We start from the raw sequence: 113,921 nt of genomic DNA, 5'->3' as shown, positions 1-113,921 counted from the left end.
ACCCTACTCAATGATATTAAATACCATGATAGCTTGTTCTCTGACATGAGTGACTGTACTCAGTGGAGCAGTTCTATTAAATGTTGCATCTAAGGCCACAAATGTACCTTAGCAGGGTAGAGCTACAGGCTGATTTTCTCAGCACCACAGAGGACCAAAGTTTCAGTGTACAAAGAACAGACATGCACATACCCCTTTGTTCTTTCTGCAGTGCAGACTGTGCTTTGGTGCCGGGATCCCCACCAACAGCCTGCGTGCCCAGTCATTCCAGTTAGACTCAGGAACTGACGCCACCACCTCAGGACTGTGGAATCTGTGCCCCAACTTCATTGTGTTTTGGAAGCATTATGAGGTTCTTTGTTTGGGTTTTAGTAGCTGTGTTACTTTCAATCGATGTCTTAGTGTTAAAAAGGAAGTTCAGAGTGCTTTCAGTGGGCTGAGTTTTTCTTGTCTTTGGATGAAAATTCAGAGGGTAGAAAGTCACAATTTTTCTGCTCCCTCTTGGCTTTTCAGAAGTCCTACTCTGTATCGCCTTAAGGTCCCCAAACAGCATCATCTCAGTCATTAACATAGTAAGTCAAAGTTCCAGGTATGATTTGAGGCTTCTTCCCTCAGTCAGTTCTGGCCTGCTGCCAGTGGGAAGCTGGCTTGGGCTGGAGTATCAGGGAGAAGACCAAAAAGGATTAGGCATGTTCTTCCCCAAATGCCATTGCTCTGTGGCTGGAGGCTACATCCTGTGTAATTGTGGCAGGTTCTTACAGACATTCCGTGGGTCCCCTCAGTAATCAGGGTTCCTTACGCAAGATGAATATGTAGGCTTCACCTTTAGGAATTTAGTGACACTTGAAGTCATTGTGTTATAGTCTATTTGCATACACCAAGGCCCCATGCTCATGTCTTGTATTAGATGCGTGCCAGTGTATTTTCTTGCAATCACCATTGTCTTCCTCCAACTTCTACTGTAACCTGCCTCATCTATGTACCCTCAGAACTTCTCAGAGATGAGCTGAAGACAAGTCCTCGGTGGTCTACAAAGTACACACACGGCTGAAAAGGAGTGGAAATGGTGCACTGATGCAGTCAGTTCCGGGAAAAAATTGGCAAGAGCTCATAAAGCTGGAAAATTTCCCAGAAAGCCCATTTCTGGGATCTGCTTGATGAAGCTTTTGTGCATATTGTCCATGAAGGAGCATTAAAGTAGACATAACTGAAGCCCTTCTTGAGAGAGTAGGTAAATCATGGGTCTTACAATAAGTGGTGACAATAACTAGAGATTTCACCCGAACTATGGTTTTAAGAGATGAGAAAGGTTCTGAATCATAGGTTTGGGATGGTCTGATCCTACTTAAATTATATGTCTGAATGTGCAGCAGGAAAGAGTGCTTATGGATTTGCATGTAAAGACAAGCACAGAAATGGCGTGGAGAGGGAAAGGGTGGAAACAGAGGGCGAGTATACAAGGGGTTTTTTCATTTTTAGCATTCTCCATTGTATCTCAATAAAGCTGAAGGGGGAAGGAAGGAGACTCAAAATAAGTGTAATAAAATGCCAAGCCAGTAGTGGGTCCACAGCTATTTGTATTGCTCTGTTTGAAACATTATCAACATTTTACTTTGCAAAGTATAGAAGGTGGGAATGGTAGCTCAAACCTCAACTCCTGCCAGCACCCAGAGGCGAAGACAGGAAGGCTGCTGAGAGTTCCAGGGCAGCCTGGGCTTCAGAGTGAGACCCTTCTTTGAAAAAAATTTTAAAAAAGAAATCAGGGGCCAGGGATGTAGTTCACTTGGTAGAATGCTTACATAGCATTCAGGAATTCCTGGGTCAAATCCCCAGCCCTTTAGGTCCAGGCGGGTGATGTGACACATGCCTGTAATCCCAGCATTTAAGGGGTGGACACAGGAGATCAGAAGTTCTAGATCATCCGAAGGTCAGTATGAAATACGAGAGCTTGACACATTAAAATAATTATTAAATCAAAAGGCAGCAGAAGAGAGCCAGAAACTGGAGGTTGCCTGTGGCTCCAGACTGACGCCTGTCAACACCACTAGGTGAAGGCATCTAGCCAGACCAGTCGGGTCCCAGAGCCCGAAAGGGAAGCAAGGGCCATGATGACATGTCCGTCCTTTCATTGACAGCGCACAGCTGGATAAGCCCCTGGACTGGAGAAACCTTACGGGAAGAACCAACCACAGCGGTCTCCATACCCGTCCGGCACAAGCTCACAGCTCCCATGCCCACCGGCTAACGCCGGAACCGCGGAAGCACATCACGCAATGGGGCTGAGCTCGGCCCGTGGGGTGTCCACATCCTGCGCACGCGTGAGGGCCCTGCCAGCCGCCCCGCCCCTTCCGGAGGCTCGCCTCACGCATGCGCCCTGCGGCGCGCGCTTTGTTGCGAGAACGAAGGGGCGAGGTCTTACGGAGCCGGCCGGCTGAGGCGCGGCGGGCGGGGCGGAGGATGGAGGTGACTGCGTTCGCGGCGACGGTTGGGGCTGCGCGCGAGGCGGCGGCCGAGTAGGCGGTGGGGCGTCGGGCATGGCGGGGCGGCCCCTCGGCGCTCCCTAGGCGCCGGAGCCATGGGCGCTCTGAGCAGCCGGGTGCTGCGGCCCGCGGGGCGGACAGAGCAGCCCGAACCCACGCCAGGTGCTGGGGTACCGGCCCGCAGGTCGGACGCGGGTGAGGATGCGGCCCACGGCTTCTGTTACTGTCCGGGCGGCCGCAAGCGCAAGCGCAGCAGCGGCGCGTTCTGCTACTGCCACCCGGACTCCGAGACGGACGAGGACGAGGACGAGGGTGACGAGCAACAGCGCCTGCTGAACACGCCGCGCAGGTACCGAGCGCCCCGCACCTGTGGGGCCTGACACCAGTGCCCTTGACGGGAGAGTGCGGGGCGGCCTCGCGGGGAGGGTCGGTGTGTGGGAGCTGAGCGCGTGCGGGCCGGATCTGGGGTCCGTGCGGGAGCTGGGCGTCCGCAGACAGACCTGGATGGGTCCGTGCGGGAGCTGGGCGTTTGCAGACAGACCTGGATGGGTCCGTGCGGGAGCTGGCGCGTGCAGGGCGGACCCGGGATCAGTGCGGGTCCCATTAAAACAGAAGCTTTCAGAGTGTTGTGAAAGGACCAGCCAGAGCTTCCGCGGCCCTTCTGTAATAGGCCTTTGCTTTCCGAGTGGGAAGCCACAGGAAAACATGCTGTGCTTCACTAGCCTTAAATCAGTAAAGAGAGGAACACAGTGCCTGAGATGAACAGCTCCCTGTGTTGTCACTGAGATGGACCAGTGATGAAGATTGGCAGTTATGCGCATTCCCCTTAATTAAGAACAGTCTGCTTGTTGAGGTGGGCTGTGATCTGCGTAGGTTGCTTAAGATTTCTGAGGAAAGAGTTGAAAACAAAAAAAACCATTGCCTGTGAAGAAGATGCGGTGTATATCAGAATGTATTTTCATGTAAGGAATCTGCTTGCGCTCTCGCTCTCTCTCTCTCTCTCTCTCTCTCTCAGTTCATTGTTAGAATCACACAGATGTAATTTTTCAATGAACATTTGAAAAGCGATTTGCTCAATGTTTTGCTACACGGGCATTGCATTTTTGTTGACATAAAAAGTATAACTACTAGAGATGGAACTCGGTGGTAGCGCTAACATGTAAATGTCAAAGCTGGATTAATATACCCTTTCATCAGGGTTTTATGTCTAAATGTATTCACAAGATGGACATCCTAATGTGCTCCAATTCTGAATGCCTATCTGCATTCTACACTTAATATACTCATTTTTTTCATATGTAAAATGGAAATATTACTGCCACCTCTTAAAAGAGTTCCACAGATTTTGCTCAGCAAGGTAGCACAAGCCTGTAACGTCTAAACTCTGCTGGCTGAAACAGTAGGATCTTAAGTTGGAGGTCAGCCTTTTTGGCCACATAGTGAGTTCAAGGCCATCCTGGGCTGTACATAGAGACCCTGGAGAGAGAAAGAGGAAGGAGGGACCAAGGAGTGTTGTGAGAGTATCACAACCTGAGAATGACCACAAGTACAATACCTGACTTTTTTTAAACATTTATTTTTACTTATGTGTGTGTCTACTTGTGGGTCTACCAGTATGTCTACTTGTGTGTATTTCTGCAGAGTCCAGAAGAGGGTGTTGGATCCCATGGAGCTGGAGTTACAGGGGTGTTGTGAGATCCCCTCATTATGGGTGTTGGGAATTATACTTGGGTCCTTTGTATGTGCTTGTCACCCCTGAGACACCTCTCTAGCCCCACAGTGTCTGTCCTTTGTGCGCTCAGTATTAGAACTCTCTGGTGAACTGGCCCTGATGTCATAAGATGTGCATCTTTATTTAGTTTTGGTGACTTAGCTACTCCCACTTTCTTTTGATAATTGTTTGATGTACCTTTTCAATCCTTTCCATATCCCACATCCCATCAACCAGCCCTCAGACTTCTCCCATAACCCAGGGCCTTATCCATTCTAGGTAAGTATTCTACTACCAAGCTATATTCCCAGCACCATCTTTTCACTTTTGACATATGCACACATGCACAGATGTGATTGCATGTAGAGGCCAGAGGTCAACACTGAATCTTTCAGTATTGCTCTCCACCTTACCTTTGTAAAACAGTCTTGTTTGTTTGTTTGTTTGTTTGTTTTTTCTAAACTGGAGGGTCACTGATTGGCTAATCTAGCCAGTCAGCAAAGTCCAAGAATCTGCCTGTTTCCATCCCTCCACCTGTTCCATTAGGATTACAGATGCTGGCAACCCACCTGGCTTTTTGTGGATTTTTTTGTTTTTGTTTTTGTTTGTTTTGTTGTTGTTGTTGTTGCATTCAGCTTGGGGCTTTCTACTTGAAAAGCATTTATTGATTGATTAATCTGCCTGGCCCTTGTTTATATCTTTATATTTAAGGTAGGTATATGTACAGCAGATAGTTAAGTCTTCTTGTTGTTGTTGGTGGTGGTGGTTTTTAATCCAATAAGACAGTCTTTGTCGTTTGATGAGTATGTAGACCATGTATATCTAATGTAATTGTTGAAATATATGACAGGGTCCATTTTAAAAAAGGAAACAATCTAAGCAAGGAAACTTTACCATACATTGTATTAACAAAGAACAGGAAAATAACTATTAAGGACAAAATATAAGGAGAAGAGACCTTTTATTATTTTTTTATTAAAGTGCTGTAATAGTAGTCACATTGGTACATGCCTGTAATCCCAGCAGACAGGAGACACCGTACAGGTTCAAGGGCAGCCTAGGTTATTTTGTAAGACACTGTTTCAAAAAAGAAAGAAAAGAAATGCATGTCAGAATTTAGTGTGTGTGTATAATGGGAGATGCTGACTGCATAGCTGGAGGCACAAGATGCTTGCATCTATAATTCTGTGTGGTGGTACTACTGATTACCTTGTCAGGTTGTCCGTTGTGCTTTCCCACCTCAACAAACCTGCTTCTGGAAAGCTTCAGCTTCTAGGGTCCTTAGGCTTGGCAACAGGTATCTTTACCCACCGACCCTTTAATGATACTGGTTCATTGTCTTATGTCCTAAGCATGGATGAAGAGTTTAGGCCTGGCTTAATTCTGTTTTCTTTATAGGTGACCATATTTTTTTCTCCTCTGAACTTTTGAAAGGTTTGTGTGTGCATGTGCGTGTGCGTGTGTGTGTGTGTGTGTGTGTGTGTGTGTTTTAATTATGAGTCTTTGATATCTTGGTAACTGGTGAATCCTGACAATCCGGAGACTTGTTTTTAAATGGCTCTTTCTCGTTATGCAGAATCCTTTGCTACTGTACCCTGTTATCAATCTATAACCATAGTCATTTGAGAATTCCAAGCATTGCTTATGTATTTTTAAAATTCCTGTTTCCCTGTGTTATAAGTTTCCCCTGGGACTCTTGCACTCTCTTTTCCTTAACTTTTATGTTTAGTGGTATTTCAGTTAGTTTCAGCTGTCAAATTGACAGCCCAGTGATGTAAGGAAGTCTGATCAGATTGGCCAAAAGCATGTGAGATGTTTTCATAATTGATAATTGATACTGAAAGGCTATTCTTAGTTGTCAACTCAACTACATCTGGAATTCACTAAAACTCAAGGACCTGAGCAAACCTGGGAGGGAGTTTTTCTTAAGTCATTTGAAGTGGGAAGACCCACTTTTAATGTGGATCTTTTGAGATAAAGATACATTATTAATCCAGTTCTTTTGAGATAGAAAGATCCATCTTTGATCTGGGCCACACCTTCTGGGCAGCCTCATGGCCTGAACAGCTACTGTGTTCTTGGACCTTTTGTTGGTAGACATCCATTCTTAGTAGCTGGACCATAGCCTGCAAACTGTTCTAGTAAATCTCCTTTCTATATGCACAAACATATTTTTGTTGTGTTTTTACTGGTTTTATGTGTATGGGTGCTGTGTATGTGCCATATACATGCAGTAGTACCTGCGGAGGCCAGAAGAGGTCGGCAGATACCCTGGAACTGGTGTTCTAGACTGTTATTTACACACATCCCAGTGCTGGGCCATCGTTCTCTGAAGAGAATCCAGTGCTCTTAACTACCGCGCCATCTGTCCAGGCCCAGAGATTTAAAAAGTTTAAACTAGTAAAAAAGCTATCAGAAGTCATCAGAAGTTTTAAGCTATGCTGGCTTGGGTGGGCGAGTTGCTCAGCAGTTAAGAGCACTTGCTTCACTATCGTGAGGATTGGAATTCAGATTTGAACCCAGCACCCATGTGACAAACCAGGTGCTGGGCATGCATGAAACTACAAGGGGAAAGGCAGGGAGGGAGGGTCTGGAGGGTCTTGGGGTCTTTCTGGTCTCCAGCTTCTCAGAAGACATGAGCTCCAGGTTCAGGGAAAGAACTTGCCTTAACGGAGCAGGTGGAGTCAGGCAGTGGTGGTGCACACCTTCAGCCCCAGCACTTGGGAGGCAGAGGCAGGTGGGTTTCCAAGTACAGGGCCAACTTGGTCTACAGAGGGAGTTCCAGGACTGCACAGAGAAACCTCTCTCAAACAAATAAACAAAAAAGTGGAGAGTGATTCTTGTGTGTTCTTCATGCACAGCTTTGCATCTACACGTGTACATACGTGTGTACAGATTCACAGACACAGAAGTAAATAATCTTTTCAAATTACGGGTTTTTGTTGTTGTTTTTAGGTAGTGTTTCAGGTAGTCTAAGCTGGCCCTGAACTCCTTGATCTCCTGATTGTCTTCCTCCCCAGTGCTGGGAGTGCAAACTTGCTCCATTATACCTGGTTTCTGCAGTAGTGAGGAATGAACCCCCTGTGCGTGTTAGGCAGGCACTCTACCAGCTGAGCCGTGTCCTCAACCTTGTAGTTGCCAAGCTTTAAAAAATCGGTTCTTCTACTAAAATAAGTCTTCTGTAGAAGTGTAAATATTTGCAGATATATAGGCGGTGCTCTGGTGAGTTACAGGGTGTCCGTATTTCATGGCTCTGCCCTTACCTGCGTCCCCTAACATGCTTATCTTTTGAGCATAGTTTTGAAAAGCTTTGATCTAGGTTGCAAACCATTTGTCTAATGGGGAAAACCAGTGAGTTTAAAATTAGTTTTGATTAGTTTGGTAAAAATAAGCTTAAATGTAAATTTATTTTCTTTCTCTCTCTCTCTTTCTCTCTCTCTCTCTCTCTCTGTGTGTGTCTGTGTCTGTGTCTGTGTCTGTATTGCTGAGAATTGAACCAGGGCCTTATACATTCAAGGCAAGCACTCTGCCAATTGGATTATAGTTGAGTAACAGTTTGCTACAGCAATATTGAATCTTCCCTAGCACTGGTTTCTAAACAAGGAAGTAAGCAAAGTGTGATTGCCGACCTGTCTTTGTTTATTGAACAAATAACTTAAATTGGTTTAGAACCAACAATTTGTAAAGGGTAGATATAGATGTCTCCCTCCTTGGCCTCATCTGTCTGCTGTTAGTAAGAGTACCTGGTATAACCCCTGTTGACATGCCTCTTCAACATCCCCTCATTTACACAGTGGGGAAGTTGGATCTCACAGAAACCAAACAACATCAGACTGAGTGGCATATGAAAAATCAATGAAATGCATGTTTCAGTGTGCTGGCGTTGGACAGGGCCTGGTGGTACTAGTGCTCCACTAGTGAGCCATTCGCTGATGTAACTTTGTGTTTTTTCTCAACAGGAAAAAGTTAAAGAGCACATCTAAATACATCTATCAAACGTTGTTTTTGAATGGTGAAAATAGTGACATTAAGATCTGTGCTCTAGGTGAAGAGTGGAGCTTACACAAAATCTATTTATGTCAAGTGAGTATTTCCCTGATGCTTTAGGCACTCAGGTAGCCGCTTGAAGAAGCCTGGGCTGTGTGGAGTGTGTTCTGCTGCTTGTTTGGATTTCACAGTGAGCTTCCCTAGATAAGTATGCTGGAAGGAAAGATGGTGGGCAAGGGAAAGTTGGCTTCAGCCTTCAAGACAGATTTTGAGATTCTTGGCCACACTTCCCACTATTGCCTCTTTGTTGTCAAGAAGCTTGTTTTAGTGCCTTTTGCTGAAAAATGGAAGAGTTGGGGTGAACTGTAACGTTCAGGTTAAGATTATTTAATTTCTTTTATAACGATTTAAATACATTTCTCTAAAGTGTTGCTTTATAGAAAGTGAAGGTTAAGTTCAGGCTTATTCCCTTTCCTAGAAAATCCAGTGGAGTTAAAAAGACGACTCCCACAAGTAGGTAGATGTCGTCTAGCCAATGTGCCCATCTGACTTTTGTGCCAAGTTTTTGTCACCATCTTAACTCTTCAAAATGACTCAGAATTTTCAAAATAGAATACAGGTGGCTCTAAGAGCTCAGACAGTTTTTCCTTTACATTTATTATTACTACTTACTATGTGTGTGTCTATACATGCTTGCCACAGTAGCTGTATTGTCATAAGAAAACTTGTGGGAGTTGATTCCCTTCTTCCACCTAAGAGTCTGGGAATCAAACTTACCCTCAGAGGCGTTTTTGAGAATTTTTCAGAAAAAAATGTTTGGAAAATATTTTTTCCTTCCATGTTTAATTAAAATTTTTTGCTTAATTTTATTTCTGATATTTAAATTTTATGTATTTATATGTGGGTCTGTGTGTGAGTTTGTGCAACTGAGCACAGTGCCTGTGGAGTCCAGAATTGGGTGTCAGATCTCCTGTGGCTAGAGTTTCAGGCAGTTGTGTGTTGCCTAATGTGAGTGCAGGGAACCGAACTCCAGTCCTCAAAAAGGGCAACAGGTTCTCTTAACTGAGGAGCCATCTTTCTATTTCCTCCTCCCACGTTTTAATTAAAATTCTTTAAAATTTATTTTTGAGCAAATTTACTTTGATTTGAAGAATATAGTCCAAAAATGTTTAAGAAAGAGATCCCTTAAAAAAAAAATCCTAAAGGATATAATCCAGGGTATATATTAGAATACCACTCTTAACTGGACCAGTCTTTTGAATCCCTAAAAGAAATAGCAACCTCTTACTGACTTGAAGATGAGGTGCCCTCTGTGAAGTCAGATTGATTAGCATTTAACTCTCAGATCTGTGCCAACAAACGTCTGTGTCCTTGTTATGGGCCGTCATGGACAGCTGGCCCTGCGCATCTGCAGTTCCACAACCTCAGCTGTTACAAATATATGTGAAAAAGATGTTTTCACGTGTACTAGACATGTAGAGCTTTTGTCACCCCCTAAAACCCAGTGTGATTCTCTGATAACATTTGCATTGTATTAGGTAATAAAAGTGACCTCCAGGGCCTTAGAGTGTGAGAGCCTGTACACAAGTCAGACCTGAGGTATCTGAGCACCTGATTCAGTGTTGACTGTGTCCTGGAGTCCCAGGTGCAAACTGACAAGCATAAGTTCTGGGGAACGTTACATTTTCTTCTATTTTAATTATTTATATGTTTTGATGTGGAATGCAGTTTTTAATTAGTTGATACTTGATCCATTCTAAAGTACTGTAGTGCTAATTATGAGGAACGGATCTAGCAGGTAACGATAGACTTCACTCATGCAGACTTCAGGATTCATTGTGGTTATATAAAAATAAATCTGGTCTCGATTTCTTTGGGGTGCATCCTTTTAGGTCCAATCCGGGAGTTCTCTAGATCCTTAATTGCTGCTGAGGCCACAGGAAGAAGCAGTCTGAAGAGGACTTGTTTCCTCGACTCTTCTGAATACAGAATCACACATCCACTGTGTGTGCTGTCAGGCTTGGGAGAAATGCTGCCATATGTACTCCCAAGGGCTGCTGGGACTGGTGAAAGGCTGCCCAGGTTCCATAGCGATGTGGTGTCAGATTCTGACAGTGTAAGAATCTGGTTTAGTTTTGTGACAGTATCAAATGAACACATAGTTCAGTCTATTTCATGATGAAATAGAACATTTTAATTTCCTTTCTCCTGTTGATGTTCTGATGTTCTTTTTCTCTTGAAAATGATATGTTAGATTAATTTTGATTAGGTTAGTTGCTTGGAGATAGAAATGGGAAAAATATTTGGAAGACAAAGTACTGGCTAATCATTGACCTTTTTTTCTAGTCTGGCTACTTTTCTAGTATGTTCAGTGGTTCTTGGAAAGAATCCAGCATGAATATTATTGAACTGGAGATTCCTGACCAGAACATTGATATAGAAGGTACGACCTCCATAATTATTACTGTATAGAAGTCATAAAAGTATAACCTTACTGGTTTTTGATGAAAAATAAATATTCAAGCCTTACAGGCTAGGGAGAAGAGTTGTGTAATATACTGGAAGGTGAAGATTTCTTATTAATTCACTCCATAGCTCATCTCTTTTGTCCTTCCTGTCTTTGTTTAGTCTTAGGAGTTCAATCAATCTCCTCATGTGTCTCTGTGAATATGTCAGCCTGGGACATGAAGGATGGGGGATAGAAAGTATGACTACTCTTTTTAAAGCATGTAGTGAGGGCTGGGATATGGTTAAGTGTTAAGAGTACTTTTCTGCCCTGTACGAGGTTTACTCTCTAACACCAAAAAATAAAAATAAATGATGTGTGAAGATCTTTTGTGGAGCATAAGCATATAAATGATGTGGCAGGTTGTTCAGAGCTTGAAGGAAACAAGGCTGGGAGGGAGTGAGAACAGGGTAGTGAGCCTCCACACAGACCATCCTCTCCTGCTCCTGTCCCACTTCTCCTTCTGCTCATCTGCTTTGACAAGCCAAGTGGAGAAATCCAGGGCCCACTTCACAGGCAAAGAACTTGAGGTGTGAGGTGTTTACGAAGCAAACTGGAGAGCATCCATGAGCGCCATTAGAGAAAGAGCAGTTGAGACAGCTCTGAGGACCTGAGTTGTCACAGACATAGCAGGAGTTAAACACAAACCTGTAATACTGGCACTGAGGAGGCTGAGGCAGGAGGATTGTTATGAATTGGAGACCAGCCTGAGTACTGTTCTCAGTATGTAGTGAATGAGATCCTTACCTACTCCCTAAAGAAAATGTCATAGGCTGTTGACCATGTGCCTACATTTAATGATTGAGCTACTCAGCAGTTCTGACACAACTATGTTCCAGGGAGCCTTAATTCTAACCACTGACTATATTACAATTAGACAGAAAATGTAGCTGGAGTTGGCAGAATCCTTTACAGCAAGCACTATTATGTATTAATGCCATCAATAACTGTGGCTGCCATTTTAGTTCATGATTCTCCAGGTATCTAATGTCCTTGCTACTTCTGCAGGAGCCTCACTCCTACAGATGCACTTCATTCTGTGTGTGCACTCTTGCTTTCAGCACTGCAGGTTGCATTTGGATCACTTTATCGAGATGACGTCTTAATAAAACCCAGCCGGGTCGTCGCCATTTTAGCAGCAGCTTGCATGCTGCAGTTGGTGAGTATTCTAACACTCAGCAGTGTCACAGTGTCACAGTGTCTGTTATATCTTGGTGTATACTTCCAAAACAGAAGTGAAAGTCTGTTTCTGCAGTCTTTGAAACAAAATGTATAAGCGTTAGAAATGATTGAAAGTGCTTTTCCAAAAGCTGTTAGATTTAGGGGCTTTGGTCCCTATGTGAAGTGGGTGGGAGCTAGATCTGCGTAACTTCCTGGTATGCTGCCATTTGGGAAAGTTCACTGCCCACATTCCTCTGCAGAGTTCTGTCCATCGGTGGTATCCCTGCTAAGCAGGTGGTTTATTGTCAGTAATTTAGTTCATTGGGTCAAAGAAACAGTCTGTTATTTAAGCTTTCTAGTTCTGTCATCCCATGTAAACTGTGCATCTTCCAGTAACTGTATGTTGAACACACTGTGCAATATGTAAGACTTGGCATAGGGAGCCAGAGAGGATGAAGATGTAGTCCTTAAACACGGTTGATCTGTGTGTGCTTTCATGGCGCTCAGTGTACTGAGGGTCGGGTGAAAGGTGGATAAATAAGCCCAAAGGCCCTGACAGTTATAGTGTTGATAGTGTAGACAGCACAAACCTTATGGGGTCCTAATAAACTTGTAAAGACAGGAAGGGCCAGTTCAGTCTAGCATCCTCAGGGGACACTATTTCTAGATTGAGGTTGAAGTGTGCCTACCTTGCACTGTGTGAAGAGGGGCAAAATGGCATTTCACACCAGGAACAGAAAGACCCAAAATGTGAGAAGATGGAGGATTAGAGAAATTAAGGAGACCAAGTTTCTAACATCAGTGTTAGAATTGGAGAACTGGCAAGATGGCTGAGCCTGTAAGGGTGCCTGCTCTCAATCCTCACAATTGGAGTTTCATCCCCAGGGCACACATGGTGGAGGAGAGAACTGACTCCTCCAGTTATCTTTGACCACTATATGCACACCGTGAAGTGTGTGTCCCACCATTCATACAACATAAGTAGATAAACATTTAAAAATCCAGGTGTGGTAGTACACATGTCAAATACCAGTTCTTGGGAAACAGAAGCAGGCAAGTGTCCGAGTCAGAGTCAGCCTGGTGACTTACAGCCAGCCCGAGTTACAACAGGAGGCCCTATCTCAAGCAACAAAACAAGAAATAAAATGGGTTCGAGAGAAAGAGGCCAAAGCCAGCACATGAAGTTTCCTCTGTACATCCCAAAGTTTGACTTTGCCTCCTGTGAGCACCTCTGGGAGATTCTAATCAGGGAAGAAGTCTGTTTTAACTGGAGCTGGCGTGCTGCTCTGGTGGGGCCTGCATGTACAGGGCCTTGGGATTGGTTCCCAACACCACACTAAAACAGTGGGAGACTATTTCAGGTCAACAGGTGAAAGAAAGAGTACATTAGAGATACAAATGTACTGCGGGTGTCCAAATGCCACCTAGGTTAATGTGCAGTGAAAACCACACAGAAGACTCCAGAGAGGAGGTTGGGGTGATCTGCTGGGGCTGTGAAGTTGAGGGTTAGGAAAAGAGGGATCTAGTGCTGAGGTAAGTTTAAAAAGCAGTGAGTCAGTGCTATGCTTTAATTTAAGCTTAAGTGGTTTGACAGGCTGATTTATCTAAAGTTATTACTTGTTTATTATCCTAGTTGAGATTATCTTTTTCAAATAGTTTTATCTTTCTAATACTTTAAGTATCTATATTTTCTAACTTTGGTTCTTTTGGTTTTGTTCTAAATCTGCTTTCTGCCTTATTTTTATAACTTACTAATTCTAATTTAATAATATAGTTGCATGATAAATATATTTCACAATCCTGAATGAAAAATGACAGTATTCTCTCTGTACATAGAAGGTGGTTTATTTGAAACCTATGTAAATATTTTAAATTAAATTTTAAAAAATTTCATTGGGTCTTTGAGAATTTCACATCATAAACCCCAGCCCCACTTCTCTCCCTGTCCCCTCATACCTGCCTTCTACCCTTGCAACCTCCCCCTCAACACACACAAAAGAAAAAAAATCTTGTTGTGGAAGCTGTGGTGTGTCATAATGTGTCCCACAGTATATACCCTTTTTCCACACCTGTTTGCTTACAGATGTTCATTGCAATGAGTCATTGATCTGATTTGAGGTCTCTGCTTCTGCTATAGTATCAGTACTGGAACCTCACTGGGACTCCTCTTGGATATCCTCTATGTCATGGAGATCCTGTAGTTTTAGATCTGTAGGACCAGCTCTAGCAGTTTGTGAATGGGGTAGATTTTGGGGTGGGCCAACTCAAAGCTCTGGATCTGGACTTAAGAGGTATCTGAGCTGGTCAACCCACCAGCTCTCCTGCATCCACGCCAACCCTGCCTCAGCAGCTAGTTCATGCAGTGCCGCAGCCAGCAAGGGGCAGAGCCAGCTTTCCTGCTCTAATGCCCTCAGGACCTACTCACCTGCGCCCATGCCATCAGGGCCAGCTCCACTGCTGCCCAGGTGAGATGCAGGGCCTACTCTCCTGAGTGTTGTAGCTGCTGAGGGACAGGTTGGTTCTCCCACTCTCATGACCCAGGGGCCAGATCTCCCACCTGCAGTAGATGGCCTGGGGAGGAGGTGCATTAGATTAAAATTTTAGTATGTTACTTAAATTCATATACTTGTTTAGAAACATCTGTGGGGTATTAATGGTGCTTTAAACTTTACTGAGTGTTGTTCCATGCAGCCATATTTTTTTTTAGTTTGTCCTATCACTTGCTGAGTGTGTATAGAGTTCTTAGTTAAAAAAGCAGGAAAAACAAGGAAAATGCTGTTGAAGAAATTGCAGAAGGTCACAGTAGAAAATGGAAAATGAAATACACAGCATCTCCCGTCACGGTGCCTTCCCTACCCATTTCATTTGCAGTGTCAGGTGTTTAGTGGATACCTGCTGGGCTCTTTTTCAGTATTTCTATTGGACTTATTAAAAACATGGCTTGCTTCACTTAATGAGTTTTCTTTCTCCCTCTTGTCCTTCTACCTTCCCTTCCTTCCTCCCTCCCTCCCTCCCTTCCTTCTTTCTTTCCTTTCTTCCTTGCTATTTTGATTTGTTTTTATTTATCAGTATTTGAAAGCACATATGAGAGCTGATTTTCCCAGGTGAAATGACCTTTCCAGTGCTTGTTTATATTTACAGGATGGTTTAATACAACAATGTGGTGAGACAATGAAGGAAACAATTAATGTGAAAACTGTGTGTGGCTATTATACATCAGCAGGGACCTATGGATTAGACTCTGTAAAGAAAAAGTGAGTCACTTTTCCTGTTCCTCTTCCCATCCCACTCTGGGAACTTGGTTGTTCTGGAGTCTTACGAGAATGTAATAAAGAATTAGTTGGGGAAAGAATAGAGTAATGGAATTTGTTACTTTGGAAGCCACGCTTTTCTTCTGTTCTAAGCATTAAGTTACTCAGGGTTGCCCTTGTGACATGGTGGGGCTGAAACGTGCTCATACAGCTGTGGCCACCACTTCAGGAGCAGGCACCGTAGCTGGTGTACTAATACAAGTATGGGCAGTTTGACTCTTGAGATTGCAAAACTCATTTTCTGAGTGTGCCGACAGTAATGTTTTACAAAGGATTTAACAAAAACATGAAGTTTTCTTAATGAGAAATTATACTAATGTAAAGGGACTATCCCATAATAACTACTGATAAAAACAACACTAAACTTCAGATTACTAAGGTAAAAACTTAGAGCATGGCCTAGCATGATTAATGCTTTTTTCACTAAATTATAAGTAAGCCCTCACTGGGTTGCCAGTTTGAGCTACAACAGCTAACCACACTTTTCCCCCAGGTGCCTGGAGTGGCTGCTGAACAACCTGATGACTCACCAGAGTGTGGAGCTCTTCAAAGAACTCAGGTATTGGGGTTCCACGTAACCTCACAGCAGATCATCCTAAAGTGACACTTTTTATTTGCTCAGATAGTCCAGGTATTTTTTTTAAACACAAAGAATATTATGAGAACTGGGCTTGATGTGCACACCTTTAATCCTAGCACTCGGAAGACAGAGGCAGGCCGATCTCTGTGAGTTCAAGGCCAGTCCGATCTACAGAGTGAAATCAAGGATAGCTAGGAGTACATAGTGAGGGTCTCAAAAACAAGAAGGAAAGGCAAACAATTTAGTGAAAAGCAGCCTGACTACAAACACAAACTGGAGAAATGTGCCACTTCTCTCTTTGATGTAAATGATAAAATGTACATGTGCTGTCTTAACAATTGTAATAGAAATGAACCACTCCTCTAAGACAGAGACTTCCAAGTGCTGCCTCACTTCTGTAGAGCTTCAAAGGGGATAGTTTGAAAACATTTCTATTATAGAACATGATGTTTGAAAAAAATCAAACATGTTTTAGGAAAAAAAATGTTTTTAAAGATTTATTGTAGTTGTGTTTGCCTGTACGTGCACCAGTGTGTCCAGGCTCCTTAGCGACCAGAATAGGAGCCACCAGAGCTAGAGTTGTAGATGGCTGTGAGGGCCACGAGGGTGCTGGGAGCAGTACACACCCTCTGCGCTGAGCCACCTCTCCAGATCCTATTTTAAAGTGTTTATGGGGTGGTAGATAGCTGAGAGGACAGAAGCACTTCTGCAAAAAGCCTGTCCGCCTGAATTCTATCCCCAGATCCACAAGACAGCAGAAGAGAACCTAAGACTCAGTCTCTAAGATTTGTCCTATGGCACCACACATGTGTCATGTACGATGAGTGTTCTCTCTCTCTCTCTTTCTCTCTCTCTCTCTCTCACTCCTTTTCTCCCTCTATCCCCCATCGCTCTCTCCCACACACACAGAATAAAATTAAAAGTAATGTTTACTAAACCTGATGAGGTCACATTTATAGTTAACTTGACCCCTTGAACTGTATCTGCTTCTCATTCACTTTTCCTTCCTTTGGCGATTTGTGAATGATGCAGTTTGATTGTGCTGTGTTTTCCACTGTCACAGCTCTCCTGTATCAGTGAGACCAAGATATCCATGACAGGTCTGGAAAATTCTGGAGAGAAATGATGTTTTGAAAGTTCTGTGGTATAAATGTCATGAGTGTGAAGTGTTTTTAGGTTTTTTGTTTTGTTTTGTTTTTTTGAGTGGGGGTCTTGAAACAGCAAGGCCTCTCAGTGTAGCCCTGGCTGCCCTATTGCTCACTATATAGACCAGACTGACCTTGAACTCACCAAGATCCACCTGGCTCTGCCTCTGGAATGCTGGGATTAAAGGCATGGATACAACAAATGATTTAATGTGTCATGGCTTCCAAGGTAGGAGAGATGTTAGAGATCTCATTTAAAGGAAAGGGAGAGAAAATGAAATAGTGAGCAGCCAGTGACCATATTTCCATCCTAAATTTAAACTGTTCCACTTCCTCATCTTACTCCTAGAATAATAAAAATGTTTTTTGTTTGTTTGCTTTTGAGACAAGGTCTCTGGCTGGCTGGAACTCAAGACCTCTCAGTGTAGCCCTGGCTGCCCTATTGCTCACTATATAGACCAGACTGACCTTGAACTCACGGAGAGCCATGCCCACCTCTACTGGAATTATAGGCATAAGCTCCCATGCCTGGCTTAAAGTTCCTTTAAGCATAAATGTTAAAGGTTATTTTGAATAGAATGTGGTGGCACACTGATAATCTTAGCACTGAGAAGGCTGAGACAGGAGGATGGCAAGTTTGAGGATGGCCTGGTCTGTATAGCAATTTCCTGCTTCAGGAGGAAAAAAAAAGATTACTTTGAAGGTGCAGCTATTTTAGTGACTTTTAAGTGTTTTGCTTTTTGTATCTACATAGAAGCATGGGGAGGAAGAGGAGAGGCTGCTTCCCCGCATGAGTGAATACATGCAGGCTCTGTGCAGATATTCACAGCCCAGTGTCAAAGCTAAGACTTCTGCTGAGAGGGACGCTTAGCTAAGCTGCTTTGTCTGACTCAGATAAGATCACTGCCATTTTTAATTCCATATTTTATTTGGCAGAGGGTTAGAATTCATAGGGCCAGTGAGATGGCTCAGCAGGTAAAAGCAATTGCTGCACAGGCCCGGCGACCTGAATTCAGTTTCCTGACCTGTGATGGAAGGAGAGAACCAAGCCGTGAAACTTGTCGTCTGGCCTCCGTATACACACTGGGGCACATGTGTGCCTACACTCACACCTCTCTTTCGCTCTCTCTCTCTCTCTCTCTCTCTCTCTCTTTCTGTCACACACATACACGCACACATTTTTGTAAAAAATATTTTAGTTCACTGTGTGTGAAAACAAGCTCACTCCTGTTTTCTTTTTTTCAGTATAAATGTCATGAAACAGCTTATTGGTTCATCTAACTTATTTGTGATGCAAGTGGAGATGGATGTATATACGGCTCTTAAAAAGGTATTGATGTATATATACAAGAATATTATTCAGATTACTCCCATAGTAAATAGTGCTTGGCTTACAGTGGGGGTGTCTCAGTAAATCCATCGCAAGCAGAAACTACTGAGCTTCACAGCTCAGCCTCACCCTCCATGAGTTGTGCTCAATACTTATTTAGCCTACGGTGGACACATCACCTAACCCAAGACACACCATTAAATGGCAGGTAACTCCAGTAATTTGTTCAGTTCTTCCCCAAAGTGAAAGCAAGTGGTCCTTGGTGCATTTCTCCACCGTCACAGGGTTGAAAACCCTAAGTCAGTTCACCAGGCCATCTCAAGCTGGTGACCATTTGCCAAAACCTAAGTCTTTATTTAGATTTAGAGATTCATGACTCTTAGTTATGATCTATTGCTGTGAAGAGACAGCATGACAAAGACAGCTTATAAAAGAAAGCATTTATCTGAGGGCTTACTTACAGTTTCAGAGGGTTGGTTCATGATCATCATGGCAGGTAGCTTGGAGGCAGATAGGCATGGCACTGGAGCAGTAGCTGAGTTTATATCATTATCAGCAAGATGAAGGCAGAGAGAGATTGAGACTCTTACGGGCTTTTAAAACCTCAAAACCCTCTCCAGATTTTACTGTTTCCCTCTTCTTTCATAAGATTCCATGCACTCTGCCCAACAGTTGGCCATGAGTCTCAGCATCTGACAGGAACTCCACAAGGAGAACAACAGAACCAGAAAATTTGAACATAGGGGTCTTTCCAGAGACTCATACTCCAACCAAGTACCATGCATGGAGATAACCTAGAACTCCTGCACAGATGTAGCCCATGACCGTTTAGTGTCTAAGTGGGTTACATAGTAATGGGAAGAGGGACTGCCTCTGACATAATCTGATTGGCCTGCTCTTTGACCACCTCCCCCTAAGGGGGGAGCAGCCTTACCAGGCCACAGAAGATGACAATGCAGCCACTCCTGATGAGATCTGATAGACTAAGATCAGAAGGAAGGAGAGGGGGACCTCTCATATCAGTGGACTTGGGGAGGGGCATGAGTGAAGAAAGGGGAGGGAGGGTGGAACAGGGTGGGGAGGAGGGAGGGGCTTATGGGGGATACAAAGTGAATAAAGTGTAATTAATAAAAAAATTAAAATTAAAAAAAAACACCTCAAAACCCACCCACACTGGCACCTTCAGAAGGCCACAACTCCTAGTTCTTCTCAAACAGTTCTACCAACTAAGGACCAAGCATTCAAGTAGATGAGCCTACTGGGGCTATTCTCTTTCAGACCACTGCAATGCTTGTTTTTGTATTTGTTTTTGTCTTTTTCTGGAGACAGGACTTCATTCTGTGTTCCACACCTGTCCCAATCCTTCTGCCTCAGCCTCCTGTATGCGTTAACTTCACACAGGCACACCAATTCCAACTTTTAAAAATCCTTTTGATGGATTTAGATCCAATATTGTTTCACAGTTGAAAAAAGCATCACCTGGAGCTAGATGTGGTGGCTCACGCCTTTAATCCCAGCACTCAGGGAGGCAGAGGCAGGGGGATCTCTGTGAGTTTGAGGCCAGCCTGGTCTACAGAGTAAGTCCAGGACAGCCAAGGCTACACAGAGAAACCCTGTCTTTAAAAAAAAAAAAAGAAAAAGAAAGAAAGAAAGACAAAAACTTGAGCTGCTACTCTGACTGTTGAGGATTGGCATCGGGACACAAAGGAATACTTAAGGCAGAGGCCGTTGCTCCTGTGTCATCTGTAGTCTGTCATTCTGTGGGAGTGTCATGTGTACTTCACACAGTTGTGACACCTGCAGTGAGAACCTTCCAAGTCACAGCACTTTGGTGGTTGAGATGAGACTGCAGTTACTAGCTTTCTTCAGCAGCATTTAGGCTGTTGAAAATTTTGTGTGTGGGCCGTGGGGTCAGGCTCATACCTGCGAGCTGCACTGGCAGTGCTTCTGTCAGGGCAGCTCCTTTGATACCAGGAGCGATGGGTCTGATCTTGGACGCTGGTCACTCTGACAACACCATGCTAATAAACACTCAATGCACATTTCTTTAGTAGCCTGCAGAGGAGGTCCTGCATGACACTTGGGTTGCAAATGAAAAAATTAAACCCCAGGGAAATTAGGTTCAGTGTCTGCATGGTCGCCGGAGGCCTGAGTGTCCACGCTCCTCACTGCTTGCACACTGTATCAATAGCAGAGTCAGAAATTCCTTTCTCATGCTCGCTTTTACTTCTGCAGCCTTAGATCCTGTCATATTTAGTGTGATTGCTTTGTTAGTGATTACGATATATTAGTACAGAGTTACCAGTGCATTATATATGTGACAGCTATAGATGCTTGATTTCATAAGGTGTGCTTTCGACCATACATACACACTGAGTTTTTATTATAGGAGCCCCATTTCCTGCCATGATGACTTGAAAGCTTCAATGGTTATACTTTCTTGCATTTGTAAAATGGAAATTTTAGCTATTATGATAGGCTAGAGATAGAGCTCAGTTGGTAGAGTGCTTGCCTAGCATGTACAAAGCCTGGGATTCAATTCCCAAAACCGCGTAAACCAGTGGTTCTCAACCTTCCTAATGCTGTGACACTTTAATACAGTTCTTCATGTTGTGGTAACTCCCCACATAAGTAAGTTTCACTGCTACCTCATAATTGTATTTTGCTTTGTCGAGAATTGTAATGTAAATATTTTTGGAGATAGAGGTTTGCCAAAGGGGTCATGACTCACAGGTTGAGAGCTGCTGACTTAAACTGAGTGAGGTGGTACAGGCCTGTAATCCCACAGGTTTCTCTAGTTATCCTCAGCTACATATTAAATTCAAGGCCAGCCTGGCTACAGGAGACCCTATCTCAAAAAAAAAAAGTTATTTTTAAAAGTAGCACTATTTAAAACTGTGATCATAAAGCGATGAAATCTTACAATTCTTTTGTCAATTTTTTTTTTCTAACTAGTGGATGTTCCTTCAGCTGGTGCCTTCCTGGAATGGCTCCTTGAAGCAGCTTTTGACAGAAACAGATGTCTGGTTTTCAAAGTGGAAAAAAGGTACATTGAAATGTTTCTATTGAGAATCTGCCTCCCTCCCGCCCCCCTTCTTTTAATGATATTTCTTACAATCAGGCTTTGGCTTTCACTTGCAGACTTTGTTTTAGAGCTGGAGAACAGCTGGGCAATTCCCTGCTTCAGCCCCTTACACATAGCAGGAAAATCAGTGCTGGATAAGGAAACTCTCCTGAACTATTACTGTATTTGACCCTCAGAGCTACTGTTCTCTGTTTTGTCACCAGTGTGTCTTAGGAATTGTGCTTGTGTGTTTGGCTGTGTTAGATTTCCCTGATAAGCTATGCCCCATCTCTCAGGCAGTGCCTCTTGATGAGGCCTGTGGACCGCTTCTGTGCATGGCTCCCTGGAAGGTAGATGCAGAGGTCATGTGTGAGCTGCACTGCAGATGTGTAAGGAGCCCTCCAGGGGCTGGAGACGCAGCTCAGTAGTTGTAAAGAGTGTGTGCTGCTCTTGCAGAGGACATAAGTTCAGCTTCCAGCACCCATATCAGGCAGTTCACAACTGCACACAGAGTCAAGTGATGGAAGTTGGAAGGATGGATAGCTGCCCCTGTCCTGGTCAGCATGTGAAGACCCTGATGTGGCCTTCTGGGTTCCTTTGGAAGAGATTCTAGAGAGTCTCATGCAAGTGACTTCCTCAAGCACACCTCTCTTACCATGCTGTCCTATAATAGAAGGACAGCCGCGTCCCAACCTGAGGGCCTAGTACCAAGATTAATTTGGGGAACTTTTAAAGTTCCTTTAAGTTTTCTCACATATTACAGTTAAAAGACTGTTAAAATCCTTGGAAGTGGGTTACCTACATTCCAGCAGACTCTGTGTGTATGTCTGTCCATAATATTTCGTGAAACAGCACATTTGACAGGAATGCTGTTTAATTAAAACTTTCTTAATAGACTTTGAAGGGACGACTTTCCTTGAAACTGAGCAGGGAAAACCATTTGCGTCCGTGTTCAGACATTTAAGGCTTCAGTACATTATCAGTGATCTGGCTTCTGCAAGGATCATTGAGCAGGATTCTCTGGTACCTTCAGGTAAGAAACCCTGGTGTATTTGTGATTTAAAGTCATGTTTTTCTGATTGTAGCATTTCATACTTGCATAGGGAAGGAACAGTAAGGAAACCAGGAAGTCATCTTTGATCCCATAAGGTATGTATCGTTATGCCCAGGGAAGTGGGCGTGTGAGTACTCTTCCTGTGCTCACATTTCATACTGCTTTTCCGTGACATCATTCATTATGAAGGTACCTGTCACAATAGTTAAGTGGCTAAGAAGCGCTTTGTTGTTGGGTGTTTTGTGTTTATTTTCTGTGTTGGGGATCAGACTCAGGGCTTTGTGCTGCATGCTTGGCTCGACCAGTAAGCTCCGGCTTCAGCTCCAGCTTGAAGCATTTGATCTCCTACTTGTGTTTCCCAAGTGCCACCATTGGGGCACACAACTACACACTTGGTTCTGGGTATTTCTCAGGTTGTTATCAGTGTACTGTTTTGGATAACAGCCTGAAAAGTGACTTTTGGTGTTTTTTTTTAAATTATAGATGCTTTTTCTATTAGTTCTCCTTAAGTTTTGCTTAGTTTCTGATACTCCTTATTCTGAATTCTTAAACACGTTGGATCAAATACATCTCATTATAATTCGAATTTCTAGAACAAGTATTAATTTATTTTTATAAGTCTGTTCCATCTAGTAGTATATAAGCTCATTAGGGCATTTGCCTCGCGTGTTCAAGACCTTGGGGCTGATGTAAAGTGCAGCAGGAGTGAGCAAGGTGCAGCAAGCCTGTAGTAGTTTCGGCGTACTAAACACCAGGCAGCGATGTAAACTGGATGCCAAAGAGCCCGTGTCCTTCCAGTCAGACTTCGTAAGGCTCTCTAAAGATTTATTGAAATATGTGTAAGTGTGTCTCTGTGCATTGAGTACAGAGGCCTGCGGGTCCAGAGGCATGGGAGTCTCTTAATGAAGTTACAGGTCATGAGCTACCTGATGTGGGCACCTACCTGATGTGATTGGGTCCTCTGGAACAGCAGCCAGTGCTCTTACCCAGAGCCATCTCCCCAGCCCATCTTTAAGGATTTAAAGTGTAGGAAACAGCTGTGTTGCACTTTAGGTGTGTCTGGTACAAGTGGTCAAGTTTTGTGTCTCAGGAAGACAAAACTGTATAAACATCTGGTGTCTGAAGCATTTTATTTGGTCTAAAATTAAAAAAAAAAAGATTTCTGGCCAGGTTTCAGGGTTTTTGTTTTGTTTTGTTTTGTTTTGTTTTTTTCCTGATTTGAAATGATATGAGAAAACTTGAAACAAATTTTATTCTATCTTATAAATATAAACAGAATTTTCTGTATTCAAAAATTTCAGTTTAGGGGCTGGAGAGATGGCCCAACGGTTTAAGAACACAGGCTGATCTTCCAAAGGTCCTGTGTTCAATTCCCAGCAACCACATGGTAGTTCACAACCATCTCTAATGAGATCTGGTGCTCTCTTCTGGCGTGCAAGCACATATCCATGCAGAATACTGTATACATAATAAATAAATCTTTAAAATTTTTTTCAGCTTAAAAAGAAAAATATAAAGAGGACACGGGGTAAGATGATCAATCCTCACTTAGAAAGACAAATGGGATGTGCATTGGACATAGGCGAAAACAAGTAACAGGACAGGAGCCTACCACAGAGAGCCTCTGAAAGACTCTACCTAGCAGTGTATCAAAGCAGATACTAAGACTCATAACCAAACCTTCGGCAGAGTGCAGGGAATCATATGAAAGAAGGGGGAGATAGTATGACATGGAAAGGATAGGAGCTCCATAAGGACCAAATATATCTGGGCACAGGGGTCTTTTCTGAGACTGACACTCCACCAAGAACCATGTACAGATATAACCTAGAACCTCTGCTCCGGTGTAGCCCGTGGTAGCTTAGTAACCAATTGGTTTCCCATAGTAAGGGAAATAGGGACTATTTCTGACAGGACTCAATGACCTCCCCACCCCCCAAGGGAGGAGCAGTCCTGCCAGGCCACAGAGGAGGACTTTGCAGTCAGTCCTGAAGATACCTGATAAAACAGGGTCAGATGAAAGGGGAAGAGGTTCTTCCCAAGCAGTGGACTTGGAAAGGGGCAGGGAGGAGATGAGGGAGGCAGGGTGGGATTGGGAGGGAATGAGGGAGCGGGGTATAGCTGGAATACAGAGTTAATAAAATGTAACTAATAATAAAAAGAAAAATATAAGTTAAAATTAAATGTCACACTTTCGTGAGGAGGCAGAAAGTGTCACGTGGCTTACATTATAGACACAGATTGGTATATGCTGGAAATGGGACTAGAGATGTAGGTCAGGGCCAGAGCTCCTTCGTGTCATTTGCAGCCTTAGATTCTATTCTCAGCCCAGGGTGTGTGTGATGGGGTAGGGGTGTCTTAATTTTAGGCACAGTTGAAGTTCATTATTTCATGGGATTGGATTTGTCATAGCTCACCTCATCAGGTGTCTTATTTCACATCTTCCATTACACCAACTCCACTGTCATCCCACCTTATCACCTTTCAAATAGTTTGTTCGTTGGTTGGTTGGTTGGTTTTTTGGAATCAGAGTCAACACATCTCAAAATCTTCTGTCTCCTCTGCATTTGTTTAGCTGTACTGAAAGATGCACTTTAAAGAGACCCTTATCTCTCACCCTGGGGACCCAGACCAGGAGGTCAGGACAGTCACAGTCTTAGCCTCCGGTGTCTTTTCTAGTACCGCTTGTGGCCTGACCCCTAATCCTTCCTCCACATCAAAGGATTTGGATGCCTGCTTCACCTTCTTCCTTCCAACCAGTCAGTTTATTTATATTATGCCTACATACCTGCCTTCTCATTATTTGGCCTCAGCTCTGGGAACATTTATCTTCGCAGAACATTAGGCGCTTAGCACCCATGGAAATGCCATGACCCTTGTTCACCGAAATTGCTCTGCACTAGAAGTTTGGTATTTTTCAGGCTGTTACCTCTCCTGCCGTTCACAGCCACATTCCTTTTCACAGTGCCGTGTCTCTCCAGCCCTCTGTTCCCTGCTGGTCTTTGGAACATCTCCTGTCTTGTCTTAGATTTCATGTAGATGGTAGTAGCTTACACACGGTTGCCCTTCCACCTGATAAAGTCCAAAACCAGTGAAACCTTTGTTCCACACCATTGCTGTATGCACTCCTGCTGCAGAGTGCTCTACAACCTGACAGATGGCTTATTTCCCCGGAATGAAGTGTTGTGACAGGTAACCTAATAAATGAAAACTCCATTATTAAGTTTCCCAATACAGAATGTTATTAACAACTGAAAACAGCCAGAGTGGTGCACTTCTTTAAACCCAGCACTTGGGAGTCAGAGGCAAGGAGATCTCCAAGAGTTCAAGGCCAGCTTGGTCTACAGAGTGACTTCTAAGACAGCCAGAACTACCCAGAGAAACCCTGTCTCAAACACACACACAAAAAAATGAAAACACTCTTAGGAACAATGTTCACAAATGGAAATCAGTGTGAGTTGTGATGAGGAAATGGAAATGCCAGCATAGGCAGTCTTCTCTTTTTTTGGAAAAGAGCTCATTCTTAAAACTGAGAGAAAGCTCAAAGGCTCTTAAGTGGTAAAAAGCTGCGAGTCACATTGTTACAGCATGTTTATAAAACAAGCAACCTGCTTTGTAAATTGCTGTTTTAAGTATAAATTTAGAAAAAATTTTATCAAGTACTTGTCAATTGCTGTTTATACTTTAGAATGGCTGTCTTCGGTGTATAAACAACAGTGGCTGGCTATGCTCCGGGCTGAACAAGACAGTGAAGTGGGGTGAGTATGCTACATCATGCTACTGGTTTGACCGTGTAGGGGGAACGCAGGGCCTAGAGTGTGCTAGGCTGATGCTCTATCATAGGGTCCCCAGTCCAAAATAATAAGCAAATCTTGTTGTGAGTGTTTATTATATGTTTAGTCGAGCTACTTAGGAATGGCTAACGAAACAGGTGGAAAAGAGCACTGGAGGAAAAAGCCTGCGAGTGTGAAGCATGGGACTCGAGAGTCAACTTCTAGGCAGAGAGCCCCTGCAAACAGAAGGCTGCAGCCACTTGCTTCCCTCAGCATTCTGACTGTCAGCCCGCTGCTGCAGTCAGTGCTGCTGGAAGTACAGTTGCCATGAGGCATGTGGCAGACATGATTTCATGTGAGCATAGACTGCTTTTATCTCTGCTTTTTTACTGCTGTAACTTTTTAACCACACCCACTTACATTCTGCGATGCTTTTTAAACTGACCCTTTTAGAAGGTCAGTTGGTAAAAAAAGAAGGTAAGCTTTTCATGTTTTGTGTATGTTTATGTTAAAGCTCATTTCATCTTGTGATATGTTGTCAAATTATGATTAATAAATAGGTTTTGAAGGTATTTGCATTAAATGAATTAAAGACATCTGGCCTAAGAAAAAGGGTTTTTGTTTATTTGGTTTTTTTCCCCACTCTCCTTTAACTCATTTATATGCACTAAAGAATTCCCAAAAAATAATACCCTAGTTGTAAGTTTCTGTCCAAACAGCAAATATATGAATTTATTTAGTGTAAGTTATGTAGTAGAAAGTGTGTTCTATAAATTCACAAGATTTTTGTTTGCTTGTTTGGTTGGTTTTGTTTTTGCTTTTTCAGGACAGGGTGGTGGTGTCACATACCTTTAGTCCCAACACTTGGGAAGCAGAGGCAGGTGCACCTCTATGCGTTTGAGGCCAACCTAGTCTACAGAGTGAGTTCCAGAACAGTTACAGCTATACAGAGAAACCCTGTCTCCAGCCCCATGCCCATCCACTCCTCCAGCCCCCCCCCCCCGAAAAGAGAAACACAGAGACAGGGTCTCTTTCTAGTTCTGGCTGCAGACTGGCCTCGCATTCACAGAGATTTGTCTCCCTCTGTGTCTAGAATGCTGGGGTTAAAGGCGTGTGCCAATATGTGTAAGTTACAAGATTCTTATTATCTGTGGGGCTCCTTTTTTATTTCTATTTTATTTATAGTCTCATTTTTTTTTCCAGGCTTTTCTGTAGCATACTTATTAGGAGAAAGACAATAAGAATGCTGAAATTGAAAAAAAAATAAAGAACTAAAAATATGAGTGAGTTATTTAGTGGAAATCAGATCTGAAGTGTTGGTATTGGGTAACTACCAATGGTAACACTTGGTACTGTGTATTTGGCTCTAAGTTTAGATGTTCTTTGTTGAGTTTTTTTTACTTTGTCCTTTTAACTAAGAGACAGCATCTTGTTTGCTTGACTTAGGGAATATGTGTGCCAACTGGTGCACAGCTCTGGGGTCAAGTGACCTGTCTGAAGAATGTCCTAGGCCTTACCTCAACAGCGAAGAGGAAGGAGGGCATGCAGTTATAACATGTGACTGCACAGCCTTGTTCTTGCTGCTGAGTTTCTGGTCCAACTGCAGGGCACCAAAGTGTCAGACTTTATCTTATGACCCAGTAAAGCCTCCTGCCAGGGTCTTCTCTCAGACTGGAGAGGATTATCTTTCTAAAACAGAATTGCAATGTGTCACTTCTGCATGAAGGCAGATACAGACATCTGATGCTGTTGAGTTGCTCCCCTCAGATACACAAGCTTGATAATGAGAATGTTTGACTCATTACAGCTTTCTCGTATGCCTGCAAAGTGTCATACCAAAAAGTTGAATAGTCACAGAACATATGTGTTGGAACTCAGGAAACCCTGAGGAGAAACTCATGAGCAAGGCCTGTGGGAGCCTTCAGCAGCCTACCCCAAATGCCTCTGCTGTCATCTGCTGATCATCTTCACTCAGCTGACCAAAGCCTATGTCTGTTTGATCCTCTATAAATAAAAAAGGCATAATGGCATAATAGGCTGTTCTGTGTGTATTCCTTCTCCTGCAAAGAATGCATTCTACCAACCCCCAACAAGCACACACTCAGGTGCAAGGAACAGTTATACTGTGGTGGCCCAGCCTCCTGTCCAGGGGAGCACACTATCTTCTTTACACTTTTGATACCAACCTCTCCCACAGGTGACAGTTATTATGTCTGGCTTCCTGTTAGCCTGAGCTCTCAGAATCTATGGCATAATTTACAGTTACTCATTCTATATTGTATCTTCAGCTTTATGATTAAAAATTGTAAAGTATGGGACCAATTTAAGGAAAATAGATAAAACTATACAGATTTTTTTCTATGAAGTATTGGTCTTGTAGAATAACACTCCATGAAAAATGGTTTGCTTTTGAAATAAGTGACAAGGACTTGGTGCTGAGCTGGCTGTGGTGGTACACACCTGTGATTCTAGCACCTAGGGGGCTGAAGCAGCAGGGAGCAGAGTTAGAGGCCAGCCTGGGCTACACTGTGAGACCTTGTATCAAAAGAGTAAAGGGCTTGGGGGAGGTGACACTAAACTGTGTCCCCCAGAAATAATAGATACGTATTTCTTTTAGTAGTTACACTTTTTAAGTATAACATTTTCCTGGTAAACAAAATTTCTCATAGAAATTTTTTTTCCTCTCATCTCTGGTTTGACAGCTTCATAAAAGTAATCTAGAAGTCAAGTAGGTGAGGCATTGAACTCTGATTAAATCATTATGTCCTTTTTTTTTTTCTTTGCCAGTGCTGAGTGTGAAAATAGGGTATGGTGTATGTGAGGTGAGCCGTCGTTGGTCAGCAAGCTGCACCCACAGCCCAAAAGATTACTTTATCCCAGTAACAGTGCTGTCAAGTCATTGGAAAGACTTTCTGTTCTTTTAAACCCAGTTCTTTTTTCAACTGCTTGTTGCCTATTTTCAAGAAAGCTCCTGGCTCTTGTATCATTTTAGGCCTCAAGAAATCAATAAAGAAGAACTGGAGGGAAATAGTATGAGGTGCGGTAGAAAGCTTGCCAAAGATGGTGAAGTAAGTATGGCTCTGGCCTTTATGTTCTCAGCTTGCTGAGGAAATTCTCTCAGGCTCCTTTTCTTTACTTTTGTGTGTTTGCGATTTTTCCTAATAAGATATTTAAAGGTGGGTTCACTGTGGCACATGTGCTATCTCAAAAATCATTAACTACATGCTCTTTTTAAAGTAGTTTAAGCATAAGAGAGTAGACGTCTGGGACTCCTGATTACTAGAGTGTGCTTGTACAAGACCTTATTTCTTTTTTCTGCAGCTTGGTGTCCTGAACAAGGTATAGCCACCATGCTTAGTAATTACTCAGCCTTGCCTGAGACCTTCTCACTTGGATTTAAAGTCTAGATGAGAGGCTTGAGAGGGTCCCTGTGCAGTACAGAAGTTGAGATAGATTATGTGGGAGGTGTTGGATAGTCTGGTGAGGCTCTGTTTAACAGTCACCCTCAGTCACCTGTCCCCTGGGAATACTCGCCACACCAAGGACTGCCTTTGTTCCTTACGTGGAACAAATTGCAAGTGCATAAGGGAAGGTTTAGGCTGCTGTCTCCAGAGAACCTGTCTCCAGATTGCTCTAAAAGCTGGCTATGGTCCATTCAGCTGACTGTGCAGCCTACCTGTCATTATTTCCACCTTCAGATTCCAGCCTAGTTTTCACCTGGTTCATCTGGTCCCAAAGAACAGTTACCTCACTTTCACTTTAAAGGTTATTTCATGCTTGTGTTCAGGATTATGGTATGACAGAGAAGAGGCTGTCTTCTCCATCCCTCATCTTGTTTCTTCATTCCTCAGTGAGGGCAGCTCCTTCAAAGCAGATGCCTTGTGTGTGTGTCACCACCTGCTAGGTCTCCTGCCACTGTCACCCCTTGGTCTCTCTTCCTCACTGCTCTTGTATCTGTGTCACAGCCTTCTTTCCCCTTCAGACCTCCCAGGGCATGCACTCCCACTGATGGCATCATCTCCAGAAATCTCCATTTCAAGTGTCCCATTTATAACATCCGCTTCTCCTTTCTCTTCCTAGCTCTCTATTCTAGGACTCAAATACTGTTGTTACCCCACTGAGATGTACAGTTTGTTCTTTCTTTCCTTTTACTCCCTACTTCTTTAGTAGACTTATATTTTGTTCTATCTTAAAACCACCCCCTTGTTTATTTCCATCCTTTCCCCCTTTGACACTGTCTGACTCATCAGGCTAACTCCCATGTTAGCAAGCAGCAAGTCCCAAATCTTTTTTTGTTTTTTTTTTTGTTTTTTTAATGGTGGTAGGGTTTGAATGGTTTCTCTGTGTAGTCCTGGCTCTCCTGGACTCACTTTGTAGACCAGGCTGGCCTCGAACTCACAGTGATCCTCCAGTCTCTGCTTCCCACAGTGATGGGATCACAGGCGTGTGCCACCATGCCCGGCTAAGTCCCAATCCTTATTGACTCTGAATAAATATCTAAATTAGGCTGAAATTTGTTTAGAGATCTACCTCAGTTATGTTTTCTATTGCCATGGTAAACACCATGACTAAAAGCAACTTGGGGAAGAAAGTGTTCATTATTATTATTGTACATTATAGTCCCATCATTGAACGAGGTCAGGACAGGAACCTGGAGGCAGGAGCTGATGCAGAGGCCATGGAGGGACGCTGCCCATGTTTGTTCATCATGGCTTGCTTATACCATCTAGGCCCCCAGCCCAGGGATGGCACCACCCACAACGGGCTCTACCTTCCCACATCAATCATTAATCCAAAAAAAACAAAAAACTAAAAAAAAATTCCACACAGGCCAATTTGGTGTGGGCATTTTCTCAGTTGAGTTTCACTCTCAAATGACTAGCGTGTGTCAAGTCAATGTAGAACTAGCCAGGACAAGGTCAGAGACAGGCACCTTTCCCGTGGGTTTTCCTTCAGTGTTGTAACCATGAACCCAGGTCTGTGTTGCTGCATGGAGGCCACCTTTCTTCCTGTCGGAAGTGACTCTGTCTTCTCACCTTGTGACGGCTGTGCTCCTTATCTGACGCTCGGGTTGCTTTGCCTTTCACCTTTCACTGTGTGGAGACTCTGTACATCCTCCATCCAGCAGTCCCCAGTTTTTCTGATCTGCTTCTGTGCCAAGCTGTCTGTCCTGTCCTTACCCAACATTTTGGTTCCATCTTTTTTTTTTTTTTTTGAGACAGGGTTTCTCTGTGTACCCCTGGCTGTCCTGGAATTCCTCTGTAGACCAGGTTGGTCTTGAGCTTAGAAATCTGCCTGACTCTGCCTCCCCAGTGCTGGGATTGAAGACGTGCACCACCGCCGCCGCCTTTGACCCTGTCCATATTTAACACGCAGAAGCCTGCAGTCCTCACCTCCCTCAAGCACCACTCACACTACTCTTGTATTGCATCTACTCAGCTTGTACCTGTGAACCCTTAGACTGTTCTTGGCTGCACACTCCCTTCCAGCTGTTGCTCAGTATTTCTTCTGACGCCCCTCCGGTGATTCTCACCACTCCAGTGGAACTGCTACAACAGTGTCAGTAACGACCCATGTTCAAGTGGAGTTTATTCTTGTTGCTCTTCTCAACAGAGACCTTTTTCACTTATTCCCTGTTGGAAAGTTTAGGGGTTTGTTTGTTTTGTTTCCATTTGGCTTCTAGGACAATATGCTCAGCCAGTTGTCTTCCTATTTCATTGGCTCCTCCTTCTAAAGTCTACTAGATTCTTCTCTTCCTTAGCAATACTGCTGTAACTGGATTTCGGTTCTTATTCCCTGTCCATGTGCTCTCATTTATTCCCTTGACATCACAGCCTGTCTGTAACTATGGCTCTTGACTCTCACTATACATCTTTTTCAGATATCTGGAGCATTGCAGAAGGAGAATCCTTCCATTTTCACCAGGATTCTCCTCTTGGAACAGGGCCTTTGTCATCTGTCATATATGCTTCAGTGCATTCATGTGGATACATAATTCTTCCCTTGCACTCTTGGTGTCCATGAGAAATCCCTCGAGGGTTTGTCCCCACAATGCATTTTATCTTGTCTGCACTAACAATTCAGCCCAGGTCATCATCCATCCTGCCTGGGCTACTGGGGGATCTTCATAGTATGTCATTTTCAAATACAATATTTCAGCCTACTGCTCCCAATTTCACTCTTACTTTTTTGCATCCTGTCTTCCATACAACAGCCAAAGTAGTCTTTGCAAATATAAGCTAGATCATGCTGTATTCTTTTCTAGACTCTACTCTTAGCCTCCCACACACTTCCTTACCAGAGACTAGACCTTTTGGGTGCCTGACTACCTCTGTGAACCCATCTCTAGTTCTTGTCCCTGCCTCTATTGCCTGGCCATAGAGTCCTTCTCACCATCTCTGGTAGGCCAACCTTGTTTTCACCAGCAGAGCTTTGGACTTGTTATCTTTCCTCCCCAGCTATATCCCCTGTCTGCTCCTTGGCCCAGCCTCCTCACAAAAAGCTCCTTGGGCTCCTCTACACTTTATTCACCAAGCTTCCCAGCTGCAAGTCTCCTGCTCTCTCCTGACACTCTCCTGACTTTTTCTTCCATCCAGTATATCCCCGTCCTCTGTCTACCATGTAAACACTAGAGTATAAGATAAATTCTACTGGAGCAGAAATTCACTGACTGCTGTGCCTCCACTTGCTGGAGTTGAGCTTGGTGTGTAACAGGTGCTCAGCAGTCTATAACACTGAGTTACTGTGTAATTGGAGGTGCACCTGCCCTCCCCACACTGCCTTACCTCCCTCTCTGATTAACTGCTATCTGAAGTGGCCTTCATGTGTCCAGTGATTGTTTGAAGCAACCACTTCTGAGCCCAATAACTTCCAGGTAGCTGTCAGGTGCCCAAACTATCCTTACAGAACTTCAGTGGGAGGCCTGATTCCATTGTAGTCCTGCTGTGGGACTACAATGTGAAGGGGTGTATGGCATGAAGCTCGGGGAGTGGGGTCATCAAGGGTGTCTCAAGTGCAGGGCTGGTGTTTTGAGCAGAGCCATATGGGGAAGGCACTGACAGAAAGTGCTTTCCCTTGAAGATACATGAAGTGAAGGAAAGGAAAAAAAACTTGAACTTTTAATTTATGACTTGTTAACGTGATGAACTGAAATGAATCTTTTGTGTCTCTTAGTATTGCTGGCGGTGGACAGGTTTTAATTTCGGCTTTGACCTCCTTGTGACTTACACCAATCGATACATCATTTTCAAACGCAATACACTGAATCAGCCGTGTAGTGGATCTGTCAGCTTACAGCCTCGAAGGAGCATAGCATTTAGGTAGGATGGCACCCCCACTTCCTACACCAGTAGATGGGGAAGAAATGGAATGAAACCTTGATCACCAATGAGATGTAGGATGCGTGAGACGAAGTATACAGGAAAGTACTGGGAGCTGAGAAACCCCCCCTTTTTTAAACATATCCTAACAAATGAAATCAGAAGGTCTTGAAAGTCAAGGTAAAATGATGGACAGCTTGATTCTGGGCTTGAAACTGTCACTATGCAAATGTGCAAACTAGAGTGAGACAGGTGTTCTTGGAAAGCACCTGTTGGACATACTATGTCCAGCTCTCCCTGAAAACTAAGCTGACGTTCATTTCCTAGACATGGTGCTATAGACTGACAGTAGCAAGTATTTGATTTGCAAAAATCAACTCACAGGGGCTCAGGCATGGTGATGATGTCTTTAAACCTAGGAGACAGGCGCAGGCATATGTTTATGAATTTGAGACCAGCCTGGTCTACATATGTAAGATCCATGTCAGCCAGTGCTACAAAATAAGACCCTGTCTCCAAAACAGAACCTCAAAGAGATTTTATTTAAGACCTAAAGTTGACATGGTTAGAAGATGACACAAGGCAAAAGCTTCATGACGTTTGGTTTGGTGTAGACTTCTCTGATATAATGCCAAAAGCACAGGCATCAAGAGACATCATCCAAATTGTGAGTGTCTGTGTTAGAATACCAGTGAAAAGGTGGCTGCAGAAGGGGAGAGAGCATTTGCAAGCAGACCATATTCCTGATAGGATTAGCATTCAGAGTGCACAGCAGACCAAAAACTGTAACAGAAGACTGTCAGGTGTGGGAGCATAGGCTTGGAGTTCCAGCTAAATTTGAGACTAATTACATAGTCCCAGCTGAAAACGGGGCGGGGGGGGAGGCAGATGGAGAGATGGCTCCATGGGTAGGAGACCGAGGTTTAGTTTGAAGCCCTCAGATGATGGCTCACAACCATCCGTAACTTCAGTTCTAGAGGACTCAGCACCCTCTTTGGACTTCTATAGGCAACAGGCGTGTACATAGTGCACATATATAACAAGCAGGCAAAAACGTTTTAAAAAACTTAGACACACAAAATTCATTGTTATGATTAAAAACATACAGATTAAAAGTGGCTAAGTGGGCTGGAGAGATGGCTCAGGTTAAGAGTGCTGGCTGCTCTTCCAGAGGTCCTGAGTTCACTTCCCAGCACCCACATGAGATCTGGTGCCCTCTTCTGGTGTACAGATGTACATGTAGACAGAACATTATATATGTAATAAGCAAACAAATAAATCTTTAAAAAAAAGTGGCTAAGTTTGGAGGGGGATGGCTGGAGAGATGGCTCAGTTGTTAAGAGCACCGTCTGCTCTTCCAAAGGTCCTGAGTTCAATTTCCAGCAAGCACATGGTGGCTCACAACTATCTATCCTGGACTCTAATGTCCTGTTTTGGCCCTCTTCTTGGATGCAGGCCTACATGCAGATAGAACACTCGTATACATAAAATAAATAAATAAAATCTTAAAAAAAAAAAGTGGCCAAGGCTGGGGTAGAGTAGCCATGGAGCATGCACAATTCTCTGGGTTTAGTCTTGCATGTCTAGCAAAACAAAGCACCAAAGAACTTGCGTAAGTTTTCTCCAAAGGCCGAGAAGGTGGCTTAGTCATTACAGTGCTTGCCAGGAAAGCATGGAGCTCACTCCATAGCAGCCTCCTAAGTAGCTGGACTCAGCAGTCCACACCTGTAGGGCCAGCCAGCACTTGGTGGAGCAAGACCCAAGGATCCATGGGCCTCTTGTCCAACCTGCTTAGCCAAATGTGTAAGTTCCAGGGTCTCAAATAATAAGGAAGAGTGTGACAGAGGAAAGCACCCCCTATTGGCATCAAGCCTCTGTTTATACTCATACGCATACATGTATCCCACAAACACATACACAAATTCTCCAAAGAAGATAAATGTCTGGTGAACAAAAATAAGCTTAACATTACTGGTCCTTGGGGAAAAGAAATGAAAACCACAATAAAATGCTGTTCCATAATTTTTATCCAAAGCAGAAACAAAGATAGACAAGGCTGTAGAATAATCAGATCTTTGTCCCCTGCTGGTAGCCTTCTGCAAAATGGTACACCCATTACAAGACACTTTGCAAAACCCTAAACAAGTGCTTTATGGCCTAACAGTTCTGCCTCTGGGTACATCCCAAGGAGTCAGAAGCAAGGACTGGATACTTACACTCTCAGGCTTGCAGCAGCACCGCTCATGGTAGCTGGAGGGCAGAAGCAACCTATATAAGCCTTAGCAGATAGTTGTATAAACATAAGTTGTAATGCTCACACAGCAGAACACTGGTCATCTTTAAAAAGAAAAGTCCAATAAAGACCCTGTGTTGTAATTAAGTGTCTCATAAAAAGACAACAATCCTGATTCTACTCAGATAAGTTTATCGGGACAGAAAGTAAACTCTTGGGTGCTAGTTCTGGAGGAGGAGAAGGGAAGAGTCACTGCTTTAATGGGGATGGTGTCAGCTGGGGAAGGTAGAAATACACTCTAAGGGTGGATGTGCTGATGCCATTGCAAAGGAATCATATAGTAAGCTTCATGTGTTGTGTCTTGCCACAGTGATGAAAGGTCATTTCAAAGTTATTTTTTGTTTTGGTTTTTTGAGACAGAGTTTCTCTGTGTAGCCCTAGCTGGCCTTGAGTTCAGAGATACACCTGCCTCTGCCTCCCAAGTGCTGGGGTTAAAGGTGTGTACCACCACCTTTATATAATAGAACAACAGAAGTTAGAAATCTGAATGGAGCTGATTTACATTTTTTAAAACTTTTTTTAAATGTAAAAAAAAAAAGGGGGGGTTTCACCTTATGTGGGGCACATATCTGTAATCCTTTTACTCAGTGGTTGGAGGCAGGAAGGATCATAGTTCAAGGCCAGTCTGAGCTACATGAGACTTGCTTCTAAAAACCAAGCATTAGAGTTATAGCTGTGGTAGCATGTTTGCCTAGCATGCAGGACCCTGAGCCTCAGCTCAGTCCACAGTACTGCCAGTAATAAGGTTTCCAGGGAATACAGAAGGGGAAAGAGGTAGAGTGAAGAAGGCCTTGTTTAGATTAGCCTTCACTTTTAAAATATTGTTTTTAAATTCTAGATTGCGCTTGGCTTCTTTTGACAGTAGTGGAAAACTCATATGCAGCAGAGCAACCGGCTACCAGATACTGACACTTGAAAAGGATCAGGTACGTGTGCTTATGTGCTTGCCACTTTGCTGCATCATGTGTGCTTGGAGTCTGTTTGCTTCTTTGTTTGTTTGTTTGTGGAGACAGGGTTTCTTTGTGTATCATTGGCTGTCCTGGACTTGCTTTGTAGACCAGGCTGGCCTCAAACTCACAGAAATCCACCTGCCTCTGCCTCCCTGAGTGCTGAGATCACAGGTGTGCACCATCATACTGGGCTTAAGATTTATTTATGTTATGTATGTGAGTGCTCTGTCTGCATGTACACTTGCACACCAGAAGGCATCAGATCCCAGTATGGAAGGCTGTGAGCCACCCTGTGGGTGCTGGGAAGTGAACTCAGGACCTCTGGAAGAGCAGCCAGCGCTCTTAACTGCTGAGCCATCTCTCACAGCCCCTCCTTGGAGTCTTTGAAGCTCTTAAATAAAACTGACATTAAAATGATGATATTTTGATGTGAAAATTTGTTGAGTTTTTTTTTTCAAAGAAAAGGTGAAAATACCCTGGTCACTTCTGCAGAGCTTACCTGAGGCCTGCACTGTAGATTGGGTGTTTGTGATCCAAAAATATGAAACCCAAACTGCTTGTGTTAAAATCTATTTAAAGTGTTTTGAGTATCACAAGGAGAGTTCCACCAGGAAACAGTATTTTCAATGAATACTGCATAAAATTACCTTGAGTGTATATGAAATACAAATGAATTTTTATTTACGGTTAAGATATTATAAAATCTGGAGAAATTTTTTTTTTAATGGTCTCAAGCCTTTCAGATGATGGTTACTCTACCTCTTGAAATGGGATGGGACCACAGAAACAAAAAGATTATCTGAGGGGCAGGAAAGAGTTGGTAGTAAGGAAATAATTACTTTAAATATTACCTTTACAAGCTGTGCAGGACATATTCTGTCCTGCACATGGGAGTATTTATTCACACACTCAGCAGATGACCTGAAAATGCCTGACAACCCTCCAGTGCTCCTGAGTACAAAGAGTGTTTTCTGAAAGCATATTATATTTGTAGATAATAGACATCTATAATATTCTCCCTCTCATCTCTGAAGTCACTTGTCATGCCAAAGGTCTAAATGCATGTATTCATTTTTAAGTATTAGGATGAGAAAGTAAGCTATTTTCAGAAATGAAAGCTAGAGTGCTAAATGATGAGGGTGTTTGTTTCTTATAAAAACCTACCACATTGGAAATGGTGTCCTATCAGCAGAGGGCTTACAGCTCCTGTTCCTTAGATGGAGGGACTGTGGAGAATCAATAGCTGTGACCTCACGTGGCTTAGGTACATCTCGTCACAGTTCCCACAGTGCACTTCTACTATTGCTGCAGATGTGAAAGGGCTGAGGACAGCTCATGGCCAAGCGCTTGGCTTGTGTGAAAGAGTCCCTGAGCTCTATTGCAGAGCCACAGAAGAAGAAATACAAGTAGGCATGGCAGGTAGCACGGGAAAATGTCCACTTCAACAGACACGGAGTGAGATCCTTCAGTTGTCTGTTTTCCTGCATTGAAATTTCCTGTTGGCCCCTGTTGGTAGTAAATGAGCAATGTCTGTCTTTGTCTTCTACCTGGAACTTTATAATAAACAGCCACAGCTCAGAGCAACTAGAAAGCTGAAAGTCTCCAGGCCAATGTAACCACACTTGCCGTTTTATTCATGTAACACTTGTGCCTACTGCATACTGAGTTCTATTCCTGTGGTGGAGGAAATCCACATGAGCCTTTGCTAGTGTAGCCCAGTGTAAGAAAAGCTATGGCATGCTCCCAGAGCACTCTGCGATGTTGAGGGAGACGCCTTTCCCAAGTTACAGGGTTGAGAATGGGGGTGATGATGACAGGTCAGAAGGAGAACCCTTCCATTTTTCAGGCTTGAAGGTGTGATGACTGACAGCTCAGGGAAAAGTTGTGCTGAAGAAGTGAGCATGCGAAGCCTCAGGTGAGCAGGCTAGGGCCAAGAGAGCTGCTGGTCCCTTCAGAACTGAAAAGAAGTGCAGGGAATTCAGTACAGACAGAGCTGGTGTGATAGACTACAGCTGAGGGCTAGTGGCTTTTGGTTGGTCAGTTACATGTGTGTGTTTTCCATGTGTTACAAGTATTTGTGCTGAAGAAAAATAGAAACTACTGTAATTTAGATAAATTATGTCAACTCGATAAAGGTTGTCTCAGCACTTTCTACAATAATAAGCACATATCCATGCACATTTTTCTATCATTTTTTGTATGTTTCTTTGTTTTAGCCCATACTGGCTCCAATTGGTCACTCTCCTGCCTGAGCCTTCTGATTACTGGTATTGCAAGTGTGTACCACTCCTCCAGGCAGCACATGCGTTTTTTAAATGGCCAGCTCGCAGCCCTCTCTGCAGTCCATCCAGGAGATTGTGTACTGTCCAGCCTTTTACTTGATGTGGGCAGTGAATGCAGGGACTGCGGGGGTGCCCTGGGGTGTAAGAGGAGCTGCTGCTCTCTCCAGGGCCCGGCACCCACACTTGCCAGCTCACAACTGCATGGAACTCTAGTTCTAAAGGGTCTGGTGTCCTATTCTGACGCCTGGGGGTCTCCGCATACACACGCTGCACTCAGGGACACACAAACGTAGGGATCAGTATGTCCTTACAGAGGAAGAAAGGAAGTACACGTTGTTGGCTTTCATTGTCATTTGAGTTTTGGTATAATTGGAGTTTTGTTTGCTATTTGACTTGACTTCCCATATAAATTGATGACTTACATTGTTTCAGCCACATTTGTCACATGTTGCCAGTCCTTTTTGAAGGTGATCTGCTCCCCTTCTCCTCTAGCGAGTTCTTTTGGAGTGACTCTGATTTTCATTGTGTAGTAGTGTAATAGGACTATGTAATAGTCACCTGTATTTTTTTCTGCCCCCTTTATTTTATTTTATTTTTTTACATTGGACGTTGTTTCTTTACAAGAGGGCATGTACTTGGCTTCATTCTAACACACTTTGTGTCAGCGTCTCACCATGTAGCCCTGGCTGTCCAGAAACTCACTATATGTGATGTAATGGTATGTCAGATATGTACTAAGTGAATAAATAACCTGGTGAGATGTTCAGGAGCGAGGATGGCAAATGAAGGCTGTGAGTGAAAGCATAAAGGGCGGATGGCTCAGAAGGAAAGAATAAAAGCTGCTTTGAAGGCTCCAGGTAGGAGGCAGTGGGGATGCCATGCCCAGCAGACATGTGGTTCCTCCTCCTGGAAGAAAGGACCTATGTGTGCTGCTGCCAGCAGGACCTCCCCAGCTCCACCTCCGTGGAGGACCCAGCAGGAGCACTTCACCACGCAGGTGTTCCAATGGAGGAGTACAGGGTGAGTTAAAAGGTTTGAGGATGCTGAGGGATTGGAGACCAGGGATTGATGCAGCTTATTCAAAGATCAGTGTATCCATTTTGGCTTCAGTCAGTGTCTACATCAGCTTCCTGGAGTTCGCCTTTTGACCTACCTGAGGTCAGTTTTAACTGTACTTAGACCTCTGACAACTGGTTTTCCCCCGATCCTTTGCTTTTTTTTTTGTCAGTGCACAATTGTTTGTGTGTGTGTGCTTCTTTATCATTAGTGTGCATGGCTTCAAAGATCATTACCAAGTATAGAAAAGTGCCTATACTCAGGTTGCAGGGTCAGGTTTTGCCCAAGGCAAGGTGGCTCAGATGTGTGCTGACGTTTCTTTTGGCAGCACTGTTTTCCCATCTGCCAAGATGACAGTGTTCTGATTTTACTCCCTAAGATTGCCCTGAATACCACGTTCCCCTTCAGGCAAAGCACAGAGAAATCGTGAGCTATATTTGTGAGCTATCTTTACCAAAATTTTTATGCTTACTCCCCCATACAAAAGTTGTACTCTTTGCTGGGTGGTGGTGGTGTACGCCTTTAATCCCCGCACTCGGGAAGCAGAGGCAGGCAGATCTCTATGGGTTGCAGGCCAGCCTGGTCTACACAGCAAGTTCCAGGATACACAGTGAAACCATGAAACAAAAAGTTATACCCTTTAAGCCTACTTTGGTCACTCACATACTCTAACTTTAGTTGATCTTTATAGGAATTAGTGCTTCAGATTCTAATTAAACAGTGCTTACAGTATTCTCCAAAATGTATAAAATAGCATGACTAAGGCCTGCAATGTAGGGGATGTTTCTCAGGTGTTAGGTGGTAGGAATGTTCATTTCAGTGTTGCTTCCTTTAAGGACCTACTTTGCTGCCTGTGGTCCTGGCGACAAATCTGTGAGGTCCAGAGAGATGGAAAGCATCAGTGATGGTTCTCTTGTGGCTCTCACTGCCTGTCTTTGGGAGATTTCATGTGCATAGAAGTAGCTGACTGCAAAATGCTTTTACGTGATGTACTATGTGCTGTGTTCTAGGCATGGTGGGGACCTTAGGTAAGGGTAGGAGCTGTGCTTGGTGACCACAGCAGTGACTCCCTGTCTTAGTCCAGTGATATGCTGAACCTGAGTCTTAAAAATTCAAATCACAAGTGAGCAGATCATGTGCACATGGGGCTTAGCCCTATGCATGTGCTCTGCCTCTGAGCTGTGTGCCCAGCCTCTGTTCACTGTAAAATATGCAGGCGCTTGATAGAAAATCTTACAGGAATAAAAATAGCTGCCACTGTTGAGTAGTTGGTTCGGTCAACTTTAGCCCTCAGTGCCGTCCTGTGAGCCAGAAGCTAAACAGTGAGTAATATACAGGAAACAAACTCATGCCCAGTTCTCATGGGCTGGGATCTACGGTTACAGCCGTGGTGAGTGCGTCAACAGTTTGACTTATCAATGTTATAAAATGTTGCTATGTCGTTGTCATTAAACCTGCAAATCTGTCTTGTAGGAACAAGTGGTGATGAACTTGGACAGCAGGCTTCTGATCTTCCCTTTATATATCTGCTGTAACTTCTTGTATATATCACCAGAAAAAAGAACTGAGAGTAATCGTCACCCAGAAAACCCCGGACCCTGAGGCACTCGTCAGTGGGGAGAAGAGTACTTTGGAAACTGTGGGCAGCTTTAACTTCATGGCCTACTGCATTCACATCCAAGGTGACTAACAGCAGGCCTTATGAGCTGCATGGACTCTGCAGGAGATGGCCTCACCCTCATTGCATTTCTATGCACATATGAAAAAGTATTTTAAACTAAGAAAGTACCTGTCAAACCATGTATGTTGAAGGATGTCAACTCTTGCTTTCATTTAGCAGTAGAAAATTGCTATAGGTAAATTTCTCATTTCTTTCCAACAAAATATAGATTTAATTTTGAGCTTGAATTTTGATCCTAATGTTAGTAAACTTCACTTAATTCATCTGTAAATTTGTTCCTATTTTGTTAAGAGAATGTTTAGGACATAGCTTGAATGGCCAATCATAAATGCTCTTTCAATTGGTGCCTTTAAAGCTGTTCTTTAATTTTTTTTTTCAGTTGCTCATTTAAGTCTTCTGTTTAGTCTAATACCTTTCCAATCTCTGCTTCTTTTTAACCATCAAATCCTTTTTCATGGTTTGGGAAACTAAGCTTAGGAAATGGTTTGTTTGTTTGTTTTTTTTTAATCTAAATTTAAGCATTTTCATATTTTTTAAACTTTAACTTTCCTACAATTTTAAATGATAACAACAACAATCAGCTTTAGGACTTGAAATAAACTTGAATAAGGGAAATGGGTTGATTCTGAGGATATTCCTTCGCCTTACGTGCGTGGTCTTGTCTGACATTCTGTGTACTTTTATGTTATGAATTATTTATGTACAGATACATTTTCAAATATTTTCATGTTCTCTGATCGTTGGAATTTATGTTCAAATTTTAGTTGGGAATCTTGTTTCCTACTTTAGCTCAGGGCTTTATAACCTCTGAACTGAGTGCCTTTGAGTCACATACGCAAATAGATGTCATGGTGAATGTACAGGAGGAGCTGGGAACAAAACATTCATGTTAAAACAACTTATTTTTGTCAAGAATACGATGTATGCTTGTCATGATTTGTATACGTTGGTTCCTTGTGCTTATTGCTCTCTTGAAAATAGCTTCTCATTTTCCTCTGGTCAGAGTAAGTGCTTTTGTGGTTGCTGTATGTGTTTGTATTTTTTAAAATTGGAATCATTTTTATGTATCTGTTCAAATAATAAATGCTCATTTGGAAAAGGAATATGCTCCTGTTTAAAGTGAACTTGAAACCCTTACCTGAAACTAGGATTTGTTTGTTTGTTTGTTTTGTTTTTTTCAAAACAGGGTTTCTTTAATCTTGGCTGTTCTGGAACTCACTCTGTAAACCAGGCAAGCCTTGAACTCACAGACATCTGCCTGCTTCTGCCTTCCAAGTTCTGGATGAAAGGTGTGCACCACCATTGCTTGGCTGAAACTAAGATTCTGTTTTTCTCTCGAAGTTTGGTTTTTATTCCAAGTAATTCATCCTTTGTGTTGTTCTGTTTGAGAATAAAATTTTATTAGATATTAAAAGAAAAAAACAACTGGGCTAGAAAAGTTAAATCTCAGCAGCTTCTAGGAAAAGGGACCTAGAGAAGTGAGAGAAGTCTTGCTCTGAGTTAGAGGTCACAAGGCAGGGAGGCTCAGCTGTGAAAGTCCGCAGGAAAGAGAATGCCTGCATTGGCAGAACTAGCAGGCTTCAGAATTGCCTCGTGGAAAAAAAAAAAACAACACCATTACGAAATGTGGAAAAGAAAGGGTTAGGCTGTCTGAGCTCTCACTTGGAAAGCGCACAGGCTTACTTCTTAGGATCATAAGCACTTGCTCCCACCTGCTTTTAGTTTTGAATTACTGGTGGGCTTTTTTTTCCTGGTAATAGATAGTAAATTCACAAGTTATCCTTGTCTTGGCAGAATTCAACTGCTTTGAATGCCTTCTTCCTCCTAGAATTTGTCATATGAAGGTGTCTAAAGCAGTGGTTGGGTCCGAGAGATGCTGCATTTCTGAGCTGGCTGTAATTATCTTTCTCCAGAATTATCTGTCAGCAGCAGAAGAGCTCCTTTCCTGTTTATATATTAGAAACAAAGCACACACTCGTGATCCCTGCATGCAGGAGGCTGAGGCAGGAGAGTCACAAGATTGTGGACAGCCTGGGCTGCATGGCAAGACCCTGCTTTATAACAAAGCAATTATACTCAAATATATTTTTTATAAATCTTAGAAATTAAAGTGTGAATGAATATATTAACAAGGAAGATTACCTGCTTCCTTTCACTTCAGTCACTGGTCAGGTTGGAAGTCTGTTAGCAAGCTCTTCTGCTCAGGCTGCTGATGTCCTCCATAGATGAGGTAGTGATTCTTCTGTCATTTGAGAGACTGGTCACTGTCAGCTTATACTGTATGGGCAGTGTCAGGTGATTGGAGGCCATCGTGAGCGAGGGCTTTGTACTTGTCAGCTCTTTAGTATAGCCTCTGCCAAGTTCTCTTTGTGAGTTTTGTTTTTTATTGAATGTCATTGCTAGAAAACTAACCACTCACATTAATTTGGCTTGGTCCATAGCAAGATGGGTAAACTGAAATGAAAACAGCAGTAGTCACCAACTTTTTGGGTTAGATTTTCTTTACATAGGCCCTCACTATGTGGTCAAGGCTAGTCTCAAACTCAAGATCCTTCTGCCTCAGTTTTTTCAATGTTCCTACCTCCCAGGTGCTGAGGTTAAGGCAACCCCTACCCTACCTAGTACACAGTGGAAATTTATTCCCTTATGCAGTAATATTGATAAGTGTGATGTGGAAGAGGTGACCAAGCCCTTTGTGAGCCAGTGCAGCTGTTTCTAGAATGGCGTCCTACGGTCTCCTTTGTTGTTCTCAAACCACATGATGCATTCTGGCACCCTGATCCCACGGCCTCCAGTACAACAAAAAAGAAGTGCTTTTCAATGTCAGTTACCCAGTCTCTGGCATTATATTCAACAGACTGAGACACACACCTACATTTAGTTCCTTACCTCCAATATGTTTTTCCTTTATTTTTCTCGTTTATTTACTTTACATCCTTGTAGCACCTTATCTCCTCCCCTCCCAGTTCTACCCTTCCCCTTCCCCTCCACTTTTCCTCAGAAAAGGGGAGCTCCCTTCCCACCTACCTCAGGTCATCAAGTTGTATCAGGACTGAATGTGTCTTCTTCCCCTGTGGCCTGTCAAGGTAGTCCTGCCAGGGGAAAGTGATCTAAAAGTGAGTCCATGTCTGATGCATTCCCCACTTCCTTTACTAGTGTGCCCACATCAAGCCTAAACTTGCCATCTGCTACGTCTTTGTAGGGGGCATAGGTTCAGTTCATGCATGGTCCTTGGTTGATGCTTCAGTCTCTGCAAGCTCCTCTGGGCCCTGGTTAATTGGCTCTGTTGTTTTTCTTGTGGAGCTCCTGTCACTTCCGGGTTCTTTTCTCTTTCCTCCCACTGTTTCACAAGACTCCCTACGCATCCCCCAGTGTTTGGCTGAGTGTCAGCGTCTGTTTTGAGGAGATGCTGGGTAGAGCCTCTCCTGTCTGCAAGCTTAGCAGAGAATTATAGTGTCAGGGGTTGACTGTTCTCTGATAAGATAGGTCTTTGCTTGGGCCAGGCATCGGTTGGGCATTCCCTCAGTCTCTGCTCTCTCTGCTCTATCTTTATCCCTGCACATCTCATAGGCAGAGTAAATTTTGGGTCAAAGTTTCTGTGGGTGGGTTGGTGTTGCCATGTTTTTCTTTTAATTGGTCTCTGTATTACCTCAAATTGATCTCTGAAGAACCTCAGATCGACTTCTGTCCCACCCCTAAAACTCTGCAGAGGCTCCACTGTGCCCTCAGGTACCCTGCATCTCATCTCCACATCTCTCCCTTACCTCTTGCTCTCCCCCTCCCCCCACCCCACCCCAGCATCCCCTTGTTTTCTTGCTGACTTCTGCTCACACCATTTCCTCTGGAAGCTCTTTTGCATGACTTTCCCCCTCAGCACTGGGACAGGTGCTCGTCATCTGGGCCTTCCTGCTGTCTTGTTTCACATGGCTACACTTCTGTGGTGCTTCCTTGTCTGTGCCCTCAGACCTACAATGCAAGTGCCTTTTCTCGCGGTTCTGTCCTTTGATACATAGGTACACAGTAGATGCAAATAGTGTGACTAGAACTGTGGTGTTCTAGCCTCTGCATTGCTCTGGCCAACCACCTTGAAGTTGAGTCCTTTGACGTGTTTATACACAGACCAGCCAGTCCAAAACTCACTTCCCCAACCACTTCTTTTAGTTTTTCAAAGGTTAATTTATGTGTATGAATGTTTTCCCTGCATGTATGTGTGTGCACAGTGATGGATGATTATGAACTACCATGTGGAAACTTGTTCCCAGGTTCTCTGAAAGAGCAACAAATGTTCTTTAGTGCTCAGCCATCACTCCAGCCTCTCTCTCTCTCTCTCTTTCTCTAAACCAACCATCAAGCCAGGCCATGGTTTCCTGCTTCAGTCAGCCCTAAGTACCAGATGACACAAATCGCCTCTCCCATGGCCTACTGTGATGATTCAAAAAACTAGCTTTCTATTGAATGACTTTGGGGAAACGTAATGGTTAGTGTTGATTGCTACCTCGATGGGATTTAGAATCACCGTGGAAACCAATGTCAGTGTGTCTCTTTGTAGGAGATTCTATCTCTATAGCTCCATGAGTTTGAGGTGTGACCTATCCTAAATAAAGGATGAGTTAGGGTCTTGGACTTCACAAAAAGGAGAAAGGCTGAACACAAGCATTGGTCGCTCCCTGCTTCCTGGCTACAGATGTGGCTGTAAGCAGCCACCCCAGGATCCTGTTTCTGTGCCTTACCTGCCATAATGGGCCCTGCAGTGGGACTGTGAGCCAAGATAGTCCCTTCCTTCTGTAAGTTGCTTTTCCTCGGCATTTTGTCACCGCAGCAAACAACAAACCAATACAATAAATACAGACATAAGCTGAGCAAATAGTTCAGCGTAGATAAAATTCTACCAAATCTACCTTGGTGGACCCCATTGGGTTTATTGAGGTTACTTGCAAGAACATGGGTGACAGCTCATGAAAATTCTGCATCCCTGGAAGCTCCTGCACAACTCACAGTCATCACTCGGGAGACTGAGGAGGACTGCCTCCAGTTGAATGCCAGCCTGAGCTACATACTCAGTTCCACGTTAGCCTGGCCTAGAGTGAGGACAGAAAATGCCCAATTAGAAAAATCATAGCTCTACAATTCATCATCATAGCTGATGATGAAATTGCCTCTGCTTTCCTGGCAGAGCCAGAACTGCAACCCAGCAGGAATGGGAAGGAGCTGGACCACACAGACAGCAAGCAGTGAATCATGTGGGGCAGCAGCCACTACCCAGAGTCCTCACCAAATGGCCAGTGTTAGAGCCTTCCACTGTGCTTCCCAGCCTACAAAGCTGTAAGGAACAAATTTCTGTTTCTAAGCCACCTCTCAACAGCCTGGAAGGACTAAGGCAGTTCCAAAGATGGTCTATGTTATCACCCTAAGGTGTCACGCAAAGGCATTCTGCATTTAAATCTAACCCTTCCTGAGTTAATGTACAGTGGGCAAGGTTTAGGTCAAGATTCACCAAATCTTTCAGTAAGTGTTGTGAAACACCTTTTCTACATTTATTAAAATGGTTTTGGTTTTTCTTTTCCCTGTTTTTCTGATGACTTTAAACTGAAGGTGGTTTTTTGCTTGGTTTGGTTTATGTTTGTTTGTGTTTTTTTTTAAGATGGAAAAAGACAAATGCAGGCATCTTACTAGTGTTCCTCTTCTGCTCAGTTATTCTGCAGTGTTCCCTGCTGTGCCGATGGTATTGGTATTGTAATAAATTACCACAGACATGTTTGCCTGAAGCAACAGAAATGTATTCTCTCACAGCTCGAGTCCAGAACAGTTTCAGTGGCTGAGACCAGGGGTCATCTTTGTTCCCTTTACAGCTCCCTGCCTCTTGTAGCTTCTGTTGCTGGCATTCTGGTGTCAGTCCCTCTGCCTCTGGAGTCCGGGACCCTGCTTCCCATAGCAACCTTCCTCTGCCTTTCTACAGATCTTTGAGGGGGCACTCAGGACTCCCCTGGGTCATTGAGGGCAGCCACCTCATATGCACACCCTTACTTACATAGGGTAACATCCACAGGCTCAGAAGACAAGAACCAGGCATCTTTTGTGGTCTGTTTACTGACAGACTCTAGCCCTGTGAATTCTGATACAGTGGCCTCCAATAGTGTTTTCACACTTGACTACTGTAATTTAGCTTCCTTTCAGAACTTCTGCTTAAGCTCACATGCCCCCTGGGGCTGTCCTTTGTCTCCTTAGGACAAGCTCCTGGACACCTATGATTCATAAATTCCTCACCTCTGACTTTATTTCCGATTTCTTCCCCAGATCTTGGGTACTGTCTGCATTTAGCCAAATGCCTACCCCAAAATATCTATTTTGATGTTCATCGTCCTCTTCTCCCCCCTCCCCCCAGTGTGTGTTTATTTGTCTGTCTGTGTTGGGGGGAAGTTGAGGTGTGTGTGGCTGGTCTCAAATTTGGTATGTAGACCAGGCTGGCTTGGAATTTATAGAGAACCGTTTGATACTGTCTCCAGAGTGCTGGGATGGCAAGCATCTGCCACCTCGCCTGGACTGTGTTCTTCATACTTAATAGTTTAACTAATAAAATATAATTTGGGTTTTTCCCATAAGCTAAAGTATAATCCGGTTCTCAGACTGGAGTAAATGTACACAGAAGGAGCTCCACTGAATTGATAAGGTGGCACTTAGGGCTGGAAGAGTGTCCCATGTTACTCATTGACACAAAAGCCCTCAAATGATAAAGGAAACACCCTTTCATTGCCTTGTATGCGTCTTCCATATGGACACTGTCAGGTATGAATATTGCAAACAAACAAACCCATACTTTCTCAATAAGCATTGCAAAAAGGTTTATACATATAATATGTATATGTGTGTGTGTGCACCACTGGATGTTATCTTTTCTTACCACATTGTGAAAATATCCCATTATTTGCTTCCATAGTGAAGACAGCAAGCCTCTTGAGGCAGAAACCATGTCATTCATCTTCTTATTCTAATACAGAAGTAGAACAGTGTCTGACATTCAGCAGGCATTCAAAAATGTCTGTTAGCCAGGTGTGATTCCAGCACTCAGGGAGGCAGAAGCAGGCGATTCACTGTGAGTTCGAGGACAGCCTGGCCTACAAAGTGAGTCCAGGACAGCCAAGGCTATACAGAGAAACCCTATCCCAAAAACCAAAAATAACTAACTAACTAACTAAATAGTCTATTAAACTAACTTCCATCATATTTCTTCTTCTTTAAAGTCTGAAGAAATTTCTTGGAGTGTTTTCATCACATGAGGCCCACGCCCTGGCAAGAAAAGGAAAAAATAAATAAAAGTGTCTTTGATCACTTATGGCCACCATGTTGCTTTGCTCTCTTCTTACACCTCTTAATGCACAGTGCTTTGGCTCCCTCTAATTCCTTTCTTTTCATTATGGACAGTGACTTCAGCTGTCAGTGGTGTTTATCCAAGATTATCCTTAAATCTTCCTTCTGAAAGACTGGAGACTTCTAATCCTTTGAACCTCTCTCTTCCATACCTTGACATACATTATGCCATAATCTCAAGAATATGGTAGTGAGGCTTTATGGTGGAAATTCTTGTTTAGTTGGGAACAGATATTAAAGAGAGTACAACAAAATTATTCAATTGTATGGTTTGTTTTGTTTTGTTTTTTATCAATGACTAGTGGGCAAGTGTTTTCAGACTAAAACCAGTCTCTTTCCAGCTTTTTGCTCTAAAAGCCAGAAGCCTTTTGACTCTGGCAAGAGTTGACAGAAAGTGTTGGTTCTGTCAGCAAAGGTTTTCCATTTAGTGCATTCATGTTTTACTGAAAAGGGCCCTGTTTTTTTAGGGCAAAGGAGCCCTTTCCCTTATTTTTGTGCATCATAAAGCCTTTCATTTTTGAAGGTTATGGCAAGTGTCTGGAAGGTTCTTTGAGGGAGGATGGAATATTAGAACCTTTAACTAAATAGCAGAATGTGAGGGTTAAGAGCATTTGCTGCTCATTTTCTCACTCCCTACTGTCAGTAGGCTCTAAACGGCCAGCTCCAAGGGATAAAATCCTTCTTCTATGTACATATAAAAATAAAACAAACTTTCTCAAGCCGCCATAGTAGCTTAGGGCACAATGTTAGTGCTGTCATCTGAGAAAACAGAAAGCTGACTGCGATCTTTGGTGTATTCGTTTCTTACGAGTTATGTGCAAAAGTAAAACATAAACGGATTGCTCATGTTGATTAGAATTCGTGTGGCGGGGCATTTTGATGCACTCCTTTAAACGCCACACTTGGGAGGCAGAAGCAGGCAGAGGTCTGAGTTTGAGATCCGCCAGCCTGGTATACATTACAAGTTCTAGGACAAACAAGGACGACATAGTGAAACCTGTCTGAAAACCACAACAAAAAAAGAACTGGTGTGATGTATTTTATACGTGCAGAGAAACGCTGGGGAAACGGAAGAGAACTGTGCTGGGTGGACGGATACACAGCTCGGTGAGTTCCACAGAAGGACAAACCGCAATTAAAAAAACAAAACAAAACAAAACAAAAAAACCAAAACAACAAACAAACAACTTGACGAAGCAGAAGCAAAACTGGCCGTCAGTTCCTTCTGGAATTTCAGTCCCTGGAATAGCATCCGGGACTGGACCAGGCGCCTTCCGCTTGCTGGAGCAGCCGGAACCCTCTCGACGCGTCCCGCGAGTTTCCAGTCGGCGGACAGAACCAACTTCCGGCTGCTTCGGAAGTTGTGGAGTCGTTTCCGGGGCGGTCGGAGGAGTAGGACTCCGATGGGTCGAAGCCGTAGCCGCTCCCCACGAAGGGGTGAGTCCAGCAAGTCTCGGGTCTCAGGACTGTGACAGGAGCTCCTCGCATCCTCAGTCCCGAGGGACGGAGAGAGTGCGGGAAGGGGCGAGGCCGGGACCTGCGCTCCTCAGCCCTCCACAGTTCTTCGCTTAGCTCCTGGGGGGCCGTGAATAAATGCGCCCACCTTTCTTTTAGCCCAGTTCCCGTGACCGCCGTGGGTCACTTTACCTTAATAGCTGAGGTGGGAATTCACGTCACCCCGCATAACAGCATGTGCTTGCCTTGGCTCACGAATAATTACTAAATGTTAATGCCTTGCAGGTTATTAGTTAGAAGTGTTTAGAATTTTAGACCGGGCAGCCTGTCTTCTGAACCCCAGCCCCAGAGGGTACAGTACTGAAGCAAGTGTAAGGGGGGACTTTGGGGTAAACTCGGGGTTTCTGTTCCCTTAGCCATGTTAAAGGGTTAGAATTAGAACCTCTAGATGTTTAGAACAAAGCTTACCTTTAACTGGCGAATACTTGATTTTTCTTAGTAGGCAACCCGACCTCAGACAAATTGAGCCCTTGAAATGCTGTTACTTTACAATAGATACTGGATTTCCTTTGTGGGGGAAATACCTATTTTGTAGCATTATGCTTTACTTTGACCAATTTACTAATTAATACAAGGAATGGTAGACACAAGTAGAGGTGAGAAAAACCACACCATCATACACAGCCTTACTTTCAAAAAGCACAAGACTTTGTGTTAAAAATATGATTCTGATTGATATTAAGCTATTGTATAAACAGTAGACGTATGGATGATTTTAAATGTACCACATTGTTGGACTTTAAAGTAATTTAAGTGAAGTGATGTGTTGACGTCTTATGATGTGTGTGGTGAAGAGAACTGAACTGAGTGCTGCCTCACACATGCAAGGCAGGTGTTCTGTTCCTCAGCAAACCCCCCCCCCCCCCAACACACACACTGAGCCTTATGTAGCAGAGGTTGGTCTTAAACAATTAATCTTTTTGTCTCTGATTCCCCAGTCCTGTCACTATGCCCACAAATTACTTTTTATTTGTTTATTTTTTGAGACAGGGTTTCTCTGTTACGTAGCTGTGGTTATTCTGGAACTCACGACTTGCCTCGAACTCAGAGCTCTGCCTGCCTCTTCCCCCTGAGCTCTTTTCGTTGTGACTCCTAGAAGTGGTTTACATTATGCTTCAGTAGGACAACTCTAGGTGTTTGAGTTAACTTTCACTCCACTATTTTTGTGTGTTTGTATTAGAACGTAGGCGGTCCCGGTCTACATCCCGGGATCGGGAAAGAAGGCGCCGAGAAAGGTCCCGGTCCAGGGAGAGAGATCGCAGAAGGAGCCGCTCAAGATCCCCACACCGAAGACGCTCCAGGTGAGTGTGAAGAAAGCAGAAGCTTGACGTACAAAGATACAGAGAACAAAGAGCCTTTGAGATGCCCTTAACTTTGCGTTTATCACTCAAAAGGGGCCTTTCATTAAATGGCAAAGTTTAGTCTCACATTATTGTAGAGGAATTTTAATTCAGAACATGGCTGCTCTGGCAAGATATATCAAAAGGCCTTCTAGGTTTGTGTTATTTGGCTGGAATATAAACACGCCTTTAATCCAGGAGACAGAGTCAAGCAGATCTGAGTTCAAGGCCAGTCTGATATAGAGCAAGTTTCAGGTAAAGAAAAGCTTAGATCCAGGCGTAGTGATACAATTACAAACAGTGAAGGTAAAGTTAGTTTGTAGAAGGAAGCACCCATGTTTGAAAGTGATGTCTAATCAAGTGGCAGAAGAAGTGATGAATCAGAAGATTTGACAGATTAGGATATGCCCAACTCTCAAGAGAGAAGAAAGGGAAGCTACTTAAGGGACAATGCAAAGAGAAAAGAGGCAGTTTTGCAGGGACAGTAATAGAGAGAGAGGTTGCAGAGAGAGAGAACTCAGGTGAAGACCGAAGGAGCCAGGAGATCAGAGCAGATTGCTTGAGTTAGTTGAGGCCAAGGAGAGCAATTCAGAGGCTGAGAGAAAAGCAAGATTGAATAAGTTAGCTGGGAGAGGAGTTTGAGCTGAAACAGCTGAGTTGAACCAATCTAAGAACAAGAAAGGGTGAGCTTTTTAAGAAGTAAGTGTCAGAGCTGGAGAGATGGCTCAGAGGTTAAGAGCTGTTCTTCCGGCTGCCAGACCTCCGCCATCATGGGTCACATGCACGCTCCCGGGAAGGGCCTGTCCAAGTCGGCGCTGCCCTACCGCCGTAGCGTCCCCACGTGGCTGAAGTTGACGTCTGACGACGTGAAGGAACAGATTTACAAACTGGCCAAGAAAGGCCTGACTCCCTCCCAGATAGGTGTGATCCTGAGGGACTCACATGGTCCGTTTTGTGACTGGTAATAAAATCTTGAGAATCCTTAAGTCCTAAGGCCTTGCCCCTGACCTCCCTGAGGATCTCTACCATTTGATTAAGAAAGCCATTGCTGTCCGAAAGCATCTTGAGAGAAACAGAAAGGATAAGGATGCTAAATTCCGCTTGATTCTGATAGAGAGCAGAATTCACCGGTTGGCTTGATACTTATATAAGACTAAGCGGGTCCTCCCACCCAATTGGAAATACGAGTCATCCACAGCCTCTGCTCTAGTGGCATAAATTTTCTTGTATACACCAGCAATAAAATCACTTTGAATTAATTCACAAAAAAAAAAAAGAGCTGTTCTTCCAAAGGTTCTAAGTTCAATTCCCAGCAACCACATGGTGGTTCACAACCATCTATAATGAGATGTGGTGCCCTCTTCTGGTGCATTGGAGAATTTGCCGGCAGAACACTATAATAATATTTTATAATAATAAAATATTTTAAAAATAAAGTGTCGGAGGCTGAAAACATTCTAGGTCTGTGAGATGACAACTGAATTTTGTTTTTCAAGACATAGTTTCTCTATGTAGCCTTGCCTTGGCTGTCCTGGACTCGATTTGTAGAACAAGCTGGCTTTGAACTCACAGAGATCCGACTGCTTCTGCCTCCCAAAGTGCTGGGATCACAGGCCATATGTCTCTTTGTCCAGCTAATCACACATTATTCTAAAGCTAGTATTACTCTTCAGGAATGGTTTAATTACACTGTATAAGAGACTAGTCTTAAAAAGATATTTGTCTTTTTTTTTTTTTTAAATGTATGGGTGGTTTGCTTTCATGTATGTCTATACGTTGTGTATCGGTTGTGAGCTGTGGTAGGTGCTAGAACCCATTTCCTCTGAAAGAGCAGCCAGTGCTCTTAACCACTGATCTAGTCTCTCCAGTCCAAAAGAGTTGTCTTAAAGAACAAGAATATGGATAAAAGCCCCTTGGAATGATGCTTAATAGAGAAAGAAATTTATGTATCCAAGAACAGGTGACCTTTGAAGGGTGGTAGAAATGGACTGTTTTCTTTGAAAACATCAGTAGTTGTTTAGGAGGATATTTGGAAACATACATACATATATATTTATCATATATACACATATATTCATTTTTAAATTTTTTATTACATTTGAAGGTATGCAGGTAGACATGGGGACATCAGGAGATAACTTGGGAGTCACTTTTCACTGTCCACTGCATGGGTCCTTGGCATCATCTCAGGTGGTCAAGCACTTTTATTTTTAGAACCATCCTATTAACAAACTTTCTTTAAAAATATTCTAAAATATATGCACACCTGCCTGAGATTTGCTTGCACCACATATATGCCTTTTGGCCAGAGTGTCAGGTCTCATGAGCTGCAGGTATAGGTGACTGGGAACCAGACCTTGGTCCTCTGCAAAAGCAGTGCTCGCTCTTAACCACAGATCTATCTCTCTAGGCCCTCTTAGAAACTTTGAAGGTAGATTTTTCTGTCTCACAAGCTTTTTTAGACTTAGTTTTACTGACAACTGGTGAATAAAGTTTTTCTTCCAACCACCAAAGCCCAAGCAGAACCTTTCTCCATGTGCTCTAGAGAGTGCATTCTGGTCTCTAACTGGCTTTGCTCGGTCTTCCCCTGTAAGAAGCTCATGGACAGCTGTGTGGATCCACAGAAAGGCTTCCTGTGTGTTTCTAATATCTTTACTTCATAAATTCTAGGTCTCCAAGACGACATAGATCCACATCTCCCTCTCCTTCTCGCCTGAAAGAAAGAAGAGATGAGGAAAAGAAAGAAACTAAAGAAATAAAGAGCAAAGAACGTCAGATTACTGGTAATGTTACTGGATAAGCCGACTTGTTTAGATATTTCAGTCATGTCAATAGAACCTTTTTAAGGGTACTATATATTAGTGGATTCTGCTGTGTGTATTGGTTCTGACATAGGAACAGAATTATAAAAATCATGAAATAGTTCTGTTTGGGGAACGTCCTCAAAAGTTGATGGGAAAGGCTCTATGGAGAGCACACGATGACATTCTAGTGTGTCAAATCAATAGGAGTTTTTCTTGTTAAATTCACCTTTTATTTGCTCTTTACTAGTGAGGTAAAATGTCTACAAGTATGTTGCTGCTCTTTTGTACAAATGTATGTCTTATGTGCGTCCACATATAAAATGATAAAAGCTCAAAACCTCATTTATTTTTGCAGAGGAGGATTTGGAGGGTAAAACAGAGGAAGAAATAGAAATGATGAAATTAATGGGATTTGCCTCTTTTGACTCCACAAAAGTAAGTAAAACCTAGAACCAGTTATATGTTTTAGGGTGAGTTTGTCCCTTACACCTGTCCTGGTTTTCTGTATTCTTTTGCTGTCACAAATGACTTCTTCCACAGGCACAACTTACTTTGTTGTAGACAGTCTTTAAGGGAGTTAAATACATGCAGAGAGGTGCTAAACTGCAGTCAGGGAATCTCCAGCACGGAGGATGTTGGTTATCAAGGGCGGGTACTGCTGAGACAGACAAGGAGCACAGTGCTTGTCAGCTCTGAGATACAAGGTGCATGGCAGGAACTTTAGTGCAGTGACCAGCAACTGCTAGTGCTGCCTCAGGCTATCTGTGGAGGAGCTTTGGAGCAAACTCAGGATTACTGTGCCCTTAGCCAAGTGAAAGGATTACAGCCTATAGATGTTTAGAACAAGGGGGTTTTTTTGCTCTTTTTCAGCAGGGCTTCACTATGTAGCACAGGTGGCCTTAAACTTGAAATCCTCTTGCCTTAGTCACCTGAGTACTGGGATTAAGAAGCAAGGATTTTAGTCTACAATCACTTTTCTTGAGACAAGATAGCACTTAGCCTAGGCTGGCCTCAAACTTGGTATATAGTCGAGGAAGATCTTGAACTTCTTGCATCCCAAGTGATGAGATTTGCAAATAGGCAGCACCATGCCCAGTTTACGTGTTGCTGGAGCTTGAACCCCGAGCTTCACAAATGCTAGATAAGACTCTACCAACAGGGTTAAATCTCCAAGCAAAAGCAAGGATTTTAAACAAGGACATGACATAGAACTGTGTTTCAGGACAATGACCCTGGGGACTGTGTGGAAGACAGGTCAGCTCAGCTGTGCAGGTGGATAACCTGCTTCTGCTGGTCCTGTTCTCGTTAAGTTGTTGATGGGTAGTGTCATCTCACAACTGTAAGGCTTGTTTGTTTTCTAATTCTTTGATGTCTGTCTGGAGCACATGACAGCATTCCTTTAGCAATTTCAAAACACTGTTCAGAAGCAGAAAAGTAAGGACCAGCTCTTATTCCCTTTCATCAGACTAGTAAAGTAGTGGCCATTGTGGGGAACTTTTTGCATGTTGACCTTTCCTTCTGCTCCTCGCCTAGTCTCCCACATTAGCCCCCATTTCACTTTCATGTCACATATATTCTCCTGACCTCCTTGTCTCCTTCTTCCTAAGATATCTTCCTCTTTTATGAACCCCTTTCTAGTTTCATGACTGATTACCTCCTCCCAAACACATGTATGCACACATAAAAAATTAAAATTTAGGGTTTGCATATGAGAGGAAACATTTGTCTTTCTGAGTCTGGTTATTTCACATAATATAATAATTTCTAGTTTCATTCATTTTCTTCTAAGTGACTTGATTTGGGGGGGGGTGTTTTGTTTTGGATTTTGGGTTTCTGAGACAAGGTTTCTTTGTGTAGCCCCGATTGTCCTAAAATTAGCTATATAGACCAGGCTGCCCTCAGACTCACATAGATCTGCCTGCCTGTGCCTCCCAAGTGCTGGGATTAAAGGCATATGTCACCACTGCCAGGCTTGATGTTGGATTTTGTGGCTATATAAAATTCCAATGTGTACACTTCTCTAACATTCATTTGTTAATGGGCATCTGAGCTGGTTCTGTTTCCTGGATGTTATGACTAGTACAGCAATAGATATAGATGAGTTAGTAACTTTGATGGGAGGGTTACAATTCATTGCCCAGGCAGGAGTGCTATTGTTTTTAGTTGTTTGGGAAGCCTCCATGCTGGCTTCTATAGTTCCAGTTTACACTCTGTCTTACTTAGAGTTTCACTACTGTGAAGAAACACCAAAGGAAAATATTTAATTGGGAGCTTGCTTATAGTTTCAGAGGTTTAGTCCATTATTATTATGGCAGGAGCATGGCAATGTCCAGGCAGACACGGTGCCCAGAGTTTTACATCTTGATCTGAAGGAAGCAGGAGACTGGGTGTGGCTTGTGCGTAGAAGACCTCAAAGCCTAACCTCACAGACAAGCTTCCTCCAACAAGGCCAAACCTACTCCAGCAAGGCCTCACCTCCTAATAGTGCCGCTTCCTGTGGCCAAGCAGTCAACTGCATGCACCTAAGGGGCCATTCCTATTCCAGCCACCTCATACTCCACTAGCAATGAGGAAGGGTTTCTTTGCCCACATCCTTGCTGGTATTCATTTGTTTATTTTTTAAGATTGATCTGTTTCGTTTGTTTTTTTCTTTGAATGTTTATGAGTGTCTTGCCTGAGGGTGTATACATGTACTACATGCATGCTTGCTGCCTGAGGATGCTAAAAGTGCATGCCAGATACCCTGAGACTGGAGTACAGACTGTTGGGGACTTTCCATGTGGGTACTCGGAACCAAACCCCTTGGATCTCTGCAAGAGGAGTAAGTGCTCTTAACTGCTGAGCCATCTCTCCAGCCCCTTGGCTTTTTTATTATTATTATTATTATTATTATATTTTTTATTATTTCCTTGTTATTTTTTTATAATTTTTATTTTTTTATATTAATCACAGGTTATTCACTTTGTATCCCAGCCGTAGCCCCCTCCCTCATTCCCTCCTAATCCTACCCTTCTTCCCTCTTTTTTTTTTTTTTTTAAAGATTTTGATTTTTTTTTTTAAACTTATATAATTTTATTTTATATTCATTGGTGTGAGGGTATCAGATCTCTTAGAACTGGAGTTACAGACAGTTGTGAGCTGCCATGTGGGTGCTGGGAATTGTCCTTTGGAAGAACAGACAGTACTCTTAACCACTAAGCCGTCTCTCCAGCCCCTTTTTTTTTTTTAAGATTTATTTATTTTATGTATATTAGTGCTCTGACTGCCAGTACACCTGCATGCCAGAAGAGGGCATCAGATCCCAGTATAAATGGTTGCAGACAGTGCTCTTAACAACTGAGCCATATCTCCAGCCCCTGTCACTTGGCTTTTGATAATAGGTATTCTGACTAGAGTAAAAGGAAGTAGTTTTACTTAACATTTCCCTGTTGATAAAACGTTTATAGGCCATTTGTGGTTTTTCTTTTGGAAATTGTTTTCAGTTCATTAGTTCATTTATTGATTGACAATATTTTTCCTTTCTTGTTTGGTGTTTAACTGTTGCAAATGAGTAGACCTCCGGAGATTGAACTCAGTGAGAAGTTCAACATATTGTTCCTTTTCAAGGCTAGTCTTTTCAGGTCTTGCCTGGTCAAGTGATTAACACCCTAAGTAGTTTGTTCAGTATTGCTGCTTTCCTATTTTTAAATGAAAATAGGAATAGAAACTTAAGTCCAAATTGGGCCTTAGGAGATGGCTCAGTTGACAAAGTGCTGACTGTGTAAATATGAAGACCTGAGCTTGGATCCCCAGTGCTTACAAAAGTATCTCAGGTTCACTGGTGTTCCAGCAGTGGGGCTGGAAGAAACCCTGATGGATAATAGGTGCATGCCTAGAGCTTGTTGGCCAGTCACTCTAGCAAAATCCATGTGTTCCAGTGAGAGATACTATCTCAAGTAAGGTAGAGGACTGGGGAGGTGTGTGTGTGTGTGAACAACATACATACAAAAGACAAGTGTAAAAACATTTAAAAGATGGAGAGCAACTGAGGAAGACCCTTAATATAGAGCTCTGGCCTCTACATGAGTGCATGCACATGTTCATGTACATCTATATGAATATACCTGCATTAACATGTGCATATGAACACACATAATACTATACACAAACAAGAAGAAAGAAAATCACAAACATTTATCTTAGCTCCATTTCAAATGTGTGGCCTCACCTACACACACCTTCAATGGCTAGAATCCTTGGTTTCATCCTAATGCAGATGTTCAGTAACAGATAAGCTACGTTACTAATGGAGGAGGGTTGGTCATGCCAGTGTGTTTTGTTGCGTTGGTTAACGACATATATTAAGCTGACGTTTTTCTAAACTTCTGCAAGTACAATGGCCTAGGACCTCAGAGTACAGCCTCCATCAAGAAGCTGCAGCCTCAAGCCACATGTGGTGGCTCATGCCTATAATTCTAGCACTTGGGCAGAGGAATCAAGAAATTCAGGTCATTCTGAAGGTGGCCTGGGCTGTGAGTCCATCTGGAAACTGACAAACAAACAAAAAGAAGCAGCGTGCAGTTTCAGGATAAAGCAGAGTATTGCAGGGTAACACATACGATGGTCAAGGAAGGCACAGTTGACATTGATATTGTTCAGGAATTAGAAAAGACAATGGTACTGCCAGCAGCTGGATCGTTTGAGTTAGGCCTTGACCAGTGGACAACATCCAGATGGCTAAAGGCTGGATGGTTCAGGGACAGCAGTTCAGACATGAAGAACAGCATTGGAGCAAGTGGGAAAGTGGCTACCTGGAATCTGGACCATAGTGAGGAGGATGTGTATTTGGGAAAACCAACGGCACCAGCTCAGCTTGTACCTGCTCCAAGTTCCAATTCCTGATTTAAATGTCAAAGAGTCAGTCTTCTGTGCAGGAGATGGGAATTAGAAACATACAGGAAATTATCCTGTCATGATTTGAGAGTACTACAAGCCAAGGCTGAATGAGAACTTTTTTTTTTTAAGATTTACTTATTATTTATACAGTATTCTGCCTGCATGTGTGCCTGCAGGGCAGAAGAGGGCACCAGATCTCATCATAGATGGTTGTGAGCCACCATGTGGTTGACTGGGAATAGAACTCAGGACCTTTGGAAGAACAGCCAGTGCTCTTAACCTCTGAGAGCCCCTGAATGAGAACTTTTATTTTGTTTCAAAAGATTCTTTGAAGGAGGTTAGAATCTGCTTCTGTTTCCCAACATGCCTTGCATATCGCATGAAAACTGAATTCTTCCTGCTTTTGTTTTGTGTGCTGAGGATTGTGCATGCAAGGTAGGCACCCCACCACTGACAACATCCCAGCCCTGAATGTTTATTTATTTTTAATACTGTACTGATACCTAGGTATGAACAGACTTGTGACACTTGAAAGTTCATGGGGTATCCTGGAGAGCTGGCTATCTCTCCTTCATTGGGCCTTTTCCTTGAATGGCTCTTGCCATTCACGGTGTACCCACAAGGTCCTCATTTGTGAACCAGGTCTTTAACAGGTCTTCCTGTTCTCTCCAGGGGAAGAAGGTAGATGGCTCTGTAAATGCCTATGCCATAAACGTGTCTCAGAAGAGGAAATACAGGTATGCGTGCTCCCCATGCTTTTTGTGCTTGAACTCAAAACTGGTTTCATGTTTGGAAAAGAATTTTGTTACAGTGATTGTGTGTGTTTAGAAAATGTTGTTTTCCCTGCTGTTTGCACATGTGTACTTGCTACCTCACTCTAGTGTCTTACCCCACCCCCGCCATTTTTTGAGACTTATAGCTGAAAATAAACATGATCCAATCCTTGGGCCTCCATTGCCCAAACGTTGGGATTACAAGCATGTGCCAACAAGACTGGCACCTTGAAATACACTGTCTTTGTTGTTTGGATTCTGATGTATTAAAATTTCCTTCCAATTTACATGTAAGCAAGTAGCTCTGCCCATTATCTATCGCCTTGAGGCAGGGTCTCTGCAACAGAAATTCCTAGCTCTGACTAGACTAACTGGTCATTGAGCTACCTTCCCAAACTGCTGGAGTTACAACACATGCAGCCATGCCAGCTTTTCACACTTCTCATGCTTGGAAGGCAAAACGCCCGGACCCACTGAACCATCTTCTTGGCCCTGTTTTTTAAAACAGGGTCTCTGGGTATCCTAGGCTGGGCTTGCACTTCCCCCCTGTAGTGCTGGTGGTTGTGGCACTCACCATAATATCCAGATAAATCATTTCCATTTGAAAAGGTGGTGTTTGAATTCTTGAAGTATGTTTTTATTATATTTTTTTAAATAAGAGCCCAAATTTTTAAAAAATACTTTTCTCTTTTGATCATAGGCAGTACATGAATCGAAAAGGCGGATTCAACAGACCTCTGGATTTTATTGCATGAGACTTGAAGTGTTGGAAGGAGGATTTTCCCCTTCATCTGGGTCAGAGATTATTTTATATTTTGTATTTAATACACATCAAAACAGGATCTTGGTTCTTCCTTCTTATAAAGTAAGAAAGTCTAATTTGTGACACCCAGTTTACTTACTTTCTTTGGGAGGTAGGTAAAAACTTCTCAAGGCAGTGTCCCTGGGGTGGCCACCAGTCCACTTATCTGTCCTTGTTCCTTAGAACCTGGGTATGCTTTTCCGTGGATGTTTGCTAGATGTTCTTAAAAATGGAAAGTAACTTACATGCTTTTCCCCAATAAAACTATTTCTACCCATTTTATATTTATTTGACAAATATCTTTATTACTAGATTAAAGGTTCTCCCTAGACATTTTCTTTTTCTACACATAGACTTGTTTTGTCTTGAGATAAGGCCTTGTTATATAGTCCAGGCTAGCCTTGAAATTGGGACAGTCCTGCCTCTTTCTCCTTGTTGCTGGGATTAAAATATGTCACCATGCCAGCTTAGATTTAGATCTCTTGATCCTTGGTAGTTTAAAAACTGAAAGAAAAGATATAGCTTTGATTTTGGGATATTCTTTATTTCTCCCTAAAGTATCATTTACTATGTTCCCTGAGTAACAAGAGCCACACGTTTGCTGTAAAAGTACTTACTCCTCTGTAATCTACACCAGAAACATTTTGTGTGTGTCTTTTCAAGCTCTCATGAAAGTATATTTCTCATCCCCACCATGAAAGAATAAGTAAAATGTGTATACAGCCCTTCTCTAACTCTTGCCTCATTTACTGTGGACATCTTGTTTTTGGTGTTTTCAAGACATGGTTTCTCTCTGTAGTCCAGCTGTCCTCTATAGACCACACTGGCCTCAGCCTCAGAGAGCGCACCTGCCTCTGCCTCCCGAGCGTTGGGAGTAAAGGGGTGCACCACCACTGCCAGGCTTTACTATGAACATTTTTATGCCCATAGTGTTGCTAGAGACGTGGCATCCTGTGGTTTTGTGTTGTACCATAATTGATCAACCTCTTTTGATACCTTTGGTAGGGTATCTACTAACATGTTACATGCCCACCCTCTCAGAGACAATCTATAAATATCTAAAAATTTTTATATCTGTCTGCTTCAAATGGAAGTTGGTTGTGCTACTGCTCTTAGCGAAGTCTTCATTGGGCAGTGAGTGTAAAGTCCCTCTATTTTATTACAGATAGATTATGGTTTATTATGGCCGCAGTTAATGGTTTTTGGGGGTTGTTTGTTTGTTTCATTTTTTAGAGACAGGGTTTCTCTGTGTAGCCTTGGCTCTCCTGGACTCCCTTTGTGGACTAAGCTGACTTCAAACTCAGCAATCCACCTGCCTCTGCCTCCCCGAGTGCTGGGATTAAAGTTGTGCACCATCACACCTGGCTCCCTGTTGACGTTAACATTCAGGTTATTTCTAATATTTTGCAATTTTTAAACAGTTTTTTAATTATACTTGTGATTTCTGTTTTTGCTATATCTTTAACGTCCTTATTATTTGGTTAGCATACACAATAATGGGTCTTGTTGGGCGTTTTCATGGTGTATATCATTCTGCTTTGCTTTTTATCCACTCCCCATCTCTACCTCCTGCTGGTTTCTTTCCTCCTAAGTACTCTTGCTGTTTTCATGTGCTGCACATTCCAGTACCTTCTCCTCTTCCCTCTGCCCTCTCAAGATCTCTTCCTGTTCTTTCATGGTTTTCTTTATGCATTCATGATCCCAGTTATATGTCTGTAAATTTAAATCTAAATTAAATTTAAATCTAAATTTCAGTTTGAAGAGAAAATATGCAATATTTGTGTTAGTCTAGCTTATTTCATTTAGCATAAGGATCTCCATTTCCCTTTGGTTAGATTTTTACATCTGGGAGGTCATGGAGGGGTTAGGACCTTTTCCTCTAGCAGGCTGCTGTCTTCTGGGGGTACAGTTTGTTTCAGATCTTCTGTTTCTAAGGATCTTTGTGTTGGCATGACCACGACTTTGTCCTTACTCACCATGTGAGTAACTCTGGCTTTAACTGTCTCCTGCATGCTAGGTTGGACCTCCACTAAGCTGAAGCTTTGCTTGTGCTTACGGTATCAGACACCTCAAATGTGAGAGCCCTTGCTTCCCTGCTGTACTCTTCCCTTGGTCTTCCCTATTTTAGTAAACAGCCATTTCATTTACGTTTTCATTCAGATAAAATCTGGGGTCACCCTCAACTGCTATCTTTCATGCCCTGTATCTGAGGATTTCAAAGGAAATCCCTTTGAAGTTTGTTTGGCTACTGTTGACCACCAATACCAGTCCAAGCTCACACTCCTGCCTGGACTACTGCAATAGTTCCAGATAGGTCCCCTCTTTCTGCACTCTTGCTGCCTCTTTACTCTCCAACACAGCAAACATCACCTCAGGTTCCTCCTGGTTTCAGTGATACTGTTAGAACAAAGTGCATTTCCTTGTGGTCTCTGGGCTCTCGGTGATCTTTACACATTACTGGACAACACTGGACTTTACACATTACTGTGCTCATTGCTAGTCTCTGAGGCCAGCCTTATGCCTGCCTAGTCTTTCCACTTTTTTTTTTCTTCCTCTTGGATGTTCCCTCTTCTCTGAATGTGCTCATATACGTTCTGTCTATTGAGATAAGATTCATAAATCATAAAACATCCTCTGTTAAAGTTGATGTTAGTTTTAGTGCGTTCAGTTAGGGAGGCCTACTCTTCACATCTAGGGGGTATCAGCCTCCAGAGAAACCTGAAGTCTCTTACTTCTCTATCCTCAGCACCTGCTCCCACAAATCACTAATATACAGCACGTCTTAAGTATGTACCTGTGCTGTGGGTGTTTCATACAAGTGGAACCATGTGCTGTTTTGTCTGGCTGCTTTCACTTGGCATCATCCACATTGTGGGATGTATTGGTGCCCCCTTCTTTTTTACAACTGACTAATACTTCATTTTGAGGTTATACCTTGTTTTTGCTTATAATTCAACAATAGCAGATGGGCATTTGGGTTCATTTATTTGTTTTTGTTTGTTTGAGACAGGGTCATTCTCTATGTAGCCCTGTCAGACCTAGAACTCCAACTTACAGAGATCTGCCTGCCTCTGCCTCTGCCTCTGCCTCACCATTGCTGAGATTAAAGGTGTGCATTACTACCCCCAGCACAATGGACATGTGTTTATTCTCAGTTCCCTGGTCTGTCTATGTAAAAGTCAAAGTACTAGGTTTTATAATGACTTGTTGAAGCTTTTATATTCCTGCAGTGTAGGAAAGTGCTGTACCTGCTCTCCAAGCCCACCTCTACTTTTCTTCACAGCACTTAACACAGGCTTATATCTTCCATACTTTTACCAACTGGCTCTTGCATTCTGAGAAATGGGGCTTTTTTGCTGCTGTAGCCCCAGTCATGTGGAGTACCTGGTGCCTTTTGAATTGGAATGTAGTGCTGCCGGCTTTCTCACAGAGCTACTTCTGATATTTGGTTTTAGAAAGTATTTGAGACATTAACTAAGATAGGACTGATTCACTTCTTCATAGTTACTGATTTTTTTAAATGTATTTACTTATTCACTTTACATCCCAAACACACACTTCTCTCAAAGTTATATGTGCCTGCTTGTCTGTATGTGCACTATATAGAAGAGGCATCAGATTGCCTGGAACTGGAGTTACAGATGGTTGTGAGCTACAGTGTGGGTGCTGGGACTCAAACCCAGGTCCTGTGTTACAGCAGCAGGTACTCTAAACCACTGAGCCTCTTCTCCAGTCCCTAATTCCCTTGTACTATAAAGTCACAGACCTGTTGCCTGCCCCAGTGTTGAGTCCTGGGGTTATAGTTGTGCTTCACCATATCCTGCGTTTTCTTTCTTTTTATTAAACAAATAACAGGTAGGGGTGATTTTACTATTGAATTAATATGGAGCCTTGTAGAGTTTTCTGTGCCTATATAAGTCTACCTTTAAAGATCACTGCAACCCTCTTCTGTGTGCTGTGCAATATAAAATGTGGGTGGATTTACATGTATGTGTGTAGATAAAGGCTGTTTGATAACCATGTCATAGGTTTTTGTGTTCCTCCATTTTAATCACTCAGTCAGTTTTATCTTGTAAGCTGAAAAGCACCTTCCTTGTGCAATCACATGCAGTCATTTCATTAAGATTCTTGCCAGAGAGCTGGGGCCAAGCATTTTAGAACTCTGATGTTTGGGAGGCATGGCCAGTTTATCAGCTCATGCTTATATAGTGACGGCTGCGGTTTGGGGTTGGAGGAGAGTACTGAAAGCTGGGAACACTCTTTGTCTTCTGCCTCCTGCTTCACTGCCAGTAGATGGCACCAGATGCTCTGTGATTTTGATGTCGAGTCCTACTTGGTCCCACCAATCCATTTCTTCTGTCACCAGGAAAGGAAATTGCCATATCCCTTCGACTTACTCACTGGGTTTATGTAATTGGGTATTTTTGTTTGGAGTTGGATTTAGACTTGTTGGTGCTTAGCTTACGTGCTTTATTTGTTCTCTTTGGCTTGGGTTTCAAACTCTGACCACTGTTTTAAAAAGAAATGTGTGGCTTTTCAGTTTAGAGTGATTGTACGGGAAGAAACATGATCCTAAAATGGGACTGGGTTGAAACAAATTGTTGAGAGCGAAAAAAGAAAGACTGAAAAGATGTCAAATATTCACAGTAATCTTGGGGAGGAAATATAAAAGTGAAAAACCCAAGATGTTAAAAATGAGTGTAACCAAATATTAAATTGGTTACTTTAATAGTTGCACACATTACTGTACATTTTAAACTTAACAAACATCATACATTTTTAAAATGTTCTGAGTGGTTCTTTTCCCCATTCTCATTTTCAAGTTCCATGCTTCATGAAAAACTGCCTTCAGTGTGTGTGTCAGCATAGAACCGTTGATTGGATGCTTGCACATGCCGGCCAACACTGCCTCTCCACTGCATCCGCTGTGTGTTACCCACAGTTGGACTTGTTTCTGTGGCTATCTGCGATTCTCTATACCTGCTGGGTTTTAGGGTTTTTGCTTTGTTGGTGGTGGTGGGGTTTTGTTTTGCTTTGTTCTTGTACAACTGCAAATCAGAGGATCGCCAGGCCAGTTGTGGCTGAGACGACAAGGGTTCAGGTCTTTCCCCGAGCGAAAAGTTATTTGTCTCTGAGCCTCTTTCTTTATGTGCCAAATGTAGGTAAGGAGGACAAGGGTTGTCTTGAGGGATGGAAACAGTGTAGGTAGGTTCCTTGACTTGTGCATACAAAGAAAGCTAACATGACGTACTGACAACACTAATGAGTTTTATTTAAAAATACCCTGCTTATTTCAGTTTGCGGACTACTTACCCCTTTACTTTATTCCTGCCTTTTAAATTGGAGATCTTGCCATTGCATTTGGGGGCTCAAAAGAGCTTTCATTTCAAAAATCGTGATCGCTCAAGGACCTGTGTTTACAGAGTGAGCTTTGCTATGGGTGCCGGTGGCGCACACACCATTTGTGGCCTTGGGGAGATGCCTGCTCTGAAGTTTTTTTCTCTGGGATGGAAGGGGCAGCCTCGAGTTCAGCCTTACTCTTTAGGCACCAGGCCACTCGGTGTGAGCATGGTAGAGGGTATAAGGGAGCTGGCTGTTTCCCATGACCCCTTGGGTGGGAGCTAGGTGCAACCATCTGCCCGAGGTTCCCAGCTAGGCCTGAAGTTCCCCCCAGAGACAGTGGGCAACAGGTCGGCGGCCAGTGGGCGGGGGACCGCCCTGCCCTCCTGCTTTGTAGCCAATCAGCGGCCCGGGAGTGGGCTCCTGCTTGGTCAGAGCAGTGATGTCATCGTAGCCGGGAGGTTTCCGAGGGCTTCAGCCAATGAGGCGCGGTCGCAGCGGCATTCCCTGTACTGTCTTGACCAATACTCGCAGAGCCCACGGAGGCCTGGCTGTCGGCGGGGAGCCAATGGGAGGCAGGCAGAAGCACGAGGCGGAGTTGCGAGTCCTGTGGCCAATGGGGCGCAGGGGGTGGAGTCCGGGCCTTGTCAAGCTCGGCCAACCAGCGGGAGGAGCGGGCTCCTGGGGCGGGGCCGCAGGCACTTCCCCAATCGCGGCGAGCTGGGGGCGGGCCGGGCCGCGGGCGACCCAATGAGGGGCACCGCCGCCGCGGGCCTGTCAAGGGACGGGGCCGGGGGCGGGCGGCGGCGAGTCGGGATAAACACTCGGCGGTGGCGGCTGGGCTCCGGGCTCCGTGCTGTCCCAGCGCTGCCCCTCCTGGCTGGCCAGCGCGGCGTCTCCTCGGTGTTCCCGGCCGGTGGCCCACGGGCACGAAGAGGCTGCCCCGCCGGGTGCAGGATGGCTACAGCCGTCGGGATGAACATCCAGCTGCTGCTGGAGGCGGCCGATTACCTGGAGCGGCGGGAGAGAGGTGCACGGCGGGCTGCGGGCCGGGCGGGCGGCCGCTGGGGTGGTTGGGGCGCGGGCCGGCCGCGAGCGCCAACCCCCGGGCCCGCGCCCCAAAAGCCGAGCGCGGGGGGCGGCGAGCAGCTGGAACCTTCCACACCTGCTCCGAACCGAGGGCGTCCACGCCGGGAAAGAGCAGGCATTGTTCTCAGAATTCCGCCTGCCTGTGCCCGCCCGGTGCCCCGGACTCCGACAGACGGACGGACGCGGGGACAGGGTGTCAGATGCTCTGGGCCCATTCATTAACAGGACCCCTCGGTTTTCTAGAAGCTGAACATGGGTATGCCTCCATGTTGCCGTACAGTAGCAAGGACAGAGATGCCTTCAAACGGAGGAACAAGCCCAAGAAGAACAGCACCAATAGCAGGTAACTGCTCTTGGTTGTAGCTATCTTTAGGGATTCTAGCCTTCCAGATACATTGAGGAGTCAGTAATACGCACATGCCAAGCAGCCCTGCTTTTAAGTTGAGGAAAATGAAGAGAAAAGTAAGAATGTCTTACATTTCATTGTAACTTATTATTGTTATTAATTGTAATTATTATTATTATTAATTCTACTTTTTACCCTCTGAACAAAGCAAAACTCTGTAGAAGCTCCAAGTGGGACTAGCAGTAGGGTCACTACTTTTCCCTTCCTTACAAGCAACGGAGTTCCTACGTTTCCTTTAATTCACAATGTGGCATGTTATCAGTTGATTTTGCTTGTTATAAAGAAGATTTTATAAAGGAAATATCTGGCCTGACAACACAGGTGTAGAAATTTATATTTAACATTAAGTGCAGTCGTTTGTCTGATAACTCAATTGTGATTTCATTTCCTGATGGCTGAGTAGAGTGATTGAGGTTAAAGCCCACGTCTCTGAAAAGATACATGTAACATTAGGGTGTCAGCAAGTTGCAGTTTTTTCCTGTTAGCCTCACAGATTACCTTAAAGTCCTCAAAAGCTGTGAATTTCACCAATGTTTAGTTAATGGCTGGAAACTCACAGCCCCTGATCCATAATAACTCTGTTATTATTATTCATCTCTGTTACTGTCCCTTATATCATTTCTCCACATACACACACACCCCTTTCTCTGAAAACACTAGTTGTAGCTAGACATGATGGTACTTATCTTTAATCCCAGCATTTAGGAGGCAGAGGCAGGTGAGTTGTAGGCCAGCCTGGTCTACTTAGGGAATTCCACACCAGCCAGGGCTACATAGTGAGAGCCTGTCTCAAAACACAAAACCCCTCGCTAGCTGGTAGGAGCCTGCGTCACTGCAGCCATTCAGTTATGTTCTTCATGCCTGTAAACTAAAATCGTTGATATTGTCCTCGACAATTCAAAAATCCCAATCCTTCTCCCTCATGCATAACTTCCCATAAGCACTATATGGCTACCCTCTGACTTAATGCCGACCACCAAACCCCGGGAAGTTCCCACTCACCCCAAAAATTCTCCCCACTTGTCCTTGGTTTACCCTGTTCATAGTCCTTCATGTTGACAACACAGAACAGAGCAGCACACTGTGCCATGCTCCTGACTAAGGCACCGGAAGGGTGGACCTGACCTGGTAATTACCTGGTGGGTTGTCCTCTCGTCTAGTATAGCCTGAGTAGTCAGTAGCACAGCACATGGGTACTACAGCCTTTAAGGAGGATGTTCACACTGACATAAGTCCAACAGTGGCATCAGAAAAAGGCTCTGCTTCCAATAATAGTAATAGTATTGTTTTCACATAGAAGTGTGCCAAACGTTTGTGTGTTGTGTGTGTGTTGCTGTGTCTGTACAAGTGTATCCCACTTTTGCTTTTATTGTTACCACTCCTGAGTTGGAGGACTTGTCGCCTCACTGGTCTTTAGCTCTAATATGTTAGCACTGTTCTTCCTGCTTTATCGGAACGTTGCTGGGGGTGTTGAGGCTTGGGGAGCAAAAGGTCCTGCAGAAGTGATTTGGTCCCGGAAAGAAGACTGTGAAAGCTTAAAGCGCTAAGCCAAATACCAGAACCCTTCTCTTGTTGTTAGCTTAGAGTACTCCTGAGAGAGGCGATAGCTTCTGAGTTCTGGAAGAGCTGAAAACCCTTCTCTTAGGAGGCTGGCTTTCCATTCTCAGAGATAGGGCGGTCATAGCTGTGCGCGTACTTCTCATCAGTGAATGGGTGTGACACAGCCGGTGTCCCTCAGAGTCCAGGATTAAAGTCTGAGCAGGTAGTTTTAGGTAGGTGTGATCTCTTCCATAGCCCTGGGCAGAAAGGCTGATCCTGACTGACGTCCAGCTACTCTCCGATGGCGCCCGCCTTCTGCCCAGGGCCGCGTGATCATAAATGTGAAATGAGAAGGCCAGGGAGATATTGCTAGTTCAGAGAACTCTCGACAAAATAACATGTTCATATTCAGTTTGAAATATGTTCTTTGTTTGTGGAGTCTGAATACTTTGCTTTGGACAATAAGATTCAGCCATTATATCAAACTTACTGGGAACTGAAATTGCTGTTTGTTTTAAAACTCCTTGTCAAAATATGCAGACAGACAGACAGATAACAGCATAATGAATATCAGTGACTTTGGAATCCTTTTGATAACCACTGGATTAAAAGATAGGATCTTTCTTTCTTTCTGGTTTTTAAAATGATTTAGTTATTATTTAGAGTCGAAATTGAGAGCTTTTTTTTTCTCGTTTTTGTTTGCTGTTGTTTTTAAAGAAAAAACATCTTGGGGCAGAAGATGTACTTCAGTGATAGAGTGTTTGTCTAACATGTGTGAGGCCCTGGATTCAATCCCAATGCTGAAAAAAAATAAAAGGCAAAGGTCTTGCCTGTTGCCCAGGCTAGCCCCAGACTCCTGGGTTCCAGGGCTCTTCCTGCCTCAGCTTCTGAAGTAGCTGGAGGTGTGTACACATGTCTCTGCTTGTGCTAGCTTTTAGATGTGTATTTTGTTAACATGAGGAAAACAGGCTCTGCCACTGACGGGAAAGAGGAAGTCGGGCACTTGGCCACTGCACTCTTTTATGAGAAGTGGCTGTGACGCTGACCTAGCACGGGCCTTTCTGACGTACTGCATTTGGCTGAGTTATCTTTTTATTAGGGTGTGCTGCTATAGGGTAAAATTGGCCTTATTGGCCATCCAGAGCCCTCGAGTCCTCAGTGGCCGTACAGAAAATGGTTTGACACAGGAAAGTGTCTGTGCATTCTCCCATGCCTTAATTAAAATCTCAGTGCTCACCCCTCAGTGGGGGTGGCTCCTTCTTATTAATGACTAACTCAGCTTCAGCAGGCCACACGCTCTTCACTTATACCTGTTAGATGGCCATCCCCCTTTGAAGGCACCATGTGTTCAACACTCTTAAGGATCCAGTAAAACCTATCATTTCTAAAACTTGAGTTAAAAATTGAAGTTATGCTTCCTGCAGAATTTGTAAATGAAGTGTGTCTTGGAGGTTCAGCATTTTTTTAATATAGACACAAATCGTCAGTTTGTCTGTACCTCTTCAAAAAATCCAGAAATTGTTTGTGAGAGTACCCCAGGTGCTCTTTTTTTCCTCTGAACCTTCCGGGACAGGGTGGGGCACTCCTTCTCTGTAGTTAAACAGGGAAGTCTTAACCACTTTCATCCATTTAAGAAACTGTCAGACTTTGAACTTAGAATTCCCAGTTAAAGATAAAATGCCACGTGCTTGAAGCCACATGCTTGTGCTTTGTCCCTGCCACCCCTGAAGGACGGAAGCCAGAAGACTGATGAACCAGTGAACCAGCTGAGAGCTGGTGTGGAGGTCCCAGAAACAAAGCTTAACATGTCGTCATTATCTTCTCCTTTGTTTCTTCTCATGAATGGAAGTTAGTCTCCTACGGCCTTACAGAAGAAAAGCTTGCTTTTCTTACATTTTTATTTATTTGTATGTGTGCATGTGGAGGTCACATATCCACGGCCTGCCTGTGGATATCAGAGGACAACTTTCAGGAGTTGGTTCTCTCCCTCCATCAGGTGGGTCCTGGGTATCAAGCTCAGGTCACCAGGCTTGGTAGCAAACACCTTTATCTGCTGAGCCTTCTCGCCAACCCTTAGAAGAGAAGCTTTAATGCTGGGCTAAAAATGTCATGTCAGACAACCCTCTGCCCCCACACAGACACACACTCTCCTTGATCTATGCTGTGAGTGAATTTGACTGTGGTGCCAATGATGCCGTACATGGCTGAGCATTTGCGGTACTGCCATGAGGCTTTTTACCTCCTGGGTCACAGAATTCATAACCAGAGCCAGTTAGATTCCAGAGAATCCAGATGTCCTTTTCCAAAACTGGGTCTCCTGGTCATGGAGAAGCTGCATTCGGATGTAGAAGGAATCATGTTGACTTCTTATGACTGTGGAAACCTTTCCATGAAGTCCAAGGCAAGGCCTGGTCCTCAAGGTCAGCCATAAACAGTAATCATGTGTTTTCTACCCAGCAGGCCTTTCATCCGAGCCTCACCATGCCTCACTTTTATAGTTGCTTCGTCATTGATCCACGCTTGTCTAGCAGATTATTGGCAATTATTTTTATTCCCATTTAACAGATGGGGCCAACCAAGGACACGATAGTGCAACTATTTTATCTACAGTACCAGGGAGGGCAAAGCTGGACTTTTTAATTGCAGCTCCTGCTTTGACCAGACAGCTGCCTTCGTGTTGAATTTGCAGACCCCTGCTTTATCTCACTCCTGTGGGTAACAGCCTCCTTCTGGAGGATATGCATGAGGCATTGAATTCAGGGTGCTGAATTGGGGAGGTTATTTTACCAGTTAAAATAGGATTTTGTAACCAGACAGCATCATGTTTGATTATATGCTTCCCCCCAGGGTAGGAGAGTATGGTACCACCCCCCCCATGAATTTACGGAGAACCTAAAGAAAGCCTGTGACGTTATGCCATTCCAGTGCAATCACAATGTACACCTGTGTTTTCTAAGTCACTCTATCCCCCTTATAAAGTACTGCATGCCTCTTGTTAAGTCACTGGAGGTCCTTGAACTGCATTTTTTCTTTTTTAGATTTATTTTATTTTTTAACAAATATGAGACTTTTGCATGCATGTATGTTATATGCATTCTGTGTATAGCTGGTGCCCCCAGAGGTCAGGTCTCCTGGAGAACTGGAGTTACAGTCAGTGAGCTGCTCTGTAGGCAGTAGGACTAGAACCCTGGCTCTCTGCGAGAACACCAAGTGCTCTTCATCACTGAGCCATCTCTCCAGCCTCCAAACTGCATTTTAGAGGTTTTTAACTATCTGACTCCCCAAGAAGACTCCTTTAGAAGAACCCAGGAAACACCACCCCACCCCATCCCACTTATCTACCTTCTCTCCTACCAACTTTGTAGAAAAAAAGTTAAAATAGGGGTTAGGAAGACAGCTCTGTGGGTAGTGTACTTACAGCAGCACAATCATGAGTTCCCCAACATTCTTGGAAAACTCAGCCACGGGAGCACACTGCTCTGACCCCAGCACAGTGGGTATGAAAACAGATCCCTAGGGCTCTCCGACCATCAGTCTTGCCAGACAGAGCTCCGAGTTCATTGAGAAGCCCTACCTTAGAGAGTAAGCTGGAAAACAATACTAAAAAGATGCTAATGTTGCCATGTGGCTCACACACACCCACACATATATACATATGTACACACACATATGCAAGCATGCTTAAACAAAAATTCAAATAGTTATGTTGGTGTTGAAATCACTCTTTTTTTGAGAGACAGAGGGAGGAAGTCTCATCATATAAGTCTGGCCTTGAACTCACAGAAGTCCATCTGCCTCTGTCTCCAAAGTGCTGAGGTTAAAGGTGAGAGCCACCATGCCCAGCTTGAAATCACTCTTTAAGACAAGAATAATTGCCAGACATAGTAGTGCACGCCTTTAATACCAACACTTGTGAGGCAGAGGCAGGCAGATCTCTGTTAGGCCAGCCTGCTCTACAGAGCAAGTCTAGGACAGCCAGGGCTTGATACACAGAGAAACCCTGTCTAGAAAAAAAAAAAAACATAACTGAAGAAGAAAAAGACAAGAATAACTGATTTTTGAAAGTAATCTTTATTTTCTTGCTCTTCTTTCAGATCCACTCACAATGAGATGGAGAAGAACAGGTGAGTGGGGGAGTCTTGGAGGAGGGTCAGGGAGTTTGGTGCATTTATTACTCATCACATTTAAGTCTCCACCCCACCCTGCCCCTACCCTGTTCCCAATGGAGAGCCTGCGTTAGGAGCTCACTCGGGCCCTTCCTCTAAGCGGTGGTGCCCATGTACCACCTGGCAGATAAAGCATTCCCAGCCTCCCTTCACTCCACCAACTCCCTGGGAATGCCCTCAGATGACTCCCACAGATAGTGAGGTGTGCATGCTTGGGTTCCCTCTGTAGCACTGCCTGAATCACACGTGCATGAATATGTGCCTCACATTTGCACATGCATTTGCACCTGCGGTTACCTTGTGAACAAAGAGTCTCAACTCAGGCAGCTGTATATATGGAAAATAGGGAAGGTGATGGCTGGAGGGCTGGGGCTGGTTGCTAGAGTAGTCTGCCAGCCTCCTCCGTGCCTCACCTTGCCCCACACCTAAGCTGGCTCTGCTGGAGTGCTGCTGGCTCCTGACATAAAGCGTTGGTCTCCAGGTCAAGCTGCCCTTCCTCAGGGCTACTGCCCTGTAGTTCTCAGCTCTGCTGGACTTCACACACACTGGCAAAACTTTTAATAACTTTTTAAAATATGTTAAACGTATTATACATATACGCATGTGTTTTCTGGGGCAGAGAACAGCCATTTATTTCTACAGATTCAGTAAAATAAAATATTATGGGAAAATGTTAAATGTACAAAGGTAAGGTAAAAGCAATGGAGTCCTGTATGTCCCCCAGCCTCCATATGGTGAGCATTGTGCCAGCCTCCTAATTGTAGCTGCCCTTCTCTGTAAATTCTCCATTTCCACATTTCCAATAAGGTCTTTTTTTCTTTTTCTTTTTTTAGACAGGGTTTCTCTGTGTAGTGTTGGCTGTCCTGGACTCAATTTGTAGACCAGGCTGTCCTGGAACTCACAGAGATCCACCTGCCTCTGCCTCCCAGAGTGCTGGGATTACAGGTGTGTGCCACCTCGCCCAGCTTGAGACAGGGTATAGCCCTGGCTGTGCTAGAACTTGCTCTGTACTAGGCTGTCCTTGAATGCACAGAGATCTGCATGCTCTGCCTCCAGAGGGATTAAAGACATGCAAAACCACTGCAAGGCAGTAACAACTTCTTTAACGGAAAAAAGCAAACAACCACAGGCCTCTACTATGCTGGGAAACAATAATAATTCTGTAGTTTTAAAACAAGCAGTGCCTAGGTCTCATGTAGCAACTCAGACTTAAAGGCTTTGGATTGAGGGTCAGCACTGGAATTCTTTAAAAGTTCCCCAGGTGATTCTCACATGTAGCTGGGTTGAGACCACGGAACAGCTTCATTCTGTTCGCTGAGCACCCACTCACTTGAAATGCAGGCCTCCCCACCTGTTCCTTGCTCTGTGACTTCAGGGGATGGGAGGGTCTGTACTCTAGTCTGAGCTACCTTTATGCTTTCAGGGTTCACATGTCAAAAACCAGGAACTCAGAATGTTCTTTGGGTAGAAGATAGTAGCTGTGGACTCCCTTCCTCATCCTTAGAGTCCCTCTTATGTCTGCCTTGAGTTCTTCTTTCATACCTTTTCTATAGGCATTTATTTGTATTATCCACTTTCAGCCCTTTGGGCCAGGGTTCTGTGGTGGAATGCATGCCTGGCATGCCCTGTCTGGGGTTCCATCCCAGCACTGCAAAGGAAAAACAGATTGCATTCTTCGGGCAAAGACTTAGTCTTCCATTATTTTATGCCTTTTTCCTCTGTGAGAGTATTTTTAAAGGTAATTATATTGGAATATATGCCTTTTTCCTCAGTGTGTGTGTGTGTGTGTGTGTGTGTGTGTCTTTCTGTCTGTGTTCACAGGAGAGCATGGGTTGTGGTTATTGTTTTAAATAGTTCAGAGATGTTTGGGATTTGCTTACTGTGGTCCAAGACTAGCACTGTGTTGGATACTAGACAAATTTACACTTGGGTATGACACGAGCCAGGCCCATCCCATAGAAGTGATGACTGTCTAACAAGAAGGACTCAGAAACCTTTTGTTGGTCCATGGAGGGCTGCTACTGGAGGACTATGGAAGCAGAATCCCAAAAGGTGATTTAAAGACAGCACTAGCTGCATAGGCCTCAGGTTGCTCCCGTGTGCCCTTGCCTTATGCTTCCTGGGGGGAGTTCTTTCTACTTTCCTGCTTCCTGTTCTTTTTAGAATTCGCTTCTGTAGGGTCCTACCAAGTCTTTGCCTGCTTTAGAGTGTGTGGTCTGAAAGGGAAGGAAGGAAGGCCTGTGTCACTTAATTTATCCAAACCTTGGTTACTACAGCCCAGGGGAACAGGTGACAGTTTTCTGGCCCTTCTTCCTCTTCCTTGCTGATGTGCATGTCTTAAGAAAATCACCCTGTCACCCTAGTACACTTGAGCCTCTTTTTTTTTTTTTTCCTGTCCTTTTTCTTTTTCCTTCCCTCCCCCACCCCCTTGAGTTTAAGACAAGGTTACATACATCCCAGACTGCCTTCAAACTTCCTGGATAGGCAAGGATGACTTCGAAACTCTGGTCCTCCTGCTAGAATGCTGGGGTTACAGGACTGCACTGTCACGCTCAGTTTATGCTAAACTGGGCTCAAACCCGGCAATCACCCTACTGAGTTATACTCTGACTCACATATATAAAAAGATTGTGAGGGCTCTCAAAATAAAAGCAACCTAAAAAAAATTCTAAGGTAGGATTTTTTTCCCTTTTGGTATTGCAGAGTTGAATACCCTTGGGCTTCTGTGGCACCTTAAACATTCAGAACAAGCTTTATGCCAAGTTGAGGCTCAACAGTTAAATACCTCGCATCTGCAAGAGAAAGAAAGATGTGTGGAACGGTGACAGTGTTTGTTGAGCACCTACAGTTCCGCAGGGTAAAGGACGGGCATGAGCAGTACATCTGTCAAGTGATTGTTTATCACTTACCTTCAGGAAACCAGTTTCCTCACTGATGGCTGTTGCCCTGTGTAGACTTAACTCCTGCTAACGCCCAAGGCTTTTTGTTGTTTCGTTTTATAGACTTACTTGTTCTAATTTATGTGTATGGGTATTTTACCTGCATGAATGTAGATGTGTGCCTGGTGCTTGCACTGTTCAGAAAAGGGTGCTAGAGCCCTGGAACTGCACTTATGGACAGTTGTGCTGAGCTACTGTGTAAATGCTGGAACCAAACTGGAGTCCTTTTAGGAGAGCAGCCAGACCCCAACCACTGAGCCTTCTCTCAGCCTATAGCCAAGGTTTTTATGACAATTTTTCTTTCCTTCTTTGAGACGGAGCTTCATTACAGTAGCTCAGGCTGGCCTCAGATTTGCTCTATAGCCTAGGGAGGCTTTGAAGTTGGGGTCCGTCTACCTCAGTTTCAGTGTGTTTGGATTGTGGTTAGCTGTCATGGAGCCCAGTTCCGAAACATTTTTAATAAATCCTCCTATTCCTCATTCTTCCAAATTTTTAGGATTTCAAAAGTTCAAACTGTGATTCCAATATAATTACCTTTAAAAATATATGCTAAGCAGGCCAGTGGTGGAGCATGACTTTAATCCAAGCATTTGGGAGTTAGTTGCTAGTAGATATCTGAATTTGAGGCTAGCCTGGTCTACAGAGTGAGCTCCAGAACATATGCTAAGGTACTAGATCTTTCCATCCAGGACATGGTGTGTTTCTTAATTTACTCAGACTTCTTTTCTGTCTCTAGGCAAAGCAGAGCTTTGTAGCATTTCCCCGTAAATGTTACTCATTTCTTGCAGAAAGCATGCAGGGTTTGTGCAGTTTTGGGTGCTGCTGGTTCCTGTAGTTAACAGGTTGGAACTATGAATCCTTTCCATCTCCCATTGCATGTCGTGTGTTCAATCTGCTCTCTCTTGTCTGGGAACTGCCCTGGGGTAAATGTCTTTCAAGAAGCCTGTGGGCATGAAGATTCTGACACACCAGCCATGCTGACTGCTCTGGAGTCAGTACCACAGCAGGCACTTGCCCAGAAGAAAGCTCTGGCTTCTCCTTAATAGCAGACACCCATGTTTCCTGGGATGGTACAGGTGTGGGCTTTGCTGGGTGCAGGGTCTGCTGACCCTGTGACTAAAGGTTTCGTGCATGCTCTGTGAAATTCACAGCTGTGGTTAATGCAATGAATTTCATTTGTCCAAAAGGATTTCAGTGGTGCTGTCCTGATGTAAGAAGCCTTTTCAGTAGTTTTCCTGAGAATGTTCTGATAATCATAGAAACTGCTTTCCTGGATTTCTGACTTTTCAAATGGACAGATTCTTTTTATAGAAAGCGTTAGGCATGGTGTGTACAGGACCAAGGCTTGATGCACAGTGGGTCTGGGTGTGGCATGCACTGGGGGTGGTGTGTACTGGGTCTGGGGGTGGTGTGCACTGGGTCAAGATGTGTGTACTGGGTCAGGGTGTGGTGTGCGCTTCATGTGGTGTGCACTGGGCCACTCTCACTGCTTCTGCACACCCTCGAGCACATTCAGAGTTCATTCTAAGACGTCATAGTTAGTTCCTGACTGTTGGCACAAGGAGTGAGGGCTGACAGAAGTTATCCAGCCACCATAGATCTGTGTATAGACAAGGCTGTGCTGACAGTGTGCTGATGTCTGGGCGCTAAAAACATATTTCCATGCTTACCTCTAGTGTGGCTGCCATCTGCCTGTAGCAGCTGGGAGGAGAGACCTATGTTGTTCGCTTATCCAACTTCCAGCCCCTTACCAGTGCTCTGAGAGCACTCTCTGATGTCATTGCCAGAATTGATAGTCACAGGCTGCGGTAAAGCTACTCTATCTCTAATGAGATACAGGTACTCTTTATATTAAAATGAAGCTCTGGGAAGAAAATACTGAGGCGGCACAGCTACTAATTTCCTATGTTAGTGAAGAAACAAACAGTGTCTTCACATGGCACTGTGGCACAGTTGTTTCTGCACCACTGGGTGTGTTACCACCTTTGTTTCTACAACGATTTATCAGCATGGTGGTGAGGATCTTTCAGGGATTCAATCAGATCACTACAATGGTTGATCAAGACATCACTGTAGAAGAAAAGGAGGAAAATACACCCTCCCTTAAAGCATGACTTGCAGTCTTCACCTGGATGGGTGCTTAACTCAGTGTTCTGTTTAACTCAGCAAGGCTTTGTTCTCAACCCAAAACCAGGAGAGACCCTGCTTTGTTCCCATAGTAAGAGTTGGCTCTTCTGACGTCACACTGTACAGCTTGAGCATACCTAGCGATCCTGAAGGCGTCTGTGTGCACCCCAGAGTGGGAGAGAAAGCACCGAAGACCCACCCTCTCCTTTTTGGGTAGAAATCTCAGGCACTTTCTAATGAGAAAAGCTGCACTGTACAAGGTCAAGCGCATCACGCTGTGCTGGAAGAGGGCCTGGGCTCTCACAGGAGCCACAGCCCTAAGTGCCCCACTCAGCCTGGGCAGGCACAGGATTAGCTCTGGGGTCCAGTGCTTAGGAAAAAACTTGGTGTCTTTGTCCTTGGTAGTGAGCTAGCCACGTAGAAAGTTCAGAGTGAGTGAACAAGTGTGACCCAGTTAGAGAGGAAAGCAGATTATCCTAGGCTGCACTAGGGGAGCTCTGGGGGGCTGGTGGGTGAGGAAGAGGGCAAAGGGAGCCCATTCAGGAGCTTAGGGTGGGGGTTAAATGCCTCAGAGGCAGGGACTTGCTCTTCAGCCTTGCCCCAGCACCCAGGAGGAAAGAAGCAGTGCGTAGCAGCCTCCTGAGAAACTCTTCAGGAATAAAGGCTGGACGAGCCAAGCATCTGCCATGTGAACCTGGTTAGAGTCTGCCCCCTGACCAGCCAGTGCTCAGCATGCTGGCTTCATATTTAAAAGTTAGGCCCCGAAAAAGAGATATTAGCAGGCACGCAGGAGCTTGACGGGTTCTAAGCCAGGAAGCTCAGAGTGCTTCTGTCTGCAGTGTTAGTCTTCACACTGAATTTGTTCCTGGGCATACGGGTCAGTAGCGTGTGAGGCACCGTTATCCCTGGGGTCATTTCTCTTTCACTTGGCATTAGGTGTTCCGTCCTTCGTGACTGAGGAAAAGTCGAGCAGAACTAACAGCATGTGTGTGAGCACGTTTTACATATAGACCTCTAATCTATGGGGGCTTATTTTGATAAGGACGCCCCACTTCCAGGCCAGGTCCTACATACTCACCAGGATGGGCAGTGCTGCCTTTTTTCTGAGAGCCTGCTCTGCCGCATGATGCATGTGCTGCCATGCAATGCTGCTTTTAATCATCATGGCTTTCTAACTGTAATATTGTGCAGCACGTTCCTCTTTTCCCAGCACGCTGGCAGCCTCACACACATCTTCTTTCCAACACTGAAAGAAAGCCGTTGGGATTTGTTTTTGTGGACTTGTATTGAGTTGGAGGAACGCTGGCATTTTTGCTTTGAGGGGTCATCGCCAGGAATGTGCAGATTTTTTCCATTCACTCAGACTTTCCTGCCCTTTAGCAATACTTGATAGTTTTCTTCCCACCAGTCCACCCCAACCTGCTTTAACTTCACTCCTAGCTGTGGTACCCTTTTTCTTGCTGTGGGAGGGGTGTAAGCTCTCCAGGTGTACATGGCTGTCCATCGAGGGCTCAGTCCTCACCTTTTGCTTCATGAAGGCCTTTGGAGTAGAGGTTTGGAGGGGCTGGGGTACTTAAGAATGCCAGAGTCTGCAGCCTGGAAAGTCAGGCACATGCGTCCCTCCTGACCTGCATCCTGCTGCCACATGACACACGACCTCAGAGGGACCTCTGTTACCCTCACCAGCTTATAAATGCTCTGTCGATATTTCCCCTCTACATCAGCGATGTCTGTATTTCCACAGAAGGGTAGCCTTGTTTACCAGGTATTTCAAGGACAGAAGTTGTCCATCCTCTCTGAGTGTTTTATCGGTCACCCTTGCCTGACGAGGGCCCTGAGGTTGCTGGTGTTTGGGAAGAAGACTGACGCACGGTGCTTGTCCATGTCTGCTCATGGCAGTTACCTGCGCCACTACACTAATGTTGGGTTGTGTAGCAATTGGCTGATGCAGAATAGTAAAAAATAATAAAAGTAGGGCCTTGAGGTGCTTGCCCACCAAGAGGATTGTGGTTGATCTGTGTGGACTGCTGGCACCACTCATGACTGCAAGCGCCGTGAATTGCAGTGCAGGCGAAAGCATGGCTTCTCGTGCTGCTGTAGACCCAAGTGTTTTGTCCACACGTGCTGATTATACCACTCCTCCGCAGAGCCAGCCGTAAGCTGTCCACGTTCATTGCTAAGTTCCAGGCATTGCTGGACACAGGCTATAGGGCAACAGGAGCCAGTGTTTGGCACCACCTTCTGCTTGAATAGGGGCTAAAGGCTACCCTTGGTAACAGAAGACTGTCAAAAGCAGTAAGGTGGCCCTGGGGCACAGTGACACATCTGTACACTGCCAGTCTTCTATCTGTGTGGGACCACAGCCCAGGAGGACAGCGTGACTTGTCCTCACAGTCTTTTCAAATATTTAGCAGGCTGATAAGCATCTATATATAACTAGTCTGCAAACTTTAGAGGGAGAGGTAAGCTAGTACAAGTAAGTCACGTAACAATGTAGTCACTGGTTGTATTTTTTTCATAGCTTCTCTTTTAGATTTTTTTAAAATTATGTGCCTGTGTGTGGGTATGTGCATGTGAGTACAGGTGTGAGTTGCCCAACATGGATGCTGAGAACCGAATCCAGGTCCTCTGGAAGAGTGGCAGTGCTTTTAACCATGAGCTGTGTCCAGCCCTTATAGTGTCTCTTTAGTATTAATTTTCTAGTATGTGGGTTGACCGGTTTCACTATGACAGTTTTACACATGTGCATTGTATCTTACTTCTGCTTGTATAGTATTTCGATGGCATGGTTGGTGTTGGAATGTTATCTACCATCCAGTACTGTGCACACAGCTTCTGCTTCCCTCTCCTCCCCTCCACCCCCAGCAGCTACTTACTGCTGTTGAGTCTTTGCAGTGCGATCTTCCACAGGGCATGACTCCACAGCCAGCTGCCAGGCTTTTACAAAAGTCCACCAGCTCTGGGTGATGATGTGCTCCTGGAGCTCAGAGGGTCTGAGCACACCATAATCCAGATAAAGCAGAGGGCTCCAAATGAGGTCCAGCATACCCTTCCTAGTGCTGCGTCAGAAGCCTCTGCACTGTTCCCCTCAGCTGGAGGCTCTCTGCCTAGCTGGCTGTGTGGGAATAGGCGTTGCCCAGGGCCAAGCTCTGTGGAGAGGTGATGAGATGGAATCTGTCTTCCAGAAGCTCAAAGTCCACTGGAACAGCTGCCACAGTCATCAGTGTGGATGTTAGGTTAGTGTGTGTGTCAGCTGCCGCTCACCTGCCCAAGGAGTTTGGGTGAAGGATTGAGAGACGGACAGCCAGGCCACAGGGAACCCCAGAAATGAGAATTCTCTGTGGGCTAAGATGACTCAGCAAGGCTTTAAGGAGGTGGTCGAGTCACACAGAAACCCTCAAAATTGGCCATTTCTCATATTTCTGGAATCTGTTCCATTCTAGAGTGTAGACCAAACCAAGGTTTCAGTGAAGTACAAACATCCAGAGTTCTGGGGGCGCCTTTGCTTCTGGTCATTCTGTGACACAGAACCTGTGTGTGGCTGTACATCCTCCTCGCCAGCCTTTGTCCAGCACTTAAGATGGAAACATTGCCTGTGATAAACTTGTCCCATATGAGAAAAAAGTATCTAACTGTTAGAATAACAGTAGATTTGTGCAGTCAAAAAACCCAAACTTAGCAAAAAGTTTTTTCAGTAAAAATGCCCCCTCACTGCCCTCCTTACGTGCCTGCTTGCCTGCCTTCTCTCTGCCCACCCACTGCCACTGGTTTCTGATGAGTTGTTGAAGACTCGTGTACACAGAAGCACATGAATATGGATTCCAGCTTTCCCTCCAGGTCTGTGCAAACAGTGCACTCATTCTGCTCAGATCACTGCCACAGAGCACGGTCTCAGTCCTCTAGCAATGATAGATATCCGGTGACCTAGGAAGAGAAATGCAAGGCAAGGACTTGCCTCAGGGATGCCATCTTCTGGTTCAGGAGAAGCTGATAAATAGCTGATTGATTTATACCCCATTTCCCAGAGTTACAAATGGAATCAGCAGAGAAGCCGTGAGCTCTGCTTCTCACTGGGTTTCAGCGCAGGTGCCTGGCCTCACAGTGTAGTTGCTGGTACCAGCCTTTGCTAGGTCAGGCAGTACACTTCAGAACCTGTTGTGGGAGTCTCAAATACAGCTATGGTCCTGTTTTCGCAGGCGTGCTCACCTCCGCCTGTGCCTGGAGAAGTTGAAGGGATTGGTGCCGCTGGGCCCTGAGTCAAGCCGACACACCACACTGAGTTTGCTGACAAAAGCCAAATTGCACATAAAGGTAGGTGCCTTGACCTGCTACTGTGCCCCCTCTGGCCTGGTGAGGATTTCTCTACTGCTGTGAGGGACAAAGGAGGCTGTGTCTCCAGGATGGTCTCTGAGCTCATCCCACCTGCCTCCCAACACCTAAACCCAGTTAAAGGGTCCAGTCAGAAATTCAGGCCCTGGCGCCTCTAGCCACTGGTGTCCCCATCATCACCAGGACCTCAGCATCTCACAGCCTGACCTGGGCCCATCTGCATCTACCACTGTCGACTGAAGGGAAGGACACCCCACAGTCCACAGTCTCCTTCGTGCCCCGTACTACTCCCTCCACACACACACACACACACACACACACACACACAAACACACACACACACACACACACACACACACACACCTGCTGCACTTGAGAGTAAACCCATTGTTGCTTAGCTGGGCAAGGTACTCTAAATGCTTCATGGACTTGGGACATGTGATCACCAGGTCTCTCCCACCTCTGTAGCAGCATGGCAGAGCACACTGCCTCGCGGCAGCCCTCTCTCCATTCCTTGTCTTGTTCTGGCACCAGGGCTGTCATACGCGCCATTCCCTCTGCAGTACCTTGTTCCCACTTCCCTATACCTAGCCTCTCCTGATGCTGCAGATCTCTGCACGGGGCTCTCAGAAGTGTTTGTTCCCCTTTCCTGCCATGGGGTCCCTGACTTACTCACTGATATGGTGTACATCTGTCAGTGTCGTGGCCACGTGTCCCCAGAATTGTGTTGTAGCTCCATCAGGGAAGCAGGTCGTTGTGCACATGTGTGTCCCAAGCACCTCACGGTGTCTATCCATGCTGACTCTGTGTGCACTATGAGCCATAGCCAGCAACCCCATTCAGCCAGAGCTTGGTTAGACAAATACTGGGTTATTAACAGCTAGTGGCCTCCATGCGGACAGCTCTAGGAGAGAGCCTCAATTGGAAGCAAAACAGCTACAATTAAACACTCTCATTATCTGTGGAGTAAGAGTTGCTGAGGGCAGATTTGTAAGAATAAGTCATCTGTGGAATCACGCATGAGAACTTGCTTTGTAATTGGGACTATACTGGGATAAACGTCTTTTTGTTTTGTTTTGGCTTTGGTTTTTCCAGACAGAGTTTTTCTGGTAGCCTTGGTTGTCCTGGCCTCGCTTTGTAAACCAGGCTGGCCTCAAACTCAAGAATCCTCCTGCCTCTGCCTCCAGAGTGCTGTGATTACAGGCGTGTGCCACCATGGCAGCCATAAACATCTTTTTTAAAAAAAAAAATGGATGGGAGTGTTTTGGTAGCTCACTTGCCTTGTGGCTTTCCAGCTCTGAGAGGTGTTCCATGGTAGCTGCAAATGAAGACCAGGCCAGGGGTCTGCAGTGTTTGGCCAGCCCACTCCTTGGGTAGGTGAGAAGCTTGGCGAGTTTCTGCCTCCTAGGGACACATAGCATATTTCCCTGCTGTCGGGGCAGGTACAGGTTCTTTGCTTGTGGGGAACACACTCCCTTAGGCTCATCCACCCCTTTGACTTGCAGAAACTTGAAGACTGTGACAGGAAAGCTGTCCACCAAATAGACCAGCTTCAGCGGGAGCAGCGGCACTTGAAGCGGCGGCTGGAGAAACTGGGTGCCGAGAGGACGCGGATGGACAGTGTGGGCTCTGTGGTGTCCTCGGAGCGCTCTGACTCAGACAGGGGTGAGCCACACGTGCCAGAGGGGCTTTAGGCAACAGGACCAACCCCAGAGCAGATAAGACAGGGGCTCCTGGGGGAAGGGGCCTGTCGAAGTGTCTCAGTGGGTAAAGATACCTGGCACAAAGCCCAGGTTTGAACTCTGGGGCTAATGGTGAAAGGGGAAAAACAACTCCTGAAAGTTGTTCTCCAACCTCCACTTCCGCACATACACACTAACTAAAAGTGCAATGAAAACTGTAAGTAGACAGGGCTCAGGCCCTGGGAGCCGAGCAGCGGGACTAGTGTAGCTCGTCCCTTACTCTGCAAGGGTTAGGTAGCAGTGCCCAAGAAGGGATGAGGAAAACTGAGGTGCGCCGGGAGCCATGTCTCATCCATTGTGTCTCATCCCCTGCAGAAGAGCTGGACGTGGACGTGGATGTGGACGTGGAGAGCACAGACTACCTCAATGGGGACCTGGGCTGGAGCAGCAGCGTGAGTGACTCAGACGAGAGAGGCAGCATGCAGAGCCTGGGCAGTGACGAGGGCTACTCCAGCGCCAGTGTCAAGAGAGCCAAGCTCCAGGATGGGCACAAGGCAGGTCTCGGGCTATAGGAGAGGGCCACTGGTTCTCTCCACCACACCTGGTCAGGTAGTGTACCAGACCTGCCCAGGCGCCCTTGCACGCAAACCTCACGTACCACCTTGACCAAAATCAGCTCTGTCCACTTTGCAGAAAGCACATAGGGTTGTTGTCCTGAGTGCGGTCAGTAGCTTCTCTGTCCATACACCTCGACGCCGAGAGACTGTACATTCCAGTCAATTCGAAGCACCCAAGAATCCTTAGCTCTAAGCAAGTTCTCACCTCTCAGCAGCCCCCTGTGCACTGTCCTCCTGCAGCTGACCAGGTCTTTCTTAGTTTTCTGGCTCATGATGGTACTTGCCCAGGAGAGAAGTTCAAGCTTTGTCTGGCTCGTAGGAAACAGAAGCATACAAACTTCTCAAAGGGAACTCAATCTCAGAAACCCCAAAGAAAGCTTTGAAAGCAAACCTGAAGAGCACTGAGAAGCCAGGAGTACCTCCAGCGAGCCCTGCTGCGGCCTAGCCGCGTTCCACAGTGTCCCTGCTTAAAAGCGTGCACTGGGCAGCTCAGGAGAACAGTGTGCCCCTGCGTGCTGTTCGGGGGGCCTGGCTGTGTGCTGTGTCTCAAGGCACCCCCGCGCCCCGAGTTTGTTGATGCTACTTGTCTCTGGAACATTGTCCTACCTCAGAGATAGATGAGATCTCCATTGTCCACATAACGGAAGCGATTGTGCTTCTTTGTCCCCGCGCTCCCCTTCACCTGCTTCCTTGTCGGACTCCCAGCAATAACTGAGTTTTGGCACTGGCTGAGCTACCAGCCACCATCTCTGAGAGAAAGAGGCCACATTTCTTCTCCGTGGCAAGTGAGCAGGAGGGTTCCCGTGTCACCAGAACTCTCCTGCTGAGGGACTTTTGAACACATCTGGAAGCTTCCTTCTGGAGACTTCTGGGTCAATGGCTTAAAATAATGACCCCCCTCCCCCGTGGCATTTTTATTTAAGCTGAACCAGAGCACATGTGTATGTACATAAGACACACAAAACCTATAAATACTATTTATTCATTTTATATAAACTAATGTAATGGAATATAAATTCTTATGACTGCTTTTATAGATGTTCTAGAAACTTTGTACGTAGCTGTCTACAAAATTAGTTCATTCCCCTGAATATTTTTGCATTCATATTTTGAGGTCTGAATGTTTTCAGCCTCTGGTGAATCTTTTTCATTGAGTATGAACCATTTGTAAAATCTGTGCTCTGTAGCCAAGCCTGTGTCACCAAGTAATGGAACACTCCTGAGATCCACAGTGCCACCTAAGGGCTCCGCAGCTGACCCAGCAGCAGGTGGCTACAGAGTCGCGCGCCCCCCTCACATCCAGACAGCCCTGGCAGAGAGCAGTCCCAGCCAGACAAGGCCGCTGTGGATGTCATGGGTTCCTTAGCAGTCCCAAAGTCCTGTTTTGGCTTTTTATTTTTCTCTTGGAGTGTTTCCCAATTACCAGTTGAAAATTTGCACGGAAACACAGTTTGGATGCTATTTGCAATTGTAAAGCCCCTTCCAGAGTCTAAGCAGAATGGTGGTGTTCAAGGAGCTGGCCAGGCCTGTCTCTAGAAGATACAGCTGTACCTTGAAGGTCCCCTTCGGTCCCCACCTGCTAGAGCCCGAGGGCATCGTGTCTGCTCACTGCGTCCAAAGCCGGCAGAAATTCAAGACCACGGGACAGCTTACACAGGGGAGGGGACAAGACACGTACACATATTTATTTCACTTAGAAGGTGTCTGAGATACCTTTATTTTCTGTGTTTTAATTATTGCGCCTTTGAGTTAAACTGCTTTTTTTTCTTTTCTTTTCTTTTTTTTTTTTTTTTTGTTGAAATATGAAGTGCACTGTCCCAACATAAAGCTGTAATTATTTCACCTTTGCCCTGTCTGTCTGGTCCTTGCATAAATGTGAGGTAGGTCTCTGTATGTTTAAAGCACTTGTGACAGACTGACTGCCAAGGTCAGGCCTGACTTTGCAAGTTTGAGGTAGACTGAGTCATTGTGGTAGGCAGGCTTTTCTCTGACCAAATCCATAGCATCTGGAGACCTGCAGGCTTCACCCAGGGCAGCTAATTCCCATCCAGTCTCTCCTTCACTCATCACCAGCATGTCTGCCAAGAGCCAGTCATGAGGGCGGTTTTTGTTTTCTTAAGCAAAATGAAAAACCTTTCTAATAAAGTTGCTGGGCGAGGGGGGTGAAGGTATGAACCCCAGCCATTAAGACTGACATTATACATGAGCAGAAGTATGTCACTGAAGCACATGTATATTTTTATGTGAAAGTTCCTTTTGAAACTAAAATCTCAGCTGCACTCTACGGACACTCAAGATGCACGTGGGAAAATGGGAGCTCACTGTCGACTTAATTTCATGCCACAAGGAACCATTTCATCGTCCGGAAAACACAGGACTGGCTCTGGACAAACGCCCAGCACCCAGCAAGTCTAGATTTGGGTTTTCCTTCACTAACAAGGTATCTTGAATTCAGTAGCAACTGCCAGTGCCTCTGCCCTTGAAGACCTGGTGCTGGCTTGATGAGGCCCTGAGGGTCTTGAACAAGACCTAGATTCTCCCTCTTGGCCCAAGGATAACTCCAGCTGGGATCAGTGAGTTGGGCAGGCCCAACTTTTCAGTGTCTGCTGGAGTAGTTTTATGGCTTGGGATTTTCATCTACCCCCTGCTGTGTGTGACAGAAGCCAAGGGTTTCCTGGGCTTTTCTGTGGCCTTTCTCCCCACCTTTGATGTAGCCCAAGGGTATTTGGAGGTCTAAGAACGCAGGAGATGGCGTATGATACTCAAAACCTTCTAGCAATATCTTGGGGACTTGACGATGAGTTTTGTGGACTCTTCCCCTCTTGCCTTCTTCCCTGTCCCTTCAAGAGAGAACTTATTTTTTGAAGAGCGTATATAGACACATTAAGGTTTTATACCATGCTATATTGGCAGGAATACCACTTTTACTGTGCTTTGTAATTTATCACCCAAATCCTATTTCCTGTTTCTTTACTGGGGTGGCTCCATTGTTTTGTCTTCCTACTTTACCATTCCTGTGTGTTCTCTCTTATTTTTCTGTGTCTCTTTGGTGTTTCAATAGCTGCTACTCCTGGCTCCAGTACTCCCTGGGAGCAGACAGCCCAGCACCTTTTGCCACGTTGTGGCTTCTCTCATTTCTGTGCGCCCAGAGCATTGTAGTCTGCAGCATAGTTGGTTTTCAAAGATCCTGGGTTGAGGTGGTGTGAAATGTGATTCATCAATAGTTCTAATAATTTTCTTTAACTGTGGTCTTCTGAAAGAAGAAATAATTGGTTGGCACCATTAGATTCAGCTCGTGGATGGCCAAGGAAATTGAGTGTTTATTATATATCAGAATCATACAATGAGAATCAGGAAGGCGCTCTGTGCGGAGATGTATCTGGACTTCTTCCTTTGAGTTCTTGCTCTGTCTGGGAGGGCAGTGGGTCGGAGCGGGCGTTCTTCATTTTAGCTCTGATCTAAAAGCCAAGCTTGCCTCTGCCACTGTCCCAAGAATTGGTGCTCCTGGTATATTGCTGTGAGTGGCTAGTTGTGGGGGCCCATCTTTCTAAAGGTGAGCAGCCTCCACAGGAGAGCCGCAGGTGAAGAATGGGAAACGTGTTTCCAGATGTTTCTTTATGTAAATATGGTGCCAATGTAAACCTGTGTTGAGACTGTGGAGAATGGTGCTTTTTGGGGGGAGGGGGGCTGCAGTTAGCACATGTGTTTTTAGAAACCATCATGATTTAGAGACTCCTTGCTGTGTGTAAATTTATGTGTCCGTCCATTAACAAATAAATTATTTCATTATTAAAGAAACATTGGTTTTCCTGTGTCCCACTTCTCAGGCTCCATGGGAAGGGCTGAGCTGATCACATTTCCTGTTTCTTTTCATTTCATGGTAAGTTCACACTGGGTTCTCTGAAAGTATGGCCATTCAGTTGGGTTCTCTTCTTCCTTCAGTTTCTCTCTCTCTCACTCACTCACTCTCTCTGCCTATCCCTCTTCCCTTCCTGTCTCTCCTCTCCTGTCTCTCCTCTCTCTGGTGAGTCTGATATATCCTCTGATGAAGTCTCATATATCCCAAGCAGCCCCTAAATTTGCTAACTAATCCACTGAGAGATGGCTCAGTGGTTAGGAGCACTGGTCCTCTAAAGGACCCAGTTTCAATTCCCAACACTCAGAAGGTGACAACCATCTATAACTCCAGTTCTAGAGCACCCAACATCCTCTTCTGGTCTCCGTGGACAACAGGCATGTATGTGATACACAGACATACATGCAGACAAAACGCTCATACATATTAAAATAACTAGAAGAAAAAGAATGACCTTAGGTTTCTGATCTCCCTGCCCCAGCCTCCCAAGTACTGGAGTGACAGGCATGTTTTGCCACACCCAGGTCCATGAGTCATTTGTTGATTAGAATTAATCATAGTTCAGTTTCTTGGCACGGCCGGAGCCCATGCTCCCTCCCACCTGCACTCCTCACTGTGCTCTTTGTAGGCGGCTGCTGAGCAGGCACTGTGTGAGGCCATACTACCAAGAAATAGGAAAGCACCTGGGAAGAGAGGTAACCTGGACAGAGTGGGTGCCTGCCAAGGCTGGGGCTTTTCTTGGAAAGGGTCTCTGCACCTGGGCTGGATACCATGGAGGACCCTGGGAGAAACTTCCAGTTTGACTATACACAGTAGGAAGAGGGCATCCAAATTACAATGTCACCTTTCTTTTAAAGAAACAAAGATAATTCTTTGCCAGATGTGGTGGTACATATTTTTGATCCCAACACTTGGGAGCTCTGAGAGTTCTAGGCTAGCCTGGTCTACATAGTAAATTCCCAGACAGCCAGGACTGCATAAAGAGACCCTATCTCAAGCAAACAAACAAAAACACCCCTTTATCTGCCTGGCATGAATTCGTGTGCATGCGCATGGAGGTCAGAGGATGACTTGCAGGGGTAGCTTCCCTCCTTCCATCGTGTGGGGCCTGAGATCCAAAGTCAAGTCATTAGGCAACAAGCAACTTCACCTTCTAGACGTCTCACTGACCAGCAATGTCCCACCAAGGGTAACACCTCTTGGGGGTTTACATTCTTCACATAAACACCGCAGACCTCTGAGCCAGGTTCCGTCACACAGCTGAAGACACACTTGTGAGCCCAGCCCTCAGGCAATGCCCCTCCAGGGAGCCTGGCCTGGGCCTGACCCGGGCTCCTCCTGTGTGTCCTTGCTCACTCAGCTGCACTCTGTCAGGATCAACAGTGAAGAAAATGGGCTCTTTTTTTCCCCTCTGTCTCTCCCTCCCTTCGTCTTTCTCTTGTAATCCCAGGGATGGAACTCAGGCTTCACACATGCTAGGCAAGCATCTGTCTCCAAGGGTTACCTCCAGCCCTTAAGAGGGTTTTGTTTTTCGTTTTCCTTCGTGACAACCCTCACTCTGTGGCTCAAGCTGGGCCCTGAGCTGCTGGGATTGACAGGTGCTCATAACACACCCAGTTCGACCTTTAACTTCTTATTTTTAAATATTTAACACCAAAAGCATTTAGAAAGGTTTGTAAGGGTCATGAAGAAAGGGAGTTTCCTGGTATTTTCCTTTGGAAAATTGGCCTAGGATGGGAGCTCTCTCACTAGTAGGACAACCTTGGCAAATGCTGCTTCCAGCTTCCCAAGTCATTCACTGAGGCCTTTCACCAGGCTGCACCGTTCTTCAAGGGTGCTCACACCAATCAGGCACTCTTAGCCCATCTAGGGAGCTGGCTGCTGCCTCTCCCCATTTTACAGATAAAGAGACCAAGGTGGGACAGACATCTGCCCCATGTGCACAGGAAGAGTGACGAGTGGACACAGCATTCCTGCTTCCACTTTCACCACCCCCCAGCCCTCCCGGGTCCATTGTCACCAGTCCCCGCCAGAGACTCTATCCTCTGCAGGCCTGGAACAAGGAGGGCTGTTTTCTAGCTCAGGTTCCCATGAAGAAAGCAGAAAACCCAGAATTCTCAGGAGCTAGTGTTGCCCTCCATGAAATCTTGATCCACCCTGTGTAGATCCCACCAGGGTCGCTGGCGCTGGGACCCCAGGGCAGGGTAACACCCATCTGTTCAAACAGGCTTGGCGCTGTTTCCACAGGCCTTAGATCCCCATTTGCAGACGCTATCACGGTCTACGCTTAGACCTCAGTGTAGGCCCCCATGAAGAAGCTTCTGGAAGGCCGTCCCTTGTTTCCAATGCTCCAGTGGCCGAGAGCCCACAGTGGGCTCTCCCAGAGGGAACAGCTGCCAACCCGCACTGTCCACCCACAGTTCTGCTGCCCCATGGGGCATCAACTGTGGAAACTGAGGCAGATGAGGTGCTGACTTTAAAGCAGCATGAAGCCAAAGGAACGGAAGGCTGAGATGTGGGCCATTGTGGCAGGGAGCAGGCCTGGCAGGAAGGCTTCCAGAGCCTCCCCCAGGACAAGTGAAGACAGGATCTCTGGCAGAGACAGCCCCAGGACCAAGTGGTCCCCGACTGTCCAATCCAAAGGGTCCAAAGAGCCAGAGCCAGAGCAGAAGCCAAGGCCTTGCCAGAACTGTGGGCCAAGATGGGTGTGTGACTTCCCCTTGAGCAGAGCAGAGGGTGACAGGAGGCTGACAACCCAGGCTGTGAACTGTCAGGGACATGTCTGCTTCCAGCAAATCCAAGAAAGGGACAAGAGTGGTGTTAACCCCAGGATGAATGACACAGGAAGGTCACCCCAGCCATGCGCAGGCACCGAGGGGGTAGGAATCCAACATGTGCCTGCTGGAAAGCTCATGTGGGTAAAAGCAGGACACTGGGGAACTGTCACCTCACCTCCACAGCAATCCCAGTGGGAAGCTCACCTCCATGGTAGTCCCATGCTGGAGGTGGGGGTGTACTGAAGTGAGCCAGCTGACCACAGGGCAGGCTAAGCCCGGGACAGACCCCAGGGCCCACACCTCTCAGACACAGGAGCCAGGTCCATGTGACAGCCAAGTTCACAGACTCCCAGGTCCCAGCTCTGCCTTCCCCACAGGGGAAAAGAGTCTAATAATGGGCTGTTTTCAGACAATTTGGGGTGATGTAAGCTGAAGTAGGCCAGGCCTCATCTCTGCGCCTGACAGACAGACAGCACCATGCAAGAAAGCCACAAGACCCCAGCCAAGGAGAGTGAGTGTATGTGGCCACACATGCTGCTTGAGGTTTGGGGAGGGCGGGTGTTCACTTGAGGTGCTAGAGAATTCGGCCTGGAGCCTAGGCGTGCTGAGCAAACACTACCACAAAGCCACCTCAGCCACTTGAATTTTCAGAAATGCTCAATGCCAAGGCTTGGGGAGACCAGAGCGGAAATTACATGGTGTGTGTGTGTGTGTGTGTGTGTGTGTGTGTGTGTGTGTGTGTGTGCGTGCGCGCACGCCATCATGACTCTGCTGCTTAGATGACAAACATGGGGCAGGAAGTGGTTAAACAGGAGTGAAGAGAGGGTGACTGGAAACAGAATGTGGACACTGACTGAGACCTCACCTCTGAGGCTTTCAGAAAGACAGAGGGATTCTCCTCCTGCCAGAAGCCACACAGCGGCACAGCGCTCACTGCAGGGAAAGGGTGGGGACCCCTTAGAAAGCCCACTCTGGGTGGCCCCTTGCTGGGGGAAGGTAAAGACTGCACCCGTGGGGGACCCTGTCTTCCCATCTCATGAAACGCCTACCCAGGTAGCCTGTGACTCTAGATGGACTCTCACCATCCCGGCTGTGGGCATTGTGTAATTACAGGGGCCCGAGATGATGCGGTTGCAGCCATGGCCCAGTCAAGGGGACACGAGGACAGAGTGGACAGCATGGGGTCTGAGGGAGAAGAGGAAGGCGCTTTCTCGTTCTCTCACTGAGGTTCCTCAGTTTGGGGCAGAACTCAGCATAGGAACGCTGTGGCCTCCCCTGAAGAAAAGGTGTGTGCTCACCTCAGAGAAAGTGATTCAGGAACCATCTTCTTTTTCCTTTTGCTTCGGCTGCCAGGAAGCTGAGGGCCAGATTCACGTCTCTCCTTTAGGAGTTGCCTGAGTCCCTGTGATGTGAACATCCTCCACCTCCATCTTTTCTCTGGTCTTGATTTTTAGTTAAAATTTTTCCCCATATGTATTTTTAAAAGTATTTTTATTTAGTTAATTTTTGGAGACAGAGTCATAATCTCTATATACTCCTGGAACCTCAAACTCACAGGCTGGCCTCAAACTCACAGCGATCTGCCTGTCCCTGCTTCCTGAGTACTGGATTTAAAGGCTTGGGCCTCCACAGTCGGCACAACATAGGTGATTTTTGAAGTCCCTTTAGATCTACCCCATGGAGAGCAAGGGCCGTGCTGTCCTGCAGGATCACTGTGTGAACGAGAGAGCTGTCTCTCTTCTACAAGCTGAGGATGGTGAGGCTGACCACAGGACTCGGTCATCAGGCACCTGGTGGGCCCATGAGTGTGGGCTTTTGTTTTGTTTCAGTTGTGGAAAGGCGCTGCCTAGGGAAAAGACACTCTCTGGCCCAGCAGGAGGGCTGGGGGCTCCTGGAGAGAGGGGTCCACCAGGGACCAGGGGTGTGGCCAAGTTGACCAGGGAGGAGCCACTTGTCACAAGTAACAAGGGACAACCCATTGTAGGACCTCAGCAGCTGCCCAATTCCCCACTGGGCTGCACACCAGTGGAGTGCTGTTTCAGAGCTAGCCTCGGCTCTGCCATTACACACTTACTAGGAAGGTGCAGCGGCATGCCCCAGCACTTAGATGTGGACACTGGAATGTCAGGAGTTCAAGGCCAGCCTCAGCTTCATATGATTTTAGGCAAGCCTCGGCTGCACACCTCAGGGGAGAAAGCAAAGTCAGCCTTTACTATCACCTGTGAGGCAGGCATCTTCAGGAAGGGCCAAACATGGGCAATACCACCTTGGGAATGTGGTCCAGTCTCCCATAGGTGGCCGGGGGACAAAACTCTTTATTAGTAACGTGTGTGTGCGCGCACACCTGTCCATGTGGAAGCCAGAGGCCCACATCTAGTGCCTTCAGTCGCTGTCCACCTAAGCGTGAGGGGTGAGGACGGCGCACATGCTCACACGTATACCCATGCAGCTGTGCATGCATGTGTGTGCTCATGCCAGAGGTACATTTCCGGTGTCTCCCTAACAAGATTTCCCACTGAACCTGGAGCTCACTCACCTTGGCTAGACTGGCTTGCCAGTAGCCCTGGGAATCCCCCTGCCTCCACTTCACCAGTGCTGGGGTTAACACTGTGCCGGGCTTTTATGGGGGACTGGGGATCTGAACCCAGGTCCTCACACTTGCCACGCAAGCACTATGTCAACTGAGCCATCTCCTAGCCCCCTAGTTCTTGGCAGGATACAGTGAGGGGGGTCTTAGACAAGACCAGGGGAGGCTCCTGCCTCATGGGAGGCCCAAGAGGGAGACTTGCTGAGTGCTTTCTGCTTGGTGCCTATCTCCAGAGAGAGTAGAACGGAGCCCTGGGTTCTAGGAAGAGACTGGAGTGAGGGAGAGTGCCATGTGCCTGGCTCCTAGGCCACATGTCACTGCTTAAGACCAACTGGTCTTGCCCAAAGCCTCTCACTGGCTTCCTTGCCTCTGTCTGGTCATGTCTGCTCTCTGTGATCCTTCGGACCAGGCCTCAGATCTCATTGTCTCCATTTCTAAGGTCCCAGAGAAAGTTATCCTCCTGGGAGAGTAGCCAGTGTCTTCAGAGGTAGGAATCCACCATGCTTCTCCCTGACCATTTTGCCCTCTTCCCTTGCCCCTCCCCCTTCCTGGAATTCCACAGGACCTTTGCACAGCCGCCTCTTCTACTCCCTCACTTTATTTGAGTGTGCAAATGCAAATACACAGTCTTCCTGACCTGCCCATCTTTCTATCCACTGTTCCCATGCTCTGAGTCACTCTACTTTCTCTTATCTTCACTTGGCAGCTTGCATTTTTCTCAAGTGGATATTCCATCAGGGCTCTGATCACAGAAGGAACATCTCCTGAGGCTCTGTCCTAGCACCCAGAACAAAGTCTGGTGTACAGGCAGTGCTCAGCACACATACCCACTGAAAGAGACTTTAGGGCTCAACTCTGAGACAGGCCACAGTCTCCACGGCCACGCGACCCAGACAAGGAGAGTGAGGCTTTTATTAAAGACTTTATGGGTGTGGTGATGCACACCTGTGATCCTAGAATTCAGGATCACAGGAGAGGCAGGAGAGTGGCCCAAAAGTCCGAGGACAGCTTGAGGAAAAAAAAAAATTAAAAACTAATATTTGATGTGATGCCATGTGTATACATACAGGAAGACACATCAGTGCCAATCCATGGGTTATTACAAAGTGAACACCCACAGAATGACCCCCAAGAACCAAGACACTGATGGTCCTGAGGCCTCCAGTGCCCTTCCCACAATGCCTCCCACCTGTGCTGAAGGCCGAGCAGGCCGAGCAGGGGAGGGACTGTCCTTTCTTGCCTTACTGTTTGCCTCCTGAGCACTATGCACTATGCACTGTTTAAGTGTGCATAATTCTTTTGGAAATTTGTGTTACGTGGAGTCATTGTGTACATTCTGTGTCTAGCTTCTTTCACTTAGCACATGAGATCTTTCTGCATCGCAGGTGGTTGGGACACATTCCCTCTCACTGGTCTGAAACAGCCAAGTAGTGGAAATTACCTAAGCATCCCCAGCTAGAGAAGCAGCTAGAGGGTGAGTTTAAAAAACAGAAAGTGACATGCTGTGCTTGTGAAGAAAGAAAACCAGAACAAAAAGGGAAGAGAGGGAGGGAGGGAGAAGGAAAGAAGAAAAGGAAGGCGGAGGGAGGAGGGAGGGAGGGAAGAAGGGAGGGCAGATGGTAGGAAAGGAGGGAGAGAGGGAAGAAAAAGAAGGAAGGAAGAAGGGAAGGAGGGAGGGAGGGAGGAAAGGAGGAGGGAGGAAGTGAGGGAGGAGAGAAAGCAGGCAGGCTGACTGGGTGTGTTTTGACCTCATCACCAAAGCAGAAGAATCAGGAGTTAAGGCCAGCCTGGTCTATGCAGCAAGTTCCAGAGCAGCCTGGATTACATAGTGAGACCCTGTCTAAGAAGAAAGAGAACAGACAGTGGACAGACAGACAGTGTTTACATGGAGAAGAAGGGAAAATTGCCATTTTTGACCTACAGAGGGTGCATGGATACAAGGCACTTCGTGAACTTTATTTTACTTATTTTATTTTATTTATTTTGTATTTTGAGAGAGGGTCTCACTCTGAGGCTCAGGTTAGCAACAGATTCACAGCTATCCTTCTGCCTCGGCCTCCGAGTGCTAGGAATGTTTTTTGTCTTTTTGGACTGACTCAGTTTTTTCCAGTTTTCCTGTGATGAGCACTTACTGCTTCTATCACTGAAAACAAAGAAAGAAACAAAGAACCCACTAAAAGGAATTTAAAGCTCGAAAGAATTAACAGCAATAAAAAGTAGTAATTAGAGGAAAGGCTTTGGACTTTGGGAGAAATGTCGGGATTATTTTTCCCCCTATGGGTTTATTTTAAAGCCAGTTATGTCTCCTATGCTTGGTTGGTAATTTTTTTCTATTTTTATAAACTGATTAAAAACAAATGTTTCCAGCCACAGTTAACGCATTTCTGAGATTTGCTCACCAAGGCCCGTCTGCTGCCTGTTGGGGCTTTGGACTTCATCTTTGCCCACTCTATCCTCCCTTGCTCCCCAACAGCCCTCGTGCCCCCGCCCGCCCGCCCCTCAGCCTGAGCTGGGCCAGCACAGAACTGCCATCTGACAGCCTGCCCCATGAGAAGGCGTCCTTCGTCAAGCAGCTTCACCATCCTGTCTCTCTCATCAGACTATCTGCCCAAGCAGGGGCCTCCTCCATCAGAGTACCTGCCCCATTAGAGGGCTTTCCTGAGCGGCTGGCCTCCCCGGCAGGCCTTGTCTAGCCTCCTCTCCTGAGCTGCTGGACCATGCAGTTGAAATGGGATAGCACTGAAGAGGGACTAAGGCTGCTCTGCCCGTTCGCTGATTCTTCAGTGAGACAGGGCCTTGATGGGCTATTATCTATTATGCCAAAAGCCAGTGTTGGCTGTAGATAAAGACGCTTTCCTTCCCCTCGTGAGTAAACTCAAGGCTGAGGCCAGGCCCTCTTCCCCCCTCATCTTGGTGTTCCTGGTCACTTTGTTCTCCCTCACACACCTTACCACTTCCTGGGTCAGGCTGTGCCACTGACATCTGCACTTACAGTATGAGCTTTGTTTTTATTTATGCCAAAAAGCAAACAAACAAAAAACCCCACAAATTTTACAACGCACGTTTTAGCTGAGTGTTATCTACCACCCTGGCCGCCTGAATCTCCTCCGAGGACACAGGAGGCCCTCTGCCCTGGCCTCTGACTCACTCAGTCACCTGTTAGTTGGCAGCCACCTGGCTGGCCTTTGTAAAAGTCCACTCTAAGGAGCCCCAGGTTGGCGATATGACCCTTGCTGGTCCCCAACTCCCACACAAATGTGAGGAGCACACTGAACCTCACCAAACCCTCTGCTTCCCCTCTGACCCCACTCCCTGAGGGCTGGTGAAGCGAATGACAGTCACAATAACCCCCTCAAAATATGGCCAGGAAGGTGTGACCCAAGGCTGCTCGGCAGAGGTGGACTTGTCAGGGTCTGACATCCCCGTCAACTACCTCAGTGCCTTCTTGGTGACAGAAGAGCAGACGGGCCAGGGCAGGTCATTCTCTGTAGCACATAGGCTGGCCACTCCCCTAGCACCCATTGGGAGAAGTGCTTGTGGCCTTTGGTCTGGCTCCGGGTGTCTCAGTGTCCTCAGATAAGGGATCTCTGTCAGCCGGCCCCGCAGCAAGCCCTGCACACGTGAGGCCAAGCTCCTGTCTTGTGACTGCATTCAGATTTTGTCACCCCACCTCAGATTTGCTGCCAAGGGCCACCCAAGCCCAGAGGCACCAAGAAAAGAAGATTATTTGCTTCTAGGTTGTTTTTCATAGACAGGGGTGAGCAATTCGGAAACTCCTCTCAGTATTCCGGGATTGAGCAAACAAATAACCTGGAGTCTGGTTCCTCACTATGAGCAAAAGGATTTGCAAAGGTAGAAGAGAAAGTGGAAGACACTGGGCTTACCCATCGGGTCAGACTTGAAGGGGCCCGTGGACGCCCATATGTCTAATACAGACAGAAGGAGCTGCACCACGGAGGTATACTAAGACCACTTGCTGTTCTTGCAGAGGGCCCAGGTTTGGTTCGCAGCACTGTGACAGGTGGCTTTTAACCAACAGCAGCTCTAGCTCTGGGGGATCTGAGTCCCTCTTCTGCCTTCTTGGGAACTTATACATATGTGCACATGCCCACATGAGGGCACATACACATACACAGTTAATGAAAATAATTTTTGTTGTTGTCGTTGCTTTTGTTTTTTGAGATAGGGTTTCTCTGTGTAGCCTTAGCTGTCCTGGAACTCTAGAGACCAGGCCGGCCTTGAACTCAGAGATGTACGTGCCTCCTGAGTGGTGGGATTAAAGATGTGCATCACCATTGCCAAACTCATAATAATAGGTTTTGATCAAGAAATATGCCATATAAGTTATGTGGTTTTCTTTAGCTTTGACCACTCAGAGGACCTAGGATTGGTATGAAAGGCAAAGAGTACCCTAGATTCTGGCTTCTGAATAGCAGCTGCTAGGGGAAAATGTGCTGGGCAGGGACAACATAAACCTGGAACCTTCTGTATAAAAAAATAAAGTCTCTTGGTTTTTTTTGTTTTGTTTTAAGCAATCCCTCATATATCCAAGGCTGTCCTTGACCTCACTAATTAGTAGAAGCTGGCCTTGAACTTCTGGTCCTCCTGCCTCTAGCTGCTGAGTACTAGGATGATAGCCATGCCCGGCATGCCCTCCTTTGTTAGGCGTGCTGGAGACCGAGCCTCGGCTTTGTGCAAGCTAGGCAAGCGCTCTACTGGCTGAGCTGCGGCCCCAGCGCCTCACTTTTCATCATTGTTTTTGCATGTGTTTATTTGTACCTTCTGAAGCTCCAAGACAGTTTTATCAACATTTAAAAGAAAAACACTCCAAAGCAGGCAAACTGTAAATCTAAGCAGCTGACCAGAGGAGGGAGATGGAAAGAGAAAAGGCCATGCCTGCTGAGTCACGCTGGCATGGAGGCCAGCCGCGTGACAGACCAGCAGCCATGAGGCAAGGAGGGGAGCTTTAAAAGACAAACAAACAAACAAACAAACAAACAAAAGAAACAGTGAAGCTTTTTGGTTATGGAAAGCTTATTTAGGCTCTGGCCAGCATCTGAAAGAAAAACGACAGAAGAGAGGGGAAATGGTGTATGTGTACAAGCCAGGCTCTGCAAGGTGGGCAAACCCACTCTGGGACAACTGGCTGCTTCTCTGTTTTCAAGACAAAGTCTTGCTGTGTAGTCCAGTCTGGCTTCAAACTCGAAGAGATCCTCCTGCTTCTGTTTCACACCATCTAGGATTATATGTGTGTACTACCATCTAGGAGGGCTCCAATTACAACAGAAAATGTCCCAAGACAGAGGCCAGTTTGGAGAAAGAACCCACAGCCAAATTTCAAACAACCCAAACATCAAAATCAACGGCACCAAGGGCATCTCCTCAGTAGACAGGTGCAGGTAAGTGGCAGGGGTGGAAGCTAGTGAGTGCTCAGACAGGGATCTGTGAGTGGGGAAGCCCAGTGGCAGCTGGTGAAAGGGGGCCAGAGCTGGAAATTCCCTGCTGGGAAGCCCTCACAGGAAGAGCGGCTCGGCTTGCAGGACTGTCAGTGACTGCAGTATCTACAGAGAAACATTTGTAGAGCCTCGGGTGGTCTTTCCATGACAATGACTCATTACAGGGAAAAGCAGTCACCCAAGGGTGGAGAAACTTGGCTGACTGAGCAAGCAAACAAGCCAGGATCAGCAGCCGTGGGACTAAGGAACACCCTGCATCCCTGACATGATGCCTGACACACCATCTCCCCTGGGTTCATCATAAAGAGAAGACGGTGGAATCCACCAAGGCGAAAGAAAGCCCTTCTGCAGAACAAGCAGCCCGGGCACCCTCATGCATTTCAAATCCTGAAAGTAAAGATGGCCTGAGCAAGTGATGAGATCATCAATGCAAAAATATAGTTAGTACATGAATGAAAACGAGGGAGTTCGTTTTGGAGCTAACTATGAGCGACTATGACTGAGAGCACAGGTTGAGGTTACCACAAACTCAAGGAAGAAGCAGTTTCATGAAGATTTCATAGTTTCAGAACAAAGACAACCGTAGATCAAGAGAAGTCACGTTCACTGGAGGGAACAGTAAGCAGGCCACTACAGCAGAGCGAAGAAATCTCAGCTACAGGCCTCAGGTGGGCTCTGATGGAACTCTTAGCCCTTCGATTGACGGGAAGCTAGGGTTCAGGTGATTCATTCCAAAAGGTTGTCATTCCAAAAGGTTGTTAGAGGATTTTAGGTCTGGCAGAGGGAGACACAGATTGGTTATTTAGTAGGCAAAACATAGCTCGAGAGAAATTGTAATTAGGCTCTGATCCCTACAACATTCCAACCTCCGGAGTCACTGGCGTTTTAAGCAGTCAGTTGGCCTTTGTGGACATGGCTTCTTTTCAGGAATTCTAGGTTCACAAGATGAAAGGTAGCAGGAGGGCTGGGGTTGGGGCTCAGTTGGTAGAATGCTTGCCAAAATATAAAACCCTCGGTTCGATCCCCGGGACTGCATAAAGCATCCGTGTAACCCCAACATTGGGTGTGGGGAGTTGTGGGGGCCGGAGGACTAGAGGGTTGCCGGCTTTCTGGGCAGATAGGCTAGCCAGTGCACTCTAGGTTCAGTAAGAGACCCTATGTCACACACTAAGGTGGATGGTGAGCCCGCTCGGCAGGGCTGAACGCTGGCCGCCAAGCCTGACGACCTGCGTTCAGGCCCCAGAGCGCGAACTTGGTGGAAGCAGAGACCCGCCTGCAGGAGCGGTCCTCTGAGCTTTGCACATGCACCCACAGACATCACACACACAAAGTAAAATGGAGTCATGCAGTATGAAATGTTTAAATAGCGTGGAGAAAGACCCCAACAGTGAGCTCTGGCCTCCACATACGTGTGTGCCCCCCCCACACCTGTGTGTGTGTGCATGTACACCTGTGATTTTTCTGATTTTGGTAACGGTTGTGCTTCTGTGGGAGAAAGTCTTAAAAATAAACAGTTATCAGCTGGGTGCAGCTGTTCATACCTGTGGTCCCAGCACTGGGAGGCAGAGGCAGGCGATCTTTGTTGAGTCTGAGGCCAAAGTGAGGCCAGGGCAGCTGAGGCTACACTGCGAAACCCTGTCTCAAAAAAACAAAACAAAACAAAAACTAAAGAGTAAAAATAAAAACAAACAGTTATCAGTTAGTATTTCCTATCTGCAGTTTTCAGATGATTCCTCTACATGGGGCAGAGTAATAAAGCTAATTCTAGCTATGAACATTTGAGTAACTATGTAAAACTCTTTGTTTCATTGCAACCATTGTAAGCCTGAAACTATCTCAGAAGTTCAAACAATACAATAACCATGTGCTGGATAAAAGCATCCAGCATGATCTAGCACACTCAGCGGGGCTTGGGGGTGACTGGTGGGTGGAGCTGTGATCAGAGACAGTGGAGCTTGGGGGGTGAGGACCGGCTCCTCAGTGAAGGGTGTCAGTCTAGCACAGCTCCAGCCTGGGTGTGGGTGGGGCCGGAAAGTCTGTGTTTGCCGAGATGCCAGGCAAGCTTGGTGTGCCTGCGTGCTGCGGCTTCCACGTGGGCAAGACAAAGCACCACTGTGATTTGGTCCAGGCAGGTGAGCTGTGGTCAGTCTTCCTGTGAGACTCTGGTGTGCCACCAAGATGAAAGCTTTGCCTTGCTGGGTGCGGTGGCGCACACCTGTGGTCCCAGCAGTCTGGAGGCAGAGGAAGGTGGATCTCTGTGAGTCTGAGGCCAACCTGCTCTACAAAGCGAGTCCAGGACAGCCAGGGCTACACACAGAGAAACCCTGTCTCAAAACAACAACAAAAAACTTTTCCTAATCCGAACACCCCTCCCATCGCACTCAGGGGCCGGGTGAGTCCAGACTGGCTTCTCTCTTTGGCTCTGCTTTGGGCACCTGGGTCCTGATCCCTGGACAGCAGCCCATGAAAACAAATTGGTTTTATTGGAGTTTTTTGAGGCAATGCTGCATGTAGCCCAGGTTGATCTCCACCTTTTGTAGCAAAGGTGGCCTTGAACGAGTGAGTCTCCTGCCCCCAGTTTCTGAGTGCATTGCCACACTCAGCTCCCATGACACCCCCGGCCTCCGCCTTTACGCCCGGCAACCTTCCACACCACAGCCCCAGCTCCGCCATCAATCACGTCTACTCACTCTCACACCCACAAAACACCTGCCTTAGTCCGCTCAGGCCTCCAGCACCACGAGGTTCCTTCCTTCCTTAATGATGGCTGTTCCGAAGGCTCTTCCTCTCAAGGGGGGTCCCCATTCCTCTAGGGGAGGCACCTGGTTGAGAGCTGCCAGCCCAGGCCCTCCTTACCCAAAGCCAAGGAATAGCCACATTCACACTGTTGCAGAGACACCCACAGGATTTTACCCAGCTAGGGGCTCAGGCAGTCCCTTTCTGGGGACAGGGCGGGGACATTTTGAGTAGTGTCCCAGAATGCTGGGCTGGCCACTCAACTCCTAGGTTCCCTTCTCACCTCCACCCACTCTCACCCGCCCTTCTTCAGCCTAGAAGCGCTAGGATCTGAAGGACCTAGAGAAAACTAGGTCACAGGGAGGTGGCCGTGGCTTGCTCCCTGGAGAGAGGGCTCAACCCAGGACAACAGCAGCACTCGTGAGGCCTCCAAAGAGATGAGGGGGCAGGGTCTGGACTTCCAGGAGACCATCCTCTGTCTTCCGGGATCCTTCTACACCTAGCCTTCACCCATGCCCAGAGGCTAATTCCAGTTAATTCTGGGCATGGCTGCCCAGAGCCAGGCTTTAGTGAACCATAGGAATTAGGTCCTGAGTCAGGGCCCAGGGAAGCCACAGCTGGTACCAGGGAGGAGAAGCCAAGAAGAAGGCCATTGCTGTTGTGATGAACTCAGAAGTCCTCTGGTTTCTCAAGAAGAGGGGTCAGCCAAGCTTGCTGCCTCCTGTGCAGAGGGCCTCACAGCTGGATTCAGCGGCTGCTCCTTTGGCCTGGAGGAAGAGGCCCAGCAGGAAAACACTAGCTGGGTATGTGGTGCAGGCTTAGCCCAGGCACTCAGGAGACTCAGGAGCAGGAAAGATCACAGGTTTAATGCCTACAGGAGCTGCATCGTGAGTTCAAGGCCAGCTTAGGCAATTTAAGGAGACAATGTATTAAAATATAAGTATTTTAAAAGGAAATGGGGGATATAGCTCAGTAGCAGAGCCTAGTGTTGTGTGAGGCCCTAATCTCAATTTCCAATATCACCAAGTAAAGAAGAGGCTCCCCAAAACTCTGTCCCAGTTCCCGGCAGCTGGCAGACCCCTTGCACATCTGAACTTCTGGCCTTGTGCCAGTTTCCTGGGCTCAACATGGAAGTCATGGGACCCATAATTCAGAATACATTTGCTCCTCTCGGAAGCTTTCAATCCACTCTGCATTGCAACTGACTCCCTAAAGCCTGAGGAATTTTCAGATTTTCAGAGGAGGCAGGAAGTTGGAAGAAAACCCAAGCTGGGCGAGAGAAGAAACCCATCCTAGGCTCAAGAATGCTCTCACCTCCATCCCATGCTCTCCCACAAACAAGCCACTCCACCAGGGCCAGGCTACACCCCTCCACCCCCCCTCCACTCCCGATACCAGAGTTGCAGACCTTCCCAGAGCTGCCCACATGCCTGTGCCTGTCTCACGGCCTTGTTTCCACCTCTAAGTCTACATCCCTGGGTGCCAGTAAGAACCTATTTGTTCGGCAGAAACTTCTTCATCCCCAAGCCAAACACCTCACAAAATAGCCTTGGGTCGCTTTTGAGCATAAGGGACAAATTTTATCCTGAAACCGTGTAGATTAGAATAAAGAAATCAGAAGCAGAAGGGGTGAGATGAATTAGAAGTTAAAATACCTGCCGCTGAGTCCACCCAGAAAACCCAAGCATTCAGAGACTGCTGTCTTCCCTCTCCCCTCCATCCCTGGCATGAATACTGAGCACATGACATGTTTTTCCTTTCCATGAACAGATCTTTATTGGTGCTTTGAAATAATTGAATGATTGACACAGGCTCCATGGGATTCAAGGCAAGTGACGGGAGGAAGCACCACGTGCGGGTGGGAGGACTCCAGGGGAGGAATCCCAGAGCAGCTGACACCCTCCTCCAAGAATCTGGATCGTGAGAGTCTCAGCCAGGACCAGGCTCAGCTGTGCAAGCTTGGGGACCTGGAGGTGAGCGAGCCATACCTCAGGGAATCTAAAAGGGCCCCCAGCCCTCTCTCAAGATAGACTTTCCCAACCTCCTTGGGAACTCCTGCCAGCCTTGAAAGTCTTTGCAGCCCCTGGGGACCCTGCTTTAGGCCACCAAGCTGCCTTCCCTCCCCCAACAGGGCCAAGGTAAGGCTCCTGCAAAAGGAGGGAGGCTGAGAACAAGTATAAAGACTGGCCAGGCCCCAGGATACCCCCTGAGGACATCTGCTCCCCTCAACACAAGGTCTCCCTACCAATGCTGGGGACAGGAGCGGGGTTTCTTAGTGGGAGCCCTCTGCTGCAGAAGGCTCTTCCTCAATGAACTCCAGGTCAAACTCATCCTCCAAGGAGCCCCCAACCGGCAGCAGGCGGAACTTCTTCCCCTTCAGGGTGCAGGTGCGGTGCTCGAAGTCCAGAACGGCATTGTGGTCCTGCAGCACGTCCGTGCCAATAATGGCCTCTTCCGCACTTGCGTTGGCCACCAGAAATGCTGCCTTCAGCTTCATCTTGCCCAGGGTCAATTCTGTGTTCCACACACCCAAGATCTTCATCGTTGCCCCGTTGGCCACTTTGACCACGCTGTCAAAAGGCTTAAGAGTGTCCAGGTCACCATCGGTGACCTCCTCCCACAAGGATGGGTGGACCACAGACACCTGAGCCCCAGAGTCCACCAGGAACTTCACAGGCACATGGCCAATCTTCCCTTTAAGGTAGTAGCCCTTACCCATGCTGTTGGCAAACACAATCTCTTTGGGTTTCTGGCTGTGGGCAGCCCCAAGGCCCACAAAGGCCGTTAGGAGGGCTTCCTTCACAAGATTGTAGTCGCCCTGGGCCTGGGGATTGAGTCCATTGTAGACATCCAGGGCATCTCCCCGGAGCGACTCTTTCAGAAACCTCAGTTTGGTGGCATGGTCCCAATGGTTGAGATCATCTATGACTTCAAAGCGGTGCAGCCAAAGGCTGGCATCGATGTTAGCACCATTGAAAGGTTCTGGGATGAAGGCGTGCTCCCGGTGGCCTTCCTTGCTTCTGGCTCCGCTGGTGGCCATCCTTCTGCTCACCTCTGGAAGCTCAGCAGTAACGCAAGCCAAGTAGAGAACGGCACAGAGCAGTGTGGGTGCAATCACGCTGGGGCGCGAGGTCTCCGTCGGCAGGGCCGTGTTCCTGCCTGCCCTGGGCAAATTGAACAGAGCAGGTACAGGGTGTCTGTCTGGCTGCTGGGCACAGAAGTGGGTTGTCTGTGTTCTGCTTGCTCTGCACAGCCTTTTTGATGCCCAGCCTGGGCCCCCAGGGCTCCTAGTTCTCCTTTGTTCTAGAAGCTCCGCCCTCTCAGTCCGCCCTCTCCTCCCGCCCTCCTGTCAGCATCTTGCCTGACTAGCAGGATGGTGCCTCACCCTCTGTTCTCCATCCACATGACAGCAGCCAGCCCACCTGGTGAGAGAGGCTGCCTCGGTTGGGGGATGGGGCCTTGGGACCCTTCCCAGCCTATGTCCCAGAATAACCCAGATGAGGACACAGCTGTCCTCATTCATATATGTATCACACATTCATATATGTATCATTAGCCAGGGAAGAGGAGATTGGAAACAGGTCTCCACCTGCTTCAGAATTGGGGACTCCTTCGGCCTCAGCCCATCACGGCTTGGGGTGGCCAAACAGAAGGAACTTGCATCTGTTGATCTCTTACTGTGCACCGATGACTCATATATTCTAGATTGAGTGTGGCTCCTGGAAGATTCCCTGGAGAGAGGAACAGAGGGGGTCCCAGAGTCAAGAAAACACGAAAATCCATCATCTGTCTCTATCACTCATCTGTCATCTACCTTTTTACCTACCCACCTCTGTCTCTAGCTACCCGTCTGTCTCTGTCATCTGTCCATGACATAGCTTTCAATCATCTATTATGTATCCACCTATCTGTATCTACCTGTCTGTCTCCAACATCTATCTGTCATATATCTACCTATTTATATATGTCTATTTATCTGTTTACCTCTCTGTCTCTACGATCATATCAATCACATTATCTATTTTGCTTTTTTGAGACAGGGTCTTCCTGTGTAGCCCTGGGTATCCTTGAACTCCCGGCTATTCTGCCTCTGCCTCCCGGGTGCTGGGATCGCAGAAGTGCATCCTCATAATCCTGGCCAGGTATTGCTTCTCTGAGTGATACACCCCATGCCTGGCCCCTGAATACTGCTGCATCCTCCCTCCCTGGCCTTCCTGCCTTCTAGAAGGCCTTCCAAGAGCCCCTTTTTTCCACCTCCAGTGCTCCAACCTGTCTCTTACACATGCCTCATTTGAAAAGCGGCCTAGAATCTCAATAGTTTGTGCTCAGTGGAGAGGGCCTAGGGTGCGCTGGCCAGGAGGTTGTCATGGCGACACCTTAGGCCCTGTACTGCTAGGATCAGAGACAGTCCTGACTGTGCCCCTGATAACCACAGAGCAGATCTGTGGATGCAAGGGCTCCAGCTGGCCTGTACCTGAGATAGGGAGTGTGGAAGGGTCCCAGTGTTCTGGTCCTGTTTGGATGCCATCTTTCCAGAGTTCTCTACCCTGTCCCAGCACGAGGGCATATGTCTGGCTGAACACCTGTTCTGTACTCTCTTATGTTTGTCCACAAGTCCTCCTGCAGTGAACCGGCTGGGGCACATGAACTTGGCATTCATGACTGTCTCTCGCTCCTCCAGAAACTTATCCTGGGACTCAGGGTGGCCTCTGGAGGGCCCCAGGCCTAGCTATGTGCTGTCACAGAGTGGGAGAGATTAAAGAAGGGAGGTCAGGACAGGTCAGTGGGACACCTGTGCTGGTGTGGCTGGCTGGGAGCCTTACCCCTGCCTCTCCTCTGTCCATCACTCAGCACCTAGCTGAGGCCTCTGTCCTGCTTCCGTATAGCCCCAAGGTCCCACCACTCTTCGAACCCCTAAGCAGCTTCCGCCTGACCTGGTGAGCTAACAGAGATGCATTTGGTCAACACCTCTCATCACAGCTGCCTGACTGAGGTGGGGCCAAAGTGGCATGCCAGGATCCCAAGGGAGTGGAATTGATTGTCGAAAAGGTATCAGCAGAAGGTGGGTCTCCGAGACAATTGTGCAATGAACAATTGGTGTCCAGAGTCAGGGCCTGGCCACCCACAGGACCAGGAAGTCCCTTCTGCAAAGAGATATGTGTGGATGAAATTGTAGCCCTAGGGATGAGTGTGGTCCCGTGAGCCCGTGGCTCCCTGGCTCCCCAGGACCCATCACCTTGCACACCAGGTCCCCTGGAAGCAGCCATGGGTGAGGATGCGGCTGTGGGGAGGGGGCGGGGAAGGGCGGAAGCTGTGAGACGGCTGAGGCAGAATTCTCTGGCCATACATCTCAATGTGGGAGCCAGATGTCCTGGTCCAGCCCTGTAGCAGCGTGGCCCAAATGATGACAGGGATGGAGGGATGGTAGGAGGCTGCCCTGAAGTCCTGAGGGCTTTTGATGCCAGGGCAGTGGCCATGACAGATAGTGAGGCAAGGTTCAGGAAGTTTCTGAGTTATTTGCTAAGTGGATTCATAGATTGAAATTGGATGCGGTGGAGTATTGACACCACAAAAATTAGCAAATGCCAATTTGCCAATTTTGGATCACCCTGCCCCTTAAAACTGATTTATCCCTGCACGAATTCATAGCCGTCTCCAGTCCCACATTCATGCCACCCCCAGACCCCCAAATGCTCCCCTAGTCTCTGTGCTTGGATAGTCGTGGCTTGTAGCACATGGCTTCCATGCACAGGCCAGTTCCTTTGCCCGGAGTCACGTGGTTTCTGTGACTGCTTGCTGACTAGCAGGGCCCATTTCTGGCTATGCGTGGGGACACAACGGAGGTGAGCTCTCAGGCCCTCATCGCTTGTTAGACTCCTACCCCTGAAACACCCGGAAGACTGGTGACTGATGCTGAAGGTGTGGGAGGACATAAACTCACCAGCGAAGGTGAGAGCCACTGCCTCCTCCCAGAACCCAGGACATCACAAGTAATTATTGACCAGTATAGATAGGTATTGGGGCTAGGGCGGAGCGGCCTCATTATTGTCTGTGAGTATACTTTGAAGCAGTCACACTGAACTTGACCCAAGAAGAGACAGCCCGGGACAATAAACAGGAAGGGCACAGGGAGCCTCCACCCTCCACCCACTCGTGGAGATTCTGCCCCAGCTTCTGGATTCTCTTGGCCATTTCTCTCCAAAACAGGAGTCGCCATCTTGGCAGGAGCCCATAGCAGAGTTGCTCAGGCCCCCTGAAGGCTTTGGTGGAAAGTGGAGACACGGAGACACTCAATCCTGTTTTCATTTTTATGCTTATTTATTTATTTAATCCTGTTTTCTTTTTCAGACAGACTCTGTAGCCCAGGATGTCCTGAAACTTACTCTACAGCCCAGGCTGGCCTCAGACACACAGTAACACCTGAGGAAACTGGCAGAGGCCAAGAGAGAGGCCTGAGCCTTCACAGTGTGCAGGCAAGCCGAGAACGGCAAGAGGAGGGAGGTGTCTTGAAGAAGGAGCAAGAAGAGGAGGTGTCTTGAAGAAGGAGCCAAGGACAAGTGACACCTTAGGGATGGTGGTGTTCTCCGTGAGGCCTGGCCTAGAAGAGGAGGCACAGGAAAGGCCAGAGCAAGCTGGGCTCCACAAGACTGCCTGCAGCCTGCCAGCCTGTGAAGGAAGGTGGGAGGGAGAAGGAAGCTCTCCGTGAGCTTCGCTCTAACTTGAGCTTGGTTCCCCGTTCCCACCATGCCATCCCGAGCTCCCCATGCCTGCTTTCATTCTGCACCAGGCCCTGAAAATGATGTGCCTGTTTGTTTGTTTTTTTTTTTTGCTGCCATCACTCTGTTTTGTCCTGTCCAATGGTGGAGCCTTCTTCACACATACGTGCACTCGTGTGCACACACTCACTTCCTGCGACACATAGGACAAATCCACACACAGCCTACGCACACCGCAGCCCTCGGCTGCGGGCTCTGAGGAGTGGCACCCAGCACTAGAATCCACATTCGTCCTTTCTTTCTCACGTCCGCACTCAGCATTTATAGGGAGTATTAAGAGCCTTTCATTGGAGACACCTGCTGTTTATTAGCCTCTGGGCACACTTGCTGCTTCAGAAAACCAGGCAGGTCCCCATTGCCCTGGCTTACAAGCTAATGAAAACAGAATGCCAGCGTTGAACAGCTGGGTTTTGAAGAGTTTAAGCTAACCCACTTAAAGCAGCCCTCGTCACAGGCACGCGGCTTTGAAAGGAGCTGGCTTCTAAGTGGGTCATCCTGTCCTCTGCTCCTTACTCCAGGAGGCCAACGACATGGGTCCTCCTTCTTTCCTCTAAGCACTCGACACAGAGGGCAAGGGCTCCTGTGGGCCTGCTGTACCCTGCACACCTTAGCTGACCCCAAGGCCCCGTCCTGGAGCTGCTGTGATTGCTTGTGAGCTGTAGGGATTGGCATAGCTCCTGGTAGAACCACCCACTGCATGCCCTTCTTCCATCCCCGGCTTGTGACAGCAAGTCTTCAAGTTGAAAAGAAAGGTGAAGAGGTGACTTTTGACACAGCGGCTAGGCACCGTCAGTGAGTGCTTGCCTTGCGTGTCCAAAGCCCCAAGTTTACCCCCAGTTCTGAATAAATCAGGTGTTGAGTTAATCCACTGACTCCAGCACCTGGGAGGAAGAGGCAGGATTAGGAGTTAAAGGTCATCCTTGGCTACACATTGAGTTTTAAGCCAGTTTGAGCTACACGAGACCCTGACTCAACCGAAATCTAGATAGGGGTTCAGATCGAAACCAGGGGAAGACGTCAACCAAAGCAAGGCATACTGGGAATTCCAAGGCAGGTTCCTCTGTCCTGAGCTACAGGCCTGTCATCACCACGTGGGAACTGCCCAAAACTCACAACAGCTGTGGCCAAATGCACATGGCAGGATGGCTCCCCTGTCTGCCTTTTGGAGCATGCCAAGGCCCCACCGTGAGTGTCTCTGCTCAGTCCTCACCAACGCCAGTGAGCATTGCTCTGTGCTCCGTTCTTCTAGAACCTCCCTTCTGATTTGGTTGCCCTCCTCAACCTCTGCCCAGGAGCACTGCTGCTGGAAATGGTCCAGCATGGCACCCACTGCCAATCCAGCACACAGGCAGCGTGACATTTGGGGTGAGTCACTGATCCCACAGGGCACCGAGGGTGTGGGGAGCCGTGACTTAGGCCCCATTTCATCGTGAGCCCTTGGATCTGGGGTCAGGACCAGAAGCAACCAACAGGTCGATAGTTACAATCCGCTGCTGACTAACCCTTGAAACTCAAGCTACCAAAACTGGTTCTCTCCTGCTTTTATCTATCAATCAAATAAGATTACTAAAGTGTCCTGAAGGTTCCCAGGCTGCTCTCAGGGGCCAGGCCCTCACACTGAGCTTCCATGGTTTTTCTCCCATTGGGGCTTTTCCCCAGCCTCTGCCCTCTGCCCTCTGCCTACTGCCCTCTGCCCTCTGCCCTCTGCACTCCACCTTTCACCCTTCAGAATCACAAAAGTCAAATGGCTCTAGCTAGCCAGGCAACAGCACCCAGGAAAGCCCCGGAAGACCTCCTTCCCTCTCTTAAGTCCCACATCTCACCTACCCCACTGAGCTTGGGACAGAGACTGAAAAAAAAAAGGGTCCACACAGCTTTGAGGACATCAAACCACTTCCTAAGAGGCCCCTTCAACTTATGTGATACCCAGACAGTCAAGATACACAGATTGAGAAATGTGGAGGAAAAGTGGGCTTCTAACAGCGCTAGAGACCTGGGCTTAGGGCGAGCCGCGTGAAGCCTACCTCAAAGCCAGCTTTGTACCGATCCCTAACTGTTTTAATTGCTGCTAATGATAACCAGGGTGGTGAACAACAAAAGCCTGTGAGGCGCCCCACACAGGGCACTGTTTCGTTTGAATGTGTTGCCAACCCGGCTCTTTCACAGCACAGGAGCCTGCAATAGCCAAAGGGGCATCTTCCCTGGCATGACAGAGTGATCTCTCCTTAGGCATCTGGAAGAACATGGGAAAATCTCCATGTGACCCAGAGCAATGTTAGCGAACATTTATTAAGCACCTACTGTGCGCTGCTGGCTGTAAGGCACTGCAAGGTGCAGGACAAGTCTGCAGAGCAGCTGGTGACAGATCTGTGGCTTCCTTCCACTGCACACACAAGCTCAGCCTGCCTCTCTCTGGGCAGGCACATGAGGATGCACACACCAACTCAGGTTCTCCGAGTCTCAAGGGGCGAGAGAGGAAAGGGGACCACAGACACTTGGAGACTCTAGGCAAGGTGGTGACAACTCCAGAAATCAAGCAAGGTCACCGAAGGTCACCCAAAATCAGACACATTAAAGGAAAAAACCTGACGAGATGTGATAGCTCACACACACTGAAGCTGAGGCAGGAGAATGGGAAGTTTCATGCCTGTGCCTCAACTATACAGTGAGACAGTGTTTCAAAGGAAGAAATAAGAAAGTTATAGTGGGCATACAGGAGCACACCTTTAAGCCCAGCACTTAGAAGGCAGGGGCCGCAGATCTCTGTGAGTTTGAGACCAGCCTGGTCTACATAGTGAGTTCCAGGACAGCCAGGGCTACACAGTGAAACCCTGCTTCAAACAAACAAAGGAACAAGATTATTATCAATGAAACCATGCAATTAGGACAAATCAAAACACCAAGTTTATTTGTTTTTATTGATCTCAGCAGACCATGTGGCATGAGATCTGGGGATGATGGCCCCAGACTCTCAGTAACTGTGGGCACAACAGACAGAAAAGCTCTGGGGAGAAGTTAAGCCCCTGGATAGACAGTCCGGTGGAAGATGTGTGTGTGAGCACAGAGAAATACATCCAAAAAATACCTCAGGCATTACAGGGGGTTCGAAGGATGACTACTCCTCAAACATAGTCTCTAATAAGACCAGTTCTGTAAAATCAAGGGAGAAGTGAGGAAGATGGCTCAACCTGTGAGTAAAGCAGGAAGTAGCCTGAGTTCTTCCCTGGCACCCACAAAAATGTCAGGTACAGCGGTGTGCACCTGCACCGTCAGCGCTGGGGAGTTAGGGACAGGAGGATTCCCGGTGCCCACGGGGCAGCAAGCCTGGGCCAACCAGTGAACTCCACGTTCAGTAAGAGACCTTATCGCAAAAGGTAAAAGAATGGGTGGAGAGACGAGTCAGTGGTTTCCAGGGCTTACCGCTCATGCAGGAGACCCAGGTTAGGGTTCCAGTGGCCCCGAGGCCGCTCACAACTGACCTGCCTGCGTGTGGTGTGCACGCATGCACTCTGAACAACACATACACGTGAGAAGAGAGATAAATCTTCAAAAGGGACAGAGAATAACTGAGGACGACGCCTGTGTCAACCTCTGACTTATGCGAGCATATGCAAGGGTGTGTGCATTCATATACACGGACACATATATGCACAGACATACACAGCACACACTAAACTAATGTAAAAAGCTATTTTTGAAGAGTGGATAAGTGAACAAGGACCCTGTCCCCAGATCCTGCCAACTGGCAGTGCTCCTGGGCAGGTCTCAGAGGTGTCTCTGGTCCCTGTTCTGCCTAGCAAATTCTGAGCTGGCTCCCGCTGGCTCCTGGGATAGCCAGCATCCTGCCCCATCTCCTCCCTCCACCACCCTAGCCTCCTATGTTCAGCCTGAAGCCCCTATTCAGCTGCTTGTTTGGGGCCCTTTCCTTACCCTCCTTTCATGTACCCCAGATTTCCCTAAGTCCCCTACTCTGTCCTAGCTGGCTTGTACTAGTCTACAGACCTCTCCATCTTAGGGATCAAGGGTGGATTCTCTCCTTTCTTTCCTGGCAGTCTCGCCAGGGACCATGGCATGGTGATGCCCTACTGTGTGGTCTATGAAGCTAAGGTGCAGCCTGTACCCATCTTGCCAAGCCAGTGCGCCAGGACATGGGGCTGGCTCCGCTAGAAGAAGCATCAGCTCACCAAGATGCCGTGCGTTCTGGGCACAGCCTCACTGCCTCAACATTGCTTCTGCTTACTCACGCCACTGGATTCTGTGTCCACGGGCACCAGCGGCCTCCCACTGGACCTGAAGCCCTTCAGCCAGCTCCTGACCCAGCTGCCAACTTCCTGGGTTCTAG

The 113,921-nt window shown here is 46.0% G+C and overlaps 4 protein-coding genes and 1 pseudogene across 5 annotated transcripts; 4 read left to right on the top strand and 1 right to left on the bottom strand.

The window, feature by feature from the left end:
• Positions 1 to 2,374: 2,374 nt before the first annotated feature.
• Gmcl1 (germ cell-less 1, spermatogenesis associated) lies at positions 2,375 to 42,786 on the top strand. 2 transcript variants are annotated; one of them, XM_060383681.1, is made up of 14 exons: positions 2,375 to 2,829; positions 8,151 to 8,274; positions 10,525 to 10,621; positions 11,746 to 11,843; positions 14,987 to 15,099; positions 15,650 to 15,715; positions 18,127 to 18,211; positions 21,167 to 21,257; positions 22,171 to 22,308; positions 26,018 to 26,087; positions 29,095 to 29,170; positions 33,276 to 33,421; positions 36,553 to 36,640; positions 41,558 to 42,786. In XM_060383681.1, exons 1-14 carry the CDS (start codon positions 2,576 to 2,578, stop codon positions 41,690 to 41,692), a joined length of 1,581 nt encoding a protein of 526 aa, XP_060239664.1. In that variant the 5' UTR covers positions 2,375 to 2,575; the 3' UTR covers positions 41,693 to 42,786. The 2 variants fall into 2 exon arrangements, with proteins under 2 accessions (XP_060239664.1, XP_021490209.1); XM_021634534.2 differs by having other exon boundaries at positions 2,377 to 2,829; positions 41,476 to 42,786.
• Positions 42,787 to 50,358: 7,572 nt separating this feature from the next.
• Positions 50,359 to 61,891, top strand: Snrnp27 (small nuclear ribonucleoprotein U4/U6.U5 subunit 27). The gene is made up of 6 exons (XM_021634501.2): positions 50,359 to 50,485; positions 51,744 to 51,864; positions 54,574 to 54,686; positions 55,063 to 55,142; positions 60,255 to 60,319; positions 61,056 to 61,891. The coding sequence occupies exons 1-6, from the start codon at positions 50,452 to 50,454 to the stop codon at positions 61,108 to 61,110; spliced, it is 468 nt and encodes a 155-aa protein (XP_021490176.1). The 5' UTR covers positions 50,359 to 50,451; the 3' UTR covers positions 61,111 to 61,891.
• On the top strand, positions 52,635 to 53,176 carry LOC110547150 (small ribosomal subunit protein uS15-like; annotated as a pseudogene).
• Positions 61,892 to 67,277: 5,386 nt separating the features above from the next.
• Positions 67,278 to 89,189, top strand: Mxd1 (MAX dimerization protein 1). The gene is made up of 6 exons (XM_021634515.2): positions 67,278 to 67,527; positions 67,830 to 67,929; positions 73,626 to 73,655; positions 82,960 to 83,074; positions 84,598 to 84,757; positions 85,150 to 89,189. The coding sequence occupies exons 1-6, from the start codon at positions 67,455 to 67,457 to the stop codon at positions 85,344 to 85,346; spliced, it is 675 nt and encodes a 224-aa protein (XP_021490190.1). The 5' UTR covers positions 67,278 to 67,454; the 3' UTR covers positions 85,347 to 89,189.
• A 15,371-nt stretch (positions 89,190 to 104,560) lies between these two features.
• On the bottom strand, positions 104,561 to 106,272 carry Asprv1 (aspartic peptidase retroviral like 1). Its single transcript, XM_021634556.2, has one exon. It carries the CDS (start codon positions 105,841 to 105,843, stop codon positions 105,076 to 105,078), a length of 768 nt encoding a protein of 255 aa, XP_021490231.2. The 5' UTR covers positions 105,844 to 106,272; the 3' UTR covers positions 104,561 to 105,075.
• Positions 106,273 to 113,921: the final 7,649 nt, after the last annotated feature.

This window comes from Meriones unguiculatus, chromosome 5 (genome assembly GCF_030254825.1).
Source record: "Meriones unguiculatus strain TT.TT164.6M chromosome 5, Bangor_MerUng_6.1, whole genome shotgun sequence".
Taxonomy (NCBI): domain Eukaryota; kingdom Metazoa; phylum Chordata; class Mammalia; order Rodentia; family Muridae; genus Meriones; species Meriones unguiculatus.
This window is presented reverse-complemented; position numbering and strand designations above follow the sequence as displayed.

Excerpts from the sequence above, each read along its gene's own strand:
- Gmcl1 (XM_060383681.1), top strand. The coding sequence starts at position 2,576 with ATGGGCGCTCTGAGCAGCCGGGTGCTGCGGCCCGCGGGGCGGACAGAG. Across the intron at positions 15,100-15,649 it reads TTAGACTCTGTAAAGAAAAA|GTGCCTGGAGTGGCTGCTGA; the intron begins GTGAGTCACTTT and ends CTTTTCCCCCAG. Across the intron at positions 18,212-21,166 it reads TATATACGGCTCTTAAAAAG|TGGATGTTCCTTCAGCTGGT; the intron begins GTATTGATGTAT and ends TTTTCTAACTAG.
- Snrnp27 (XM_021634501.2), top strand. The coding sequence starts at position 50,452 with ATGGGTCGAAGCCGTAGCCGCTCCCCACGAAGGG. Across the intron at positions 50,486-51,743 it reads TAGCCGCTCCCCACGAAGGG|AACGTAGGCGGTCCCGGTCT; the intron begins GTGAGTCCAGCA and ends TGTTTGTATTAG. Across the intron at positions 55,143-60,254 it reads CCTCTTTTGACTCCACAAAA|GGGAAGAAGGTAGATGGCTC; the intron begins GTAAGTAAAACC and ends TGTTCTCTCCAG.
- Mxd1 (XM_021634515.2), top strand. The coding sequence starts at position 67,455 with ATGGCTACAGCCGTCGGGATGAACATCCAGCTGCTGCTGGAGGCGGCC. Across the intron at positions 67,528-67,829 it reads CCTGGAGCGGCGGGAGAGAG|AAGCTGAACATGGGTATGCC; the intron begins GTGCACGGCGGG and ends TCGGTTTTCTAG. Across the intron at positions 84,758-85,149 it reads GCGCTCTGACTCAGACAGGG|AAGAGCTGGACGTGGACGTG; the intron begins GTGAGCCACACG and ends CATCCCCTGCAG.
- Asprv1 (XM_021634556.2), bottom strand. The coding sequence starts at position 105,843 with ATGGCCACCAGCGGAGCCAGAAGCAAGGAAGGCCACCGGGAGCACGCC.